This window comes from Gambusia affinis, linkage group LG16 (assembly GCF_019740435.1).
Source record: "Gambusia affinis linkage group LG16, SWU_Gaff_1.0, whole genome shotgun sequence".
Taxonomy (NCBI): Eukaryota; Metazoa; Chordata; class Actinopteri; order Cyprinodontiformes; family Poeciliidae; genus Gambusia; species Gambusia affinis.
The window spans coordinates 24,379,919-24,490,274 of NC_057883.1; the positions used below are offsets into that span (position 1 = coordinate 24,379,919).

The window sequence follows — 110,356 nt, forward strand, 5'->3', positions numbered from 1 at the left end:
AGACTGTGACTTTTACAACCGCATGAATGCGTTGTTGAAATGTATGTATTGCTGCGGCTAGCAAGACCGTCCCATTAGCTTCACACAGACGGTCCTGGCGGTAAATAAACAGAGCATGTCCATCTCTCTCTGAGGACTTGTCCTATTTCAGGAAGGTCAGTCCAGTCTGACCTCAGAGCACAAAGATGCTTCCTTTCCTGTCCATAAACAGAGAGGAAGTTCGTCCCCAAAGGAGTAAAACTGAGAGCAAAACAGAAACTATTAGCTAAACAAGGAGCTGTTTTCAGACCTGCAGCTTAGATTGGGGGAACATTTTGAGTCCTGAATGCAAATATAATGGCAGCTTGTTGAAACTGTTCTCATGATAAATGAATTAACGCTCCTCATGCTGTCACGTTACTTTAAATAGACCATTGGACCCCCTGAAGTTCTGTGTTCTGTGAGAAATGACCCGGGATGCCGCGATGGTTCGAGCGTAACAATGAGTCGGGCGAACAGAGTGACATGAAGCTCCGCCTGACCCAGAGAGAGACCCAGGGTACCGCTATACCTCTACCTCTCTGTGTGTCTCTTTCTCTCTTTTACTGTCTCTCTCTCTTTTTCTACACGTGTAAATATGAGTGATTATTAATTATGGACGAGTTACGGGACAATAAGTGCGTGTATTGATGCGCTGTGATTCAGGAATAGCTTCAACAGATCCTTCACATAAAAAAATAATATATTAAACAAAATAGTTTTCCTTTTTTATTAATAAATTATTTTAGAAAGTTTTTCTTTAACAACTTGGGAAATCATTCAATATCTCCCTATTTTCACAGGCAGAATAAAACTGCTGAGTCATTCTTGGATGTTTTTAAATTCTCTAAAATATTAAATAAGCTACAACTCAAGCCTCAAATGTTTGGACAGAAACAACCAGCTGGATTCATAACATAGGTCATCTGTGTAAAAAGAAAAGAAATTACATCAAAATATTTTATAGTTTTGTTGTTTTCTTTGTAGATCTTGTTTTGTAGTGGATGATATAAAAAATCTGCAAAATTTGAAAAAAATTATAACAAACCAGAATAACAAAATGTTTTGTTATTCTGATTAGTTGCTGACAAATAGCAAAGAAATATTTTGACATTAAAGGTATTTTCTATTATCTATTTAGATCAAAAATGCATTTTTATATATATAAAAAATACATAATTATTGATTTGTAAAAGCAATACTTTTTAAAATCTCCATACTTTATATAACCACTGTACATCTGAGAATCTGTAGCAGGACTTAAAATATATGTTGAATGTATGTTGACATATAGAAGTCATGAATATTTAATTTTATACCCTTTTGTAACTTTCGGGATTGGTTTTGAATCTAAATATTCCATGTTTTGTAAGCTTTTCTTTTACTGGGAGAGCAGATGGAAATAAGCTTCTATCTATCTGCTTCTACCCTGAACATTTTTATTTATTTAAATAAAAAAATATATTTGTTTTCAACTTTAAATGCTCAAAACTTTCAAATCTTTAACTGTGGAGGACCAGCAGGTTTGTGCTGCCCTCTGTTGGCCACTGGAGTGAGGTACAGCTACCAGTATTTCAAAGGAAGCCTAACTGAATTATTAGAAATATATGTGAATGAGCCCGTTTCCCTAAACGTAGAATAAAATCATTGAAATAAAGGCCGAAATTAAAAGAAACACGTTGTCCAAATAGCACCTGTCGTAACCTACCTCCTTCCACTAGATGGAGCCATTTGACAGCGCAGAGGAAGGCTGTAAATACAGTGATTGAGGAAATTACACAACAATTTATTAAGAATAAGTCAGATTAATCACAGTGTTTCCATTATTTTACGTATTTGTAGGAATAACACCAAGAAAAAGCAGTTTGTACTTAATGCGCAGTGAGAGGTATTTCCTGCACCTAAAAAAACAATAAATTTTTACAGCTTTTTCTGCTGATAAACCAAAAACAAATCACAGCTGACAGCAGATATCTGTGACGCAACAACCTACTTATAATGTATTAATTTATTACAGCGCTGCTGTTTACAAACATACTTCATTTGAGGCTCATAAAACAACCAATATCTATTTATAACAAAAGACTTCTTCCTGGTGTTGAAGTTTGTGCATATGAATGCTCTTCACGTTACGTCGGTTACATGTGAGTTTGGTGTTTACTGACACCAGAAACGCGAAATAAAATCAAGAATCCCGCTGTGGTCATGTTAGTTCTGGACTTTAATCTGTTTTTACAGCATATTTGATCAGAAATAGACGGTTACATGACAGAGGGGTGGGCCGCCATGTCTCCACTCACACCAACACTATTTTCATTGTGGTCAAAGATGAAGCGCAGGTCAAGATGGTTCCCCTCCTAGCGCAACTGAAACCAAAAGTACAGCGTAAAAAGTCCAAAAAACATTAATTCTCAATTTAAAAATTTAAAAACAAAACAACATAAATTTATAGAACCAGCAGAAAGGAATCTGAATATCTTAACGTTTGAACCCCTAAAATAAAGTTTGCAGTGAACCTTTGCTTTAAACTCCAGAGGTAAAGAACAACTGATTCAAACTCAGGTTTTTAAAATCCGCTTGGATCATATTTAAACATTCATAATTAGCTGTAAAAAAAAGATCCTCCAAATAGTTTTAATGGTTTTTATTTTACTTGATATCTTTCTTGCACTGGCTATATTAGCTAGAGCTAACACCATAAACAGGAGCTAACACAAAATCAAAGCAGACAACAAATTTTAAATGAAATTGAAGCATCTTTGTAACATCATTGCTAAATAATTGATAAAATATTTTTATCCCAGTTCTAACCGTAAACAGCTTGAGTTAGAAACTGGAGCTCCTGCTAGCATCCACTACCCTCTTCTTTGGGTTAGCATTTCCAAACAGCAGCAGCTAACTCTCTCTTCATCTTACATATTTCAATGCACTCCAGTTCGAATTGAAAGGGCTAAACATTACTCAATGCGGAAAAATTAGAAGATATCAAACTTGTTAACTTGTTTAAAATTAGCGCTTATCAGCTGAAGTTACATTCAAAAAGTTAAAATATTTTGGCACACTTAAAATACCACTGTATCTAAATATCCATTTTTTTCTGTTTGGCATAATAACACTGGTGTGATGTAAGCTAATTACAAATATTGCTAATGATAGTAGATATGCTATGCTTTGGAAAGATAAAGCACATATTAGCATGAGGGATTGTAGGGAAGTAAGTGAACATCTGCTTGAGGCCCCAGAAAGTCTTATGAAACAAATTCCCCAGGCAAAAGATGAAAATCTGACAATATTTTATAAATATTCAAGAGTTTTCATAAAAACACACTGCTCCTGTTCTAACTAATAATTAAAAAGGACTTGGATAATATGACGCAAGTTTCAGCAACATGGAATCAATGTGCTTAACCGGAAGTGAGCGCCCAGGTTCCGCTGGGGGCCTTTTCCCGGCCCGGACCGGGCCTGCAGCCGGAGACGAAGCGCCAGTAGAAAGAGGGGGGTCACACTCTCGCTTCGAGTCGCTCATCTTTGGTGGACGCCTTACTGTGGATGACAACCGTCCAGCTCGTCGCAAAAACAGCGGTGCTGCTCGGCTGGCCGGGGCTTTAACACAGCGGCGGGGGGAGCGAAGCGAGCCGAAGCGAGCCGAACCGAACCGTGGAGGGGAAGGACTTACTGTCACAGCCCGAGCATGGCGACCCAAACCACCGCATCCTGCACTGGATCTACTCTGCTACAGCCAATCAGCGAAATCATAAACCTCCCACTCGACCAGGTATGAGTCCAGATTCAGATTGAGTCTTTATATATAGACCGAGTGCGTGACGTGATTTTCCAAGCGACATGTTATTATAACAGCTGATGCGCAGCGACCCGGTGCTGCTGCTGATGAAGATGATCTGCTGTCATCACCTAAATGTCCTTTGTGGACCCTTACTGGGTCACCAGAGAAACTGGTGATTACTGGTTAACATTTACCCAAACATTCTGGTTAGTCTGTATCTAGGAGACACAATGGCTTCTATTCATTACTGAGCAGCAGAGGAGGCCCAAAACAAGTGAAAAGCTCGGTCTGGTTCTTATTAACCCGGTCCCGATGGGCTCCTTCTTAGGAAATGTACAACCTAATCCAGTGCCAACACAACCCACGGTGTTTACGGTGCATCTAAAGTTTTATTTAATCAAATACATGTAAATACCAGGTTAAAATAACCAGAGTGAGTATAGAAAGTAGTTTTAAATGATTATTTCAGTTATTAGGTATTTAAATCCAGTGGAGAGGAAAGTAGCTTCACTTGCACATGAATGCCACCAAACCTGTAGAATCAACCAGTCTGTGGACATGACACCGTTTCTAAAAGCAACACAAGTTAGAAATCAGACATTTATTGTTTGGAAAGTGCATCAAAGCGTTATTACTCCCGAAGCATCCAACAGCACATGTACAGCAGAGCACGGTGGTGGCAGTATGATGACCTGGGGCTGCTGTGAAGATGGAAGCATGAATCATCAGTTTGAGGCTTTATTCTCGGTCAAAGAGGCGACATCACCTCTGAATGGCTCCACGGAAACAAAATATAGGCCTTGGAGTGGCCTAGTCAAAGTCTGGACCTGAATCTGATTAAGAAGCTATATAACTAGCAGTTATTTTAGTAATTGATTAATCCATTATTCTGATGATGAATCGATCAATCTCATGAAGAATTGTCACATTCTACTGATTTTTCATTCAACAGTTTTTTAAACAATATTAGAAACACATTAAAAGATGCAACTAAAGAAATAATTAATTTATTTTTTAAAACAAGAAAAATAAACATTTTGTTGCCTAAAATGCAGTGACAGTTTTGCTTTAGTGAATTTACAAATAAAATAATCTTGATATGAAGAATAAATCTTTTTAACAACATTCTTGTGTTCAACTTAATTTTTCAGTCAATTGAAGGACAAACATTGGAGAAACTTTTCCTCAGATCCAGTTTTGGGTCAATAAATCAGTCGAATCTGAACCCAGTTCAGTAAAATCTTAAATTTTCTGTTTTTTATTGAGGAGATAAGAATAAAAAAAGGTCACAAGTTTGCTGCAATTATTTTAGTAATTGATTTTTCTATCAATTATTTGGACACTTAATCGATTAATCAGATAAAAATCTGATTGAATAATCTACATTCTGCAGATTATTCAATTAACCACTTAATGATATCAAATATATCAAAAGATGCAAATAAATAATTGAATCCTATTTTTACATTTTTAATTGACAACAATCGATTAATCACGATTAATCGCTTCATTCCCACACGTTGACGTTCCGTCAGGAAGCACATGGTGACAGTAGAGAGAAGCAACTGCATTTTAGCAGAAGGAAAAGCTTCTCTCCTTCAGAACTTGTTGTTTTTTAGCCTCATGTTTGTTAAAATCAGGTCATTTTTTGGATTGATCTGAGAATCGGTGCAGCAGCCACATCTGGAGGAGGCGGACATGTTCAAACCCAGATCCAAACCGGCTAAGCAAGCATTTTATCAGCAGCTCTATTAATGTGGGTGTGGCTCTGGGATCTAGAGGAGATAGTTTTATCACAGGGTATTTAGATTTGTGTGTCTGTTAGTGGGATTCTGTCGCCTCATGTTGGTCGATCAGAAGCTGCCGGCGTTTCAGACCCAAAGCAAACATGTTGAACCAGAACGCCCCGTTCTTCTTCTCCTGTCGGCCTCCCAGGCTGCTTTTTGATCCCTGGACAAACTGGATGATGTAACTCAAAGCTTTGAGAGAGAAAACTTTGTTATTTTATCAGTCGGTCTCTTCCAAACGTTTCCTTTTGTCCTGGAAACTTTCGGTTTGAGTTTTAGTTGCCGGGCGAGTTGGGCAGGAAGGTCATACACCTTTTAATATATCATTTATATTTACTATCATAAGTAAAGATTGAAATATGCAATGCCATACTAACTTAAAGTTTGTTTTTTGGCAAAAACAAATCTGAAAAGTGTGGGGTGCATTTTTGTTTAGCATCTGTGACATTAGTGACTCATGGAGGCTGAATATGCAGATGTTTTCAGTTTTTATGCATAAAAAGATAAATTTTCTTACTGGTCACAAAAAGTTAAAATAAAAGCATTAAAATGTTAAATGGGCTCTGTATGGAAGCACATTCCTGCCATGAAAGAAAATGGTTAAAACCCAACGGAAAATCCTAATTACACATTATAAAGTCAGAATTACAAGAATAAAAGTCATTTTATTTTTAATGTCTTAATTTGGACGAGGCACATAAAAAGAAAAACAAGTTACATAAGGAGTTCATTAAGTGCCCAACTCAGGAAAAAGAATAAAAATAAAAATAAGTTAACATCAGTGCTGAGAAAGCAAAATCAGGATTATTTTGAAAGGTATCTGCAAAAATACTGCAATGATATTAAGAGTACTTGGAATATAAAAACAATAAAGAGAGAGATTTCCCAATAAGTTTTAAACACAACAACACTGAAAAGTGGAAAAAAGAGGATATTGTTAAAGTTTTTAATAAGAACTTTGTTAATATCTGTCTTAATTTAGTAAAGAAATTGCCAAAGTGTAGACATGGAAAACATCATTATAAATGTAATAATATTAATACAATGTTGCTGGGAATAGAGAGTGAAAGTGAGATAATAGAGGTAGTTAAAAAATTAAATAATAAGAAATCCAAAGATTGTAATGATATTGATATGGCTGTCATGATAATTTATAGTATTATTAAACCTCTCACCTGTTGTAACAAATCAACAAAGCCTTTCCTGACAAAATCAACATAGCAAAAGTTTTTCCAGTCCATAAAACTGGAGAAATATTAACAAATTACAGGCCGATATCAACGTTTCCACAACTTTCAAACATTTTTGAAAAATTATTCATAAAAAGGCTGGACTCCTTTCTTAATAAAAAATAATACACTGAACGAGCAGCAGTTCGGTTTCAGGAACAACTGATGCACAACTTTAGCTGTGATGCAGTTTGTGTCTCATTGCTGCAGTTTGTGTCTCATTGCTGCAGCAGGTGACCAGAAGCTTCAAACCTCAGGTGAGTTTATTCACCTGGGCAAAACATTTGATACTATTGACTGCACATGACTGTTGGGTAAATATGAACTGTATGGTGTTACTGATCATCAGTGGTTACAGAGTTATTAGAGTAACAGATTATAATATGTACAAATTAACAACACAAAATCTCAGTCCTACGACCTAAATTATTTATACTTTATTTAAACAATGTTTTTGCCGTATCCACTATTTTAAAGTTTATAATGTTTGCTGATGATACAAATTTCTTTTTTCCTGGAAAAAATATGAATTAAATAATAAAAACAGTAGAAAAAGAGCTAGCTGATTTGAAAACATGGTTTGATTACAATAAGTTAAATGAAGGAAAAACTAACCCCATAGCAACTGCTGACCAAAATGGCCGTCATTTACAAAGTTCCAGGATGTTTGACCTAATTGAGAGCTCTGTATTGGACTGGCTGAATTAAAATCTGTTTTTTCTTTTTACCTTAATAATCCCGGGCTGGCTTTGCCACAGGTGAGCATCGCTCAGCTAGCGTCTCTCAGCTAGCGTCGCTCAGCTAGCGTCTCCTTTCCAGCTCCCAGGTCTGTGAGAGTCTCTCCCCTTTGTCTTTAATTTGCTGCCCTCTGGAGAGTTTTATGTGCCAATTGATTTCCATTCTTCAGCTCCGTGTAGTGGAGTGCTGCTGGCTGTTACCTTTATTAAGCTTCAGAGTCAACAAGATGAGCATGTGTGTTTCCTCCTGGGAGGAAGAGATAAGTTAGCTGCGTTGCTAAAATCACTCAGGAATATGAAGCAGGTCTTCATACACTGGGATGGACTTTTATGAGGAAATGTTTAATCGTCTAAATGTGAAATATGGTTCACATACCGGGAACAACTTCCTCACTTAGCGGGTCAAGCTGTATTGGTTTGATGAGGCTCATCACACCGGATTAGTGAACATAAATTTAACAGATTTACAACAATCATTTCACCTCGTGTGAGCTCTTAAATCCTCTGTTTTAGTTGTGCCAGGAATCTTGCAGGTTTTAATCTTTTTTATTTTGCTGATTCTGCTTTAGTGAGGCAGAAACTGTCGGATCCGTCAGTGACTGCTTTTGGTGGTCAATTCAGTAAAACCAGGCAGCCGTGAACACCGCTAGCCAAAAGGTTAGCTGGGCTAAACACTTACTATTAGTTCTGCTAATGCTAAAGTACTACACCAACATGTTATTTAACAGAAGCTAATGCTAAAGTGGTATACCAACATATAATTTAGTGGAAGCTAATGCTAAAGCGCTACACCAACACATTATTTAGTTGAAGCTATTGCTAAAGTGCTATACCAACACATTATTTAGTTGAAGCTAATGCTAAAGTGCTATACCAACACATTATTTAGTTGAAGCTAATGCTAAAGTGCTATACCAACATGTTATTTAGTGGAAGCTAATGCTAAAGCGCGATACCAACATGTTATTTAGTGGAAGATAATGCTAAAGCGCTATACCAACATGTTATTTAGTGGAAGCTAAAGCGATATACCAACATGTTATTTAGCAGAAGCTAATGCTAAAGCGCTATACCAACATGTTATTTAGCGGAAGCTAATGCTAAAGTGCTATACCAACATGTTATTTAGTCGAACCTAATGCCAAAGCGCTATACCAACATGTTATTTAGCAGAAGCTAATGCTAAAGCGCTATACCAACATGTTATTTAGCGGAAGCTAATGCTAAAGTGCTATACCAACATGTTATTTAGTGGAAGCTAATGCTAAAGCGCTATACCAACATGTTATTTAGCGGAAGCTAATGCTAAAGTGCTATACCAACATGTTATTTAGCGGAAGCTAATGCTAAAGTGCTATACCAACATGTTATTTAGTGGAAGCTAATGCTAAAGCGCTATACCAACATGTTATTTAGCAGACGCTAATGCTAAAGCGCTATACCAACATGTTATTTAGCGGAAGCTAATGCTAAAGTGCTATACCAACATGTTATTTAGTGGAAGCTAATGCTAAAGCGCTATACCAACATGTTATTTAGCGGAAGCTAATGCTAAAGTGCTATACCAACATGTTATTTAGTGGAAGCTAATGCTAAAGCGCTATACCACTACTTGCTGAACATTTGTTTTCTATTTCTGCGTATAAACTCAGTTTTAACGTTCCTGGGTTTTAATCCAGTTCATGAAACTGGATTTCTGTGCAGCAGCATTTCTGTCCTCAGCAGCAGAGAAGCAGTTAGTATCTGCTCAACAAGCAGACACTAACTGCTTCTCTTGGCGCTGCATCTGGTGCAGAGCGCTGCAGCAGACACACATGTTGGCATGTTTGTGGTTTCAAACCTGACGCAACCGACCCAGACATGGCAGTGCACAGCTTTGAATTTCCTTGTGGTTTTCAACTTCTACAAATAAAGGCCAGCCAGCTTCTCTGTGGTTCCAAGACAACCATCTTCACAGCATGATGCTGCCACTTTTGGTTGGGCACAGGCCTTAAAATCCCATAGGGAAACCAAAGGTTTGTCGCTGTGATGTGAAAAAGTTCAAGTTGTATCGATATTTTTTTCCAGAGATTGTAAAGAAGTAATTTCACTCCATTCAGAGTAAATCATTGATGTGCTTCACCTTTGGAGGAGCAGACGGACGTTCAGACGGACAAATATTCAGACGGACGTTCAGACGTTAATCAGACTCTTTCGCCTTCAGTGCTTCTCTGCTGCAGGAAGCGGTCAGTGTAAAAACTCCCATTGACTGGATCTGTGAGCGGCTCTGATGCTGAACCTGTGACTGATTCACCTCCGTTCTGCCGGGCAGAAGCTGCTGCAGGTTTATAAAGTCTAGCTGCCAACCGTTTAAATCTTAAAGAAAAATTTCTAAATTTGGTTAAAATATTGATTAAATCTGCAGAAACTGAGCAGATATCCTGGATTAGACTTTGCTTCCTTTGGTTTTGCTTTCTTTCCCCCAACTGGATGCAGCTTCTGGACTCTCAAGCTCTTTATAAAATTAAATCTGGACAGAATTCATTTATCCTTTATAACCGTCATACTTCGTGAATACAGTCGTTTCTGTTCTGCCCTCCAGTCTTTCCACCAGCTTTTGCACATCTGTGTCTGCTAACCGTCATCATGGTGGACGAGTTCAGCTTGAGCTCTCCCTCCATTTTTCTCCTATTTTCCCTGAAATGTTCCAGCTGAGTTTCTGGAGATTAACGGCCTGCAAACCAGGCAGACGCTAACTTCATGCATAACATCAGCTTCACCAAAATTAAAATTACTTCAAGTTTTTTTAATTTAAGTCTCCAAGATCATCATCAATTTATTCACTAAACGAAGTGCGGACTCTTTTTGTTTTCCTAATTTCTTAAATTAATATCATGATTTTCTCTCTAAAAACTACATTTTGATAGCTGAACGTCTGAATCAACAATTTTTACCTTTTGTTGCTGACAAACAGATTTAATACTGATAACTTTGTATTTGTTAAGTCATAAAAACTTACAGTTTTAGGACATAAATGGCTCTTTATTTTAATATTTTTTGTATGGTTTCGTTTAATTCCTGCTCTGAATGTGTCTGTATACTCCAGTTAAAGATTAATCAATTACTAAGTTAGTTGACGATTGTGTTAGTAATTGATTAATCACGATTCATTTTATTAATTGTTTCAGCTTTTCAATAAATATCTATAAATTTGAAAACGTGACTAAATGCAGTGATGTAAATCAGTTTTGTATGTGACTAAAGAATCTTATTCCAAATTATTTTTAAGAGCGTTGTTTGTTTGTCACTTTTTTCGTCATTTCTGTGCTTTTGCAAAGCAACATTTACATCATTTTATAAGGATAAATACGTTTTTTTTACCTCATTCAGCTGTATTTTCCTCCAGCAGGGTGACCTCTCTGGTGAGACCAGCTGAAATGCTTCACATGCGGCGCTGCAGGCGCACGCAGGGCCCGGCGCTGCGCTGCGCTGCTGGCTGCCTTGTGGGGAAACGTCTGATTGTTCAGCTATTAATAGTCTGGGATCAGCCTGCTGCGCTGCAGGCTTTACGTCTGACTTTCTTCTTCTGGTCGTTCCTCATCAGGCTTCTCTCTGCTCTCAGCTGACAGCTAAAGTAAAGCAGGGGTGGTCAACGTGTGGCCCGGGGGCCATTTGTGGGCCTTGGGATGAGTTTGTGTGGCCCCTGACTGCAGTTGAAAATGGTGGAAATTTGGCCCTTGGGCATCTGGAGTCGATGTGGATGAGACGGACATTTAAAATTATTTTCATGGCAAGTTTATTTCTTAAATTGAGATAATTTTACAGATCATAGCATGAGGTCATACAACAAAAGCTTTAAAAGGAAACCATAAACTTTATAGGCCAACAAAGCAAAAGAATCGGCTCAAAAAGTGAAATAAATGCAGATTTTATACTAATATTGGTTTCAGTAAAACATGTAGTTTGTTCAATTTATCATTGTAAAGGAAAAGTAGAAAGAATTCACAATAATACTATTTTTATGTTTTTAATGGAGAGAAAAGCTAACTTTGGCCCGACTGGTTTTGCGTTTGGGCCCGGTTTGAGGTGGAACCAAACCCGTCGTGAGCAGAAAGGTCCAAACAAGCCCAGGCTTCGTTGTGTTGACTGAAGAACAGGAAGTGTTTTGTTCCCGTTGTGTCAGCGTCTCCTCATGCAGCAACATGTCGGCTTGTCTCCGGGAGCCGTCACCAACCGGGTCGGGTCGGGTCGGTTCTGACCTCAGCAGCCATGACGACGCTGCCGCTTGGGCGCAGAGCCACAGCGAAACACAGAGTCTCATAACCAACAGTCAGTCAGTTAATGTTAATTTAGTTCAGTAATTCAGAGAAACTGATTCATTCCCCATTAACCCAGTAGGAACCTGTTTCAGGTTAATATTGATGATAAAGATCCAGTTTCTTTGGCAGATTATTTTACTTACAACAAGATATTTTTACCATGTTATAAGTGAAATATACTGGCAATCAAAATATAACTTTTTCTTCGATAATAAGGACTTAAAACAAGCTCACATATCTTGCTGAAAGCTAATCTACGAGTTAGTTTTGACTTTTTTCAAGTGTACTAAGATATTTGCACTAGAAACTTTGCACCAAAAATACTTCAGAAGATTTTGTCATTCAGTCAGTTTCTTGTATGTTTCCATTTTTCTTTTGTACTAATCTTTCTGTTTTTTGACAAACAACTTTCCACAAACTGCTTTTATGGGAACTCGCTGAAGTGGCCACTGCTAGCTGAAAAGTTAGCCAACATTGAATCACCGATCAAAAACATTAGTTCAAACTAACACAAAAACTAATTTAGTATTCAGCAGACGCTAATGCTAACCGCTACACCAACGTTGTATTTAGTAAAAGCTAATGCTAAATCTGTACTCCAACGTTGTATTTAATGTAAGCTAATGCTAAACTGCTACACCAAAGTTGTATTTAATTTAAGCTAATGCTAAACCGCTACACCAACGTTGTATTTAATGTGAGCTAATGCTAAAGCGCTACACCAACGTTGTATTTAATGTAAGCTAATGTTAAACCGCTACACCAACGTTGTATTTAATGTGAGCTAATGCTAAACTGCTACACCAAAGTTGTATTTAATGTAAGCTAATGCTAAACCGCTACACCAACGTTGTATTTAATGTAAGCTAATGCTAAACCGCTACACCAACGTTGTATTTAATGTAAGCTAATGCTAAAGCGCTACACCAACGTTGTATTTAATGTAAGCTAATGCTAAACTGCTACACCAAAGTTGTATTTAATGTAAGCTAATGCTAAACCGCTACACCAACGTTGTATTTAATGTAAGCTAATGCTAAACCGCTACACCAACGTTGTATTTAATGTAAGCTAATGCTAAACCGCTACACCAACGTTGTATTTAATGTAAGCTAATGCTAAAGCGCTACAATGATCTCTTTTACTCTCCCACTAAAACATGGACATGAATGCTGCTTCCTGCTCTGCTCTCATCAGACTGTCAGACGGTTTAGAAAGTTTGCCATGTTTGTTTTTCTTGAGCTACTTTTGACACAGATTGAGTTTAAATTGAGTGTTTGGATGCTTCGCCCTGATCCTGGCAGCAGCTGCATGAATCCCTAAAGCTGTGGCGGCGAACTGGAGGGAGGCTTTGACTTAATAACACTAAGGGGAGAAGAGGATTTTATGCTAATGATGGTCTAAATTCATCTCCTGCTTTGTGTTGACGCACAAAAACAGACAGACAGAAACCCAGCGGTGTGTGTGACGGAGGCTCGATGCTAAACATGGAGCTGCACCAAGACCGGAGCGGATGGTGACGTTTACTGACTCTTTCTATAGAGGTGTGTGTGTGTGTGTGCGTGTGTGTGCGTGCGTGTGTGCGTGTGCGTGTGTGTGTGTGTGTGTGTGTGCGTGTGTGCGTGCGTGTGTGTGTGTTTTGAATAGTCCTTACCACAGCACTCGGCTCACTTCCCCATTGAAAAGGTTCCTGGTTCCAGTCAACAGGCCTGTTTTATTAGGATGATTATCTCCTCCTGCCCCCTGGGAGCCTCCCAGGCTGCAGCTTCTCGTTAATTAATCTTTGACAAGGCGAGTTCATAAACATGTTAATGGAAAGGACACTCAGGCTGGAGGCGAGGCGGTTCATTTTTGCATAATTATCAACATTTCACACAGTTTTTCTCAGCAGTTTGCTGACCTTGAGTGACTTTTTCTCCTTCCAAGTTGTGTTTTGGTAAAATATCGAGGCGAAACGCTCACATTCTTTCTAACATGCAAATTTAGACATTTCTTGCTCCCTCTTTTTAAATTTAACAAGTTAAAAGAGCAAAAAGTCTTTAAAGACATTCAGCTGTTACTGCAGCAGCAAGAACAAAATCTGAAAACTTGTAGTTTGAGTACGTTATGTTGAATCAGTGAAGAAAAACCACAGCTTTAGAAAATAGCTTTAAAAAATCACCAAATAATAAATCTCCTTTTTAACTACTTTGATCAAATAAATAAACGCATCTGAATCACTTTGCCCCTCAGATATTTTGGCGCATTGGTACCAAAAGAACCAACATGGTATTCAGCTGAAGCTAATGCTAATGCTAATGCTAATGTGTTAAATCGAATATATCAAGTTTATCTGTACAGCATATTACAGAAGCAAAGTGACTTTCAACCAAAACCCCTTCATCTCCCAGAACCCGTTTCTGTCTTTATTTAGTTTTAATAACTGGACTCCTGAGAAATAAACTTAAAAAAAAAATCTAAGCTTAACATAAAAGTACACTTTGTTGCTATTATGAATGAAATGACTTCAATTAAAGGTCGTATTAATCTTTCGTAAATAAATCACTGCTTTGATTTTTGAGAAGATGCTAGCTGAACATCATGATGTTAGCATTTAGCCAGACGGAGTTAACGCCGCGGCCTCTTCCTGCTGTGTTATACAAAAAGAGATTTACCCAGAGGAAAAAAGTGACTCATCACCCATCTGTTTATTTCTGCGCTGCTCGTCCTTTCTTACTCCACATCCTCACTGTCTCCAGCCTAACATGAAATCTGATGAGTTAGATTAAGAAACGAGCAGATGGATGCTGCATGTGAAGAGCCTGTTTGGCACGGCGGTCAGCAGAGCTAATGGCAGAATAAGTAAAGCTGCTCCGCTGTTTTACTCCTCCTCACAGCCGCTCAGTATTTCATACAGTAATGAGGAAGCTTATCTCTGTTCTCCACCACATTTACTACTTCCTTCCTCCTTCTGAATTTCTCCCTCAGCTCGTCTGTGTCGGTCTCCAGTTTGTCTTGCCACCGAGCTTTTTGCTGCTGCCGCCAGGAGGAAACGGCCAGCTGCGTATTATCGCTCCCTGCACCATAAAAACATCTGCTTGCTGCAACGTTTTCCATATCTGTGGAGCTTTTCCATATTATGTTGTAAAGTAAAAATTGTTTATTATGTCTCTTAATAAATTTATTTAATTCTTTTACTTATTTAACCACATTAGTTTTGTTCAATCTGTTAGAGTATGAGGCTGCAGAACCAGTTAGATAAGCTTTTCTGTTGACCTCTCCCTTTAGCAATAGCAGCAGGCTGATAGTTTAGATAGATATAGTGTGATGGAATAAGCCTTGAGTCTTAAGAAGTTTCTCTATGGAAAACCACCAGCTCAGAGTTTAAGAAATTGGTGTACCTTCTGGATATTCTGCTTTAACACTGTTCTTGTTATGCAAAATTGTTCCATTAGTAAACCTAATTTTTGGAAACTCACATCCTTGAACAAGAAGATGTTTATCATCCAAAGAGTTAATTTACCCTCCAGTGTGGTTACGTGACTTGTATATTGTTCAACTGAAACTGGAATGACTGCATTGTATAACATGAGTTCTATATATTGTGAGGGCTTGCAGCTCCAAATCAGAACTCAGTGCAGCTTGCTGCGATGTTTGTTCTCCGTCTGCAGACGAAATAAAGCTTTGCTCTTTGCCATTTACCAGAGTCTCAGCCTGATCTGTTATCATACAGATTTTTCCTCCACAATGTTTCCCTGCAAACTAAAACTTCACTGTATTTTTAACGTTATTTCTAATTTTGGGTTTGAAGCTTTTTAGCAACACTCGACAATAAAGGAACGGAAATAAGTGATACTAGCATTAAAATGTAGAAAAAGTTAATTATATTCATGTATTTTGATTATGTAACTTTGAATCAAAAGATTACTTTAGATGAGTGGATGATTATTATACCAAAATGTTTTACCGTTAAACAGGTCATAAAGAGATTGTTCATGTTTAGCTGACTGTTCAAAAATATGTTTAAATGAAACTTGCAACTGAGAACAACGAGTTAAGATCTCAGTATTGGAATTATGCTGTTTTTACAGAACTTGTGAAGAAAAAGGTTAAAAATCAAACTTTTTGAGTTTTTCAAAGTTTTTTTTTTAAATAACAGCAGCTTCAATAAAATAATTAACATACTAATATTGAACAGTCTTAACTGCCTGATGTATCTAATTAGCATCATAGCTCAATTTGGTGCTATGTGTCAAGTCTTAAATCCTCAGTAATTTTTAATTCCTAATATAAATTTCATCTGCTGCTGCTGTTTCTGAACTGGACAATAAATCCATTCTATTGATTGATTATTTTTTGTGTTTTTGGGATTTAAATTTTTTAATAATTGGATTTTTTCCACTGTAACATTCGTTGTGTTTCCATAGTTCAGATTGATGAACTAAAAGAACTGCCACCTGGTTTTGTTTATTCTCAAACAAAAAGTTATTGAACTATTAACTATTTTATGTCCTTTCTATGTTTTAAAGAAGTGAGGAAGGAAATATATTAAAATCGGAATCAAATTTGGTATACAACCGTAAGCCCAGCATTAGTCTGAGCATTTTATTAGAAATTCATTTTCCTATTTTCTGATCTGTTTCTCCCTCTTTTGTTTGTTACGCAAATTAAAAATGTCTTCTGGATTATTTTTTGTAAAAATTCATTAGGCATCGTTGAAAATCCAGATTTCATGGAGAGTCTTTATCATGTTGCTCTGCAGGTGGATCTGTAGCCAGAAAAGATGATTTTAGTTAGATTTATCTGCAGGAATAGGGCCTTAACTAACGAAATATCAGCTTTATTCTTGATGTAAAGTTTGACATTTTGCCAGAGCTTTCGCCAAACAGAAAACTGTGAAGAAATCTCCGGCAGCTGCTGCTGGTCTGAACAATCCTCTGTTCCTCCCTCTTCACTCTCCTACACGACATTCCTTCCCTAACAAAGCAACGCTCTGATCTTCAGGGATGAGCCCGCCTCGCTCCGATTGACGCTCAGAACGTTGTCCATGTTTGACGCTGATGGGCAGAAAAGGTTTATAACGTATAACACTGAGAAATGGGCAAAAATCAGACATTCAGCCGGATTATGTAACTTATTTAGCACAAATGTGCCAGATTTTTTTTTATTATTTAGAGCTAGAAAGTGACTAAAATCAGACCCAAAAACATCTCTTACAGTTGTGCTGTTTTCTTTTGGTTGATGGTTGAGGAAGATGAAGCCAGAGAAACACTGTGATGCACCTTAAAGTGACATGTCTTACTTTTAAATCTTTGGTTTTCACATTTGAGTCAGTCAGTTGTGGTCTACGTAAAGTGAAACTGCAATGCTTTGCTCTGAATTCCTCTTATCTCTGTTCTGAGGTTCGTCAGAGTAGCTTGTCTTGGTACTGTCTCTTTAAATGCAAATGAGGCGCTCCAAAGCCCGCCCCCTGCAGGTTTCAGAGTGTTCCCCTCCATCCCGTTCGGACATTTCTGTGGTCAGAAATAGAGGAAATTTCTGCCAAAAACTCAGACGTTGTCAGGATCTGTTTTCTCTGTGTTTATTGGGAGTTTTCTGTGTCTCGGTGTTGTCTTGTCTCCCACTGATTGTTTCCCAGGTGTGTCTCGTTTCCATGGTTATCCTCTGTGTATTTAACCTCACCTGTGTCCTTTGTTCTTCGTCGGGTCTTTGTCTACCTACAGTCAGTTGTTGAGTGTGTTCTGAGTTCGTCGTCTCCTGTCCTTCATTTATCCTGTTGCTACCAGTGCTGAGCCTTTGGATTCTGCTCTGCTGTGCTGCCAGGATTTTGGACTTTGTGGATCTGCTTTGTACCACTACTCATCATTTGTACTTCCACCTGGTTCCACCGCGTCTGCCTCACCACCCACCACACCTCATGATAGACATGTTGACTTTTCACACTCAGAAATTTCCAAGTTTTTTCAAAAAGATTTCTGAGATGTATCTCAAAGTTTGAGCGTTTTGGTGCATTTTTAATTTTTTTATCTACAATGACCCTAATATGCCATCATAGACACAATTATCTCGCAGTGCAGAAGCGTTTTCTTCCCAAATTGAATTTAAACATCTTGTAAACAACACCTCAACATAGCTAGCTAACAGCTAGCTCCAAAATGTCACTACCCAGATTTGGATCATGTTTTACCCTCGACAAAAACATCAAAAACAGTAACAATCTACTTATGCAACAACACAGTTTAACACCCGCATACGGTTCTATCCACCACGAGCTAACAGCTAGCACAAGCGCGGTTTGCTAGCAAAACAATAAAAATCAATGTCATTGCAACATACAATAAATTCATGTCTAAAATAAAGAATTTTTTCTCATTTCAATGTTTCTTGCAGCCATTCCTCAGATATAACTTTGTATTTTTAGCTTTCTGTAAATCCTCTGTGATGCTAGCGGAGCTAGCTCAAGGACTTTGAAATGTGCTGCGTAAACAAAGAGGACTTTCTGCTGATTAAAATGAAATCTAACCAGGAAATTCAAAGTGATTCTGATCCTTGTGTGAGTTAATAAACTCAGCAACCCAACATTTTGACTTGTTGTTTTGGCAATCCTACAAAATCACTGCAGATTTATGCAGATTTAGCCAGAAGTTTAACAGTTCAAAAAACTGAAGATTTAGCCAGAAGTTTAACAGTTCAAAAAACTGAATGGCTTCAAAAATATGACGGATATTCACGCAGGACAGGGGCAGAAAAACTGAGCTTTTATATACTTTTATATAGTACACAAGCAAATGTATTTAAGGGCTAAAAAAGGGGATTTTTCTTCCACTGAACTTTCCTTTGTCTGCTGCTGACCTGCTGAACATTTTCACCTACAGGCAAAAGAGAACAGACTCTTGTTATGGTTCATGTTCTCTGCAGGCTTGCCTCAGCATTTCTGTGTATGTGGACAAACAAAATGTTTCACCGCTGATGATTTGTCAAAATGTCACCTACAGACAGACGTTGGGCTACATCTCCTCTCCTTCCTCATTAATCTCGTCACATAGCAATTAACGTCTGATTAACGTGCTGTAGTGATGCTCCCATGTTTGCATGAAGGTGTGTTTGTTTCCCTTTACATTGGGAGGTGTGTGAGGTTAAAGGGAACGGCTTCACAGGATGTTAAAGATCTTCCCTGAGTCGGTTTATGCTGACATACGGAGGCGTAAACACGGCGTGATGCCAGCAGGGCTGTCGGATCAACTGTGAAAAAGTTTTTACTCGTTTTATAGATTTATTCTGATTTTGATTGTTTTTGTTCCACTTAAGTTTCTGCTGGTTTTCTAGCTGGTTTTTGTATCTGATCGGTATTGGCCGATAGTAAAGCACAGATATTGGTGTCTTAATAACTGTCCCCCCAAATACTGTCACATGCAGATCAATGGGTCAATGGGGACACCGGCGTCCTCATGGCAGTTAAAGGGTTAAGTGAAAAAAATGGATCAGTGCTTCCCTAAAAGCACTAAATCTGATGATGAAAACCCAGCAGAAACTGACTAAAAAGCACTAAAATTGAGTAAAGAAATATTAAATCTGACTTAAAACATTAAAATTGGCATAAAGAAAATATGGAAACTGATGTTAAAAGCATATAAACTGTTCAAAACATGAAAATTAATGGTAAAAACACTTAAACTGACAAAAACGTCAGAAAGTTAGGGTTAAAAACATGTAAATTGATGGTAAATAACAGAAACAATACAAACATGGAGAAACCATGGAAACTGATTTTATACTGATATGTGTTGCATCCCTCGTTTAGTCTCACCTAAATGTTTATTTCTTGTTTCACTTCAGGATGTTTTTACGATGGAAAGCTCTTTGTTGCTGAAACGTTATGTAAATAAACGTAACGCCTCATTATGAGTGAAGCTGAAACCGGCTGTCGCTCTAAACCCTCTCATGCAAATGAAACCATGGAGTTCAGAGTTTTCATGGGATTTCTTCTTCTTCTGCTCCCTGTGTGCAGGTGAACTTCGTGGCGTGTCAGCTGTTCGCTCTGTTCATGGCTGTGTGGTTCCGGATCTACCTCCATCCCAGTAAAACCAGTCCCTTCATCAGACACGTGGTGGCCACCCTCCTGGGTTTATACTTGGCTCTGTTCTGCTTCGGCTGGTGAGGCACCACCATGTTTATTCTGCATTTTCTGGAAAAATCTGCACAAAATCTTTGTCGGTCATCTGCTAATGTAAAAAAAAACAACATTTTTCAATTTGTGTGTTTCCATTAAATAACAAAAGCAATTAAAATCACACTGAAAAATTTTGTTTTTGTGATAAATCATTAAAAAACTTGCAGCTCCACGATCCTCCTGCCACTTCCTGTCGTCTTCTTTGTTATTTCTGCCAGTAGTAACATCCAGTATCCCATCCTTGTGACTCTTGTGGTGCAAAAAATGTTTTTCCACGCAGTTTTAAGAAATTGATACGGCTGAGAAACCTCCTACCTCCTACCAGGAAAACTGAGAATGTCAAACTTTTGCTTCTGGGTGAAAGCCGTTTTAATTTTTTTTATTTTAATGATTTTATTTGACTTTAATTTTTCTGTAGCTGCCATGTTTCAGAGAAATGCAGCATTACCGCACCGGAATAAGGCTGACAGAAATTTACTTCAACATTCGTCGTTCTTACTGAGCACAAAGTCATGAAAACTAATTTTCAGAGTTCGGTTTGCCTCTAGGTGGCGCTACTATGACTTTACATTAGATATGAGACATTACCACAAGGATTACCAGAAAAAAGTCGTGTTAATAAGAGAAAAGCCCTGATAGTTGTTTTTGGTCAGGACTTCCTTTAAAAAGACATTTTTAACATCAGCTGGGATGACTTCCTGGAGGCGGAGCTTCAGACAGATCAGGAGCTTTTAAAGAGACAGAGGCCCAATTTCAACTCGTTAAATCAGAAAGTAAACTCTTTTTAGGTCATATTTGATATTTATGGCATTTTCATAACAATTCTGCTATAAAATGGGAAACATATTTTGCCGTCGTGTTTCCTCCGCCGCTGCCTCCTCTCCTCTCGTTTGCGTTGACTGTCGGCTAACTCATAGCCGACAGTCTATGACAGGGGTCTCAAACTCAATTTACCCGGGGGCCGCTGGAGGTAGAGTCTGGGTGAGGCTGGGCCGCATCGGGTTTTCCACAAGAAAAGCTCTTACAAAAACATTCCAATGTTATCAAATGTCTTTATTTTTATTTTTTAAACACAAAATAAGATGAAAAAATAAATAAATTAACAATTCATAAGAAAAAAAAATTAATCAGTAATAAATAAATAAAATATAATAATAACACAGCAGCTATAGAAGACTAGATAAATGTAATTATTATAATTCAGATTCAAATGGCTGTATTAACAGTTCTTTAACCTTTAACTTTCTGAACATGAATGGAACATTGAACATAAACTGTTATGATTATAACAGTTTATAAACTGTTTCTTCTGCCTACTTCATACAGCGAGAGGTCTGGCAGCGCTTCCTCTCGCATAGCCGAGCCACATTTGGCTTAAGGGAGGAGGCAGTTGAGACCCTAAGTAGAGCTTGAAGATGCTCGTCAGTAAGTCTGGACCTGTACTTGGACTTATTGAAGTTCAAGGTAGAGAAGAGCTTTTCGCACAAGTATGTGCTCCCAAAAAGACACATGGTCCGCTTGAACATTTGGGAAAGCTCAGGGAAGCTGGGTGGCAATTCTCTCAAAAATTGCCCAAGCTTGTCTGCTTTTCCACTCACCTCCCTGAACTTGGCTTTGAGTTCAGAGTGGCACTGCGGGTCAATGAGCTCCATTTGAAGCACTGTGATTGGTAAGTTAGTTCAGCTCCGCACACAACACTGAAAAGTGCCAATCATATCAAACTCGCGGGCAGTGTTGGTATAGTTACTTTGAAAAAGTAACTTTAATCGGACTACTGATTACTCCTTGAAAAAGTAACTTAGTTATATTACTGACTACTTGATTTGGAAAGTAACTAAGTTACACTAAAAGTAACTTTTTAGTTACTTTCAGCAGGTGCTAACAACACTCCACCTCCTGTGAAAATCACATTGAGCTTTGCCAATACTTTTTTGTAAGCTATTTTATAATGGTAACATCAACAATGTGTCTCCACTGATAAGGTTGAACTGAAGAGGAGATTGTAGAAAAATAAAAAACGTGAGTAGTTTGTGTGGTCCACTGTTGTCTGGAAAACTCTAAGAAGGATTTTAAAGCCCCCCCTTCCCCCCAGCCTCCAGGTTCTGTGTTACGGCCCTGCATTTGGTGTCACTGCGCACAGATCTCCTCCTGCAGCTCACAGCTCAGATGGCTGCACAGATTTGCGACACTTATCTTAGTATTAATAATTAGAATTAAGTTGCCATTATAATTATTGGAAACTACGGACACGTTCATTCGTGGCTGTTTTCACGTTTATTGCGTTGTTTAAATTAGTCTCGATATTTGTAGTTTTCTGGAGCGCAACGCGAAGCTCGACGTCATTCAGAGGTAATACAGTAACTTGACATTAACAAAGACACAGCGGGACGGATCATCTGAGAAATGATGAACAGGAGAGACTGAGTAAAACTACCTTAATGACGGACAAATTCTGGGATTTATTATGAGTCTCTGCTTATTTCCAAGCCCAAATGAGCAACTTCACGTTCAAAAACGAGCCCAAAAAGGCGCAACCCGCCACTCATTAAATCGGCAAGCGACTTTAAAAAATGAAGCCCAAAGCCGCTTATAATAATCGGACTTGGCGGCAGAATCTCAAAATAGTTCCAGTTTTTCCACCAACAAAATGCGCATCTCCCTCCATTGTTTACATTTCTGTCGCATAGAGACGTCGGTCACTCGACAAGACACGTAGAGGAAATACGATTAAATAACAAAAGAAGATAGTAACGCAAAAATGATTTTGATAAGTAGGCTAACTGTAGTCTGACTACTGGATTTGAAATAGCATATTACTCGTTACTGAAAAACGTGGTCCGACGTCAGTAACGCATTACAAATCACTGCTCGCGGGCCACACTAACATTAAACTTTCATATTAAGGTGGGGGCCACAAACTATCGTCCCGAGGGCCGCAGTTGGCCCGCGGGCCGCGAGTCTGAGACCCCTGGTCTATGAGTTAGCGTCTCTGCTCTGCTGGACGGCTTGATGTGGGTCGGATCACGGCGCTGCTGGACTCGGTGTTTCTGTGGTTCTGCTCTCCTGTGGCGTTCTGATGGTGGACCGATCTGCTTGCAGCCTGTTCTGAAATCGTAGGGATGAATTTTTAGGAGTTTGGCCGAATTAAATTCAGATTTCTCTCCTGTGCTCTGACTGCCTGGACCTGCTGCATTACTCAATAATTATTGATATGTTTGCGTAATATTTGTGATATTTGTCTTATCTTTAAAGGTATTCGGTCCATTTTTTGGTGCAGAGCGGCCTCTCCTACGGGGTGATGATCTTTGCCAGCCTGGAGCACATGCACAAGTAAGACATCTTTCAGTGAAGCATTTTATGGTTCTTTCTCCAGGACAGTGCACATCTGCAGGAACCTTTACACACACAAACTGGTGTGCAGGTTTTACTTTATTTTGTCCAGTCTAATGTTGTAAGTAAACCTCCTAAACGCCCCTCATAGAGCTTCAGCTGAGTGTTGCTAACAGAGCTAGCATCACTTTTAGCAAAGCAGGCGTCAGAACTCACCAGAACTTAATTATTTGTTCTGATTCTGTGATTTTTTTGTTATTACATTCTTGTTGTCATTTTAAAATAAATGTTTTAGGTGAAATAAATGTCACCTAAAAGGACAATCATGGGTAAACATATTTGTATTCTTTACGTACAAAATTCAAGTACTTATTAAGTTTTTTTGTTTTACCAAATTGTATCGTTTTTTTGTTGTTGTTGTTTTTCTTGTTGATGGTGATTGTTTATCATAACGAATGCAGTAAGGAATACTACAGAAGATGAGACCAAGTGGACCAGAGTGCAGGGCATTCTGGGTAAATACAACCAAAACAAACACGTTAGCCTAGCCCTAGAAGCAGAAATGGCTCCTGATCTTTAGCCAAACACTGAAGAGAAAGCCTCTAAAATCTGACGCCTCCATCTTGTTTCCATCTGGTGAAGAAGGAAGTTGCTCTCAGTGTCTTCAGAGGTTTTTGTGTCATTTCCTTCAGTGGTTCTTGGTGCAGCGCCCCCTCAGGCCAGGAGGGGAACAAGTTGGTTTGACTCAGAACCACAGCAGCTGGAGGTGGAGCAGATGATGGAGTTCTGGTTCCAATCGAACCGGGTCTATCAGCTCATCTGCAGAGTTCAAATATAGAAAAAACTTACCGTCTTATAATCCAGAAATTAAAGTATATAATGAAACCTTCTTTATAATTTAGCACTTTTAACTTTAATTTGTTCAGCTTAGCTGATTTAGGGTCACCACAGATATTACATTCAAAACTATAGGAAATTTATCTTATTGTTTACTGTTTGTAATGAAAAATTTCTTATTATATTTTTGATTTATCTTCATGTTATATTTCAGTTATTTATATTAAATTTAAAAAAAATTTACAGTATGATGGGAATTTTTTTTTTGTCATTTTCTCCAGTGTTCGTTCCGTGGCAGCATCAATAAATGTTAAAAAATATGATTAAATACAGTTACTGTGGGCATTTTAGAGATATAACTAAAAGTTTTCCGGCTCCAGCGGTAAAGTCCCAGAACTCGCTGACATGTCGCCGTTTGCTGAGGTTACTGAACCTTTCAGGTATTTGCATAACAAATGAGTTTCTGACCCGGCCAGGTTCAGGTCGGAAGCCCACGGCTTTCTGACCGGACATGGCGATCTTTTGTTTGACCTACGACCTTTGCTCTTGGAGCTCGACCTTACACGGTTACACCTGAACGGCTAGCAGAGCAATTAGCATAGCTGCAGAAAAATATCTATGGGAGGAAAAACGGAGACAGGAAATAGGAGAAAGACGTCTCTGTCTGTCTGTCTGTCTGTCTGTCTGTCTGTCTGTCTGTCTGTCTGTCTGTCTGTCTGTCTGTCTGTCTGTCTGTCTGTCTGTCTGTCTGTCTGTCTGTCTGTCTGTCTGCATGTCTGGGAAAAGAATAAAAACGGGATATTATAGGAAGCATTGAGTTGGGACCAACAAAAAAAAGAAAAAGCGAAGGTAATATAATTGAAACAATTATTCGCTTTTTGTTGAGGATTTAAAATATTAATTCACTGTGAGCTGCTGCTTCACAATTCAGTCTCTATTTGACTAATTGAGCAAACAAGTTGCAGCAAAGCAAGAAATGCCGCCGGCACCCAGGCAGTAAATGCTGTCAACACAAATATCCTTTATGGTCCCACAGTGGAGAAATTCAGCAGCAAAGTGATGAAAAAAATCACCCAGATGCACAGAAAAATAAGAGTGAGAGACTATAGCAACGGTTTGTTAAAAATGTCATATGCAAAGAATGTAAAACTGAGTGCAATCATTTAAAAATAAAATGAGCCTGATTCACCTGCACTTCTCAGTCCCTTCAGTATTTCGTAGAAATTCACACAAAATGATCAAATACTTACCACAGGATGTTGGGGCCATTGCAGAGAGAAAAAACAAAAAACAACAAAAAATAGAAGACCAAATTTTAAAGAAATTTTCTGAAAAACAAAGAAAATTCCTAAGTTTTGAAAGTCAAAACTTTTCAACTTTTCAAACTCAGAAATGTACTTTTTTTCTCAAAATATTTGGAAAAGATTATTTGAGAAAATTTTTTGGGGCTAAAATTTGATATTTTTTTTATCTACAATGGCAATAAAACTGTTTTAGATCTCAGCACTTTTCTGTGCTAAAACATGCTGTGCGTTTGTTACAAATTTCCTGCAAAACCAGTATAAACATTGAATTGAGTGATGCTCCTAACTCCTAATTTAAAAAAATGTAATTCATAAAAATTAAAACAGAAACAGTTGAATTTGGAGAAAATGAAACATTTAGAAAATAGAAACAGATTTTATGGAGCCCTAGTTCATTTTTCTGTTTGAGAAATCCTTTAATCTCCATGGCAACCATTCAGTTGTGCAAAACTCCTGAGAGGACCTAGACCCGCCCTTGAGACGCAGGTCCTCCCCCTCTCAGCTCCTTCAGACTAGCCAGCAGCAATTAGCAAACATTGAAGTATCTCATTATAGGAGCTGCGACTCAGTGAGTAAAAGTTGTTAAAGGGTTAATAGAGGAGCCATGTTGTAATGGAGCTGGAGCCTCTGAAAGAGCAGGAATGTCTTAAAGTGATAGAGGCCCAATTTCAAGGCACTAAATTACAAAGATAAATTTCTGTAACATAGTTGTTTGATTGTGCCATAAAATGGCTGCCCTGTGTCTGGAAAATGTTTAATACTGGCCCTTTAAAGGTGAACATATGTGATTGTATTTGCAATATTTATTGTGAAGGAAGGCAAAAGTAAAGCCATGTCTTTGTTGTTTCTCTGTGTCTTTAGGTACTGCTTCATGGTCACCCTCGGATACCTGATCCTCTGTCAGATCACAAGAGTCTACGTGTTCGACTACGGCATGTACTCTGCAGATTTCACTGGGTGAGCTTCTCTAACGGCGCACGTTTTAAGTAAAATCTTTACATGAAGCATCCTAAATGATGCTGGAAGCGCCGAGTCGATTCCCTCTCTGCTAGACGGCCTGCAGGTTGGAGGAGGATGGTTGCTAAGCAACGTAACCCAAACCCAAACGGTCCGTCCGTCTGTTTAGCTTCAAAATGTCAAATCAAATATGCTTCTCTGAACGGAACGCCTCTGTTTGGTCATTCATTATGCGTGGATTTAATGCCAGGAAGAAGAAGAAGCAGAGAGATGACTAGTGCAACACTCTTAGAGTCAAGAGGAAGAACAGCAGGAAGGAAGAGTAACAGGAAGTTTAAAAAGCCCCTAATTATCCAGGAGGGAACTTCCCATTGTAAGGATACTGGTGCAGCTGGTTCTGTTGCTGCTATGCTGGGCTGATTGGTATCTGAGCCCACTTTAAGGCAAAACAAAACAAAATGAAGGTAAAAGGAATGCTTTTATTAGCTGAAATGACTAACACCTGGATAAATGAGTCATTTATAGCAGAAATATTTAGACTTTATTTAGGTTTTAATGTATTTTACTGGGATTTTAAGTGATGAAGCAACACAAAGTTGTGCATAAATCAAAATATGTCTGCTGCTGAAATCGGATTAAAAATGTGCCTACACTGTTCAATGGTCATAATTTTTCCCATTTAGTTTGTATTTAATGCTGAATAAAACAGAAATAAATGTTCTAAATGTTATTTGTTTGTTTTGCTTTTCAGGCCCATGATGGTTATAACCCAGAAGATCACCAGCATGGCGTTTGAAATCCATGACGGTAAGATGCGCTCGGCTTCCTGCTTCTCTGTGTAACCGGGTTCTGCAACTTAAACCTAAACACTGTTACATCTGCGTTTCTCGAAACAAAAGCGCCAGATGAGGCAGAAGTGAAAGTGCCACTTTGATTCTCTGAGGAGTTAAAAAAATAAGTGTTTTTTTGAGACGGCTCGATCGGCCGACCAGTGGAGCAGAAAGAGAGCACAGGCGCCTTTATGTGATGGGTTTATGACCAACAGTTTCCTCAGGCCACAGACTGTTATCCAACATACTTTAAACTAGGAGTCGATTAAAATGTCTGTAATTAATTAATCACATTTTATTTGGGAAAATAAGCAATTCATTAAATTCAAAAACCTCTTTTTGCTGCTATTTTTTGTTTTTATTCTGTAATTCAGGTTATTTCAGATGTTAGCATTAGCGGTAGGGAAGTTAGCGTTAGCTGCTACATGGTTAGCATTGAGATGCTACTTTAGGTTTGAATAGCTTCACTGATAGGCTAACTCCTTTTAGCACAACTTGAACACAACAATCGTATTTTCCAGCGTGTCATCAGATCGGTTTCTGAAGCAGAAATGAACCTCTAGTGAGCCGAGAGGAGCGGTAACATTGCCGTTCTTAGCATGTGTAGCTTGTGCGTCAGATTTACAGGCGTACCAGAAACAAATTAAAAGGTTCCAGTTGGGAGTTTTCTATGTAAAAAAGAAAAGTTGAGCTAATTGTGTTAAAATCTAAGTAATTAATGCATCAAAATTAACTCAGTAGAGTCCCAGCCCTTAATTTTTATCATTCTTTTTTCAAATTTTTACAGTTCATTCCTTTAATTTCCCTTTAAGTCATGTATAAAGTGAAACCTCCTCTTCAGGTTTGGTGAATGCTAGTCTTAATGAAGTGTAGTTCTGTTTAAACAGTTTTGGTTTTTGCGCCCAATGAGCTGAAAAGCTGCCGGTTTCCAACAGCAGAGCGATATCCGGAGGTCGTGACCTTTTGCTCATGTTTACGTTGCTCTGCCATAATGGCTGCCCTCAGAATCCTGAACACCTTGACTGTTAACCCTGAATGTGTTTCACAGCGTGCATTATGCTGGTGTGTGTGTGTGTGCAGGTTTGTCGAAGTGCAGGGAAGGACAGCTGACTCCCAGTCAGAAATACCTAGCTATCAGGTATGTGACTAAGGTATGTTTTAAAGCTCAGACGGTTGAATTGAACATCTTGTTTTCTGTTCTGTAGAGTGTAAGCTTGCTCTCTGGTGGTGTTTTAATCAAGGCATTATCACCGGCTGCTGTCGGTGAATCATTTTAAGGGAACGCCTGTAATCCCTCGTCCTTCCTTCCTGCTTTGCGGATTGTTTTCCCTCTCAAATCTTCTCTGATGGAGATGAAATGCTGCTGCAACAAAGCCGCTCACGCTATGAAGCGGGACTTCCTTTATTAACATGAATATACAGCCAGAGCTGCAGTGAAACAGCTCAGATCAAAGCATGGCCTAGTCAAAGTCGAGACCTAAATTCCATAAAAGAGGTGGTATTATGTGTTTTCCAGGCATGTAGTGACATTTTATAGAGTAATCAAGTAACTATGTTTCCTTCAGTTGTTTTAAAAATGTTGTGTTTGTCAAATATGACATAAATAAATTTGACTTTGTAATTTAGCACCCTGAAATTGGGCATCTGTCTCTTTAAAAACTTCCTGCTCTTTCTTAAACTCTGCCTTCAGGAAGTCATCCCAACATGGCTCCTCTGATAACCCTTTAACAGCGGTTTTACCAGAGAAGTGGCGCCTATAATGAGCTCAGCTGTTGTGCAGTTCCTCCAGGTGTTTGCTAATTGCTGCTGGCTAGTCTGAAGGAGCTGCTGTGTGAGGCGGAAACTTGGAAGCTGCAGCTCTGTGTAGGAGCTGCATTTCGAAGGCGGGGCTAGGACCAACCAAGTGTTTTTCACAGCTGAATGGTTGCCATGGAGATTAAAGGATTTCTCAAACATGCTTGAAAGAATCAAAGCAAAACTCCCTGTTTGTTTTTGATAAGAGAAAAACTCGATGTAAAGTTGAAAAAAGTTGATTTAGCATAATACCGGCCCTTTAAGAATTTGTGGTAACATTTAAAAATTGATGTTCAGAAACGCTCTGCGCTGCAGAAAACCTGCGCTAGAAAACCTGCAGCAAATAGGAAGTTTAATGTGTGATTATTTCAGATTTTGTGTCTTTCTGTCGCTTCACGTCCTGATAACGAGCGTCTCCTGTTCTGCTCAGCCGGATGCCCAGCTTGCTGGAGTACCTGAGCTACAACTGCAACTTCATGGGCATCCTGGCGGGACCCACCTGCTCCTACAACGACTATATGGCCTTCATAGAGGGGACCTCGTACCAACGCCGGCACCAGGAGAACGCCAACGGCAAGGAGAACGGGAAGGCCAAGCAGGCTGAGCCTTCACCAAAGGTACCGGTCGGATCCACATCTGCACACCTTAAATCAGCTCAATGACTCAAACAGAAAAGGCTGTCAAACTAAACAGTCATTAAATATGAAACTTTGAGGCATTTTTTAGAGCAACAGTTTAAATAAAATATAAGAGTTAAAGCAGAGCTACAATTATCAGCATTTCTGTCCTTTCTTATACTTTGATTTTCCAGTTTTGCCCAATAATATAAGAAAATACAAGAAAAATATTTTTCATGAACTTCTTAAAGCGACAGAGGCCCAATTTCAAGGTGTTAAATTGTGGCATATTTGAAATGTATAGCGTCTTTACATGAACTGAATGTCATACAATTGCTTGATTTTAATGTGAAATGGCGCTAAATGCCTGGAAAATACATACATCGCCCTTTAATATGCTGCATTCACTGACTGCTAACAGGTCAGTCTTTTCAGTTTCCATCCTGATTTCATCTCTACAGGAACAACTGTTTGATGTTTGGATTTTTTTATTTTTAGAAGAATACTTTATTAATAACTGGTTTGGTTCTTTAGAAGTGGCCTGTTGTTTTTAATTGAACAGGTTAACATAGATCTATGGCCTATACAAAACACGTTCATTACATTTTTTTCCCCATAAAATGATTCTCAGATAATGACATTTCAGTCTGGTCTTTTCAGAATGAGCTGTTTTTAGAGCGGTAAAACCAGCTGAGCAAACTGTGCTAGTGCTCTGCTTTGGTTGCTAGGTAACGAGTGGAACTTTGCAGGGTTGCTAGGTAACGGGCTGGTTTCTGCCTGGGGTCACTGGGTGAGGGTCAGTGCCTGCTGACTTGTGACGTTACATTCAGAAGAATACCAAAACAACTTTAACTATTGCCATAAAATGACTGGTTGTTGTTTTTAGAAGCAGTAAAAACCCAAAATGGACAAACAAAAAAGTGTGAAATGTAAATTTTACACAAAAGGTTCCCTTTAAGACCAACATTCTTAATTTTGAGATTTTGCTTAAAATGAAAGAAACACTCCAGGTTTTTTTAAATGAGGGAATAATAACAACAGATAAAACTTAAACATTTTATGTTTAAAATGTTTGATTTTCAAATTAAAAGTCCTGTTTGTAGGTGAATAAGTTTGTTTCTAATAACTGAATGTTTTTGTCTCATAAATCCAAGAATCATTTTGAAACGACGATCTAAAAAAAACAATCTGTGAATGAGAATCCTCAGACTTCCTCCACCTGATCCATAATAAAACACAACATAAACGATGTGTTTTTATTTTTCCTTCCATGTCCTCCCAGCGCGCCGTGGTGTCCAAGCTGTGCACCTGCGCCATCTCTTTGACCACCTACCTGTCGCTGTACCGGCTGCTCCCGGTTGACTACTCCATAGACGAGCACTTCGTCAACACCACGCCGTTCTACCTGCAGGTCGTCTACCTTTACCTGGCCATGCTGGCTCTCAGGCCAAAATACTACTTTGTATGGACTCTAGGTGAGAAAACCTGAAACTTTCACAGTAATGATACCTGTTACGTGTAATTAGACCTGATGCAACAAGCAGTAAATCAATTAATCGCATGATAAATTAAAACAAGGTAAATAATTTCCATTTTCAAGATTTATCTTTGGTTTTCTTGTCTCCCTTTCTACCAAAACTGAATGATAAAAGTCTTCAGTCTGGTGCTTTGCTCTTTCTTTTGAAGGACATATTTGTTTCCAGAGGCTTATGATTCATTTTATTTCTTGTTTTGGTTGTTCTACTTATTTACTTTGGATATTTAAAATGTCTTCCAGTTCCTGTTAAATGCTCATTAGAGTTTAAATTTTATTGATCTTTGAGAATGTGTTCTTGCATTATTATTCCATCAAATCAAAAATCTAATTATCACAATTAACTCCCTGACCTCAAGAATTAAAAAGTATTTTTATGTAAAATCATTTCCCAGTGCAACATTGCCATCTAGTGTTCATGTGAGAACTGCACCCTGTTGGATTTCATGAGGAATCTCCTGGATCTGTTTGTCTGCAGCCGATGCCATCAACAACGCAGCCGGGTTTGGTTTCAATGGCTACGACGCAGACGGCTCGCCGCGCTGGGATCTGATTTCCAACCTCAGGATTCTGGATATTGAGGTTCGCCGTCGTCGTTCGTTTACTTTTTGGATTTATTTTCCATCTGATTCCTGAAGTTTTATTGTTTCCTTCCAGTTTGCCACAAGTTTCAAGCTCTTTCTAGACAACTGGAACATTCAGACAGCTCAGTGGCTCAAAAGGTAAAAGGTTGTGTTTATTTCCTTGTTTCAATGATGCATTTTAGGCGTTTTTTGGATGGGAGAGTTGAAATGATTTTACAACTCACAACATGTTTAGATTGTTTTGTGGGGTTTCCTGTATTCTGCACAGAGTTAAAGATATGAAGAGCAACATAAAGTTTTACATTAAGATATAATAACAGCAGGTATACTTAATTTAAACATCAGAATGACAGTAAAACTATCTGTAATATGCTTTTCCTATAATTTTCTGCAAATATTAAAATAGAAGAAAATCAGTCCATCCTCTCTTTCCTAAAGATCTATTTTTCTTATTTTTTTAAAAACTAAAAGGACAAATAAGATCATGATTCCTTTTAAAGGACACAAAAGCATCCAACAATAAATATTTTTTTAAAATTACACACCGTTTTTTTCCAAAATATCACATAACAATTGTTGTTCTAATTTAGTTTTTTTGTTGTCTCTTTAAATTACAACGGTTGTTGACATCTGAAATAAACTCAAATATATAAACACACTCCTACTACAATTCAATTATTCAAAAAAATACATTTTGAGATCAAAATGTATCTTTCATTTAAGCCTGGATGTATAATTTTGTATAATAATTTTCCTTTTATTAAAATCTCTAAATTAAAATGAATTTATCCCCGTAAACCTTTGAGTAAAACTGTAACTTTGCTAATTAGTTCAGCTATTTCTGCTAATATTTCCTGATTTTTTTTTCATGAGCCCTGAATGCACCGTGTCGTCTTCCTCAGAGTTTGCTACGAGCGTTGCCCCGTCAACCCAACGGCCGCCACCTTCCTGCTGTCGGCCATGTGGCACGGCGTCTACCCCGGCTACTACCTGACCTTCGTCACCGGCATCGGGATGACCATGGCCGCCCGCGCCGTGAGTTCAATTTCCTCCTGCAGCACCAAATGTTTTACAGAATCTACTTGAAATTTTCACAAATCCACATCCAGGTCGCTAGAAGAGAAAGATGCAGTTTCCCCCCAAAAAATGAAAAAAATCTGAAAAGTGTGGTGTGCATTTATATTTAGCCCTTCAAACGCCTGACTCACATGACAAGACTTATTCGGATTTTTGGGATGGCTCTAAAGATTATCTTAACTTTTTAAAGTGTATGTTTTGTTTATTGTTTGGGAAATAAAAGATTTATTTTTTTTAAACACAGGAAAAATGCTAAATTCATCTTTAAGTTTTGAATCTAAAATAAATAACAACCCTTTTCTACAAAAAATAATAAAAAGTCACACTCCTGTATTTGCTTAATTTTAATTGTTTTTTTCTCTTTTCTTGGCCCATTGTCGGCATAAAAGTCGGGTTAGTTGGATAATTTTTCATGTAAAATTATTTGTCCAAATTTCTGCAGTGACTTTTTTCAGTCTGCTTTAAAATAATTTATTAAACAAGTGTTTTCAAACTATTTTTTCCTGTTGGTGAAATTTAAAAAACAAAATTTTAAATAAGTTTTGGATCTATAATATTTTATATGCCAAGAACAAAAAGTTTCTAGTAAAATAAATTATCTTTTAATAAGGCAAACATGCAAAATCCATTTTTAAGTTTGGATCCTCTGTGAGTAATGCTCCTTTCCTACAAAATAAATCAGATCAATTTAATTTCTTGACTTTTGTTTTATTTATTTTTTTCTGTTCTCTTTTTTTAGTTTCCCTTTTGTACAAATCAAAATATCAAATGACTTTATTTGCTGGACTTTTATTTATTGATTTGATACAAAAGGTTTGGGCACCGCTGACCTCGGAAAGGCTGACCCAGTTACTGCATAAAGCTAATGATCCTTCTGTCTTCTGCCTGAGAGATCTCAGATGGAGAATCGGGAGACGCTCCTTTAATGAGCAGACATGTTTGGATTTGTCAAACCGGGTCGTTTAGCTCGTTTTTACTAGGAACTGAATGAATCCAATTTAGAGTTTTAAATATGCTCCTCTCCTTTAGGTACGGCACAACATCAGACCGCACTTCTTGGTCTCCGACTCGCACAAGCGCGTCTATGATGTCATCACGTGGGCTAGCACGCAGGTGGCCATTAGTTACACGGTGGTGCCGTTCGTCTTGCTCGCTGTTGGACCCTCACTGAAGTTCTACAGGTACGTGTTGTTTAAATTTTAACCGCTAACCTCTGCTGGGAATGAGAGGAATTGATTGTCTGGATCTCTGCAGGGAGGCTGCCATGGTTAACGAGACAGAGAGGAAATAAAACGGGCCGAGTCGGTGCTGGGATATAAAGATCCGGTCGTTAGCGATTAGCTGCCAGACAGGTGGCGCAAAGAAAGCAGGCTAACCCATGAGCCAAGTCCGTAGGGTTGACCTTTGCCCTCCTCCTTGGCACATAATTCATGAAATGGTTGAAATATTTCACAGGGAATTGAGAAAACATCATCAGACTGAGTTAATGGAATTATTATTATAACCTTTTCAGGAAGAATAAAATGTATTCAATATATGAAACACTTAGGTTTTTGAGTGTGCTTTAGAGAAATGCGAACAAAATTCATGATATGGTGCAGTGGTGAGCACACTTCTGCTAAACCGCTAATAATTTTGCTCACTTAGCTTCCCCTAAATATTTTTTTTTCCAGATAAATTTTTAAATTTGAATTTATTTGCCTATTTTGTAAACTTTCAGTTGGATAAAGTTCGACAAACTGAAAAGACTGACATTAAGAATTCCTCAAGTATTCAGACGTTTATACTCATGGTTTTATTTTGAAGTTTGTTTACACAGCAGTTCCACTTCCTCTCCTCACGTTCTCTCTTTTTTTCCTTCAATAACTTTATTTAAACCAAGAAACATACAGGAACAAAATCAAAAAACAGACAGTAGAAGGAAATATACAATATCTAAGGGCAATATAGAACACAGAAAGTTCTGTCCATCCATTTTCTTACACCCTTGTCCCCTAGAGGGGTCGGGAGGAGCTGCTGCCTCTCCAGCTAACGTTCTGGGCGAGAGGCGGGTTCACCCGACCCCAGGCCGGGGGTCTTTCTGCATGCACCTTCTTGCATGCAGAAGGTGCACCTTCTTGGTGCACGACAATAGTGCTACCAACTGCTCCACTGTGCAGCCCAACATAGAAAGTTACTTTGTCAAAATTAAAATGTTGTTTGAGAATTGTAGCTTTTCGATGACAATAATATAATTTGATTTTAAGTTAACACTTTAGCATTAGCTTTCACTTAATACTGTTGGCGTAGAGCTTTAGCATTAGCTTTTGCTAAGTACTGTGTGGTTGTAGCCGTTTAGCTTAGCGGAACTAGATTCATAATTTGCGCTCTAGTGTTAACATAACTAACTTTTCAGTTAGTCGTTTCCATCACTGCTCTGGTGTTGCTTCAGTCATTTATTTCCATTTAACTAAATTAGCTTGATTTTTGTTACGTGCCACATTAATCACAGACTGTAACTTGACATCAAGTAAGACAGAGGCAGCAGAGTAAGAAATACTGCCACCTGCAGGTGGGAGTAAGCATCACTTAAACCCAATGTTTGTTTTTGACCATTTTTGTGCGATTGTGGAATCAAAAACTTTCGGCAAACTGTGATATTCTAGAGATTTTGTTAAAATGCCATTCATGATACAGTTTCTTTGTCCTTGCAGCTTGTGGTACTTTAGCTTGCACCTCCTGTGTCTCCTCGTGGTTCTGGTTCTGCCCGTCAAATCGAGACGCCGGCAGGCCAGAGCGAAGGAAGACGCTGCGCAGGACGAGCAGCGCGACCACAGCAGTACAGACAACAACTGCAACCGGAAAGACAAATCCACATGAGACTGCCGCCATGTCACAAGCTACACCTGGACCGGTCGGGTCCCATTACCTAACCAAGAACCCAAAACAACAAAAAAACACAAAACTTCTAGTAGCAACATGGAGGACAGCCGTCACTCTGCTGACGTGGATTAAAGACCAACAGGAAGTCATCTGCTGCTGCCTTAAACCCTCTATGTACTCCACAGGTCAGGACGTTAGGATGGGGTGGAGTTCCTCAGGGCAGACAGGAAGTATGTGGAGGGTTTTTGTCATTGGAACAGGAAGTTTGTCATTTTGAAAGAAAAACTTTATTATCAGCTGCCAATTTTGAACAGGCCTTATGATCTTTGAATGGTTCCATTTCTTCATTTTTTTAAATCTTTGAGAAGAGTTCATGTTGTGCGTTTCATATTTAGCCATTTGTGACGACGCTATTTGAAATACACTCTTAATGCTTTTTTCTTTTTGGGAAGATTTGGCTCTAAAACGGCAGAGAGAAAAGAGTCTTGTGTTCCAGGTTCCTGTTTGTTTGTTCTACGTTTTTGGATCCATGAGTTTATTTGACAAACAGTGTTAAAGGGAGTTTTGATTTGCTCACAAATCAAAAGGTTTTTTTTCTAAACACACATTTTCTCACATATTTGAAATGTTACAACCTCAAACTAAAATTGGATATTTTATATGATAAATAAACAAAAAGTAGTGCATAGTTGTGAAGTGGAATAAAACTCATACACGTTTTTTTAATCAGTTTTGTATTTATTATGTATTGGGTCATTGCTGATCAGAAACTTCTAGATTAATTTTCTGTATTTAGTAGAAAAACTCTTTTTGTTATGAAGTTGTACATTTCAGGGGGGAAATGATAATTTTTCACAATTAAAGGCATAAAGTTACACATTTAAAAGTGAACAGAAGCAGCAGGGAGTTTTTAACAGGTTCCAAGTCCGACAAGCTAAGGTTCTGATCTGAGTTCGCTGCATCAGAACATCTTCTGGGTCCAGATTCAGTCCAGTCATGTTGCAGCTTCTTCCTTTCTGGTTTCCAGGATCCTGACTGAGGCGTTCATGGTGATTCTGGACCTGGAAAATGTCGAGCTGCACAGGCAAAGAGCCCAAATTTACCCCTTAGCTCTCTGGGTCGGGCTTGGAACCCATTAAAAACGACCTGCTGCTCTAGTTTAGTTCTAAAATCAGACATTTTATGACTTTAATCAGAGAAAATAATCCCTTTTTTCTCACAAAGTTGAAACTTTCTAACATCAAAGAAAAAACAAGTTTTTTTTATTTTGATTAAGTTAAATTGATCACATGACCTCCTCCCATTTCTTTCTTTTATTCCTAATCCTCTGTTGTATTATTCTGCCTACCTGAGTCAGTAATTCACTTTTTGTTGTGTCTTTACCAGCCTTGAACATCTATAAACTCAAACTGTTCTTCAAGTCATGCCCCAGATTCTCAATTGCTGTTAGTTTTGGACTTTGACTAGGCCATTCCAACACATGATCTTCGTTGGATGCTCTCCTTGTCTGGTTTAACACTTTAAGAAACGACGTCTTGGCAGGTTTGCAGTTTATTCCACTTCACGGTTATTCACTATTTTATATTGCTCCATCAAAGGAAATCCCATTAAGATAACTCAGAGTTTCTAAATGTAACGCAATGAAATGCAAAAAAATGTTAAATTAAAGTTTAACTCTGTTATTTCCATCACTTTTTTTGATTAAGTGTTTAGCTTTTTATCTTAAAAATCTAACCACAGTGTAATTGGATTAATGTGTAGACGTGCTAAATGCATAAGTCTCTGAGGAAATGTGATATGTTTTATCAAAACGTGATGTAACCTCTGGAGTCCAGAGCCAGCCAGTGCCATGAATGGTTTATTTTTATATTGTGAGCATCTAATGTTCGGGTCAGGATGCATCTTACTGTAGGGTGAATGTTGGTTCTGTTTCAGGAGGTATTTCTGTTCAAATAACATAAAAGAGATCGAAATTGATGGTTCCTGTTACTCTTCTTTAAAGTTACGGATTATTTAAAAAGCAGCAGAAGTGAAGTCTTTCAGTGTGGATTTGTTTGTGGGGGTTTTTTTTCTCTAACATTTCCATATTCCTGCCATAACTCTGTGTGTTTACCATTCTTGTGGTCTGTCGATGTTGATCGTGATTTTAAAGGAACCCATGTTCTGTAGCGCAGCCCACCGGTGAGAGGAAAGAGACGCCATCGCTACAAACGCAGCGGCTGCAACGCTGCAGCACTGCATGGCCACACATACCAGCAGATCAATGCAAACGGCTCCATACGTCCAAAGTGCCAAATCAGAAACGGCGTATCTTGTTTTAGAGAGTGTGTGTAGAGGTGTGTGTGTGTGTGTGTGTGTGCGCGCGCGCGCCAGACTAACATAATGGGTATTTTTGTGTCAGAAGGAAATTTATCAAACTATTTGTATAACAGTGGAGTACATTCTGATGTAGCGAAATAAAGAGAAATTATTTTTAAACACTAATCCTGTTGGATGTGGAAATGTTTTTCTTTTTTTGTCTAGTGAGAAAAAATATCAGTTTTTAACTAGACGTGCATCCATCTTTTGTTCAAAATGTGCATTAAAAACAGGCTATTTACAATATATGAAAATAAAACCATGTAAATATTAGCAGAAATGTCTTCTGTTACAAGTAAAACTGCAAATAACTGCATTCTATTTGTAGAACTCAGAGAAAATCAGCTGAACTTCCCACTTGACATTTTGAAAGTTTGTGTTTGAGAAGTTTTCTCAAACATTGAGATCCAATATAACCGCTCCTAGCCTGTCGTTATAATGCTCTATGTAGTGCCTGCAGCTCTAAGTTGAAAAAAATTTAAAATAATGTGTTGGAGCACTACAGCAAAGCTAAAAAAAAGGTCATTGCAAGAAAAAAGTTCTACAAGAATAAATTCATAAATATATGAGGAAAAAAGTGATAATTCCAGAATTCAGTTGTATTTCCAAAATAAGGTCATATATTTGGAAAAGGAGGTAATGAGAATACTCCAGGAAGAATAATTAAATCAAATTCAGGTTATTTACCGGTATATAGCACCAACAAATATCTCTGGGCACTTTACAAAAACAAAACAAAATCCAGTCATGATGAGGTATCATGATGAGGTAGTCTTGTCAGAAACAGAAAATGCTTTGCTTTTTTAAATCTTATAATGGCGCAACTTTCTTCTGGTAAAATTGCATATTTATTGTTGTCACATGAGTATCCTTGTATAACTTAATTCTCACAGTAATATGACTTTGTTCTTGAAATATTTTTTTCTTAACCTGGATCAGAAGTCTTAAAATTCACTTCGAACAATGGCTACTGGGGCGTGGCCATTTTGGAATTCCTCCTACTTTTAAAAAATTTTTTATTCCTACTTCTCTCACTAGCCGCCATTAACGCGGGTGTGACGTCATCCCCAGGTCAGAGTTCCGAGGTAAACCGAAGGCACCAATAACCGCCTTGGAGTTGCAGTGAGGTGGGGGCTCCGGTGTAAACACGAAGGTTCCGCCTCTGTAAACAAAGCAAGAGGAACCAGGCGGAGCCTCCGTCATATTTGTGGTTCAGTAGCAGGTTACAGTTAACTCTAGTCTCCCCGAACATGTCTTGATTAAGAAAAAATAACATTTAGCTGGATTCAACCGGCAGGAATAACTTAAAAGGCGGGAACTGAGCAGCCGTGTGTAGGTAAGAAAACCATTGTTTGGTGAGTTTAGTTGTTTTGAAAGCTCATTAAATATTAAAAACAGTTGTAACCTGTTGGATAGCTAGCTTCTACTCCACTTTATTATCACTTTTAGTTTAAGTTGTTACTTCCTGCTACAGAAACAATGGGGTAACCACTGTGTTTGTAACACCCCTGTAAAAAGCTTCTCCGTTGGGTCGTTTTTAGTCGCTGTAAAGGTGCAGCCATATGTTAGCTGCCTGACAGATGTTTGACGAGCTCCAGAGCCGCTGTCAGAGAGGGAACCCTGGCTAATGTTGTCTGGAAACACGGCACAAAGTTTAATAAGAATCTCTAAGCCTTTTGTTACGATGATAACTCGCTGCACCGACTTTCAATTTGTCAGTTTAGCAGCGCCGGTTTATGTGTTAATATCCTGTTGAAGTAACCGGTTCACAGCTAAACTAAACTAAATAAATGTAATAATATAAAGTTGGTGTTTGTAGGTCACCCGCAGACTGATATGTACCAAGGAATTGAGTCCTCAGCAGTTTCATGCCCGCATGACTTGCCATAAAGAGCTGACTGGTTAAATTTAGAGATCCTATCCAGGGTTGCCTGCCCATATTTAACCTGAACTGGGCATAATTTAAGTTTTTTCTGCTCATATATCCTGATTTGTTATATTGTTTACATTCCAGATAAAACCTGCAACATATTTTCACACCCATTGACTTTGTTCACATTTTGTCTTGTTCCAACCACCTTTCAGCGCATTATATCCAGGTTCTTACTTTGACTGGGCCATTCCTATTCCTCCACATTAATATGCCTTAGTATAAACCATCCCATAAAATCTCTGTCTGTATGTTTAGGATGATTGTCCTGTTGGAAGATTGAATACTTAAACTGCTTTGAATACTTAACGCAGCTCAAATTTTTCCAGGTTTTCATTTTGGGGGAAAAAAATTCAACGGGATAATTTTTGTCCAGCTCATTGTGTTTTGTGATAATCTATCAGATTAGATGTGAAAGTAGATCATACATGTCTGTGCAGTTCTCTTTGAAACACAGATGGGGGAAAAAATGCCCTAAGTGATGTTTTAAAATCTTACTTGACCATTAAGACCAAATCCAGATACGAGTTTAAAGTTCAAGTCATGTGTAATACTTTAACAAGAACATTTTCCAATTTTTAAAATCTATTTATAGCTGAGTTAGTGAGCTTCAGGTTGTCTTATTTCCAGTTGACTGTGATGTAATCAAATCAATGTTTTAGCTCATTTTTCCACGTTCACACAGAATGTTACTAAAGTCTGACTTTTTACAATCATCTGAACTGCTGTTCGGATCTTTTCACCCAGAAAAGTCCAACCTGTCTGAACGGTCAGACTGTTTTAAATCATTTTAATGTTGTTGACTTGAGACATGCGTCATAATTCTGCACCAGAAGAAGCCTCACACGGTTCAAATTCTGTAAATAAGATTTCCTATTCGTCACATTTTCTGATCCAGTTATCAGTTGATAAATCTAGAATCACCCGATCAGCTCTACGCTGTACTGATGTGAAATCAGACAGAAAATGTTGAGCTTTTCACATTGTTGTAGCTGCAGATGCATCTTCTGCTACAAATCATCAAGTGTTCACTAAACGAAAGCCGTTGTTTCATTTTAGGCTATAAAATGTTTCATTCAAACATGTTTTATTAAATTTTTCATCAGTACTTTGTAGATGCTTTTTCGTTTATTTTTTCTGTATGATTTCTAAATGTTAGTTGGTTTTATTCTTGGATTATGTTGTTTTCTGTCCTGTTTGGGTGGAGGCGTTATGGGAAGACAGTTGAGCTTTTGCCTCCTCTGCACTTGTATTACTTTTTGTATTTTATTCTATTAAATGAACTAAACTAATCTGTCTTATTATTTAAAAAGGAATTCAATTATTTGTGTATTTGCACATATTTTTAATATTGCATATCAGAGGCTTAATGAAAACCTGCAGAATGTGCCAATTTTACTGTCAGATTAATTAATAAAAAAAATGGGCAGATTATCTGGAATGGTGAGTAGCTGCAGTTTGAAGCCTTTCTTGGACAGGACGGGAGTCTCTATTGTGTCGGGAAGAGCTGGGCGTGCCTCCAGCCCCTCATCTAATATTCAGCCGCTACTTAAAGCGGGGGATGCTGAGCGTGAGCCGCCACTGCTGGTTGAACTGGGCAGGAAGTCAGATTTGATCTTGAACTGGTAACTTTACCCCTCCACACAGGTAAGAGCTGTAATTATCTGAGATTTCATCTTGTTCAATAGTTTGAGAAGCTTGTTTGTAGTTGGCACGGTGACCCACCCATTGTGCTGGGAGAGATGAGGAAGAGGAGGGCGTGTCAACAGGCTGCTGTCACCGTAAACAAAGCCTTTTCTCTGCTTCCTGATTTTTTTCTCATCGTTGTGATCTGGAAAGCAGCTGGCAGGTGATCGCTGAGTGGAGAACAGGAGAAAACAGTTTGTTCTGCAGATAAGGATTGATCTGTCTCTGAATTTGGTTGAACTGTTGGGGCCTTTGTACCGGCAGCCATGTGACTCCGCGTGTGAGGGAGCGTTGACCTGCGCAGGATTACAGCAGGAAATCCTGCCTGGTTGTTTGGTGAAACCCTCAGAATGAGGCTCATTAATTCAGATGCTCTCTGTGCAGGAAGGGAGTCTGATTATGGAGGATGGGGAGAACTTTATGAATCATTAATGAGCCGTTTATCGATCCAACTGCCGCTCAGAACGGCAGATTTATTAATGTATTCTGGACACAACGTCTGAAATCCTAAAATTAAAAACAATTAAAAAGCATAAAAATTAATTTTGATTGAGTTTTTTGTTTCTGATCTTCTTCTATTTCTGAGTTTGTAACATATAAAATGTATAAAAAATACATAACAGTGTATGATGAAGGCACTTTATCAGCTGCTTGAGATTTTCAGCTGTTTCTGATGAGCCACAAAATTTTTACTTATGTTTACAATTAAAATTGCAAAAAACATTAAATGTTTTTTATTTCCTGTGCAAAAAAATGAGAATAGTATAATTTTTGTAGAAAAATTATCTAGAAACTTTTTCATGTAAAAATATTTTTATAGCTTTTTTTGTGTTTTTTCAGTAACAAGAACAGAATATGGATCATTTTTGCTTTACTTACCCAAGTTTATTAAATCAATGTGGCAATTTTTTTAAAATTTAAAATTTTTACAAAAAAAAAATAAATTTTTTGTGGTCCTGTTTGCTGTTAAAATAAATAAAAACAAAAGCCTTGCTTGATAAAAGATGTTAACATTGAGGAAACACTGAAAATTGTACAATACATTTTTTTTACTTGTGTCTGCATCAGCTGTTTAGTCGCTGATTTCCATCAAATTATCTCACAAATTTTGAGAAAACTTTTAAAATGTCACCAAAAGAAATGAAGCGAATTAGCTGTGTTTTAATACTGTAAAAATTCAGAAATTATTCTGCATCTTACAACAGAATATTAGAGTTCAACTAAGAAAAAATGAAACAAAATTCAGGCAAAAAATTGCTTGAGAAAAAAGTTGTAATGATAAAGTTCTTTTTCGGAAAACCCAAAAATCTCCTCAAACGATCGTAAAAACATTTTTACACAATTTATTCAATTATTTCACATTTTGACATTTTCATAATTTTCTACGGAGCCCCATAAGGGACATGCAGGAACATTTTCTTTAGCGTTTCCTCGCAGTCATGTGCTAGTTGGTTTCTGCGGCATCTTGAATAGTGAAAGTTTTCTGCTTTTCCATGTATGTTCATATCTTCTTAGTGAGATTTCTAAAGTTTTATATCTTTTCCTATAAATGCAAAACAGGTCAAACATGGGCTTCCATACCTTCTAAGACGTGAACAGAAACTTTCCTTAAGAAGGAAAAAAATGCATTCAAACTTTTGGAGTTATTTTCAAAGGGTAATAAACTCATCTGATTGTATCTTTTTTGTGTTGTTAGTCTGAACGGTTCATAAATGACGGTTTAATGCATAATCCCATCTCAGCCTTAAACAAACAAACTAAACGTAAGTTAATCAGTCGATTTTTAGACACTTTTTTGAACCAGTTAGGAGTGTATAAACCCGTTTTTACTTTGTTAAATTGACATTTTCTGTCACTGTGAATGTTTACAAAATAGAACTGGCTGCATTTTCAACTCAAACAAACCGTCCTTTAGGGTGTTCCGTACTTTTCTAATGCAATACTTCAAAATAAGCATAAAAGATACATTGATGGAAACTCGGCTAGTTATGAACTTTGAGGGCCGCGAAAAATCCTCCCAAAGTCCACAAATGGGGCCGTGGCCCCCACTTTGGCCCCCTGGCAGCTGGGCTTCTTTTCTTTTCAGGAAGGAGGAAAAGTTTCTACTGAAGCCCCCACAGATGATTAGCTGATTGTTTTTCCTCTCCTGGTTCAGTTAAAGACTCGCCAGCTGCTGCAGATGAAATCCCTGAAAGGAGCTTTGTGTTTTTATTTCTCAGTAATAATCCTGCTGCTACTTTTCTCTGCCTGCTCAGTAAATTGTTGCTCAGCTTTGTAGCACTTTGTTTCTTTCCTGAATACAAAGTTCAGAGTGACCCACTTCTGGCTGCACAAGGTCGGCCGCGCCGGCTGCATCTAAATACCAAAGTTTGGAGTCTGTTGTTTGACTTTTGTCTTGTTTGGCTTTCTTTAATGAGGCTTCGTTAAACGAGCAGACCGCCTCAACCAAACAGAAGAGCTAACGAGCTCCTGTTAGCGCACTGCTAACGACAATGAAAGATTTATGGGTATTTCTGCTTCGTTTTTACAAAAGTTTCCATGTCAGGATGTTTGTTTCAAGTATTTTAATTGTTTTTACCTTGGATTCTTGAAAAAGTATTCATATCCTCATGAGTTTATCCACATTTTCTCACCCTTTTGTGGGTATTTTTGGGGGATTTTTTGTGTAGCATTCACCTGTACACTCATACAGGTAAATGTAAGCATTTACCTACAAATAAACAAATAAAATTTGTTTATCAGGCTAAAGGCCTGTTTGGATTTTGCACTGGTTTGTGTTGGTTTATCAAACAAAAACCCAATAAAATCAAAGTCTTCTTGTGAGATGCCATGAGGGAAAGTTTAAGAGGTATGAAAACTTCTGCACTGTATTCTGACTTTGCCAAAACTATAAAGAAAGATTCAGCAACTGTTTTTTTGTGGGGGGGTGGATCGATTAATCAGATTAATTGATTACTGAAATAATTGCCAACTAATTTGGTAATCCATTAATTGTTAATTGGAGTATGTTGACTCAAAAAACCAATTTGCTTTATGAACAACATATTAGCCTAATAAAAAAATACAAACATTTTGCTTTTAAGTAAAAAAAACCTTCTTTGTCTGTAGATACATTCTGTACCAGAATTCCTCCAGTGGCGATTTTAGCTTCACCTGGTTCAAATTCTGTTTCAGGAGTTTAGCCGGTCGCCATGGAAACCACCTCCTCCCTGAAGATGACCTCTCTGGTGGTCCAGAGTCTGTTCAGCTACGTGGAGGAGGACAACCTGGACGCCATCAGGACTCACCTGGACAAGTTCAGAGACGTGGATTGCAGGAGCGACGTGAGTCGGAACCGCTGGTCGGACCTCTCCGGGTTCTGGTTCCAATGCAACAGAGTTTACTGCGGCGCCAGGAGCAAATTAGAGCCCAAAGAGTTCCTTATAGTTTAAATTCAATTTTAAATTCTAAATGTAAGTGTCAAGAATTTAAAGAATTCTAGAAAATTTTTTAGAATTTTTGAGAAATTAAATTATTCAAATTTGAAGAATTCAAAAAAATGTCTAATTATTAGTTTAATTGAAAGAAATTTCAATTAAATAAATTTCAGTTTCTTCAAGTGAGAAATTTCAAGTTAAATTCAACTCAGAAAGTTCATTTAAATTTCTGAGTTAAATTACTGAAAACAAGTAGTTGATAAAATTGTCATTAACAAAATTAAATAGAAATTTAATTTTAAAATAAAACAGAGAGAAGGTGATCTCTTCCATGCAATGCTGCACTGTTCCAGTAATTCGTGCAAAAGGATCCCAGACCAGGAACAGAGTGCAGTATCCTCCAGACTCATTAGCCAAAGGCCGCTTCAGAACCTTTTACCCTCCACCAAACTTTCCATGAATATGCTTGGATTCAGGACTCGATTTCAGTGTTTATTTAAGTAATTGTTTCCATGTATCGGCGTTAAAACCCGGCGTTTCTGTTTGCAGAACGGACAGACGCCGCTGATGGTGGCAGCAGAGCTGGGCAGCCTGGAGATCGTCCAGGAGCTGATCAGGAGGGGCGCCACCGTCGACATGGACGACGTGGTGAGCATCACACACACACCTGGAGACACACACACACCTTTTGATGGCATGGCGGCGAGTGGAAAACAACCCGCTCTGATGTTTGATGATGTCACCAGTCAGTTATTATGAGCCATCATGACCTCTCATTACAGCTGATGTCATCGGTTCACCAGCCGACACCCTTCACACTCCAACTCATTTACACTCACACACACACACACACACACACACCCACACACACACTACTGTCTCCTGACCTGCCATTACTCCAGATCACTCCGTCTTACTGCAGGAGAACAGAAAGGTTCTGGTCGTTTCTCTGTTTGCATTTCTGTCTGATTCTGAGTCGCGATGCGGCACCGGGTTTCCATGAGCACCTGGTACGACCAGCTGGTAGGTATGGGCACCTGGCCGGGTCCGGAGCCGGGTCCGGAGCCGGGTCCGGGTCTGTTTCCGTCAACGTAACGGCTCGGCGCTGTTTGCAGGACTGCTGGACGGCGCTGATCTCCGCCGCTAAGGAGGGACACCTGGAGGTGGTGAGGGAGCTGCTGGAGAGCGGCGCCAACCTGGAGCACCGAGACATGGTGAGGGGAAACTGAAACTCCAACGTACTTTTAATCAAAAGTAAAAAGTATCCGTCCAAGAAATTACTCTAGTAAATGAAAGAAAGTATTTAACTGATGAAAACAATCATCTAACATGGAAAAATCAGATGGAGCAAAATATAAAGTTCAGTGGAAACTTTTGTTTTATGTTGAATGAAAATTATTCAACTTATTTTTACTCAAGTAAAGTAAAAATGTATTTGGTAAAAAGGCTACTCAAGTACTGAGTAACTGATAAAAATAATTATTTAATATTAAAAAATTACTTCATCAGACGGACTAAAATATAAAGTTAAGGGGAAAGTTTTGGACCAAAATAAAAATATCTCTATTCTTGTATAATTCCAACAATTTTTGTAATTCTACATCTTTATTCTTGTAATGTTATGACTTTATTCTCCTATTATCACAACTTCTCATCTTATTTTATTTATTGTTGTAATATTCTAACTTTATTCTTGTTGTTATGACTTTTTTTCTCGTATTATGCACTGAAATCATCTTTATATGTTACTGGTGGTGAGCACAGCGAGTCAAAAAGTTAGCTTCCAAAATGAGTCTTAGCTATGCTAATGCTAACCCGCTGAACACATTAAATAGTTAGCAGAGGCTAATGCTAACCATTATGATGACTGTCTCTCAGTCTGTCACATCTGAGCTGCTGTGAGACTCCATCTTTCTTTTGACGATTTTGAAACATTTTATTATTTAAAGTTGTATAAATATGATGGAAAAAGTTTAAAACGTGATGAAACAAAGTTCATCTAGGTCATGAAAATGGGTGATTTTTATTTTATTTGTTATTTTATTAAATATTTAAATAAAAACAATTGCTGCTGACCTGAAAACAGGGCATCATTCATTACCAAGCAAAATCATAAAAAAGAACAGTTCTGACTGGAGCGATTCCTACCGCTAAAAGGAATCCAATCGCTAATGAACGACACATCAACACTCAGCAGCAGCTATGACTTGGCTTCCTCTGATTGTACAAGTAGTCCTGGAGTTGTTTTCTTTCCATTGGTCTCTGCAGCTTTTCTTTTGAGTAACCCGGTTTTAATCCAGTTTTCCATCATTATTTTTAACACAACCCTTTGGTAAGCTAGCTGTAGCATCGCACTTTGAGCTGACGTCACGGCAAATAAACGGTCGTTTACATGCAGTACCTTGCGGACCACTAGGGGGCGCCCGCGGACCACCAGACCACAGTTTGAGAAAGACGGCTGCAGGTGAAAGGAAGATGAGTACGATGATCAGTGACCATTCAGGCTGATGTGTGGCCATCTAACAGTGATGGATGTTAACTGAGTTATATATAAGTATTTGTCCTCAATGGTGAGAAGAATGTTCAGAGGAAGTTTTCAAATCAAAGAACATGGTTGTTGCATGATGGTGAGACTCTGATTCGCTGTTAGTAGTACTGGGACAAAAAGGGTAGAATGATGGTGAAAGATTCAACTTCACCTCAAATCAAAAGAAGCTTGAAACATTGAGACAACTGGAAATGCATACAAGTCTGGTTCTGGAATGGATGAAGTAGGTTAACACAAATTTTCTGGAGTGACCCAGACCAAAACCCAATTATGGACTAATCTTAAAAGCTGGCTGTATGGCCAGCTTTTAAGACCGACCAATTTAATTGAACTCTAACCTTCTCAAAAAGAATAATGATCAAATACAATGCCAGATGTACTTTGATGTCTCCACAAAATGTTTCTTTGTCAAAATCATACCTGTATATTTTATCCTATTTGGATTAAATATTAAATTCTAACTGGGCAAAAAAAAAAAAAAAAAAAGAAAACGCTCAAACGCATCTCTAAAAAGCCAAAATGATCACTTTTTTTTTTTTTTTTTTTTACCAACATATTTTTAATGAGTTTTTACACTTTGGAAATACAAGCATGTAGTTATTTGAACAGGTTCTCTTTGTAGTCATTACATGACAGTAATTATTTTGCTCAACCCAGAGAAATAAAATACAACAACAAAAAAATAATAAAATAATAATAATAAGAAGAAGAAAAAGTAAAAAACAAAACAAAGAACACAGCTTCTCAAAAACTGGGAAATGGGTGATATTTCATGTCAATAAAATGTTTAAAAGGCTTACAGACGGCGTCCATCTTGAAAAATAAATTGGAATACTTATGATAAAATCTCTCTTTCAGTATATTTTTTAGAAAACCAGAGTCAAATATTGATTAAAAAATTAACCTAAATTCTGCCATGCTCACGTTTTGGGAACCTAATATTCCCTCTTCTGTTGGACGTGGCGCCTCAGTTTTGTCTGAACAACCTAATTCACTTTCTTCAAAATGGACATGAAATCAGATTAGTTTCTGTTCTCCTTTCTAATAGAAAATCCATCCACTTAGACCTGGCTGCCGTGGCGCTCATGTTTGTTTCTGAGATAAGGAAAGCCAGACAGTCGCTGCTTCCTGAACTGTTTTTTAATTTTCATCAAGCCTTCACATGCTGTTTCTGTGGTTTGGTGGCTTTTAATGCATTCAGGACGACATTATCACAGAAATAATGGTAGATAAATAATAAACAGGAAGGGAGTTGACTCATGTGCAGTTGAAGATGTGTCAGGAGAGCCGGCTGGATTAAAATAAACCACATTGTGTTTCACTGGAAAGTGTGTCACTCCGTACAGAAATAGCTGCAAATCTGCCTGGATTTGGTCTAATCTGCAAAACAGAGAAGTGATGTGGTTTAACTCTTCTGTTGTTTCAATGCTGTGACTCTTGTTCTTTTGTTTGCCGTTGCTTCCTCTGCTGACATGTCTGGGTTTTCCCGCTCAGGGAGGCTGGACGGCGCTCATGTGGGCCGCCTATAAGGGCCGGACGGAGGTGGCCCGGCTGCTGCTGGAGAGGGAAGCCAATCCGAACATCACTGGACAGGTACCAGCACCAAGACTGAAAATTATCAACTTATTCAGCCCATTAAAGACATAAACTCTGATTTTACAGGGATTCTTTTGATGCACCAACACAAATGAGTTCATAAGATGTGTACATTTTTACAAAGGTGGATTGTTTTAGTTAGTGATTAATCAATTAATTGGATAAGAAAATCACATTGAGCAGATGGTTTATAAAACCAATTATTCCTTATTTTATACAGTAAACTAAGTATAACTTTTCTCTTAATAGAGCATAATTAGTTCATGGCTGCAACTAATAATTATTTTAATAATTGATTATTCTGACAATTAATCAGATTAAAAAATTGGGACGTTCTCCATATTTTTCATTAACCACTTACGTAGAAATACTGTAAGAGATTCAAATAAACAAATTGATTTCTTTTTAAAATCAAAACTTTTCTGCTTGATTTAACATCAATACAGTCTGGAGTTGATCAGTTGTTTTGGTTTTTTATTTTTTTATTTTTTAAATAAACCGATTAATAATTGTGTAGCAAAATTAAAGGATTCTGTGTAGAACATATTAGTAGACCAAGGTGTTTTTTTTTTTTTACTATATGTTTATTGATTATGTTTCAATTAAACAATGACATACAGAACACAGAGCGGAACAACTGTCGACAAGGAGAATTACTTACATTCTGACAAAGATGAGCTTATACAGGATGAAAAACAGCACACAAATTGACCAAGGTGTTTTCATCTAAAATGCAAAATATTATTTTTTTTTTCTATAATATTATGAACCGTTTTGTGAGTCTGTGTGCTCCAGTTAACGATTAATCGATTACTAAATCAGTTTCAACTATCGGTTTCAGTCGTCTCTGTAAACTAGAGACGGTTTTTCTCCTGCTGTTTAAAGCAGCTTAAACCATTTGTGTAGCGCTGGTCATTAGTTTCTGCTCTGGCCCAACAGTACAGCGTCTACCCGATCATCTGGGCGGCGGGCCGCGGCCACGCAGAGATCGTCCATCTCCTGCTGCAGTATGGAGCCAAGGTCAACTGCTCAGACAAGGTAGCCAGCGCCTTGATCTCTGTTTCACAACCACTTTGTCTCAGTGATCTCTTCCTGGATTTATTGTAATTAAACGGGTTTTCTCTGCAGTACGGCACCACCCCGTTGATCTGGGCCTCCAGGAAGGGCCACTACGACAGCGTGATGCACCTGCTGGCCAACGGAGCGGATGTGGATCAGGAAGGAGCAGTGAGTAGTTTCCACTCAACGCCGTCATGTTTCACGCACATCGCTCTCAATAAACAACTAAAAAGCAAATCCAAGCTTTCATGTAAAGTCTTAAAGAAGTTATTTTGAACAAATCAGTGTTGTCAAAATTAAATTGCACCCAAAGCACAAGTGTTACTCAGTTATTTATTTTTATTTATTCTTTGCTTTAACCCTTTGAAGTCCACGTGGCGGGCATAACGCTATGCATTTAAAATACGTCTGAAAAAAAAAAAAAAGACGCCGTGCGAAGTGTGCATTTCATTTCTGTTGGACAGTAGAGACTTCAAACTTTGTAAAAGTAGTGGTTTTATATTGATTTTGTTTTATATTTACTTCCAAATAAGACCAGGAATATGATCGATCATGTTAGCCATAGCATAGTGCGCATTTTACGCATGGACTCGAAAAAATGGCTTTTGTGTTGCATTCGTTCAGTTTTTGGTCGTAAAACAACTCGCGATTGCACTCAACGTGCGTAAAATGCGCACTATGCTATGGCTAACATGATCGATCATATTCCTGGTTTTATTTGGAAGTAAATATAAAACAAAATCAATATAAAACCACTACTTTTACAAAGTTTGAAGTCTCCACTGTCCAACAGAAATGAAATGCACACTCAGACGCGCTTTTCTTTATACAGAAGTCTTTTAAATGCATGACGTCATGCCCGCCACAGGGCGGGCGTCGACCTCAGAGGGTTAAGTTGATTAGAGTCAAAAATGTTTCACCAGTAATCAGTGACTTCCTATTGCACTGGGCCATGAATACGGCACATTAAAGAAATATAACAATTAAACAGGAAAGGAGCCGCTGGGCCTAAACTTGCCCTTTTATGAACAGTTTTATGTAAAATCAACTTTTTTCAGCTCTCCATGTTGCTGTGATGTTTCTCCTTTATGAAAAACACACCTGGAGTGTTTCCTCATTGTTTCATCCATGTTAAGAAGTTCTTTAATCTTCATGGCAACCATTCAGCTGGATCTAGCTCCGCCTTCGAGGCGCAGTTCCTCCCCCACTCAGCTCCTTCAGACTAGCCAGTAGTCATTAGCAAACATCTGCTGAGCTCATTATAGGAGCTGCTGGTCAGTGAAACGCTAGTGAAAATGTTGTAAAGGGTTAATGAAGGAGCCATGTTGGGATGACTTCCTGAAGGCAGAGCTTCTTAAAGAGATAGAGGCCCAATTTGAAGGCATTAAATTACAAAGTAAAATTTCTTTGAAGTTATATTTGATATATGTAGCATTTTTATAACAACTGAAGGAAACATAGTTACTTGATTATGCTATAAAATGGCCACCAGGTGGCTGGAAAACACATGGAGAACAACCAATCAGAGCCAAGAGGCAGGTCTTTGTGCTGTCCATCATCCTCATGTACACACTGCTAAATGCATTAATGGCAGAGAAACAAGGTACTGTAACAGAAAAACCCTTTATCCGCCATGGGTGCCCATGCTAATTAGCATTAGCATTCACAACAAACTAAATTAGCTGCAGATTGTTGCAGGTGAGATTTTGATAGACAGCGGTAAGACCCGCCTCCTGGCTCTGATTGGTTGTTTCTCGTTAGCCCTGGGAGAAAGCAGAAATTCAATTTCTGATAATATTGTGTCACCAAAGGATGGTTTCAGCGAATATGTAAAAAATTAAAATAGTTTTCATAAAGTTCCATCAATAATCACACGGATTAATACAACTGACTGCTGCAGAGAGACTTTTATATTGTAAACTTTTAAAAGAGGAGGCATCTGGTAATCTGGTAAAATGTTTGAGTTCAGAAATCTCAGTTTTTCTGTTTCCCCAGAACTCCAGGACGGCTCTGATCGTGGCGGTGAAAGGCGGCCACACGGACGTCGTCAAAGAGCTGCTGAAGAGGAATCCCAACGTCAACTTGACCGATAAGGACGGCAACACGGCGCTCTCCATCGCCGCCAAGGAGGGCCACACGGAGATCGTTCAGGACCTGCTGGACGCCGGCACTTACGTCAACAACCTCGACCGGGTGAGACGCGGCGGGACGCTCTGACCCGGCGGCTCCACGTGATGCGTAACGCCGTCTGCCATGTTTCTGTTCCAGAGTGGAGAGACGGTGCTGATCGGAGCGGTAAAAGGAGGACATGTGGAGATCGTCCGAGCTCTGCTCAACAAATACGCTGATGTCGACGTCAGGGGCCAGGTAGGGGCCCTTCCTCCCTCCATGGGTTCTCTGTGGGAAATGCCACTCTATCCGTTTATGTTGTCTTTCTTTATTGTTTTAAACTTTCTTCCTTGGATTAGAATTACACAAAGATAAATATTCACCTGTGATAATACACCCCTCTCCATGATAAGTGTATTTTTTATTTAATAGCTGCAGTATTTGCTTTTGCCACTCTAGGATGGAAGGACTGCCCTCTACTGGGCTGTGGAGAACGCTGTGATGGTGAGGGACATCCTGCAGTGCAATCCTGACACGGAGAGCTGCACCAAGGTACCTGCATTATAGAGAAAGTCCTACAGTTTAAAAATCACAATTTAGAAACTCAGCTGAGCAACAATCTGGAGTAAAATTATGAGTTTCAAATTTTTTATCGCAATTAGAGCTGAACGCGACAATTTCAGATGAAGATTGTTTGGATGTGTGGAAAACACGTCAGACATCCACCAATTCACAGATATGGAAAAATCTAATACGGTTTTTCATCACGCCTAAAGTTATATAGATATAAGGGCACAAACATGAGGTGTTGATTATCCTCATATATTCTGGAAATGTCCTAAAATTGTCCAATTTTGGAAAAATGTTCATGAAACTGTGGAGAAGATTCAGGCATATGATATTCCTAAGAGTAGTGAGATACTATATCTGTGCAATTTTAAGAATATCAAAGAAAGGGTAAAAGACAAGTATCTGATGAAGATAATGTTAATAGCTAGCAAGAAAGCTATTATGAGGAAATGTGGAGAGGCCGACCCCCCCTTGTCAAGAACAATGGACTGGAATAATAGAAGAAATCTACATTATGGAAAAACTGACACATGGTTTGAGACTTCAGCAAACACAAATGGAACAGAAGTGGAAGAAATGGAAACATTCAAGACTAAAGACAGCAACAAAAATAAAGAACTAGACAAACTAGATGGAACTAAGGTCAAATAGAGGAACAGCTTCCAAGCTAAAGTTTTCTGTTATGTTGATTGTAAAGTGTTCATGTACATTGTAAATGTAAACAAAAGTAAAAAATACTAATAAAAAGTTCAATGATAAAAAAAACAACAACAATTTATCGCAGTATTATCTGCCTTGATATTTACTGAAGTCTGAATGTCTCCTGCTTTAATAAAGTCATAATAATAACAATAAGTTGTATGACTTACTGCACCATAGTTGATCTTTAAATATGGAATAAAATGTGAGACGTGATGTCAGGGCAAAAGTAACTCCAGAAAGAGGAAAGACGTATAGTTGCACTATACGTCTTTCCTCTTTCTGGAGTTAAAACAATCCAATTCCCCAAAAAACCTGTAAACTGTAGATGAATAAATTTCTTTTCCTCCAGAAGCTGAAACCCATTAAGTATAAACTGCATGTTCTGTTTGTCTTCCAGGACGGAGAGACGGCGCTTATTAAAGCCACTAAAATGAGGAGCATAGATGTCGTGGAGCTGCTGCTGGATAAAGGAGCCAAAGTGTCTGCAGTGGACCGGGTACGGCTCTGCAAACCCAGAACCATCGCCACTCTTTCTGCTCAGCTGTAAGCATGTTTTCTTTTAGAAAGGGGACACCGCCCTGCACATCGCGATCCGCGGGCGCAGCAGAAAGCTGGCTGAGCTGCTGCTCAGGAACCCAAAAGATGGCCGCCTCCTGTACCGGCCCAACAAAGCTGGAGAGACGCCGTACAACATCGACTGCACCCACCAGAAAAGCATCCTGACGCAGATATTTGGAGCCAGTATGAGCCGCATCTCCAGATTCAGTGCTGCTGTTTGGAAACTTCATCGTTTATGTTTGCTCAGAGGCTCTTCGTCTTTTCACAGAGCACCTTTCCCCGACGGAGACAGACGGCGACATGCTGGGTTACGACCTGTACAGCAGCGCGCTGGCGGACATCCTCAGTGAGCCCACCATGCAGCCGCCCATCTGTGTTGGTCTGTATGCTCAGTGGGGCAGCGGCAAGTCCTTCCTCCTCAAAAAACTGGAGGGTGAGCAAAGGAAGTGACTTTTTCCACCATTTCTCTTAACAGACATGCAGGGCTGCAGCTAGCGATTATTTTAGTTACCGATTAATCGATTATTCTGATGATTAATCTGATTAAAAAATGGACACATTCTGCAGATTTCTCATGTAACCTCTAAACTTTTTTTGTTGATGATTAGTTCAGTAATCGATAGACAACGATTAATCATTCCAATCCTAGAGATTTTAACTGGTTTGGTGTTTCTTTCTGTCTTTGTGTTCAACAGATGAGATGAAGACCTTTGCAGGGCAGCAGATCGAACCGCTGTTCCAGTTCTCCTGGCTGGTGGTTTTCCTCACGCTGCTCCTCTGCGGCTCAGTCGCCATCATTCTGGGTTTCACCGTCGACCCCAAGCTGGCCATCGCCGTCTCCCTCAGCCTCCTCGCTCTGCTCTACACCTTCTTTGGTGAGGAAACAAACGAGAGGAAAAATACCAATGAGGTTTTGTGAACTTGCATCACAGCCACAAACTTTTCTGTTTTTCATTTACTTTTATATAAAAGGTCAGCATAAAGTAGTTCAGAATTGTGAAAGGTCTTCTGGACGACCAGAAGTAGTGCGCCGCACAGATCTGACCTTTAATGTTTATTGAAAAAAATAATAATATTTGATTTTGTGAAAAAGGAAAACAAACTGAAACTGCAATGAGTGTTCACAAAACGAACTGAATTAATAGAGAAAATGTGGCTAGTCTTTGTTTGTGTATGAAATCTAGTTTCTTTTTTTTCTGTGTTTTGGATTATTTTGAATTTAACAGAATTTTAGAAAAGAGTGAGTGTCTTTAAGTGGAATGTGTTAAAATACATATAAAAAAGAGATATCGGTTGTTCTTGCTTTTTTCTTTGTTGTGTTTGGGATTACGACTTGTATTCAGGGAGTTGAATACAAGAGCCAGACCTTAGTTTGCTAACCGCTAAAACGACTTGCTGTTCTCGTTTAGTTTTAAATTCGGAAATTTAATGATGAATAATTAAGATTTTTCCCCTGAAAATTTACAACTTTATGACAGAAAACTTTTTTTCTACTAAATTAATCTACATTAACACAAATATGAACCACGTTTGTAAGAATGACAAAATAAAATAATGTGTTATTTAGCAACATATAGTGTTGCTAACTAACATTTTGTGTTATTTGATCCTAATAAAGTCTTATTTCCAATGGTCACTAGAGGGTGCTGTAAGCCTGGTGATACCAGCTTCTAGTTTTTCCTAATTTTTACAACATAAAGCATATTTTCAACCTGTTTGTGTATTTATTCATGCTGGCCTTATTTGTGTGTTTTGTTCAGTGCTGGTGTACTTTGGGAGCCGGCGTGAGAAGGAGAGCTGGCACTGGGCCTGGGTCATCAGCGCCCGTCTGGCCCGTCAGATCGGCTACATGGAGCTGCTGCTCAAGCTGATGTTCGTGAACCCGGTGGATCTTCCAGAGCAAACCGCCAGAGCCCTGCCTGTCAGGTGATCGCCATGGAAACGCAGAGTCTCCGGAACATTCCGGACGGTTACGGAAAGACCTTTACATATTTAATTCCTCTGTCAAAGAAAAAGTAAAAGGTTCAACTCTTGGGTTATTTGAGAATAGGGAAGCAAGCAACTATCAATTATTTTAGATATTTTAAATAAACAAAAGAGTAGCAACAAATAAAATTAATTATGAAGACTCTCTAAACACAACTGCTCTTCAAAATATGAAGGAAATAACTTTTTATACTCAAGTTAACTTTTAACTGATAACTAAATGAGTTTTACAATAATTTAAGTAAACAATTAATCACCATTAATCTGATTAATTGTATCAACTACTCAAATGCCCAGATTGTAATCTGTCCTTAAAAATAATCTGGATTTTTGAGATGATAAATGTATATGAATACAATTAATTTTCTGTCACACAGAAAAAGATTCATCCTCTTTTTGCTAAATATTTTATTTATCTTTATTTTAAATCCTAAAAATGGAAAAAAAAGGTGAATCTTTAAAACTAAAGATGCCTTGCTGCTAAGACCTTTATGCTTTATTCTCGTCTTTGACAGGTTCTTGTTCACGGACTATAACCGCCTGTCCAGCGTGGGAGGGGAGACGTCTTTGGCTGAAATGATCGCCACGCTGTCGGACGCCTGCGAGGCGGAGTTCGGCTTCTTGGCCACCAGGTTGTTCCGGGTTTTCATGAACGATGAGATCAAAGGTAACATGGCTGCCGCTGAAAAGCTTCTGCAGAGCAGTGGATGAACATTCTTAGAGCAAATATCAGTTGTTATAAAGTGTTATAAAGTGATAAATTTCCATCTGTCTCTCTAAAGTCAGTGTTTGTGCTCCAAAACTGCAGGTCAGAAATGGAAGAAAACCTGCTGCCTTCCGTCCTTCGTGTTTGTTTCGCTGACGTGCGGATGCCTGATCACCGGTGTGGTGCTTTTATCCATATTTAAGGTACATTAAGCAATAAAAAATCCTATAAAACTCTGGAGTTTGGAGCTTCTTTTAATGTGGTTATTGTTGTTTTTTTCATTAGGTGGACTCTGCAAACCTGACGGTAAACACAGTGCTGATAGCGATGGCCAGCGTGGTCGGACTGGCCTTGCTGCTCAACTTCCGGACCTGGTGGCAGGTGGCCGACTCCGTCCTCAACTCCCAGAGGAAGCGGCTGCATGGCGCCGCCAACAACCTACATAAGCTGAAGAGCGAAGGGTTTATGAAGGTGAAGACATCAACTGAAGCAATTCAACCAGACATTTCTCAACATAAAAAATTCCTTTACCAGATGAATATTTTTAGTGTCAAATCTCATACGTTTGTCCTCATAGAAATTATGTTCACTGATAACTTTTTGATTTCTTGGCCAATTGGATTAATGTTTGGTTTCATATTTTGAACCATAAAAAGTGATATATATCTTATTGATCTAGTGTTTTCTTTTACTGATGGACATTTTTCAAAATGGCCGCCATGGTTGCAGTTCAATCAACACTACTTATTGTCAGTGGTGGGCACAGCTAACCAAAACATTAGCTTCACTAACCACTAATTTGCTAAACAGGAGTCTTAGCTGCACTGACACATCAGGAAACTAAAGCTAAACTGCTAAGCACAAAGAATTAGCAGAAGCTAACTCTAAACCACTAATTAAATAAAAAACAGTGGAAGCTAATGCTATGCGGATAAGCATACCTAAAAATTTGCGGAAGCTAACACTAAATATACAAAAAATGTATGGAAGCTAATGCTAAACAGCAAACCAATTTAGAACGTTACAGAAGCTAACCCTGCATGACGGCCATCTTGAAAAACAGCAGTCCTGCAGTGAGCCTGATGGTAGTTTTGACGTTTTGTCCACACTTTAAAGATCTCACCAGTCAGAAAACCTCAACTGGAGCTGAATTGCTCTGAATTTGTTTTTCTCGTGTTTCTCACCAGGTCCTGAAACATGAAGTGGAGATGATGTCCAAAATGGCCAAAACCATCGACGGCTTCACCCAGAACCAAACGCGCATGACGGTCATCATCGACGGGCTGGACGCTTGTGAACAGGACAGAGTTCTGCAGATGCTGGACACGGTGAGCAGCGTCCTCCTCTCTGCTGGCCAGCTCGCTTACAAACAAGAGGCCAAGTAGCCTAACCTCATTTATAGATCCATCACAAACAGAAGTTTATTTACATGGTTTTTATTGTTCTGATGGTTTACAGATAATAAATACTTCAATATTACATAAAACCAATAACACAGGATGAAGTTACGTAAATTAAACCAGTAACACAGGATGAAGTTACGTAAATTAAACCAGTAACACAAGATGAAGTTACGTAAATTAAACCAGTAACACAGGATGAAGTTACGTAAATTAAACCAGTAACACAGGATGAAGTTACGTAAATTAAACCAGTAACACAGGATGAAGTTACGTAAATTAAACCAGTAACACAGGATGAAGTTACGAAATTAAACCAGTAACACAGGATGAAGGTACGTAAATTAAACCAGTAACACAGGATGAAGTTACGTAAATTAAACCAGTAACACAGGATGAAGTTACGTAAATTAAACCAGTAACACAGGATGAAGTTACGTAAATTAAACCAGTAACACAGGATGAAGTTACGTAAATTAAACCAGTAACACAGGATGAAGTTACGTAAATTAAACCAGTAACACAGGATGAAGTTACATAAATTAAACCAGTAACACAGGATGAAGTTACGTAAATTAAACCAGTAACACAGGATGAAGTTACGTAATTCACTCATCAATATCCTGAAAAGAAGAGTGCTGTTGGAAAGTTGAGTCCAAGGAAAAACTTACCTCCTCTGCCAAAAGTGCCAATCTGGGACAAGATTTTCACTCCTAAATTATAATATTGTTAAATTTGGACATTTTTGTTACAACACGGTGTTGGTGAACAGGCCGCTGCCATCTGATGACGTTTACTCTGAAACCTGTGTGCATTCATTCCATAAACTGGGCTAAATACAGACGGATAGCCAAACATTCTGGAGATTTTCAGCTTTTATTTTAATAACTCAAGCATGTCAGAGCCTTTTTACAAAATGTTTTTGGTCTACAGTGATCCCTCGCCACTTCGCGGTTCACTTATCGCGGATTCGCTATTTCGCGGATTTTCATAATGCATTTTTTTTTTTTTTTTTTTTTTTTTTTTTTTGGTGCATTGTGCTCTGCATTCTGATTCGCTAAAAACTCACTCCCGCTTCTTGTATCAAAACATGCTACGAATTACTGGAAGGACTAACGCTTGGTCGCTTAGCAACCATGGTGCGAATGGCCACTGAACTTAAGCGAGTAGCTGAGGAATGGGACCCTTTGATGAGCCGTTCATTACAGTTCTCCAACGTAATCGATGGTGGCATGTCGGTGTACAAGGATCTTTTTGCAAAGAATAAAAAAGAGCGACAACAGCTGCTTATCACTATGTTCTTCTCCCGAACAAACACACCTGCACCGCGGGCTTCAGAAGAAGAGAACACTGCAGAGCGCAGTCAGGATGCAGCGGCCCAGTCTGAAGAGCAGTGAAACGGCCTCCACGTCAGTCACTGTATTTGTATACATGTAATAGTTGCTAATTGTAAAAAAAAAAAAAAAAGTTTTCTATTTCGCGGATTTCACTTATCGCCTGTCATTTTCGGAACGTAACCCCCGCGATAAACGAGGGATTACTGTACAGTGATTTAACAATCCCATTTTTACAGAAAGTACAATACTGTTGTTAAAAATATATTTTTTTGCTTGACTCCCAGAGCTCAATTGAACAATTTAGCAAATTTTGCATCTAGATGCATGAAATGCTGAGATCGATATTAGAAATAAAACATTTCTGAGTTAAAAAGTTGAAAATCTTGATGTTTTTTGGAGTTTGTATTGTATTCTTAAAAAAACCAAGGAACAGGTTATTGGTGGAGTTTCGGTCGACTCTTCGGTCGTCGTAGAAACCATGTCGATGCGTTTCAGCTGCAGACGTCGTGCGCTGTGTTTACGGTGAAAATCGCAGCTTTAGGTGCAGAGATTCTCCACCATCGGGTTGAGCCTGAGGTTGCTGGTCAGAGTTTAACAAATCATGAATGCATGGAGCTGAAATTGAAGTCCTGTGACTCCCAGACAGTGTTCTTTAGTGAGCAGGAAGGAAATCCCCGGCCTCACGCGCTGCAGACAGGCGGCTCTCACAGGAGTCATTAGCTTTACGGGCCACAGCTGACTGCTGCCTCCAGCTGTTTGCTGCTGCCTGGTTACATGCATCTTCTTTTTTATGTTAAAGTTTTAGGTGCATAAGGTGCTTGAAGTCCTTCAGAATGCTTGATTAAGACTTAGTTATTCTGTCAATTAATCAGTTTAATTGGCTAAAACATTTGGGATGTTCTTTTTATTTATAAATAAGACTCAGGTGTTGAAACTAAGTAACAAACAGAAACAAAATGAAATGTGAGAAAAAGGAAAAGTGTAGTTCTTTAGGTATTTGTAGTACGGAGTGTGTCAGAAAAATATTTTCTTGATCTTTTTATTTTTTACTTTAGGTGAGAGTTCTCTTCTCGAAGGGTCCGTTCATCTCCATCTTCGCCAGCGACCCTCACATCATCATCAAAGCCATCAACCAGAACCTGAACAGCGTCCTGAGGGACTCCAACATCAACGGCCACGACTACATGAGGAACATCGTCCACCTGCCGGTCTTCCTCAACAGCAGAGGCCTCAGCCGCGCCAAGAAGCTCTGCATGGCCACGCCCACCAACGGGGAGGCCGACGGTACGCCGCAGCAGCTAACAGCAGCTAACAGCAGCTAACAGCAGCTAACAGGTTATTTCTGCAGATTAATGCAAGTTTCTCTGATTGTTTTCCTTTAGGGTGGCATGACGACATGGACAAAAGGATGTCTGTGGTCAGCCTGGCCCAGGATCAAGTCAAGGTTGGCAGCAAGACTGCTCTAAACCGAAGGGTAACACACACACACAGTCGTGTTTTCATATCTTGTGGGGATTTTACATTGACCACCATTCATGTTCTTCATTCTAACCAGGGGTCCCCAGACTCGGTCCTGGAGGGCCGGCCTCCTGCATGTTTTAGTTCTCCTTGGTTTAACGCACCTGAATCAGATGATGGCTCGTTAGAAGGCCTAAGAAGAACATTGACATGCTGAAAAGGTTGTTGGTGCCACCAGGGAGAGAATAAAACGTGCTGGATGCAATCGGCCCTCCAGGACCGAGTTTGGTGACCCCTGATCCTAATCCTTACTCTAACCGTCACATCTTACCCTAACCAGAAGTCAATTCACTCCTGGGCCCTAAACCTGACCCCTGACCCCTGACCCAAAAGTCACGTTTTCCCTCATGGAGACCAAGAAAATGTCCCAACAAGTATCCGTGGTCCCCACAGGGAGATAAAAACCTGGCTCACACAGGTGCACGCACACGGCTACATGGCCTATTTGTTAAATTATACCTAATAATAAAAAAAGAAAAAGCTATTTGAAGTGAACTCTTGCTTGTTTCCAGGCTCAGGAGAGTTGAAGTGACATTTGCTTCCTTTTAATTGTTAAAGTTGACCTATTATGCTTCCTGAGCATTTTAAGATGGGTCAATGGCCTACACAAAACATGCTCATTACATTTTCTGGACAAAATCATTCTAAGATAATGAGATTTTAGTTAGAATTAAATGTTTTAGGGCATCTTGTAACTTTAAGTCTAAATAAGCTGCTGCTGGCTGCACCTGATCCCATGCAGTCTGACGGAGCTCAACTAGATAACTCAAAGCTGATAACATTCCCTCAGAGATCCACAGCTGGCCCTGCCGATGGTGGAAGGCATAATTACACACCACACTTTTAAGATTTGTATTGCTAAAAAAATATGAAAACCACGACTTTGTGTGAAGTTAACCCGTTAAGTACTGTTAAAATACCTTAATGCTTTTTCAAACTGCTCTTGGTTTTATCGGACGTATTGATATAAAAATGACTGTAATTGTTTTTGCCTCCTTCCTCTTATTTTGATCTGAAATCACTGGGTACGGTCAGGAAATGCAGCTTTATCTGCTCCGTTTCCTGCCTGCGGCGGCGGGTAGTGAAGGCGTGGTGTTGGCTGGCCGTTGGATGGAGGGGACAACATGGACGAGGCGCTCGGTGTGCGGCCAGGGCTCCTGGTGTAATTGATGTAATGGCTGTTTATCCTTCCTGCTGTGTTGCCACAGCCTAATGACAAGGTCTAGCAGCGGTGGGTCCCTGTGACAAAACACTGGCACCAGGTCTGCTGGCAGGAGGCTAAGTGACTCTGCTGCTTTAGCTGATGCTGTTCTCCCTCCTGTGAGCCTTCCTCCCCCATCCTCACTGCTTCCCCTGTTTGTTTGGTAGTTACCTAGAACATCGCCACTACTGGCTCTTTGTCTCAGTGTAGAAATCAGCATCTTAGCAGGAGGAAACCTTTCCTTCAAGTGGAGATTAGCAAATAAAAAAATTAAACTTATTCACTTTCTGCAGCTCTTCCACTTGTAGATAACATTACTTTTTCTTATATTTATGGAAAATGCAGTGGTAGCACCTGTAGCTGAAACGTTAGTTGTGCTAATCCTAGAGTGCTAAACCAACATGGCGTTTAGTGGAAGCTAATGCTAAGCTACTATGAAAACACAGTATTTAGTGGAGAGAACTAGAACTAGATAGAGAACTATTATACCAACATGGCATTAGCAGAAGCTAATGCTAACGCACTTATTTCAACCATGTGGGTGTCAGTTATGTAACATTTGTTATAGCGCCCCCAAAGGGCCGAATTTCACCCATCAGCACATTTTGCACTTCAGGAAGAGATTCTTTACAGCAGATATTTTGTGGTCTCCGTTTGCATTTGTTGAGTTTTGCTAACTGTTGCCTCTGTAGGATTTCAGTCAGAAAGCACACAGGGCATCAGTGGATTTCAAACTGTTTACGGTACAGTGATGCATTCTGGGTACAGAATAAAGATAATTTGCTGCACAGCATCAAGTGTGCATCAAACTTATCGAACTTTATTCCACTGAAAAGTTCACAAAACAGCAAAGTAGATTAGCGCTTTAGAATGTATCCAGGAAAAGTTGATTTAAGGGAAGCTAAAATGCTAAAGCGGAAAGCTAAAAATTAGCTCTGCCATTAGCAGACTAGTGGAAATGTGCAAATCTGCTGTTTCTTCTTTTCAAATCACAAAAATAAGTAAACCTGTTCCGTGAACCGAGGCACACGCTGCCGCCTGTACGGTTAGCCGTTCCCAGCTCTGACCTAGCGGTGGCCATATGCTGCGCCGCTCTGAGAAAGAGGTCATGGGACTAGTGTTAGAACTTCAAAGTGAACCAAAAGGCTGGCGTTGGCTCCGGACCACGACAGCTGTCTGGTTTCAACACAGATGTCTGCTGTGGATCTGTGTCAGGAGCAAGCCTGTGTGTCGTGACTCTTCAGTGGTCAGTGGTTCGTAAATTAAAGGATAAATCTTTATTGTACCAACTGGGAGACTCTGTTCAAACCTGGTTTCGCTGGGTTAGCATCGCAGGTTTTGTTAGAAGTTGCCATCTTCACTGTTTGTTTACAGCATTTCGTGTTGTTTGACTAAAATTTAAACTGGTTTGAGGATTTGAAACACTAACGTCTGTTTCAAGACGCACCTTATCTTAGAGAGCATGCATGAAATGTCTCCAGTCCCTCAGCACCACAATGCCACCACCTTGCTTGAAAGTTGACACCCTCCTAACATTCTTCTTGTCATTGTACCCGGATAGTTTAATCCTTGCTCTGCCTGATCATATAATGTCTCCGTAGGAGGCAGAAGTTTAAAACAGTCTAATCCAATTGGTTCCATGTGAGGGGAACATGTTCTGGTCAGATGGTTGAAATCTGGACGCCACTTGGTTTTCCAGCTGGAAAATGATCCCAAACAAACTGGACTAACTTCAGGTTTTGTGTTTGAACCATTTCATGTTTGGTAATTATTCCCTTTGGTTTGGATGCAGTGCAGCTGGAAGGATTTGCACTTTTTTACTTGCAGACGGTTACAGTGCATAACCATGGCAACAAGGTGTCGTTTTTTACAGCTGTCTGCCATCTGGAGAGCTCAATAATACCTGGACTTTGACCTAGAGGAGCTGAAAAGGAGGCTGCAGAGCAGCACCAAAGACCAGACTGGTCATAATGGGGTTGTATCCCCTACTCCAACATCTCCCCGGCTTTCTAACCATAGACAGGTTTTCATAACTAATCTAAAAGTGTTGGCAACAGTTTCGTTCTGACCACACCCCCTCCGCTCATCCCTGCATGTGACCATCTGACCACCCTCAGTCTCTTGACTCTGTCCATTTTGGTTGAACTTTTTAAAATGTACTTATTCTTTCACAGGATTTTAGTTAGACTTTAAAAAGAGGCGGCTAAAGCAAATGTTAGCAGAGCTTGTTTGCAACGGATGTTGTTATCCAGGACATGTTTCTGTGGAATATCGTCTCTTTACGTTGATGTTTAGCTGTTAGCATGTTGTGTTGTCACACAGCAGCATTCTTCAGTCAGAGGCGTCTTTGAAAGTGTTGCGAGACTGACTGCTAGTGGCGATTCTTCCTCCCCACAGCATCGCCGTCCACGATTGTTTTAAGATAATTGGACAATATTTAATAGATTAAAATAAATAAAGCATTTTTAATTGAATTTGATCCGCCAAACGATTAGTCTCTGTTTGTTCTGGAAACACTTTTTGAATGGGAAACGTATCGTTCTGTTGCGGTTTGGTCCAGGACACGTACCGGCGGCGGCAGATGCAGAGGACCATCACCAAGCAGATGTCGTTCGACCTGACCAAGCTGCTGATGACGGAGGACTGGTTCTGTGACATCAGCCCCCAGACCATGAGGCGGCTGCTCAACATCGTCTCCATCACAGGTCAGGCAGCGGAAACGAGCAACGCCCTGTCATCTTAGGTTATTTATTCACATTCACAACTCGGATTCCATAAAATAGATATTTTATAACTACTTGATATGACAGAGTTATGTTATTTAGTAAAATAACAACTTTATTTAACTAAAGTTGTTAGCAAAATAAAGTCATTATGATTACGATAATGTTTTTATTTAGCAAATACATTTTATTTAGATACTAAATAAAATTTTGTACATTTTATTTTAGTAAATAAAATGTACTAAATAGTGTAAAATAAATGTAATGGGGGTGTGCTCCGGTGGCGTAGAGGTTAGCGCGCCCCACGTTTGGAGGCCTTCAGTCCTCGTCGCGTCCGTCGCGGGTTCGATTCCCGGACCCGACGACATTTGCCGCATGTCTTCCCTCCTCTTCTTCCCCCTTTCCTGTCAGCCTACTGTTGTATAAGGGACACTAGAGCCCACAAAAAGACCCCCTGGTGGGGAAAAAATAAATGTAATAGTACAATTTATTTTAGTAAAATAAAAGTACTATTATGTTAGTAATATTAAAACTTTATCCTGATATTGCTTAAACTTTATTTTTGTGATATTTTGACCTTACACTCATAATAATTTCGACTTTATAATCTCTGATCTCTGGCTGCGATATTTTTAACTTCACAAGCTGAAAAGTTTGGGAAACCCTAAGATAACTGGAAGGATGCAAAACAAAAAGTCTTCACAGCGATGGCGAGGAAATCAAACTCATCCTTCAAAAAGCAGCTAACTGATGCTAGCGCTACTGGAGCAGATAAATATTAGTGATCTAAAGAAAGGAAGTTATTCAGCTCCAAAGGCATCGACCTGAAGTTTATCTGCTTTGGAAAAACCAAAACCGCAAAAAGTTAATGTTAAAGATTATATTAAGTCCATAGCAGAGTGAGCGGTGACCTTTGACCCGATGTGGACAGGTCGCCTGCTGCGCGCCCATCAGATCCTCTTTAACTGGGACCGCCTGGCGTCGTGGATCCACCTGACGGAGGAGTGGCCGTACAGAACGTCGTGGATCATCCTGTTCCTGGAGGAGGCCGACGGCGTGTCGGATCAGGTCACACTCAAGACCGTCTATGAGAGGTAATTCAAACGGCTCGGTTTTACAGTACAGCTGAAAAATACTACATCTTATCAGGCAGTGGGAAATTTTATTTACAAGATTTATATTTAAAAATGATTCGGTTCAATTCAGAACCATTTTTTGCTGCTAAATGATGGAATAAATGGCCATATAAACTCAACAAAAACAATCTTTATTGTTTTTAATCTGCTTAAATCGTAATGTAAAGATGTTCTCTTAATTTTACGACTTCATTGTTGCAACTTTATTTGAATTTTTAATCAAGTTCATTTCAGGGTCTGTTATTAATTAATTGCGTTTTAATCAGAAACAGTATATTGACAAAATAAGCAACATTTTCAATTCAAATAACCTTTTTGATCCTCGATCATTAAATAAATATGAGCTCAAGAACAAAAATATTTATTGTCTTGAATCTTTTAACTGACGTCATTAAACCGTCAGATTGATGCAAAGTTCATCTTTCCAGAGTTTCAGGAACTCCTGATCATGAACTGTGGACGCTAGCGTTAGCTGCTACATGGTTAGCATTGAGATGCTAGCACAGCTTCACAGATAGGCTAACTCCTTTTAGCACAACTTGAACACAACGATAGTTTTTTCCAGCATCCAATCAAATCGATTAGAAGCAGAAATTAAACCCCAGTGGGAAGAAAGAAGCGGCTTTATTGCTGTTATTTAAAGATGTGCGTAAAATTTACAGGCGTACCAGAAACGCAACACAAAAGTTCCAGCTTGAGACTACATGTAAAAATTTACAACAAAAAAAGGGATTAATTGCCACAAATCCAAAGTGTTTATTTTATTTTTATAGATGAGATGGATCAGAGTAAAGTAGTGAGTGTTTGAAGTGGTGCATGGTGTTTACTTTATTTTGTGTCTTAAAAATATAAAATGTTAAAAAGTGAGGCAATCTTTTATTTTCATTAAGAAAATGAGCAGATTTTTTTTTTATTATTGATTTTTGTTTAATATTTGAAACTCCAATGAAAAACATTTGAGTTTGTGGCTGAAATGTGAAACTTTCTGAGTTTTTTCTGCTTCTTTTTTTATTTTCCTCTGTTGCTGAATTCTGCCAGTTAATCCAGTGAATTTAGTGTGAATTTAAAAATTCATTTTTGATCCAGTTTGATTCCTTGTTGGTGAATGCAACCAGCAGGTGGCAGTAGTGGACTTTGTTTTCACTCCTGCATGTTTCCGTGCCTTTAGTCGGAAGGTCTCTACTAATTGGCAGCTTCTGTAATTGATCACATCGTTTAATATTTAAGGAATGTGGAGGAATAACTCTCTGCACATGCTCAGTTTTACTTCCTGTTCCTGCGAGGTCAGTCGGGCTTTTTTAGGCCGGCCGGCTGCAGACGGGGGGAGCCTGAGTCTCTGGGTTTAGGAGCTGCTGTGCATCAATCTCTGGCCTTTAAAGGTCGCACTCTGTCACAATACACTAGCGCCCACGACTCCTGCGGCGGGGATGTGTCACAGACCGTTACTGTCAGCGCTGCTCCATCCCCCCGCCTCCAACCCGCGCCACAGCCTCATTAGAAATGAGTTTCATCCACAGAAATACAGATTTCACATTAAACTCTGGAAAATCTGAATCTGAGCGAGATTTGTAGCTGCAGCGGCGCTCTTTCTGTGCAACAACAGTCCGGTTTGTGTTTTTCTCCCTCTCGTCGGCTGTGAGGAGCTGACTTAATGATGATGACAGGAAATCTCAAACAGGCTAAACACAACGCCTTGTCTGCTGGCTTTATCTCCAGCAGCGATCTCCCGCTGATAAGACTCAGGCTTCTGTCCGAGGAGCTTTTTATGTCTCTTCCTCTTTCTGCTCACACTCTGGATCACTTTCAGTCACTTTTCTCCTCTTCCTGTCGCCAAATTACATCTACACAAATTCATTGCTGTAATTTTGTTTTAAAATGCCTGTTTTTTGTTTTGAGTGTACTGTTTTCATCGTTTCTAGCAGCAGCAGCCCCCTGAGCGCTACTAAGTGAATATATTAGTGGTGAAGTGAACGCGGGGGTGAGTCAGCCCCCTTATAGGTCAACTGTCGCCCCTCATCTCAGTCACAAGGCAACATGCTCCTCTCTCCTTCCTCCAGATCTCACTGCTCAGCTGCACCCACATTACAAGAAGCATTTTTCACTTCTCATCATCTTAAAACGGATAAACAATGACTTTATTACAAAAGAAAACAGCCGGTTTGATCGTTTTGTGAGTTTCTTCAGCTGTTTTTTAATGTCATCCATCCAGAAACATTTTTCCACCAGGATTTCTGACCACACAAGGCAATAAGAGCGCAGAGCGAAATCCCATCCTGGGAGCAGGTCTGCACAGCCTCCCTAATCTGATGGAGAATGTGTAATCTGTTATTAACCTGAGCGATTTCTCTCAGTAATGGTACGACTGTTGGAAACTGTCCAGAGAAACGGGAGGCAGCGAAGGGAAACGGCTTCTCTTAAACACTTAAATTATTTTAAACAGGGAATATTATGTGTTTTTCTGGCACAAAATACCATTTTATAGCATAAAAGATTTTATAAAAATGCCACATTTATCAAATGCAGCTTAAAAGAAATTTGACTTCCTGATTTAATGCCTTAAAATGGGCCTCTGTGTCTTTAAGAAGCTCCTGCTCTTCCTGAAGCTCCGCCTCCAGGAAGTCATGTCAACATGGCTCCTCGATTAACCCTTTGACAGCGTTTTATCAGAGATGCTGAGAAGAGTCTCCTATAAAGATGTAGGTGCTGCTGGCTTCAAATACATAATTATTCCTCTGAATACCTCAGATAATCAATATTTGTTATAACTAACCACTGATTACATAACAGCTTTCCTAATTTCTGAAGGATAAATCATAAAGAGCCGTGTCATATTTACAGGCATTTAGAAAATGCTTGTTTGGAGCATAAATGGGTGAAATCTGTTAATTTACCAGAGAAATAAACCATTTTTTCCCATTTTGTAGCTGGTAGTTAAAGTGAAGCACTCCAAGCATCACTGTCCTGGATTTTTATTGCTTTCCTCTCGTGCTCGTCTCTTCTGAAGAGACGGTTTTGCTTTATTTCAGCAGCCATTGGACGACTAATGGCCATAGCTAACAGCTCTTTGCTCTTTATGGGTATTGATTTTGCCATTCCCAAAGACTGTTAACTGCCATCGTCTCTTATCCTTGTTTAGCTGATGTTGTTTAGAGTCGTTACATCAGTTTATTAGCGACTCTTCTGTAGAGGAACGTGAGGAGAACACATTATAGACGCTGCCGTTTTAAACAATCTGCCTCTTTACGTGGATCTAAAGCAAAAAGTAAACGGTGCCTTGCAAGAATATCCATACCTCTTAAATATTCAGCATTTTGTTATATTAAAATGACAAACTTCCAGGTGTTGAAAGTTCTTTACAAATAGGAAGAATAAATGTGGATTGGATGGAAGACTTCCTGTTATGTGTTAGTAGCTAAGCAAATATTGTTTTGTTTGCGCTTTAGCACTAATGCTAACTTTAAAAACATTTTGATCTTCCAGATAATTTATAAAATGCTAATTTATGTGGCTTTTTGTAAACTTTCAGAGGAATAAAATTCAACATTTGTGTTGAAGTTTTGATTATTAACTATAGACGTTTATATTGGTGCTCTTATTTTGAAGTCTGTTTATGCAGCAGTTCCATTTCCTTTCCTCACTTTCTCTCATTGTTTCCCCAAGAACTTTATTTCAAATAAAAAATTTACAGAAACAAAATAAGGCACTGAGAGTAGAAACAAAGATAGAAACATAAACCGTCATAATTTCAGGTTATTATGGAATATGTAAATTAGCCCCTAACCAAAAACAACCAATCAGAGCCAGGAGGCGGGTCTTATCATCGGCACATTTACTCACTGCTAAATGTGCGAATGGTGGAAAAACAAGTTACTGTTACAGAAAAACTGTTTATTGGTGGCCATGCTAACTAGCCTTAGCATTCAGGAAAGGCTGTGCTAGCTTCAGTATAGCAGAGAACAAAGGGGGGAGTGATTGACGGCACTAAGACCCGCCTCCTGGCCCTGATTGGTTGTTTCTATTTGGCACTGGGAGAAGGCAGAGCAGATTGTATCAGATATATAAAAAAAAGTGTTTTATATAAGTTACATTTTGCAGCTTTAAGGATACTGAAGTAGAAACTGTTTACATTAATTTGCCATTTTGAGTTTGTCACATGGAGTTCTGATAAGAAGCGTAAATTAAAATCAGTCTGCACACAAAACGCATAATTAAGTAGATGAAATAACAGTTTGAAAAGTTAATCTGTGTTTTCCCAGCTACTGTGTTCGGTTCTGAGTGGAGCCGCTACAGTTTGTTTGGACCCGGCGATGTGTGAGGGCAGGTTTAGTCAGACCATCAGTGGGAGTTTATTCCTGGAAGCCCAGATCCAAATTCAGCTCTAGAAAAAGTGTCACTGGTCCGCTGAGCAGGTTCCTGTGCCGCTCTGACATCTGGTGCCCCGTCCGTGCCAGGATGCCCCCGCTGCACTGCGGACGGCGGCTCTGGTGCCGCAGCCGAGCCTCCCGCTCAGCACACACCCACGCCTTCACACACACACCAGCAGACGCCACACACTCGTACCTGAAGCTGCGCCTTCCTCTTGAATCCGAAACTCAACGCTAACTGTGATGCTCTGTTACGTTTTACACACACGCGAACAAGCTCTTGCAGCATATGTCGCCTCCAACTCCTCAGAGAGTCGGAGTAATTAATCAGACCCGAGACGCCGGCCGCGTTCAGCAAACACACAGATTCTCATGGAGCGGTTAGCAGAACAGCCTGGAGTTATTTCCATCTAAAATCGGCTCTGCTGGCCCAAAACGACAATCAGACCAAAAAACACTGAAAACTGAGTGAATATGAACTCCACTGTTAATTATCCTAAACCCCATTGCTAAAGCTGAGGAATTAAGACGACACTCTTTAACCAGGATTACTTTAATTGGCACAATTAGTGTAATTTCATTACGTCCTGCAGTAAAAAGGCTATTCCAAGCAAACGCTGGTTATTTCCTTTATGTGGAGGCCTTTAATAAGCTTTCCAATATCTGCTGCTAATGCTAATGAGAACTTCTAAACTTTCTTTCCCCGCATCAAACGTTTTTCATCGCCACTGTAACGGTGGCCACACTTACGCTAATGCACCAATAGCAGCACAGAGTTCTGTTAAAACTTTGCCATAAGGCCGATGTAAACATGGAGCAAAACTGATCTGCACACCAAACGCTGTCTGGATGCACCTGTTGGGTGAGGCACGGCAGTGGCAGCATCATGCTGTGGGGATGCCTCCCTTCAGCTGAGGCAGTGAAGCTTAATACAGAATAATCCTGGAAGAAAATCTGTTTGGGTCTTCTATAGGTAAATATTGATTTATTAGAATGTCCTAGTCAAAGTCCAGACCTAAATAGAATTGAGGATCTGTGGAAAGCCTTGATAATCTGACAGAGCTTGAGTTTGGTCGGTATCGTTAGGTTTGCTGAGCGATCGCAGACCAAGAAGGAAGGAGAAAGTGTCGCTCCATGTGAGGTAAAGATGGAAAGTTGAGCAGAAAAGATAAGAAATGAATCCAGGAATAAATCAAAGGCTGTGAATTTTATACAGGAATAAATTTAACATTTTCCTTCAACACCATAATGATGATTTTGAATCTGTGATGTAATGTTCCTGTTTCTGGGGGGAAATCCCTGCAGGTTTGATCCCAGAGGTTTTTTTTGTGTTTTTTTGTGTTTTTGTCGCTCTGGTGAGTCAGCCGTGAATCAGCCTCAGCGGCTCTGACACCAATTATTCCCCACTGAGCTGCTTATAATGCAAAAAACAACAAAGAAACAGGCAGAGGCAGTTTGTACAGGTGACACAGGAGGAGGTGTGTTTTCTCAGTGTGTGTGTGTGTGTGCGCGCGTCTGTGTGTGTGTGGAGGATGGACAGAACGTAATTCTTTGGTAGAAAATCTGTTTTATTTCTGCCTGTAAGCCAACGATGAGGGTTTAGCTTAACTGGTCTGAAACGAGTCCAGGCGTAAAGAACCTCTGCTCCCTGAACTGTTGGATCACTAAATAATAAATAATATAATGAGGAGAAAAAGAAGCTTCTGTGTCTCCAGATCCAGGATCTGCTCAGATTATCAGCAGAGACGCTTCCTCCTTTCCTCTCATTTATCTTCAAACTGAATTAAAGAAGCTCCTCATCTTCGCCGTCGTCTTCCTCTCTTGTCCAGGGTTGAGAAATTAATTCGCTCAAAGGGTCACAGGACCAACCATCTGGGTTAGGTGTGATCCGATTGGCTGAGACTCTTCTTCACATTCCACAAATATCGCCTTCCAGATAGTCTGTTGCAATTTATTCATAGTATTGAGCGGCACTTATTTAAAGGGGCAGTACTGGATAAAACCATCGTATTTAGCTCTGCATCTTGTTATAAAAGGGCTGGATAATCACGTGATTGATATAAATGGATAATAGGGCTGATAGAATATTCAACTCCGATCCAGAACCGCACAGCATTCTGGGAGATGTAGGCAGAGGAAAGGCTTTAGCCAATAAACCACTCACCGCTAGCTAAGCTGGACTCAACCAACTCATTCATTCCTTGGTTACTTAGCAACAACCTGCTGAGTAACTTGTGCACCAGCAGTTTCAGGTTTTGCTTCTAACTGCTTAAAAATAAAAACCAACAGCGTGGTTGGTTTTAAAGCAGAAAAACTAATCAAAAATTATCAATATCTACTGATATGAAATGCTTATACAGTGATAAGTTTTTAATCCGTATCGTTCAGCCATAATGTTATAATGTTAATCCCTCGTCACAGATAAACCTGGAGCATTGCTTTGATTCTTTCATGCATATTTGAGAAATGCTTTAATCTCATGGCAGCCATTCAGCTGTGCTAAACGCCTGGGTGGACCTAGCTCCGCCTCTGATTATGAAGCCCCGCCTTCCATGTTGAAGCTCCGCCTCCGAGGACAAAGCTACTCCTTGGAGATTAAATGCTAAAACCTATGATGGGAATTACTGCTGTGATGCTCTCCGTTATCTGTTGAAGTGTCGGCCTCTGAATCAACTTGAACTTGAGTCTTCAGTAAACATTTTCCTTTTAATTAGATTTTACAGCTTTCGCTCTTGTCTTCTTAGTTCTGGAATGAAGAAAAATCCACAAAAAAGAGTGTTATGCTTAGAGTAACCTGGTGCAAAAAATGCTAATTTTAGCTTTTTGGAAATATTTCTGGGGTGTGGTAACTGAAGGAACGCCCCCATCACCCAGCTGGCTACCGGAGCAGATAGCCTGGCTAAATAAGCAGCTACCATGCACTTCTTATGTTTAGAGGTGCAGCTGGCGATTATTTTAGCGAGTATCAGAGTCAAATACAAAGCAATTGGCAAATTTTTCATCTAAGTGCTTTAGTGCTTTTCTCTTTCTGGTGGCTATAAACTCATTGTGCTTTGTATTTGTTTTACGACACATGCATCGGTTCAGCCTGAATATTTGAATCTGCAGCGGTCGCATTTGTCGCGGACTGGTCGAAGAATTTATTCCACACGTATAACCCACCACTGCATATTTTTCTGCACTTATCGGTGGTCACATGACCAATCAACTGGCCGTAGCAGCTATCACACAGCTACATGTGTAGATCTGAACTTCATGAACCGGTTAATCTCACAATGAACAAACACTGTTAAGACGCCTTAAACTCCTCCGTTGTACATAAATCTACCATTGGAGGTTTTATTGCTTTGCTATTTGTCCAGAATGAGGCCTGGCCTCTTTAAGGGCCCCATTTTGCTGCTACACATGAGTTTAATCAGGATTTCAGGGAGCCAGTGAGTCTTTATCCTCTCTCCCTGAATGGCTGGGTTTTATCAGCATGGTGTGTTTCCTATTAGGTTGCTTGTCTTTGCGGTTTGAGTTGGGATGCAAAGGTCCAGTTCAGTATGAGAGTTTTACTTACTGGACCAGAGTTTGCCCTGAATTTCCATGGAAAGCAAGACGTTGCTATGAAAACTAAAAAGAAAAAAAAAAGTGAGAGAAGTGTGTCCACAGAACGTCAGAGCAATTGATTTAAATCAAAGTAATATGCCTAGCTTTTAAAGGAGACCTATTGTACAAAATTCACATTTTGCATGTTTTGGGTTTTTACTGCTTCTAAAAACACACCAAGCGCTGAAAAAAAAGACACCCAGCCGTTTTGTTGGCAAAATGTTAGTTTGTTGTTTCAAAAACCTCCAGAATTTAATGTCACAAATCAGCAGGCGCTGCAACGTTACCTAGCAACCCCAGTAGAGTTCCGCTTGTTACCTAGCAACCCCAGCAGAGTTCCGCTCGTTACCTAGCAACCCCAGCAGAGTTCCGCTCGTTACCTAGCAACCCCGGCAGAGTTCCGCTCGTTACCTAGCAACCCCGGCAGAGTTCCGCCCGTTACCTAGCAACCCCGGCAGAGCTCCAGTGCATTTGTAATGCATGTGTCCAGTGCAGCTGGTTTTACTACTGTATGCAATGTACAATGGCTTCTGTTTTGTTTTTGACTTACCATCCAGAAACCACTTGCTACATTCTGGTTGGTTGTGCAGGAGGGGCCACAACTGCTTTTCAAAGATGTACAGTTGGATAATTTCACATCCGTTTGCACCCATTTAACTGTGAAAAGATCAGTTTCCTCCTCCTGCCCCCTGAGCTACAATTTCTGCCAGAAGAAATGCACCAAAAACAACCAATAAGAACCAAGGGGCGGGTCTTAACGTGTCAGTAATCCTCATGAATGAGCTGCTAAATGTGCTAGAGGCAGAGAAACAATTTACCATGGCATTGCTGGCCATGCTAACTAGCCTAGCATTCAAGACAGGATCTGCTGTAGAGAGCAAAAGAGGGAGGAATGATTTTGAGCTGAAAATGTAGTGTAGAGGTTTTTGTAGAGCTCAGTTCAAGGAAGCATAATCAGTCACCTGAAAGATGACTAACCTTGGCGTCATCTAAAGTGAAAACATTTTCCCTCTGCCTCGGTTGGCAGCGTCCGCTGTAACAGTAACTCCCACACCATCGACGCGTAACGTCCACGCGCTGTTTTCACCCAGCCAGACTCCGACGCGGCTTTGACCAGGCGAGGAATGCGGCGGACTCAGGCCTGGTTAATTTCTGCTCCCACACACTCTCCTACCGGCCTGACATTGAAACTCTGGAGCTGCTCAAACACAATGTGCACAGGCGGGCGTCTGTTCTCCTGGCATCTCTCTATCTTTGTGTCCCTTTATGGAAATGTTTGGCAGGGAGGCCACCGCTTTGTGGCATCCGTAAGCACAGAGGGTAGCTGTAAAGCACCATCAAGTGGCACATTCATACTCCAAGCCCGAAGAGCGTACATACGGGATAGATGGATGACTTCTGCTCCTTCCCACTTCTTGCAGTGTGGAGGAGGTACAGGGCGGAAGAAAGGCTGTGCTTCAGTCAGCTTTGGGACCTATTAGCACTTGGATATGCTCAGAAAGCTCTCAGCGCCACGCCACACACCATGTGCTCGACTGGAGAGCCTATAAGCCGTCAATGGGTCCATTGTACCAAAACCTCCTCAGCTTTCCTACAGCTCACCTTTCGAAATCAAGACGATTGCTTCCTGGGTCCTCCGACCTGAACAACAAGCTTCTTCTTTACCAGCGAAGTGTGAAGTTCAGAAGTTTACATACCCTGGCAGAAAAAGACAAACCCAATGACTTGAATCAGTTTTAAATGTTGTAATTACTAAGTTATAGTGTGTGACATGAAAAAACAAATATTTACCTCAGAAATTATATGTGTTTGTTGTATTTTTCACCTTGCTGGCCAGATGAAGCTGGTAGGTTATAATCTATCAACAAAACGTAATAAGTCATGGCTAATGTTGCAGGAGTTTCTCTAAACACAAAACGTCTGGTTTCAGCTAAACTCCTCAAAGTTTTCACGAAACGTTAGACACAAGGTATCTATTGAAACATGCTAACGTGATTAGCTGGTGATCTGCTTGTTCACTAAGCTAGCTAGAGCTAACGCCATAAACTAGCTAACGCCATTTTCAGGATGTAACACCATTAGCTGGAGCTAACCCATTGGGTTTATTTTTTAATTCAAGAAACAGTTTTTTTTTCTATACCAAAATTAAGTGTATTTGTGAGTCACTGGCTCCTATTGGTCTGCATCTGCAGACCCACAAATAAACAGCAGTGAGCCAGCTAGAGTGTGTAAGGGCTAATGCAGTTCACAAGAAAAGGAACACACACACACACACACACACACACACCTGGCTTCAGACACACTCCATGGTGAAAGTTCCTGCAGGTACTTTGATACCATCTGAAGTTTGAGGAAATATTCAGACGCCGGGTTTTACACATGAACTTTCTGGAGGCTTTCGTCTTAATGCAGCGTTGATCCATCCTGCAGCTCCGACTCTCCTGGGAAGTTTATCTGCAGAGCTTAGGGGTGTGTTCATGGGAATGTTTGTGAGGTCAGACACTGGTGTTGGATGAGAAATGTTTCGGTTAGCAACTTTTTAAAGATAAATACTAAAGTGCTAATTAACTCAGCTGTTTTGAAAATTTTCAGCTGAATAAATTTAAATGTCTTTGTTGAAGTTTTGAGCATGAAATGTTCAGAGTTCTTCAACTAGTTAGATGTTTATATTCATGGTCTTAATTTGAAGTGGCTGAAAACTGTTAAACATACAAAAACAGAATAAAACACGCTAAATTCACCGCTCTAGCATTAGCTCCCACATGATGGTATTGTGCTTTACAGTTAGCTTACACTAAAGACTGTGTTGGTATAGCATTTTAGCATTAGCTACCAATGAATGCCATGTTGGTATTGTGCTTTAGCATTAGCTTTTCATGCAATGCCGTGCTGGTAGAGAACTTTAGCATTAGCTTTCATTATACTATGTTAGCATAGTGCTTTAGCAATAGCTTTGAACATAGACTGTGGTGGTTTTGTGCTTTAGCATTAGCTTCCTCTACATAGCATGTTAGTTTACACAATGTTTGTGAATAGCGCTTTAGTGTTAGCGTAGTTAGCTGGATGCGTTCTGGTCCCGACCTGCTCAGTTTATTGGGCTCAGAGGGAACATTCAGCGACGTCCGACTAAATTCACTTAGCTCACAGTTTTTCCTAACAGCTTGCTGTCTTCTCACCGGATGCTGACCTCATCCTGACTTAAAAGTGGCTCTAATCATCCAATCAAGTGAAAGAAAGACCAGCCTCTGTTCGTTCTGGGACCGGATCAGTTGTTGGGGGGTGGGGGGATCCCAGTGGAGACTCGTCGATGTTTGGGATGTTTGTGGTGATAATATCTCCAGAGACGAAGCATTCAGATGAAAAACTGAGGGTAACATTTGCAGCTTCACCTGATTGAATTGTTTTACAATCTTCTAAAACAGGTTTCCATCTTTAAACTCCAGACTGTTGTTATTGACATGAGGTAGTGTGTCGGTCCTGGAAGCCGTTTCCAAACATGGTGTTTACTTATGATAAACATGTTGTTAACCGCAGCAGCCCATCATGACGTGTTTCCGTCTGCTGCTTGCTAAATTACTCTGATTGTCATCTTCTCAGGTTTCCTCCTCTGCTCTGAGAAGATAACATCCCTCTCTCTATCTGTCCCCGAACATCCCCTCTCTTCTGCTACCTCGCCTTCTCTAAATCCGGTTATCTCTCTGCTCTCATGATGATGATGACCGTTGGCATATCTCTTTAATCTCAACATTGCGGCTTCTTATTTCCCCTTTTCCTCTCTATCAGTTTGTAACACTTTGTGTCATCTGCTACAAACGTAAAAGACTCAAATAAATATATAATATATATGTATATATCTTCTAGCCTCAAATGAATGCAGATGAAAATAAAAGTGTTTTTATTAGCAGGTAATGTTTTAACTGTTTTATTTTACATGCAGGATCTCCAAAAACATCCCCACCACCAAGGACGTGGAGCCGCTGCTGGAGATCGATGGAGACATCCGCAGCTTTGAGATCTTCCTGTCCTCCAGGACGCCCGTCCTCATCGCCAGAGACGTGGAGATGTTCCTGCCCTGCACCGTCAACCTGGACCCCAAACTCAGGGAGATCATTGCAGGTTTGGACACACTTCTGGGGCTCGGACCAGAGCTACCGGGTCTGGGTCACCAGCAATGCTCCCACTGAGGTTAAACCAGCTAAAACCTTCTGGTGATGCTTTTGGATGGTGGGAGGAAACTGGAGTACCCAGACAGAACCAATACGGACAACATGCAAACCCAAAAACGTTAAAAATAAAACATTTTGGTGATTTTAATTTTTATAAATTATATTTTTTAGGGCTTTTGAGCAACATTGATTATTCTGACTATTAATCTGCAAATTTAACCATTTTTAAAAATGTAGTAAACAAATTATTTAATTCCTTTTAAAAAAATAAGATTTAAAAATTGCCTAAGATGCAATAGTTGCATTCCTTTACTAAATATGTAGAAAAAGTTACTTCTGCAGCAAAAATAAAATACTGAACTCAGCTCTCCTCCTTTATTTACCAATATGGTAAAGGGCTGATCTGATCATTAGTTTCCAATTAACCAGTTAATAATTGGATAGCAAAAGGTGATTTAAAAAAATATATAATCTGGAGCAGGTGAAGCTAAAACCTGCTGGGTTGAACAAATTTACAAAGTTTCACCTTAAATGCAAAATTTATATACATTTTTTACTTAATTGCTGTTCAAAATATGGTTTTATTTCATGTTAAAGATTAATTGATTACTGAATTAGTTTATGATAATCTAAATAATCGATTAATCACAATTAATCGTTTCAGCTGTGAAATATAATAGTAATTTTTCTTCACAATGATAGATTTTTTTATTGGTTTGTACAACATTTTGACAAATTTGTTCTTTACCAAACTGCAAACAACTTTGCATTTGGAATTTTGCTTTATAAATTAATAATATTTGGATGAAAATAATCAATTGATCATGAATAATCACAATTGGCTACGATTAATCGTTTCAGCCCTACAATATCATAGTGTTTTTTGTTCACAGCCGTGTTTTTATTATTATCTGCAGCATTTTGGCAAACTTGATCTTTGCTAAAATTCAAACAAGTTTGCAGTTTTAAATAAATTGGATTTAAATAATCAATTAATCACGATTAATCGATTCGGTCCTCCAGTGTTAAGCTGATTTTTCTTCAGATCCATTTGATGCTTTGTGTTTTGTCACATGGAATCCCAATAAAACAACTAAATGTAGAAAATCACCCGTGATTATGGCGACTGATGAAAGTTTCGGTATGAAACTCGCAGCCTGGCCTTTCTGGCTGAAGAGCCTCCACACCTGCGCGCTCCGTGAGTCACGTCGCGCTGAGCGCTCCGTGTGAGTGTGCCTGTTTGTTTTCAGTGGTCTCACCACACCATGATGCAGCGGCTTCACGCTGACGCTGCCGTAAAGCCGCTGACTCATCGCAGCAGCAGTGGGGCCTCCGACTCTCGTACGGATTCGCTTTTACGTCACAGCGACTACAAACTGTGAAATCTGGTGGAGCTGCATGCAGAGCGGCGGCACTGAATGGCATTATTGTCCCGCTTTCACAGTTTCTGCAGTAAAAAAAACCTGCTTGGCATTCAGCTGTTTGAAAATGAGAAACAAGATGTGGGAAACAGAGTTCCTGCAGCTGACACTTTTACAGCGATTACGTAACGATATCAGAACGGCAGGAACACACGAGGCAAGCGACTTGTTTCGGTTCGAGATCGCAGAGAAATAAAGAAAATTTTACTGGAAAATCAGAAATACCAAACGTCTACTGAGAGCAAACTCATAACTCATTTAATTTATTCGTGAACTGTGGTTGGGGTCCATACAAAAATCAGTCCAGGGGTCGTTTGTGGCCCCCGGGCCCATCGTTGAACACTCTGAACGCAGATGCAGGTGTTAGAATGGCCTAATCAAAGTCCAAATTCCAACTTGAAAATTGATGTTTAAGCTGATCTTAAGTTGTTTTGTAAATAAACTTGTGATGGTGTAGAGCAGTGTTTTTCAAAGTGTGGGTGGCGGCACTCTGGAGGGACGCCAGGGGCCCTATGAATGGCCCCAACTCTGAGGAGAGAAAAAACGAAAACTGAATGACATAAATTTTTAAAAATCTGATATCCTTTACTCAGTCATGCTTTTTTATACAAAATTTTAGTTAAATCATTGATTAAAATTTTATTTCTGATGCCAATTTTCTGATTGGCTACCAAGCTAGCACAGCTAGCAAGAAATGGGAAAAAAAAAACACATAAAAATCCTAAAACCGGTCGGTGGCCGCTACCCTGCAGCCGGCCGGTGGGCGGCGCCGCCAGTGACTCCCGCCCTGCAGCCGGACTCGACTCATAAGGGCCCCATTGTGTTGGCGGGCCGGATTGGGTCTCACTCGGCGCGTCATTCAGCTGCCGCTTGTGTGAGCAGGAGACATTCTGGTGCCTGCATCTTGTTTTCTGGGTCTGCGCACACAGAGCCGCTCTGTTCCTCCCTTAATTCAGGAGGTTTCACCCGAGCCTCAGCTCCCCTCAGAGGAGAACAGATTTATGGGGAAAAGTAATTGTAGCGGCAGAGTTGAGAGCTGATGGTACAGAGTGACGTTCAAAAAGCAACGCAGAAATTAACAGCAATAATTAGGATTATTTAACCTGTCAGAGTAATTTTAGACATATTGTCACCATGTTGTTTATTCATTTATAAATGTCTTAGATTTTAACTAAATATTTAGTTTGGAGCTAAACATTTAGTTTTACCAACTAAAAATTGAGCTGCAAATTAAATATTTACTTAGGTTGATAAATATTTAGCAAATATATTGATTCAATTAAAATGTTTAGTTAGAATGTCAAATATTTAGCTGCATGCTAAGTATTAAGTTAGCATGCTAATTATTGAGTTTCAAACTAAATATGTGTTAGCATGCTAAATATTTAGCTACAGGTTAAATATTGTGTTAAAATGCTAAATATTGACCTTCAGACTAAATATTTAGATCTCATGAATAAACTAAATGTTTAGTTTGAAGCAATAGCTTGCTAACTAAAAAGCCTGTTTAGTTTAAAGCTAAATATTTTGTTAGTCATAAACTTAGCTTTAATTTTACATTTATAAATGAATGAATAACGTAATGAAAATATGCCTTTTGAACTCGTGACATGATAAACATCCCAAATTGTTGGTGTTGTTTATTGACTGTTCCCACACAGTGATCTGTGTTTGTGAATCAGATTTTCTGCTGAGTGGCTGCAGGAGTTTTTCTCTTCACTGGCAGAAAATCTGCAGAGAAACTTTGAGGAATCAAAGTGAGATTAAAAGTCATTTAAACTCTGAATGTCTCCCATTTTGGACGTGCAGATCATGGGAGAAAAATCGTGCTTGTTATGATTCCCAGCTGTGATTTGGGAATGTTTGAAACTCAGTTTTCTTCTTAAAGTCATAACTGTTTCTAACTTCCCTCTGGAGATCATAAAATAAACCACAGATAGTCGGCTCTTTATAGTCCGGGCCAAGACACAATGCTGATGAACAGAGACAAAATATGAACCAAATATTTACATCTGAGCTAAATATCAAGCTAGTATACAAAATACTTAGCTACAAACATTTAGTGTTTCAAGCTCCAAACTAAATTTTAGTTGGCATGCTAAATTTCTTGCTCCAGAGAAAATATTTCTTTTTCCAAATAAAACTTTTCCTCCAAGCTGTAATATTTAGTTTGTAAAGGCAAACATTTAGCAGCAAGCTAAATATTTACCTGCAAAATTAAGAGTTACTCAACATTTAGGTCCAACGTAAATATTGACTTTTATTCAGCTAAATATTTAGTCATCAAACTATAAATTCGCATTTAAAAACTATATATTTAATTTTCATCATAAATTTTTAGTTTTGAACTAAATATTTATCATGCAAACTCAATATTTTTCTAGAACGGTAAATATTCTGCTACAAATGAAATATTTAGCATCAAACTAAATATTTAGCTACTGAATGAATACTTACTTAGCATGCTAAATATTTATCTTTAGACTACAGAATCTGAGAATGTTCCTCTTGCCAGCATCACGTGTTTGAAAACCATTTTCCTCCATCAGTTCAGGGCCGTTGTTTTATGTTTTCCTCTGGAGATCATAAAATAAACCAGTTTCTGGAGCGTGGGCGGATCTGAAGGCTCTTTATGCTCATCGCCAAGATGCTGACGACCTCTCTGTGTTGCTCCTCTCTTAGATGTGCGTGCGGCCAGAGAGCAGATGCATTTAGGAGGGGTGACCTATCCCACGCTGCCCCTGCAGGAGGCAGCGCCGCGACCGGCGCCGGGCTTCGGCCCGCTCTCCGCCGCCGGCTCCCCGACCGGCTCCTTCGGCGGCGCGCTGCCGCCTCAGCCGCACAGCGCCTACTTCAGTGGCATGACGGGCCCTCAGCACCCCTTCTACAACCGGGTGAGACGCATCAGGGTCCGAATGTTAAGATCAACGGTGTCCAAAGTGCGGCGCGGGGGCCATATGCGGCCCTCAGAACTGTTCTGCACGTCCCTGTTGCAAACTGATTTGCCAGTTCAGGCAGTTTGTTGCAGATTCACTTTTAAAAAACATTTTTCACTGAATCTTAAGGTGAATCGCGAATTATTCATCCAGGTTTTTTCTTTTATTTATTTGTAACAGAGACCAAAGTCAAGGTTTACTTTATTGTCAATTTATCAAACATACAAAGAATCAAAATTATGTTTCTCGTCATTCCCCTGTGAAACTTTTAACTTAAAACCATCACATAGCAACAGATAAGGACAATTACTAATAAAAATGTTTTCCTTGTTCCATAGAAAACAGAAATAATATTTTTTAAAATCCCACAAAGTCAAACTTTATTTATTTGGCACATTTACAACAACATGAGCTCACCAAGGTGAATCCCATGAAACAGGTAAATGATCAAATCTGGTCAACAAAAGAGTAAAAACCCGTTGCCTGAATTTTTACCATTCAGACCAATAAAATCATTTCAAGGGCCACAAATGGCCCGTGAGCCACACTTTGAAACACCGATGGTTTGGATAAATCCGTTATGTCCCAGGTATTTCCCCCTGTTGTTTTATGTTTGCATGATTTTCAGCGTTTGGTTGTCCTCTCTCCATCGTAGCCGTATTTCCCCCATCATGTCTACCACCTGCCGCGACCTTACGCTCACCTTGCCCCCTCATCCACACGCCCCTCCGCTAAACCGTCCGGTCTGCCGCAGGACGCCGCCGGACTCGTAAGTAACTAGGGAACGCCCCGGACCGCCTCATCGCTGATGTTTGTTCCTGATCTGGTGTTTGGGTCCAACCTGCTGCATGAGGAAACCAGACGCTTCACTTCCTGTTTAACACTTCCTCCTGTCTCATCTTCCTGTTTCATTTGTTCATTCCTCTTCCTCATCTAACTCGCCTTGGCTTTACTTTTCTTCACTTGTTCATTTCAAAATGTCTTCATTTCTGCAGCTTCCACACTGACCAAATGTATTCACACACTTTGAACTTTATTATCTTTGTTGCAACTGCAAACATCAGATTTTTACTGGGATTTAATGTGATAAACAAGCAGAGATTATTGTAGGGCTGCAGCGAACGATTATTTTATTAAACAATTATCATATTAATTATTCTGTCGATTAATCGCCGGAATAATTGATTGATTGAGTAATAAAATCAGTTTAATTGTTTAACCAGACGACTAATCAATTAAACATTCTGAAGATTAATCGTCAGAATAATCAATTAATTGTTCGATTTAATATTTTAAGCTCATGATTAATCAGACAATAGATTATTCTGACGAATAATTGAATATTCTGGTGATTAATCCATTAATCAGATGAAAAGCACATTCTGCTCACCACAGATGTTTATTTTCAGAATCTTTCTGTCACATAAAATCTCAGTAAATTTCTGTCTGTTTTTAGCGAATCGGGATCTGAAAGATCAGAGGGTGTGAATACTTTTTCCAGGCTGCTGTCGTCCAATCAGATGCGACCTTTGTTAACCTCTCAGTGTCTGTCTCCATGTCAGGATGTTATTGCAGAGGATGCCAGGGAGGGCCTCCCCTCCAGCCCATGTGACCCAGCCATGGTAACCTCGCTAGCATTAGCATTAGCATCCACGTTCTGCACAATGCACACGGCTGTCTAGTCAAAGTAACCTGGAATTATCCACTTGGTATTTTTAAATATCCTGTCCCAGCAATCAATAAACCAATTAATAAACCAATAATAAATTAAAACAATTTTTATTTGCATAATTTGTTTTTCACTTTCTAACAGAAACTGTAAGATAAGTTTTCAGTCTTGCTCCGTTTTTTTTTAAGGATAATTTTGTTCATAATTTGTTTAATTTCCTGTTTCTGTTGTTTTTATTTTGAATATTTAAAATGTTTGTTGTGACGGTGAGCTGCACTGGAGCAGCTCTGTTGTCATTTAGCTGTTTTTCTGGGTCGGATCCGTATCGACCGGTTCTTAACCTCAGTGGATCGGTGCAACGTGAGCTTCACGATTTTAAGTGAATTGCTGCGATAAATGAAGATGGTCTGCATGCCGTCCAACTTCAGCCTTGATTTGACCTCTGACCTCATTGCTGAAGCTCTGCTTCTCCAGAACAGAACAATTTAACGATAAGACGGCTCAGGAGACGTCTGCTTATCGGCACCCAGCCGGCAGCCGGGTGAGCGATGCAGAGCTAGATGAGCCCGTTCTCCTCTGATCGCCGCGGTTCCTGCTTTGTTTTTATTTTCTCTTAACGTTTCGCCGCAGTCGTCGGCGTTTTCCTGCTAATCTGGGTTTGTGAGCAGCGTAATTACCGAGCCGGTGTCGGTGTGAGTACGGCTCCCTGCGGCTGCCAGGACGATCATCAGAGCAACTATTGGAGCTGGCGTGCACACACACACACACACACACACACACACACACTCCGGTACTGTACGCTGACAATGAGCCCGGCTCTGGTGGAGCTTATCTCCATACCAAGACGCTTCCTCTCTCACTGAGCTCTGTTTCCTCTTCCCCATCCTTCTGCCCAGCCCAGCTGTAATTACACTCTTATCACACACACACTCTCACACACCCACTCACACACACACTCACTTTGTGTCACGTTCTCCGTATGAATCCTCCCTGAATTGAAACTTCTGCTTTTTGTTGAGTAAAAGGTGTCGGTGGAGATTAGCGCTCGTTGTTTCATAATTCTCTAACAGTTTCTGCGTCTCCAGGCCGCCGCCGCCCGTTTCTTTCTGTCTGTGTTCACGTCTTCCATCTTTGTTCGCAGGTTGGGTCTCGGCTGCGTAGCGCCCAGAGTTTTATCTGTGGTTTTTGACTGTTTGCTTCTTCTTGTCTCCTTATCAAGCATTTAAAGTCGCTGCCTTGCAAATTGAAGCAGGTACATGTTTGGTTTCGTGGCCTCTTTTCTTTCCTCCACCTGTCGACGCTCCATCGTTCCACTAACACGGCGACACGCTGCCACCCAGCATGCTGCACAAAGAGACGGCAACGCAACATCAGTCACTAACATCAGCAACAAGATTCACATCTTCTGTCACTTTGCAAATTCAAACTTTAATGTTTTTATTAGGATTTTATGTCATGGAATCTGAATAGTGTGGTGTGTTTCTTCTCAAATTCAAAACTCAGTTAAATTCAAAACATTTTAGTTATCCCAAAGGGAGATTAGATATTCTTCAGTAGCAGCCAGTCTCACGAGTCTGAAAAAGCCTCTGACTGAAGAGTCTTCCTGTATAACTGTTTCAAGGCTGCATGGAGAAATGGAGATGATATTTGACAGTATCTTGACGCTAATGCTAATCCATTTTGTTTGCTTTTGCCACTCCTCTAAGGCCGTATGCTTAGAAAGATGTTGGAGTAGGGGATAAGAGATGGTTTAGACTTCCTGCTCTTCATCCATAAAGCTTCTGATTCAGTTACTCTGGGATTTGAGGTCAAAGTTCGGGGATTGCTTGAGCTTTTGAAATGCTGATCCTTTGCTTTTGCTGCTTCTCTTTAAATCTCTGTCAGGCCGTACGGTTAGAAAGATGTTGGAGTAGTGGATAAGAGATGGTTTGAACTTACTGCTCTGTGGAAAAATCCTTTTCAGCTGCCATCATCCAGAACCAGAGAGAATAATTCTCCAAAAATGTAAACAAAAGTCTAGAAAAAGAACAGCCAGAGCTAACAGACCAGATGCTAGCTTGTGCTGCTAAACATTTTTCTCTTACCTGTTTTACTCTGATCCACCTGAATATAATCCAGTCCAGCTGTTCAGTGAAGGGAGCATGAGGATGAAGAATGCTCTTCATCAGACTGCTATAAAAAAAACCAGATTGTCTTCAGTCAGAGGCCTCTTCATATTTCCAGGGATACAGGCTGCTACAGGAGATCGCCCTGGCTCACAGTCAGAAGGAACTTAAAAAATAAGTTACAGAAACATTTAGTTTCTCTTTGGGATCAATAAAGCATTCTTCACCTTTAGGTTCACCTTTGACCCTAAACACTGAACAAGAGATATAGATGATGGCTTAGATCAAAACAGATTTCTGTGTTAGAACGGCCTAGTCAAAGTCCAGACCTGAATCCAGCTGAGACTCTTTGAAAATTGATGCTCACAGACGCTGTCCATCCAAACTGAGCTGTTCTGCAAACATTGACATTTTAGACGTTAATGCAGATTCATGTTTACAACGGCCTAGTCAAAGTCCAGACCTATAGTACATTGAGAATCAGTGGATAGATTCCATCCAATTTGAATGAGCTTCTGGTACAAAGTAGACTATTTAGCATGACTTTGTGTTGGTAAAATGCATTAAAGTTTGAATATTTCCCATAATCACGCCGCTGTAGTTTCATTCTGCTAGCGCCCATCCTCAGCGCGTCAGACGCCCAGTTCTTACTGGTGTGTGCAGTTTTGTTTGGGATGATTGTTAGTTTGTCTAACATCCAGTCAGAGTCCAGCTAAGCCGCGCTCTGCTGTCCCTCAGCATCAGAGACAAAGCCAGGCGGCTCAGTCAAAGCCCGGTCTTAATGATGCTAATAGCCGGGTGGAACCAGAGGGAGAGAGGATAAGAGGGGATAAACTGAGAGAAAGGAGGGTGCAGTACCGCTGCTCACCAGCAGGATAGAGGAAGTTTGAGTGTTTGTGTTTTACAGGCAACAAAGATGACTGCCCAGTGCGCCGCTAGTGTTGTTGTGCTCATTCACTGAGGTAAAGGGATCAGAGCAGCTCTGTTAGACTCACAGCAGTTTCAGCAAATGTCTTTCACATGTGGATACAGGAACCTAAATTAGCACAAATATTTCCAGCAGCTCCCAGAAATTCAAGATGGCCACCATAATAGTCAAGGAAAATTCATTTTTGCACTAATTTTGCCAAGATTTTTTCCAGATTAACATTTTTGGTGTCAAATCAAATGACCCATACAAATCATATTTACTGATTTTCTTTGATTTTTTTTTTTTTCAAAATGGCGGCCAAGGAAAATTTTGTTTTGCACTAAAATCAGTAAGTACATGAATGTTACTGGTCTAAAATAACAGCCTACAAGTTTGTGAATCATAAAAATCATGTATATGTTCTTGATCTTTTATTTCCTTTTTTGTTTTCCAAAATGGCCGCTAATGTTAGCCCACAGCTAGCATTTGGCTAAACCACTAAACACAAAAAATTGAGGGCAAACTAATGTTTAAGCACTGGACGCAAAAATATGATAGCAGAAGCTAATGCTAAACTGCTAAACCCATATAAAAAAAAAGCCTTTTCCAAACACATTAAAATATTACCAGATGCTAATGCTAAGCTGCTGATTACATTTTAAACATTAGCAGAAGCTAATGCTAATCATTAAGGCGACTGTCTCTGTTTTGGTGTTTTTGGAAGAATCGGGTGACCATCGTCAAAAACAGAAGATAAAGTTCATCCAAGTCATGAAAATGGGGAACATTTTCTAACAATAATCGGTTTAAAACTCTCAAAAACGGCGGCCATCTTGAAAGGTGGCTGTCAACCTAAAATATTTTTTAGAAATATCCACATTTGAAGGGTTTTTGCAGGTTTTTTGCAGTTTTGCCTGCATGTCTCTTTGGCAGCAACGGCTCCTCGCTCTGCACATCTGTGGTTTCTGCTTGATTTTCTCTGTAACTTTCTCTGCAACCCTGACGGGGTTTTCTCTCCGCTGTGCAGCTGTGTCCGGTGGTGCCGCTCAGCTCGCTGGGGACGGACGGCGTGTGCGAACGCCTCAGACAGATCGACGGGATGGACCCCAGCATGCTGCCGCAGTACGCTGCGACCGTCACTAAGGTGGAGAACTGCACTCCTCTGCCTGAAATTTAACCATCAGGTTCAGCGAGAACTCACTGGTTCTGTTTCAGGCTAACATCAACGGCCGGGTTCTGACTCACTGCAACCTGGATGAGCTGAAGAAAGAGATGGACATGAACTTTGGAGACTGGCAACTTTTCAGAGGAATGGTGAGAGAAATTACTCCAAACTACGACTGTAGTAGTTAAGAATGCTAAAAATGAAGCTAAATAATGTTAACTTAATACTTTTTATCATTTAAAACACTTGCAAATACTTGTTTAGGAAGAACAGAGAAGATTGATGGAGATAAATCCAGAACCCATTAGAGAAACGCAGCCAGAGACACAATGAGATGTTAAAGTGGCCTAGTCCAAGTCCAGACCAAAATCCATCAGAGATGGTTCAAGATGTTGAAATGACTTCTTCATTCTACAAATATTCCAAATTTATTCTTATAATATTGACTTTTTGTTGTATAAATTTCTTATATTATTCAAACTTTATTCTTGTAATATTATTACGTCATTGTCTTACAACTTTTTTTACTAAAATTACTTTATTATCGTGTTATTACGACTTTTTTGCTCATGTTAAGACTTTTTGTCGTACATCTTTATTCTCGCAGTTTTTATGTTCATACAAATGAACGACTTTTTTTTTTTTCTTGCAGTTTTACTTTTATTCTCATATTATTGCGACGTTTTTATTTTATTATTTTACTTTGTTTTCATAGAAATCCTATTTACTGATTCGTACGACTTTATTGTATTATTTCGACTTTCCGCCATGCGATTTCTCGTGTTGTTAAAACTTTATTCTTGTATCGTTTTATCGTTTTATTGGCCGTTTTACCGCCTGGCTGTAACGTGAAGCGGGAACTCACTGTGCGTCGTCCTGTTTTGCTGAAATGCGTTGCTGCAGGTGATGGAGCAGCGGCATGCGGAGACGCAGGCGGCGCTGCAGGAAGAGTCTCGTGCCGCCAGCGAGCAAGGCAGCAGCGTTCTCCACGGGGAGTCGGGCCTGCGCCCAGCGGGGACGCAGCGCGACGGCGCCACCGCCTTCGGCCTGGCCCTGAGCTTCGAGGAGCTGAGCGGCGCCGGGCTGGAGGAGCCGCCGCGGCGCAGCAGCAACCCGCAGTGGACGGTTGGTGGACAGCAACCAGATGAATCGGTCGCACGTTCGATTCCGCCCTGCTTTGTGTTTTACAGATTCCTCTGCCTGTATTTTTCTTTCCAGGTTGATATTTTACTCTGCAGAGTAAAATGCTAAAATTGAGAAACGTCAAATAACTGGTGGTGGCAGCATCATGCTGTGGAGGCAGAATGCCGCTTTGGTCCCAGTTGATGGGAAAATGAACCAGAGAATCAGTGGTGTCCAAACTGCGGCTCGGGGGCCATTTTTGGCACTTAAATACATTTATTTTGATACAGATTTGTTTACTGAACTTTATATTTTTAATCCGGGTAAAATTATTACTATTGACTTAATTTTCTTGTAATGGAAAATTGCAAGAAAATGACAAAGTTTTTGCCTTTTTAAAACGTTTTTTAATCAGTAGATCCACATTTAATCAAATAAAATCAGCTTTTATTTTATTTATTAAACTTGGTTAAAGATGAAAGTGACCCGAATCCTGTTCTGGAAGGAATTTGTACAACCAAACCTAGAAGATTTTGAAAAGTAGAAGATTTTATTTAATATGGCAAATATAAAAAATATATTTTTAAGTTCTGGATTTAAAATTAGTAATATTTATACATCATGCAACTTTATCTGCTATATTTTTATTTTCTAATAATACTTTTGTCTCACATGACTAAAAGTTTGGACGCCCCTGATGCAGTTAATTAATAACTACAACATTTACAGATTTAGTACATAATGATCACTAATATTTACAAAAATCTCAGTGTAACAATCAGTAAAACAAATTGTATAAAACTGTAAATAAACCCATAAAACAGATTTAAATATTAAAAGAGAAAGACAGACATTTAAAGTATTTCATGCTTAATTTATTGTTGAGAAAGCAAAATAATATTGTTTTGTTCCATTTGGTTTATATTAAAAGATATGCATGGGTCAGAATGGCCTAGTCAAATCCAACTGTAAATAAAAATAACGCAGTTTACCTGAAATTCCAGCTAAACCTTCTGGGTTCGGGTTGTTAGATGTTGTGAGGCGTCAGCCGGCCCAGCAGGCCGTCCTGAGGTGACCTTAGCGGCTTCGTGTCGGTGTGGTTCAGAGCCAGAAACTCATTGCAACAGGAGGAAACTAACGTCACGTTGAATTTGACAGAATTAAAAATACATACGCAGCAGCAGAAGGTGTCGTGAGGCCCAGTTTATTTTCACAGTTTATTTTTGCTAGTCCCAGTTTGCAAAAATAAATGTGTAAGAACAAGCATCTCTGCTGCTGTTTAAGTGTCTCAGTTTGTGAAATGTTTTAAATACAGTCCGGTAGACTCGGTTCGATTGGGACCAAAACTGCAACATCCTCTACGTTTTCAGCTCCTGCACTTTGCTTTCCCACTGAAATGAGTCAGATGATCCAAAGTGATTGTAAAACCTGTTCCCCTCCTGGCCTGTGGGGGCGCTGCACCAAGAACCACTGAAGGAAACATGAAAACCTCTGAAGACTCTGAGCGCATCTTCCTTCTTCACAAAGTATAAACAAAAACAGAGCCGTCAGATTTTAGCGAATTATCTCTCCTGCTAGCGCTAAGCTAGCTCGTTTGTTTTGGTTGTATTTACCCAGAATGCCCTTCGCTGTCGTCCACTTCCTGCTTTTGGAACTGTCTCCAGTCCGCTTTGTGTTCACATATGCGTTCAAACCAGACCAGAGTTCACTTAAACCGAACAGAGACCAAGGTTTGTAGAAGGACCAGAGTTAGATCAGCGTTCACACCTCCCCAAACAAACCGGACTTTCTGGGCCAGCGGACTGGACTTGGGTTAAAGTTCAACTAAACATGGCCGCCTTTACAAACACACTAACCGGAGTTTTTCCTTCATGCTGTCAGGCGACAAAGCCCCACACCTCCAGCATGTCCAGCCTCAACTCCCAGGAATCCTCCAATGACATCTGCAAGCTGACGGACAAGCAGCAGGCGGAGTACCGGGACGCCTACAGGGAGTACGTGGCCCAGATGGCCCAGCTGGAGATGACCGGCAGCGGGGCGGAGCGGCCCGTCCAGCCCCATCCGAACCACTTCCTCCAGGCCTCCTGCTCAGAGGACAAAGCGGTGGGTCAGCTGCCTCAGTTTGTCCCAGCACACATTGAAAAACTATCATTTTTAACTTTCATATTGATTTATAAACCAAAATCTGAAAAGTGTGGCATGCATTCCTCCTCCACCCCATCTTACACAATTTGAAAATAGGATAAAATATTTGTTGTAATTGAACAAAATTTGGGTGCATTTCTCCAAATCACAACAATCACCCGGTATAGTGCTTTAGCTTTTGCTAATAAAAATATTACTATAACTCTTAAGTGTTAGCAGTAACAGAATTACTATGTAAGTAAAGTGATTAAGCATTAGCTTCTGCAAAATATCTTGTTGCTATTGTGTTTTAGCGTTAGTGAAACTCATGTTTATGCTTTACGGTGGTTTAAGGTTAGCGCAGCTAACTTAATAGCTAGCTGTTCCCATCACTGGTAAAATTAATAAGGTACATTAAATATGATATTTTATTGCTATTTAGGGGCAAAAAAATCTAAACATTTTTTAAGGAAAAGATGAATTGATGCGAATAAAAAATAAAACCATGCATATGTCACAGTATTCATTTTATTTTTGGTGTAATTGAGTAATAAAAGTGATTTAAATTTCATTCCTTCATCCTGAATGCTGAGGCCTTGGTTTACTTGTGCAATTATCTCTGACAAGCTGTGGAATGAGAGTTCTCCTTATCGAATCCTTCATCCTCTCCTCATCCTCAGGCCAAGGAGGGAACAGACCCGGACAGCCGCAAGCCCTTCAAGAGGGCCTCCAAGAGCAGCGACATCACAGACTTCGCCTCGGGCGCCGACACGCCGCTCCTGGACCCCATCAGCGAAGAGGATGAGAACCACAGCCTGTCCTCCAGGAACCCTGCTTCAAAGAAAGCAGCGGGGTCGTACTACCACAAGCTCCCCAGTGAAGACGACTCCGGCCCCGAGGAAGCCGACAACACCACGCCGCTCCTCCACAAGGCGGGCCGCGCCAGTCCGCCGTCGCCTGGCCTCCGCTCAGACATCCTGGAGAAGAAGGACTCGGATTCAGGGATGCGGTCCAGCAACAGCTCCCCGGGTTCGCCCCTGGAGGAGGCCGGCGGAGCGCTGAACCCCGGCCTGATCGAGCTGGAGCTGGAGGGCCTGGTGAGGAAGAGGAGCCTCTTGCCCAGCCGGTTGCAGGATCCGGCGGTGGCCCGCATGTCCATCTGCTCCGACGCGCCGTCCGAAGCCAGCCTGATGGCAAGCAGCCCAGACGAAGGCTGGCCCGCTGACTCGGTCAGCAACCTGAACCGCACCGCCAGCAACACCACCCTCAACAACAACTCAACAACAGACGACACCAACTCCAACTCCAACAACAGTCGTCAGCGGCAGGAGAACTTCCTGGATTCCAGCATCATCATCCACCCAGGAAGCACCGCCGCCACAGCCGTCCATCAGAACCAGAACCTGTGCTCCATCAACCTGGGAGACGAGCGGGAGAGCGTTCTCTGAGGCCCTCATCTCTAATTTGGGTCATGTTCATCATTGATGTTGTGATGTTTTAGTGCAGGTATCCGTGGAATGAGTAGCTGATCCAAATAAAACCCTGTTAGCAGAACTCCTGACCTCATATCAGTGATCGTTTCCTGTTGTGTTTGTGATTTCTCTCTGTATTTCCTTGAAGGAATAAAAAGTGTTCTCAAATTGAAACCAGAAGCTAGATGTTACTGATAGTTCAGCAGTGTTGATGCATGGTGGTGCTGTTTGGTAGTTTCTAGGTAGCAAGGGAATGGGTTTCCTGTTGCATGATGTTGTGTTTTGTGAATTAATAAATATTTCACTACATGACCCATAATAATCGTCTGATGTTTTTACAGTATTTTTTCTGGAAAATCTTTGTTTAGACATTTAACTTGGTTTCCCAGAGTTCCTACATAGTCTGGAATTAGATTTAAATGTTTATACATTAGAAAAAGGTTTTAGTGCATTCACATGTTTTAATATTTTATTAATAATGCAATAATAAAAAAGTTATATCGGTATGGACATGCATGCATCCAATGATGCGTTTAGCTAGCTAGTTAGCAACGTAGCTAGCTAGCTAGCTGCCTGGTTACGCTCCTAGCTAGTATCGCTCTATCAATTTAATTTGTAGAGAATATCGAAGCAACAAGGCCCGACGTCTTCAGACTTTACGTATCTTACTTTGCACAAAAATGTTTGTCCATCTAAACTGATGAGCTAGCTGTGTAGCTAGATTGTTAGCTACGTAACTAGCAAGCTAAAATGCTACGCAGACATTGCTCTATCAATTTAACTTAGAACATTTCAGCAACAAGTCCGATTAAAGGGATTTACATGATAAAAACATAGAATAAATATATAAAAACGTAATATAAAACAAACGAGTAATAAAAAGTTATAATCCAGACTAAAATATGTTCAGGTAATAATCAAAGGCAGCTCTAAATAGGAGGCTTTTAGCCTTGATTTCAGTGTTTCAGATGTTTTACAGTTTTCTGGAAGTTTTGTCTGAGCTGAATGATCCTTCTCCATGTTTGGTTCTGGTTCTGGGGATGCAGGGAAGAACCAGAACCAGAAAACCTGAGAGGTCTGGAAGATTGATGAGCAGATTTAAGACGTTCAGTGATTTACCACCAGCAGTATTTGAAAGTCTTTCCTCTCAGTGAAGGACTGTAGAACTGGGTGGTGTAGAACTGGGTGATGTAGAACTGGCTGGTGTAGAACTGGGTGATGTAAAACTGGGTTGTGTAGAACTGGCTGATGTGCTCTGCCTGGTTTTAGTCAGACCGCCAGTCTGGATCAGCTGCAGTTGGACCATTGATTTTTGTTAGGCAGGCCTGTGAAGACACTATTGCGTTAATCAATGTAACTAAAGATAAACGCATGGATGAGTTTCGTCCTTTAATCCTGGAAATGTTCTTCAGGAGATAGAAGACCGACTTTATAACTAACTTTATGGGAATCTGAATGTTAAATAACTAAAGTTACATGATGTGTTGATTGTTTCTTTTTTGGTTGTTGAGTTGTTTTTATTAATTTGGTTATTGTTATTCAGTCAATCAATCTGTAATACCTTTGTTTTTGTTTTCTCCTTCCTGTCTCCGCTTTTAGCAGCGTTCATATTAATTTTCTGGTATAAAACTTTTAAAATGCGCTGAAAACAGCAGTATTTATTAATCCAAATGTGATACTTTAACATAGAAACGTGCAGGAACTTTGAGTTTACACCGTTTACATTTTAAACTGTAAATGCATCATGTTTACAACCAACACATTCTGCACTGACAGGATTAATTTTGTCCGATAGATGGCGCACTCTCCATACAAACCCGCTGCAGGCCCGCTGATAAGAAGCTGCAGCTCAGACCAACAAGACTCAAAGCTGAGTGTTGACATTTATGAAGAGAGGCGGTTCGGTTGCCGTTTCCCAGACTGACTCAGTGTTTCTGTTCACATGAAACTGAACTGGTTTGTTCTTTTTGGACTGATGTGATTCCTCGGGTCAGATGAAGAACATCTCAGCCTCCTCGAACTTTTAACACAAAAACTGACCAAAACTATTCCCACCCTTCAGACTTAAACCCATTTTCATAAACTGCAACTAGAAACCTCAACGTTTTGTTTGGCGATTTTTTACAACGTTTACAATCCAAGGAGCGATTTCTGTTGAATGAAACTCAGTTAGAGACACCAATTTTACATAACCTTCACTTTGTTTTGATAAATATCTACTGTAGGAAGTTTTATGCCTTTTGTTTTAAGATAAATTACATTTTTATCTCAATTGTTCGAGTTAACACCAAAGAAAAAGTAATTTTTCCCAAACCAACACCAGTACATATTTTTCTGTGGAAAATTATCCATCACGTCCATCCAAAATTGGAATAATTAATTGAATAAACTCTACTATTATGAACAAACTGAATAGAATCAAAAGATAAGACACCTTAAAAAATATTACTGGCACTTTGAGGGGAAATCGATGCGATTCCTCTGCTTTAAACTTTCCTTTTAATTTACTTTTAGGATCAATTAATTATTTTTTAATTTTACCTGCATTTGTCATTATAACTATATTTAAAAACATCAATTGGTTCTTTTTCATTTTTAACCAAAGTTACTGAGAAGTGGCAGACAAATTAATGTTTTCAATTTACAACAAAAAACTAAATTCTTGGTTGGATTTAGGCCTGGACTTTGACTAGGCCATTTCAGCACATCTAATTGCATCTCTGGCTGATTCGGATGGTCAGTCTCAGGGTTTTTGCAGAATGTAACAAGTTTTCTTTCAGCTTCCCCATCAACTCTGGTCTGCGTCCCACAGCATAATGCTGCCACCACCATGTTACCCATGGTGCCTTTTAGCCTCCCTTCCGTTTTTAACAAAACGAAGCGCGAACAAACTCAGGAGGTATGAATACTTTTGGAAGAGACAGCCCGGAATGCGCATGCGCTCTCAATATTTCCATTTCCAGCTGATATCTAATCATTTTCAATCGATCAGAGACTCGGTTTTATCTGACGTTAACTTGCTTGAGATTTGGCCGGAGCTCGAGTGGCTCAGACTAAAACCTCCTAATCCTGTTTACCAACACAGCATGTGAGAAAGTAAAAGTGCTGCGCTCCAAACAAGCTTTTTTTACGCAACCTGTGCGCCTCAAGGGCAGAAATGTCGCTCTAAATGCGCACATTCCGCTGGACGACAGCTGACTTTACGCACCAAATGAAACATGTCGGAGTTGCGTTTTGGATTTATTTTGTATAAAAGAAAAAAGGAAAAAAAGAGAGAGGTACAATTTACATAACTTTTATAAAAAGTTTCAGCATAATTAAGTACAACATTACACTTTTTTGCAGGAGTTTCAAATTCCTGCAACTATACAAGAGAGTTCACAAAGTCTCATTCTTTCACTTTTACTCTTTTTTTATGTTTTAAACATCGTCCAGTCCTTCATGTGCCAACAATTCTGACAAGACAAGACTAAACTTTATACAGTAACTACCGAGTCTGTTCTGTACACGATCCCAACCTCCGCAAAAAAAGCGAAGAGTTCAAACGGGGAGAGGGGAGACGAAGGGAGGACAGGAGGGGAAATAATCCCGAATAACGCGCCTTCCGTTTCCAGAAAGGACCCACAAATAAGAAGTCTTAAATTAAATAATAACGAGGAGTCCAAACAGGAAACACATCACATCAGATTGTCCCATAATAAGCGAAAGTCTCTTGATTTCTGGAGGAAAAAAAAATCCAGGAGAGTGGGGGAGGAAAGTCCTGCTCCCCGCGTCCTGCGTGTGTTTCTGCGTCTTGACCAAACACCTGCAAGAGATTGAGAAAGAGAGAGGCGTGTTTAGAAAACGCAAACAGGGCAGAGATCCGGACAGACTGGCGCCAGGGAGGAAGCCGCAGTTTTTAACATTTAACCAAACACTTCCAATACTGAGCAAACCCTGCGCTCCAGATGCGCGCGCGCGCGCACACGCACACACACACACACACACACACACACACACACACACACACACACACACACCCACACACACACACACACACACACACACACACACACACACACACACACACACACACACACACGGATGGGAACGCACGCACTTTTCGCTCAACTTCAGCCTCCAATCTGGGGAAGAATCAGCGTAATTGCCGCTCAGCTGGCGCCTACCCACTTCTTGTACCAATTATGTGCAGACATGGTAGTAGCAGTAATCCAAACAGCCATTATTTTCCTGTTGCAGATGCTCTTCATTACAGACACGAGAGGAGCCGCACAAATCCGACGCAAACTGCGCCTACTTACCGCCTTAGCGACGCAGAGTCCGGCTGTCATCTGTCCGCAGCTCTGACGGAAACTCCGGGGACTGAAAACAAAAACAAACCAAAATGTTAGCGCCTGTTTTGGGGGGTTTTTACGCAGCGGGCGTCGAATCTAGGTCGGATTGTGAACAAAAGAGGAGAAACGAGCCGTCGGGTTTTATTTGTTTTTTTAAAATCCTGTAATTACCTGTAACGACAGGATGCTGATGTCTGTGTTGAGGGCGGTCAGCGGGGTCCGGGACGCGCTCTGCCCCGGCCGCGCCGCGGGGTGATGCAGGCTGGAGTCCAGCGCGATCTGCAGGTCCAGGATGTAGTCGATGACATGCTGCAGGATTTCCATCTTGCTGACGTTCTTGTTCTGCGGGATGCTCGGAACCAGCTCCTTCAGCTTGGAGTAGCAGTCGTTCATGTTGTACAGCAGGCTGAGCGGGTCGTCCACTGGGGTTTTGCTCCGGGAGATTCCCAGGGAGTGATCCGAGAAACCGGCGCCGGCTTTCCGGAAGGAGCGCACGGGACTTATTGCTTTCATCGCGCCGGAGGGAGTCGGGTTGTTGTCGCGCTGCTTTCGGTTCGGTCGGGCGATCAGCGATCAGACTGGATCAGCCGAGCTGTCAGAGCGGGTTTTATAGGCGGCTGGCTGCACTGGTGACACGGGCGGCTCCGGCGCGCTGATTGGGCGCGGGCGCCGCGTCGCTCACTGCGCATCGCGGCTCCGATTGGCTGTTTGTCGGAGCCGCGGAACCAGCGGAGGGCGCTTCAGCAATTTGGAAAATGAAGCGCTTACCTGTTTCTGATCAAGAAAATTAATGATGGTGAGGACGCGCCTCTAGCTTTGCGCAGCTTGGATTTAAAAAACCCAACGCAGTAATCATCATCATCATCATCGTGATAAAAAATAAAATAATAAAATGATCAAGCAACGCAGTCAAAGTGACAGGACTGGTGACTCTTAATTCATTTCAGTCCAACTCGGCATGAAGGAAACCTGAAGACTCAGGTAAAAATCAACTTTAACCTCAGAAAATATGGAAACATCCTTATTTACAATTTATTGCTCCAAATGAAGCTAAAAGCCTGAATTTTAAATATCTACTTTCTGAAATGCGCCTCAATCTGAGTTCATGAAACTTTTAACGACCTGGATGATGTTTTCATTCTGCAGCTGCAGTTGACCCCCCAGGGGCGCAGCAATTGCCCCCAGGGGCAAGTGAAGGCTGTGCTTAATTAAATTAGATCCGAATGAATAAATCTGTTTGTTTTTTTTGGTGGGAAAAATCAGCAGTTCTGGAACTTTAATGTTTTATTTAATTCAGAACAAAGAAACAGGAGAAAATAGGAAATGTTTTAAATAATAATAATGATTAATTAATTTTTCACGTTTTGACAGTTTTTGCACATTTTCCAAACACAGACAGACAGGTGATGAATTTGCTCAAGAGCACGTCGGCGCATCACTGAGCGAACCGGCAACCATCAGCAGCCTCTCTATTTCTCTCTCTCTCTCTCTCTCTGCAGACGCTCCGGCGCCGTGACGTCAGCCCATTCACAGCAGCCCTTGAGCCAAGCCCTCGCGGCGCCGCTCAGGCGGTTTCCATGGAGACGGCGGGGCGGTCCCAGCTCATCGACCCCTAAAACCCGGGCCGGTGGTGCGTTCAGGGACCGCCGGAACTCCCGAACACATCAGCGCTGACACAAAACCAGGGGCGCTGCTAGAAAACCAATGGGGGAGGGGTTGGATTTCAGGAAGTGACGAAGGCAGAAGTTGAAATTTAAATTAAATAAAAATAATAATGATTAAAAAAAGGTTTTATTAAACAAAATCAGTTTGGTTCGTATATGCACTATAAATCAATTGATCAAATGCAAAATTTGTAATTAATAAGTTTTTAATAGAATGAGTCAAATTATAGATTATTATGATTATAATTAATGATATTAGCTAGAATGCTACATTTTATGTCCGATTTTATATTCTTGTTTTCATGTTTCTGTCTGTGATTTATAACACTTCAGGCTATGATTTTTTTGTATATATTAAAAAAAATAAACAAAGAAAATGTCCATAGGTGCTATGAATAAATTAAATACACAAATAAATGTTACTATTCACAATGTAATCTTTTGATCCTGGTGTAAACATCAGGGCAGTTGTGGGTAATTATTGACCTCTGACCCGGTGGTGGTGCCACTAACTCCAACCTGTAAGGATACTTCACCTCTCGCCATCCTAAGCATATTAAATTACTTCTTAAATATACTTAATTATATAAGTAAAAACACCAATAAAATAAAAATGAATATATTAATACAATTATCCAACAATGAGTAAATAAAATTACTTACAAATATTTTACAAATGAATACCTTTCAATAACTACCCAATAACACATAAAATCAATAAAAGGATTAATTAATCAATTAAATTACCCAACAAAAAGTAAAGTGTTTAAAAATACCCAATGATAAGAAATAAATTTAATGAAGTAATGAAAACCCTGATTCAATCAAAAACAAATAACTAAACTGAATGAATAAATAAATATTAATGATGTTTTTGCTGCTTCCTTAATTGTATTTATGCCAAATATTATAGACTGCTAAAGTTTAGTTCGGCATAAATAATAAACAAAGTTAAACTTTTCCCAAAGTTTGTTTTTAGTTTGGTTCAACCAGCCCTCAGAGGTCTGAACTACTCCGCATGCGCAGAACAGACCCACTGGCGCTGCAGGATCCCTCCACCCGCGTCCTGCTCCCACGGTCCCGAGAACCGGAACCTCGCGCTGCTCCATCAGCTGCCACGCGCCGGTCACGTGGAGGAGAGTGTAAACACATCCTGGGGTGGAGCAGGGAAACCCCGACCCCCGTGGGGCGACCCCGTGGGGCGGGGTTTGGGGTTAAACACCCCAAAAACACAACAGCAACGTGACGTCACCAGGAGGACGAAGCGCTGATTGACCCTGAAACAGGAAATAAACAGGCGACTGAGGTTCAGCTGCAAGCCGCCCCCTTCCTCAGGAAGACCATCAATGACCTTCTGGTATTCCTTAAATAGAAAAATTATTTTAGCATTTTGTTATAAAATAAATTGGACTCCTCTGTATTATACAGCCAGAAAGGATTCGCTCTTACAGATCTCTTCTGTTTTTGCTAAAGGCCACTCTAACATGGTTCTGATCATGCAACAGATAATGAGTCTTTCACAAGCTTTAGCATTAGCTTTCACTAAATACAATATTGATGTAGTGAATTAGCATTAGCTTCCAGAAAATGACTTGTTTTTATAGCGCTTTAGCATTAGCATTAGCATTCACTAAATACGTTCCAGGATGTTTATTGAAACATCCTGGAATGTTTAAATTCTAGCAACCTTTTAAAATTCCTTTTCAATTTTAAAAGGAATTGAAATATTTGTTTATTTGCATCTTTGTTACATTGCATTAAAAAATGTAGAATAAAAATCTATAGATTATTTTATTCGATTTTCAGAATTATCTAGACTAATTGATTACTAAGATAATCACTATTTGCAGCCCTATAATTATTGGAGAATCATCATCATTAACATTATCTGTGTGTAATTAATCCATATAAATTGTTTCATTTAGTGATGAACTGAAGCTGCTGCCCAGCTGGGGTGTGATTACTTTTCCCATAAAGCTCCAGGTTGGTCAGTTCAGCTCTTAATTGTTTCAATTTGAAAACTGCTGCCTGTGATTCTTCAGACACTTTTAATCTGATATCAAAATCTGAAACCTTTCAGTTTTCTGACAGCTTTTTATGTATAAATGGATGCATATTTTTAAATAGTCATGAACATTTCCTAAATTTCTTTTTCTACTAGAGTTCACTCAGATCTGTTGGACGTAGCAACATCCTCCCAGTTGGCAACCTGCAAAAGTTGGCTGCAGTGTAACTTTTGAGCAATATTGCCTGTTGGCACACAATCAGACGCTAGCATTGCTGCGTCGCCCACCTATCACTGCGGCACAGCTGTCACTGCAGTGAGAAGTCTGTGGCCCTAAAATCAGATGCTTGGTTTTTCACACAGGAGGTGGGACTGTGTGGTTTCTAGCTGAACAGTTAGTTTGTGCAGCAGAATTTCTTATCTGGCTTTGCATGAACGCTGCGGCTCTGCTGGCGATGAAATTCACCGGCTGTTTAACAATTTTACAGCGAGAAACTTTAATTTATTTGGGGCGAAAGTTGGAAATTATTTGCTGTCTTCTGAAAATGATTTAGTCATACTGTCTTAAAAGATCTGACACCTCTGATTTACTGGCTTTAGTTAATGTCAGCTGCTAATTCGCTAATAGAGCAAAGCTCATTTTTAACTTAGTGTTTTAGCGTTATTGTTAACTTGAAAGATATTTAGATACCCCTAAATTAATGTTCTGGATGAATTCAGAAGCGCTAATTTACTTGGCTGTTTTGTAAACTTTGACTTGATATAGTTTAAAGTTAGGTGTTTATTTTTGTATTATGCTCTTATTTTGAAGCAGACAGCAGTTTCCTCTAAACAAAATCCCTTTTTTTTTACAAGAAACCTTACTGAGAAAATGGCAAGTGTGCAATAAACATATAAAGTATACAGAAGGATTTACATGAACAAATTGTATTATTATTTCATTAAAAAGGCACAAATTCACATATATAAACTGATTTAAGAGCCTCCTCATGTTATCCTGGTGAAATTAGCACTCTAGCATTAGCTTCCACTAATTAGCTTGCTGGTATACCACTTTAGCTTTCACTAAACACCATTTTGGTATTGTGCTTTAGTGTTAGCAGAGCTGATATTTATGACTAGAGGTGCAGGTTTGGGTTTAGCGTAGCTAACGTTTTACTTCGCGGTGCTCACCACTGGTTCCTGAACATTTTACCAAATTTCCTTTCATTTGAGGGAGAGAAAACTGGACAATTACTGCCTTCAACTTCTCCTCAAATCATTGAAAATTAAACTCAGTGGGAAACTGCAACAGGAAAGTAATGTCCAACTGGAAAATCTTCAATAAACTGAAACATCTGCATTCACGTTTTGTGGTTAAAATTCATTGAAGTTGTTTGATGAATCTTTATTTCTCCCATGAAGACCAACAATGATTTAAATGCATCACTAAAGGCGGAATGAGAATAACATTCATCCTCAGGATGGAAACACTTCACCAGAGAGGCTGTGGTTGTTTCATTCCCAACGCGTCGTCTGACAGGTTCCTCTATTCCAGGGGGAATTGAGAATGTGTCTGCGAGACCTGAAACCAGGTTCTGATACTGCTCAGCCCGCAGACTTCTTGGATTCTGTGGTGAAACTGTCCAACAGTCTCTCTGCTGGTGTTTGATTTCAGGGAATTTCTCTCATCAGTCACAGTTTTCTTTAAACATGTTTAAATCAGTCTTACCAAACAAGAGAATGAGAAAAATATGCAGGTTCTGGTTCTTTTTGTGTCCTTTTGGACAGGAGTCCATGTGTTTTAGCACTTCCAGCTAACTGTTTAAGGCATTTCTTGGAACACAAATCATTAGAAACCACGTTTGCTACATGGAGCCAAGTTATACACGCTATAGGACTCGTATCTAAAAAATTAGTTGTGCTAACCCTAAAGCACTAATAATGAGTTCCACTAATGCTAACGGGCAGAAGCTAACATTAAATCACTACACTGACATGATATTCAGTGGAAGCTAATGCTAAAAAGTAAACTTCAATTCAAATTATATCTATTCTTTAAAGACTACAACCAAGAACCAATTTAGTTTTAACATAATTTCCATATCCTGGAATTCCCTTCAGTACTGTGTTTATGTTTATATCTCGTTCTCTCTTTGTATTTTACATGTTTCTTGTTTGAAATAAAATTACTGAGGGAGAAAAAGAGAGAGAGAGGATATGAAACAGAACTGCTGTATAAACAAACTTCAAAATAAGAGCATGAATAAAAACGTCTCTACTTAAAAAAATCTTAATAGTAAATAACCAAAACTTCGGCACAGATATCAAAATTCAATCAAGTGAAAGTTTACAGTAAAGTAAATTAGTGCTTTAGAAATTATCTGTGAAAATTAGCTTAAGCGAAGCTAAGTGCACTAAACATTTTCAAAGTTAGCAAAAGTGCTAAAGCGCTAAGCTAAAAATTAGCTCTGCTTTTAGCATATCCTGACCTTTCCCTGGGCTGTTACTGCAGGAACATTAATGGACAGATTTATGATTTGTTTTTAAATCAGATAAATGTTATTTAGTCGGTGGGCCGAAGTGAACATACATGACTTCTCCCTTCGTTTCCTTCCTTCAGACATACTGAAAAAAAATCCCACTTCCTTCTAACCCCAGTCTTCTTGCTGTTACTCAATCTTTCTCTATTTATAAAACACAAAGGGAAGAGAGAGTTAATGTGGAAAAGACGGGGGTTTGTGTGAAAATGGAGAACAGGGCGAGTGGCGACTGATTCACTCTGACCGCCGTACTGCTGTTAGCATCACGTCTGTTAGCATCTCATGTTGGAAGTTTTCTCTAATGTCCATCTTCTGCTGCTTTCATTAACTGTTATGTGAACTTTTTGATGCTTTTTCTTCCATTTTTCTGACATTTTTTTCTACTTTACATCTGAAAAGTCTTTAAATTGTACAAAAAGAAACCGGAAAATGTGTTTTTAATACCACGAGCACTTTTCTAAATGCTAAATCAACAGAAAAACAATGCAGTCTGCTCCCTTCCAAGCCGACAGCTTAACAACATCACTGCCAAGATGCTTTTCACTGTCTTTCAAGCGTTACTTATTGTACAGAGGAAGTGTGAAAAGCGGGGCTGCCTCAGAAAGTCGAGATTCACACAATCAAAACGAGTCCCTGGACATCCCATTTGCTGCATGGCATGCAGACGTGCTGGGGTCAAAGGTCAGAACAGCCTCGAGAGAGCCGGTGAAACAAGCCAAATCGTTTGGAGACGACAGAAATCCTAGAAAATAAATGTCCTTATCCCAGATTCACTCCTGATCCATTAGCAAATACATAATTCAGGTTTTATCTCAGAATATTAGAAAATAAAAGATAAAGAGATCATATATTATTAATCCAAAATATGCCAGATTTTAAGATGGCATTGTCTTTTTTACTTATATTTGAACTTAAACTCAGACAAACTGGATAGAAAGTGTCTGTAAACATACATTTTCAAGCTCTGACTCCAATTTGTAGTGGCATTTAGGTCTGGACTTTGACTAGGCCATTTTAGCACAGCTTCTTTATATGTTTGGAGGGTTAGTAAGCTAAATATATAGGCTGAGCTAAATATTTAGTGTGGAGATAAATATTTAGCCTTAATCTTAGCTAAATGTTGATGCCCAGCTAGTAAACTAAATATTAAACTTGAAGCTAAATGTTTGCCTTCAAACTAAATGTTTAACTGTTTAGCTAAACATTTAGCTAAGCAGCTAAACATTTAATGTGGAGTTAAATATTTAGCTAGTAAGCTAAAAGTTTAGCTTCAAACTAAATATTTACCGTTGGTTGAAACTTAATGTTTATCTAGTAAACTAAATATTTAGCTTCAGGCTAAAAGTTTAGTTAGTAAATGTAAATTGAAATAGCATGCTCAGTTTTTAGCTGCAATTTTTATTTACTTTATGAACCAAATATTTTGAATGATATTTACATATTTAGTTGGAAACTGTGACATTTATAAATGAATAACTTGTTGACAATATGAACCTCCATTTTTTTCTCTTATGAACGGCGAAATAACCCAAATTATTCGTGTTAGTTTCTGACTGTGTAACTTTATTAGCAGAAGAGACGCTTCAGTTTCTGTTTGATCGGCTCTTTTGCAGAAACCGGAGACAGAAACTACTTTTCCTTCAGCTGCTGCTGCATCTCTGCAATGTAATTATATGAAATGGCTTTAAGCCTGCTGTGTTTCCTACTGCCACCAGCCTCTCCTTATGATAAACTCCAGCACAGTTAGTCTCAGCCAACAGGTTAATGCGGCCATTTGCTTTAATATCAGCAGAATGAATCAACCTTTAAAGGCTGTTAGTGTTATTAAAATAGGCCCACGGGACGCGCTGTGTGTTTCCTGAGTCTGTGTTCGTGCTGCAGTTAGGTCGAGATTATTGGGACTTATTGAAGTAACAAGCTAATGGAATTAAGGTGCTGGATTTCATGCGCCGTTGCCAAGATTCGGCATTAAAAGGATGTGTGCTGAATAAATAGTGCTTTAAGTAGATGAGATTCCGACACGGGAGAGTTTCGCCTGTCAGAGCGGCATTGTTTACCCGACGAGAAGCTGCTGCAAACGGAGACACGGAGTCAGACTGGATTTCAACTTCTTCTCAACTGAATTACAAACGATGCATAGGAGCGGGAAAAAGAGGAGTAAAATTCAGCTGAAAACCTGAAAAAATTTCACATCAATGTGAAAAAATTCATAGAAAACACTTCGACATTCCAGAGTTTGAAAAGTTTCAAAATAAAATTTAAAAAACTCAGTGATTTGGAATTAATAGCAGAAATTGTCTAGAAAAAACATTTCTAAACATTTTAAAAATGTAAAAATCTGTGAGAGAATAACTTAGACATTCTGAGATTAATCTCAGGAAATTTTATACAAAAATCTCAGAAATTTTCTAAAGTTAAAAATTTGCAAGAAAAAAAAAAGATAATTTTCTAAATTTTCTAGAAAACAGTTCAAAATTTTATTTTGACAACTCAAAAATTAGGTAGAAAAGACATTAAAAGAATTTTGACATTAGTCTCAGAAATGTTCTAGAAAAAAATCGTAGAAACTTTTGAGTTTCGAAAGTCCAAAATTTCAAAAATTAAAACAAAACTGTGTTTTTCTCAAATTTTCAGTTTTAGACTAAGATCAAAATTTATGATTTCTTTCTTGAAAATCAGTTTTTTGTTTCAAATTTTGATGTTCAGAAATTTCCACCATTTTTTTATTTTTTATTTTTTACATTTTCAGGGATTCATCTCAAAGCTTCTGGGTTTCTTTTTGGAAACTTTCTCCTATTTTCTTCCTACCTGGCTGTAATACGTAGAAAAGAAAGTTTCCTTTCAGAAAGTAAGCAGAAACCTAAAGACAGCCTCAGTGGAGTTTCCATATTTGTCAGCTAATTACATTTGTGAAAAGAGGAATCAAAATGAAATCCAAATATTTACCAAAATAAACTTGTTTTGTTTCATTTCTCCATCAGCGGTGCCAGAACAGAGTCGTCTCCATTACAGATAATTCATGTGATGTTTGTGTTTGTGTTGCTGGATTAGCTGGGAGGCGTTGCTGTTGGCCCGCGCTGTAAAACGCTCTCATCTGTATTTTAATGGACCAAGAAGCAGTGGGAGGAAGTGGCTCCGTGCCACCGACTCGCACTGAAAGAGACGACCGAACGTCGCAGGTAATCTGTCTGTGAGAGGGTTTCATTTGCACAAAAGGAATTAGCGGAAAACATTTAAAAAGCAGCTTTCACTGCGTGTCTCTCTGTGTGTGTGTGTGTGTGTGTGTGTGTGTGTGTGTGTCGGGGTGTCTGTGTGTGTGTGTGTCGGGGTGTCTGTGTGTGTGTGTGTGTGTGTGTGTGTAGCCATATTTGATCACCCATAATTGGAGTTTCTCTGCAGAGTGTTTCTATGATAATGTGGCTTCAAAAACAGATAAAAATGAATTAAACCATTAATTTTTCCTCATAAAAACACAAGATGAAGATGCAGAAGAATTCACGCAGGTCACTTCTTTCCTCCGTTTCAGTTAATTACAGTTTTTGTGAATAAAATGGAGAGGTAATGATCGGTTTCATCATTTTCCACAAATAAAAACCCTAAAATTGACCATGGATTCATATTCATCCCCTTTTCCTCCGATACCCTGAAAATAAAAACAACCAGAAGCCACCTGATTGGTGAACTTCATGTCATTACACACAAAATCAAACCTCTGAAAAGTGTGGCATGTAAGTATGTTTGCCCCACCTGAGAAATTACTTGTGATTTTAATTATTTTGTAGCATTTTATGACAGTTTCAGGCTTTTTACCAGAAAAATTTACAGAACATGCAGGTTATAGTTTATTAAATGATTTAAATTCATTAATCTCAAAATTTCTGAAATTTCATTCTCACTAATTTTCAGCTTTTGGAGCTCAGAAATTTCCTTTTTATCTGAAAAATTTCTGAGATTTTCCCCCTAATTTTCTGAGTTTTTTGGTGGAAGTTTACTCCTCCTTCTCTTTCTATCTATAATGAATGAAATGCACAGAAATCTGCTGCTAATCCGTTTTGCCTTATAACCATCCTCCTTCCACTTCCTGTTATCTTCTTTGTGGTTTCCATCAGTAGTAACATCCTGTTGGTGGTCATGTGACTCATGTGGTGTGAAACAGTATTTTCATTGCAGTTTTGTGAAATAAACCAAATTTTTTAAATAGTTGTGTTTCCATTTAGCAGATTTATTTTAAAAATGTCAAACTGCGTGATTCTGTGGCCGATGGAAACGCAGCTGCTGTGTTTCTGGCTGGAAATCAAACTCTTCTCTTTTTTTGCCCTGAATTTAGCTCCATATTTCAACCCTTTGCAGTTTTCCTTCGTAGTTTTTGCAGCAGTGATGTTTGAGAAGCTGAAAGCGGCGCAGGGCTTGCAGATGTCAGGGCGCCGCTAACGGGGCTCGTCTTTTATCAGCAGCAGTGTTGACATTGGGATGGCACCTAATTAGGTTAGGCCCAGTGCAGCGCGCATGGCTAACTAGGCTGGCCTGGGCCTGCGGCTGCATGCATCCCAAGGTGACTGCAACAATGATACCTCTGACTGCTAATGTTCTCTCCTCTAAAAATATTACAACCATAACTTGTACAAATCATGTTACTTATGTTTACCGGACTATTAAAGAGATAAAAGCTGTAAATGGCCATTTATTCGTGTGTCTATGTGTTGATGTAACACTTTTTTGGGACTGTGGGAGGAAACTGGTTTGCATGCAGAAAAGCCACGGATGCACTGCAGAAATTGCTGCACACGTATCTCTGGCTCTCCTGTCGGGTGAATGCATGAAAGCTGCAGTATGAAAGTAAAGTTGCTGGTTACTCTGTAAAAAGTTAATTCACTGACCTGAAAAATTTGAGTGAATATTTCACTGAAAAGAAAAACTGATTGGACAAATAATTAAAATGGAATTTTTTAAATGATTGCTGCTAGCATATTAAAACGTTACCAAACTAACTAAAAGTTAGCATGAAAATGAAACCAGCTGATAATGATGAGCACAATTTTAGCTGCTTTCTTGATTTTCTATACGTTTATGTTGTGGAAGGAACCTTTCTGCTATTCCTCTAACTTTTTATTTATTGCTTTAGTGTTTTTGCTAACTTTCAAATAAATTAGCATACTTAGCTTAGCTTTTCTGGATGAACTCTGAAGTGCTATTTTACGTGCCTATTTTGTAAACTTTTAGTTGAAAAAAGTTCAACATCTGTGTTTAACGTTTGGTTATCGTCTGTTAGGAATTCTTCAAGTAAACATTGGTGTTCATGCTCTTATTTTGAAAGGGGTGAAGGGGTGTTTAGCAGTTCTGTTTCCTCCCACATGTTTTTACTCAGTAACTTAATTTGAAACAATAAACACACAATAGTAAAATAAAACATTGTGGATGTGTAAAAGTATAGACATTATGTTAAAATTAAATTAGTGCTCAAAGGTTTGTTAGCACCTTAGCATTAGCTTATGCTAAATACCTTTGGTATAGCGCTTTAGTGTTAGCAAAAATAATGTTAGTGAGTAGTGAGTTAGGGTTAGCACAAATAACTTTTATGAATATTTTTTTTTTCTTGGCTTTCTATTGTTTTATTTTTTGTTTTTTTGCAGTGGGGGACGTACAGTACTCGCTAATCTGCTAAGTTTTCATTTAGCACTTTGGTGTTTTGGAACTTTGAAAAGGTTTAGCAAATTTTACTTCCTCCTAGTTTATCTTAGTCTAATGGACTAATTTATTTGGCTGTTTTGTGAAGTTTAAGTTGAATAAATTTTGACGTTTATTGTTATTTAGTTTCTTTTTATTTATTAACCCAATAACTTCATTTCAAACAAGGATTATACAAGAACAAAAAAAAAAAAAAACAGGAGGGGACAAAATATAAACATAAATAAAATTTTTTTTAAGCATATATAGTCAAAATTAAATTGAAATTAGCGCTTTAGCATTAGCTTCAGCTAAATATTGTGCTGGTATAGCGTTAGCAGACCTAATATTAATGCTATAGCACAACACAAAGCAGCAGGAACAAATAATAATCGATTTTAGCCGATTTGTGTTTGCTCAGCCTATTCTACATGTTCAAGCATGAATTCTTCTAATTTGCCTTAATTTCTTTGTGAATTTCTTCTTAATTAATTTTACTCCATTTGCCGCATTAAGAATATGAACTGATACATATTTAGTATTTTATTTTAGACATGCATCAGAAAACTGAGAATAAAGACAAACTGTGAAAATGACAGCAGGTCAAAGATAACTCAGAAAGTTCAGGCAGCTTTCGGCCTCATTTCAGGTGATTTGTTGACCTTTGGCGTCTCTCCTCACAACGAACAGCAGACTCAGATGTTTGACTCGTGTAATTAAAGCATCACATTTGTAATAAAGCTTCCAGTGTGGTTGTTGCTCTGAAAGAGGCTCTGTTTGGGTCGCAGTCCTCTTACTTCCTGCAAGACGTTTGTCACTTCATCTGTGAGGAATCCCCTCCTCTGGTCCCGTTTC

At 39.4% G+C, this 110,356-nt stretch overlaps 3 protein-coding genes across 10 annotated transcripts; 2 read left to right on the forward strand and 1 right to left on the reverse strand.

Annotated features, from left to right (window-relative positions):
- The first annotated feature begins 3,466 nt into the window (after positions 1–3,466).
- Positions 3,467–38,212, forward strand: mboat2a (membrane bound O-acyltransferase domain containing 2a). Of its 2 annotated transcripts, XM_044143280.1 has the most exons (13): positions 3,467–3,793; positions 19,841–19,986; positions 23,255–23,332; positions 26,335–26,430; positions 27,182–27,237; positions 28,341–28,398; positions 29,485–29,671; positions 30,954–31,146; positions 31,684–31,787; positions 31,863–31,927; positions 32,692–32,824; positions 33,896–34,047; positions 35,560–38,212. In XM_044143280.1, exons 1-13 carry the CDS (start codon positions 3,710–3,712, stop codon positions 35,723–35,725), a joined length of 1,518 nt encoding a protein of 505 aa, XP_043999215.1. In that variant the 5' UTR covers positions 3,467–3,709; the 3' UTR covers positions 35,726–38,212. The 2 variants fall into 2 exon arrangements, with proteins under 2 accessions (XP_043999215.1, XP_043999216.1); XM_044143281.1 differs by lacking the exons at positions 3,467–3,793; positions 19,841–19,986; positions 23,255–23,332; positions 26,335–26,430 and adding an exon at positions 26,800–26,894.
- Positions 38,213–39,171: 959 nt separating this feature from the next.
- Positions 39,172–93,634, forward strand: kidins220a (kinase D-interacting substrate 220a). 7 transcript variants are annotated; one of them, XM_044143135.1, is made up of 32 exons: positions 39,172–39,422; positions 44,877–45,025; positions 45,668–45,766; positions 46,234–46,332; positions 49,161–49,259; positions 50,202–50,300; positions 50,391–50,489; positions 52,317–52,514; positions 52,590–52,688; positions 52,890–52,982; positions 54,100–54,198; positions 54,266–54,443; positions 54,529–54,693; positions 54,956–55,135; positions 56,021–56,186; positions 56,762–56,913; positions 57,055–57,155; positions 57,238–57,423; positions 58,140–58,280; positions 60,745–60,973; positions 61,072–61,163; positions 64,969–65,113; positions 66,063–66,225; positions 78,160–78,338; positions 82,492–82,703; positions 83,401–83,514; positions 84,308–84,367; positions 88,457–88,573; positions 88,645–88,743; positions 89,498–89,719; positions 91,598–91,819; positions 92,521–93,634. In XM_044143135.1, the coding sequence occupies exons 2-32, from the start codon at positions 44,894–44,896 to the stop codon at positions 93,286–93,288; spliced, it is 5,007 nt and encodes a 1,668-aa protein (XP_043999070.1). In that variant the 5' UTR covers positions 39,172–39,422; positions 44,877–44,893; the 3' UTR covers positions 93,289–93,634. The 7 variants fall into 7 exon arrangements, with proteins under 7 accessions (XP_043999070.1, XP_043999071.1, XP_043999072.1 ...); XM_044143136.1 differs by lacking the exon at positions 84,308–84,367 and adding an exon at positions 85,634–85,666; XM_044143137.1 differs by having other exon boundaries at positions 61,072–61,133.
- A 2,957-nt stretch (positions 93,635–96,591) lies between these two features.
- Positions 96,592–98,228, reverse strand: id2a (inhibitor of DNA binding 2a). Its single transcript, XM_044141858.1, has 3 exons — positions 97,818–98,228; positions 97,614–97,674; positions 96,592–97,117 (listed from the first exon to the last, which is right to left on the reverse strand). Exons 1-2 carry the CDS (start codon positions 98,157–98,159, stop codon positions 97,618–97,620), a joined length of 399 nt encoding a protein of 132 aa, XP_043997793.1. The 5' UTR covers positions 98,160–98,228; the 3' UTR covers positions 96,592–97,117; positions 97,614–97,617.
- Between the last annotated feature and the right edge of the window lie 12,128 nt (positions 98,229–110,356).

Excerpts from the sequence above, each read along its gene's own strand:
- mboat2a (XM_044143280.1), top strand. The coding sequence starts at position 3,710 with ATGGCGACCCAAACCACCGCATCCTGCACTGGATCTACTCTGCTACAG. Across the intron at positions 28,399-29,484 it reads CAGAAATACCTAGCTATCAG|CCGGATGCCCAGCTTGCTGG; the intron begins GTATGTGACTAA and ends TGTTCTGCTCAG. Across the intron at positions 31,147-31,683 it reads CTACTTTGTATGGACTCTAG|CCGATGCCATCAACAACGCA; the intron begins GTGAGAAAACCT and ends GTTTGTCTGCAG.
- kidins220a (XM_044143135.1), top strand. The coding sequence starts at position 44,894 with ATGGAAACCACCTCCTCCCTGAAGATGACCTCTCTGGTGGTCCAGAGT. Across the intron at positions 50,490-52,316 it reads ATGTGGATCAGGAAGGAGCA|AACTCCAGGACGGCTCTGAT; the intron begins GTGAGTAGTTTC and ends CTGTTTCCCCAG. Across the intron at positions 82,704-83,400 it reads AGCACCCCTTCTACAACCGG|CCGTATTTCCCCCATCATGT; the intron begins GTGAGACGCATC and ends TCTCCATCGTAG.
- id2a (XM_044141858.1), bottom strand. The coding sequence starts at position 98,159 with ATGAAAGCAATAAGTCCCGTGCGCTCCTTCCGGAAAGCCGGCGCCGGT. Across the intron at positions 97,675-97,817 it reads TCAGCATCCTGTCGTTACAG|TCCCCGGAGTTTCCGTCAGA; the intron begins GTAATTACAGGA and ends TTTTGTTTTCAG.